The following is a 144,179-nucleotide window of genomic DNA, read 5'->3' on the forward strand; positions in this document are numbered from 1 at the left end:
GCTGAAAACCCCTGCAGAGGAAGACCAGAAGACAACAACTGCCTTGGCTCCAGAAACTCACCGGCCTGTCTCCTGCCTTCCAAAGAACTCTGCTCCAGCGACGCCTTCCAAAGGGACCAGCGACCTCTGAACCCTCTGAGGACTGCCCTGCTTCGACGACGACAAGAAACTCCCGAGGACAGCGGACCTGCTCCAAAAAGACTGCAACTTTATCCAAAGGAGCAACTTTAAAGAACCCTGCAATCTCCCCGCAAGAAGCGTGAGACTTGCAACACTGCACCCGGCGACCCCGACTCGGCTGGTGGAGAACCAACACCTCAGGGAGGACCCCCAGACTACTCTACGACTGTGAGTACCAAAACCTGTCCCCCCTGAGCCCCCACAGCGCCGCCTGCAGAGGGAATCCCGAGGCTTCCCCTGACCGCGACTCTCTGAAACCTAAGTCCCGACGCCTGGAAAAGACCCTGCACCCGCAGCCCCCAGGACCTGAAGGACCGGACTTTCACTGCAGAAGTGACCCCCAGGAGTCCCTCTCCCTTGCCCAAGTGGAGGTTTCCCCGAGGAAGCCCCCCCTTGCCTGCCTGCAGCGCTGAAGAGATCCCTTGATCTCTCATTGACTTCCATTGCGAACCCGACGCTTGTTCTAACACTGCACCCGGCCGCCCCCGCGCCGCTGAGGGTGAAATTTCTGTGTGGGCTTGTGTCCCCCCCGGTGCCCTACAAAACCCCCCTGGTCTGCCCTCCGAAGACGCGGGTACTTACCTGCTGGCAGACTGGAACCGGGGCACCCCCTTCTCTCCATTGAAGCCTATGCGTTTTGGGCACCACTTTGAACTCTGCACCTGACCGGCCCTGAGCTGCTGGTGTGGTAACTTTGGGGTTGCTCTGAACCCCCAACGGTGGGCTACCTTGGACCAAGAACTGAACCCTGTAAGTGTCTTACTTACCTGGTAAAACTAACAAAAACTTACCTCCCCCAGGAACTGTGAAAATTGCACTGTGTCCACTTTTAAAATAGCTATTTGTGAATAACTTGAAAAGTATACATGCAATTGAAATGATTCAAAGTTCCTAAATGTACTTACCTGCAATACCTTTCAAACAAGATATTACATGTTAAATTTGAACCTGTGGTTCTTAAAATAAACTAAGAAAATATATTTTTCTATAACAAAACCTATTGGCTGGATTTGTCTCTGAGTGTGTGTACCTCATTTATTGTCTATGTGTATGTACAACAAATGCTTAACACTACTCCTTGGATAAGCCTACTGCTCGACCACACTACCACAAAATAGAGCATTAGTATTATCTCTTTTTACCACTATTTTACCTCTACGGGGAACCCTTGGACTCTGTGCATGCTATTCCTTACTTTGAAATAGCACATTCAGAGCCAACTTCCTACACAGATTTACTAAAATGTAGTGCAGCGCAGTGCTGCGCCTAAATTTGCAGTGGCGCACTGCGTCACTTTAGAAACTCTGGGATGCGCTGTATTAACTAAAATATGGCGTACCCTTGTTTTCCCCCTGCGCCGGTGCTAAATTTAGATGCCAGTGCCAACACAGGCACCCTGCGTTGAGGGGATTGATTGTTCATGTGCAGGAAGGTGTGCCTTCCTGCACATAAACAATCTACAATGGTGATTAGGCACTTCTTCGTATGCTGCAGAATGCAGCACACATAGAAGTAGCAAATTGTAATTTTTGAATGATTGTTTATGTGCAAGAAGGGACACCTTCCTGCACATAAACATTCAATCATGACCTTTTGCTTTTTATATGTGTGCTACAGAATGCAATACACATGGAAAAAGCAAAAACGAGGAGGAATAAAAGTATTCCTCCTCGTTGTGCCATGCTAACACCACCCCTAGGGTGGTGTTAGTTTTTGGCACTGCCACAGATTTACACCTTCTTGTAAATCTGGGGCAATGAGTGTTGTGGTGAAACGCCCACAGCAACACCTATTGCACGCCCTCTGAAGCAGAAAACTGTGTCGGAGGGGCCAATATTTACAAGGTTGTGTTAAGCCACAAAAAGTGGCATAGCGCCGGGTGCACTGCACAGCTCCATCAGAGCATCACAAAAAGTGACGCTTCGGCGGCGCTAGGGCCTTGTAAATCTGGCCCAAAATGTGTATTTAGTACAAATGAAAAAGTAGTATCTCTGGACAAAATATTATATTGAAAGATGTGAGAGAGATACGCATTTAAAGAAATAAGGGCCATTACGTTAGGGACACAGCTTCTTCCATATAATTTAAAAACATTGTTTTTCATCAAAACAACAAGCTGGTTGAGTTCTCAAACTATATTTAAACTGATGTTTGAACCTAATGCATGTTGTGTTTAAAAGGCTAATCTCTGATCCTTGTTCCTTGGTACCAGAGGGCACTTGCTGCAACAATCCTTAGCATGAGTTGTGTGGTGCCATATGACTTTTAAACTGCTGCTGTGCAAGGCCTCAGCCAACACGCTGGTGTAACCTGCATGAACCTGTGAAATCAATTTAACGTTAGCAATCAGCTACGATAGGGCCAGTTGATCTGAATTGAGAGATTTGTGTAACTTTTAATATTACAACCTTGCCTCTTTCAAGTAAAATTTCTGTCTCAAAATCTGAGAGCAAATCTGCTTGCGAGGGGCAAAATGAAAAAATGAAAAAAGGTGCAATACTGAATGCATGAAAGATGCTTGATACATTTCGACAAATGATAGGCCATATATTATTGCTCATTCAATTCAAATATATGTATTTGATGACTATTTAAAATCATTACAACGCAATCATAATAAAAGCAATGGATTTTACCAGATTACAACTGCGGCAATTAAGCATGCTTCTCACTAGTCCTTCTATACAGTAATTGTGATAATCAATAATTAAGACAGGCTCCTTAATTCTATACATATAAGGTTACTTACAGTTCATTGACAACTTCCTTTTTATGGATGTGTTACGTCTCAGGTCTCCCTTTCGGCTAAGTTCCTACTTGACTTGCAAATGTTTCCTGCCAATGGCTGTCTTAAGCTCCAATGTTCCTGTTTTAGGCAGGGTGTAATGACCTCCGGACATTTTGAACTCCCAGGACTCGCCAAATGTTCTTCAAATGCTTAAGCCATTGAGCCTCAAGTGCCTTACTGACACACAGAATCTTCTCATATTATTGAACCACCCATAACAGCTATCGATTTTGCCTTTTTAGCCAGTTCTTAGGGAAGTTGACCTGAGACTTGCACCATTTTGAACCATTTATCCAGTGCTTTCTTAGACAAGGGAAGCTTCAAAACTCGGGGGTGTGGAGCAGCCTGGCTCAAGACACTATGAAAGTATTTGAATATTTCATCAATGGCCCTTTATAATCTAAGGCTTTTTAGCCAATTTCTGTAAAAATTGTGCTATAAAATGACATGTTTTGCCCCATTGTTTCACACATTTCTCAGCAAGAAACCCGCTGGACCTTCCTAGAAAAAGCTGGACTCTGTGCTTGGGTCCGTCGGAACTAATATTTACCTCCCATCACATTCCCAGATTCCTGTATACTTTGCTTGTTCAGAAATAAATCAGTAAAGGTGTGTAAAAGTGCACCCCGCCTGCAGCACCAATACACCCTGAGAGTGCCACTAGGCGAACCCATCTAACAGCCCCCTGCCCCTTCATCAGTAACCCCCAGACAAACTAAATCGCAACCATTGTATGGCGGTGCTCCATGAAGGATTGCACATTCACAAGGACCTGCTTGTACATGCTCAGCTCTTCGTGCACTTCAAAGGTTGAGTTATGAACAATTAATTATCTCTTGTCACCTTCAGCTCTGAGATCAAGGAGGGCCCTGACAGATGTCTGTTATTGCCCTGCACACTGTCAAGAAAACATTTCAGCAGTAGTTTTACATTCTGTTCAAGCTCAGAACTGTAGTTTAAGTTTTAAAACTATTTTTGTGGTAAAGGGACCCATAGCTTGAAAGTTGCCTTACACTTCACACTCACACTGTATCTTGCATAGTACCCTGCCACTGTATCAAAGGATGTGATCCTGTCACTACATCTCGGAAGGTTATTTTGATGCTGTGTTTTGGGATATTATCGTGGCATTGTACTATGGAGTGCTTTCACGAGGTTCAATCATGAAATGCAGTGCTGGGGTCTCCCCTGGTTTGATATGCTGGCACTGTAGCGGTGGATGTTGTCCTGGCACTGCACTGTAAAGTGGTTTGAGCTCACAGTATCATACAATATTATCCGTGGATGGCGCTGTGACATTTTAGCCTTGCACTTTATTGTGGGGTGCTATGAAGAACCTACGTTGTGGGATCGTATTCCAGTAATGTATAGTTGGTTTGTGAGATATTGCGTTATAAATCTGAAAATAGGTTACACCTGCCAGCTTATTAAACACAATCTGGTGTGGTCACAACATTGTTCTAACATAACCCCTCCTCAACAAATGGTAGCAAAGGGGCTGGCTTTAGTGCTAGTGGTGCAACAATATTTATCACACCCCGCAGTGTGACTTTCTACTCCATGGATTCGCTCACCACCACCCTTAAAGAGTGCCCCTCTTCTCTTACAGGCCCTCTCTCACATGCATTTCATTTGTTTTATAGCGCTACTTAAACCAGTGTAGAGTGTCAGAGCACCTTACATGGCACACACGGTTATACAGACAATTAACCGTACATGTGTAAATCAGTCTACACAAACTGTTCCATAAAACATTGAGGATTTTAAGATGTAGGAATCACAAGTCATCGATATTAATAGTCAATATATTTTAAGAGTATTTGGTCTGGAGAAGCACAAACTCAGGAAGTATAACATACCACAGTATCTGGGGTTGGCTTTACTAATAAGAATGTATTTCTACACAAAGGAACGCGTTTTGCAACATTAGGATAACGGAGGACTGGGAAATAAAATTCTAATTTATACTATCTAGATTGCATGCAGCTCTTTAATGACAATCCATACGTCACTGTGATTGCTATATTAGGATTGTAACATATGAACTGCAAGTAACAGAAGGATCTCTGTGATAAAAATAGCAATCCACTGAGCTATCCACATAAAATACAATTCTTTAATCTGCATGGTGCACATTCTTGACCCTGAGCGCTCCTTTATGATGAGTCAAAACCATCACTAGACAAACCTCGGATCTCTCTCTGTCAGAAACATTAATCACCCGAGTTATCATTTTTATTGTTGCCTGAAAACTGCTTAACACACAATGACACAATGAACTATGCTGCAGGTGCTTTTAAACCCATAAGCTCAGTGCCAGGTGCGGCTGCACCTGTCGCACCAACCTAAAGCTGACACTGGGTAGTAATGCCACAAGTAGCAGCAATTCCACAGAGAAATGTGTGTTTACTTCAAGTAAAGGGCAACATTACATTTTAGAAAGCAACACAACAAAATTCGAAGACTATTTTATAAATGTAAAGAAAAGTTTAGTAATCAAAAAGACCCCCAAATATTAAAAACTGGGAAACCAGACATATGTCTTCACAATGTTGAGTCAAAATGTAAAAAAGAATGGCCATAGGAACAACGGTGATCTAAAGGTCACTTTCAGTCAGTGCATTACCAACAAATGGTCACCAGTGGATGCTTTGGCACCAGAAACTAAAGCAGGAAAAGGATTAAAAGCAAACTACTTTTTCTCATAGAGGCCAGAGGTCAGGGGAAGAGTTATTCATTTTCATCTAATGCTTGTAATCTCCAAGGTGCTTTTTTGGGTATGAGCTTCAGTCACAGTTCCAAGAGACGCAGGCCTCTGTGCCCCGCTTCATGTTTCAAGCAAGAGTTCCGAAGGTTTCTTGATTCTGGGTGAGTACATTCTGGTCTTTCTAACAACCCTCAGGTCCTCTAGACATACTTCCAGGCATCATTTCTCTCCATGGCTTTGCTGGCGTTCCGTTCCAAGTGGTCAGTGGACCAACTTCAAAACAGGGTGCCCTCCTTCCATATATGTTGCTGCAGCAGTAACAGAAGGTCAACTACTTGACCTTTGGAGATCAATTCTGTTCTCTGGGTGCCAGCAGTTCTTCAGCCTTCTTTCCCTTGCAGTTAGGCAGATTTTTCTTAACTTCCAGTTGTTTCTTCCCAGGTGCAGACATTTTCCGAAGAGGTGGTGTTGAGATGCTAGCCTTATCCTGTGCACTAGGAAGTGACTGATGAATTCCCAACACAGTTTTTGTTTACTCGAATAATTCTAATCATTTTCAGCACTTTGTCTCTCGGTTTACTGAAATCCTTCAGGTTAGTCTCAACCAAAATTGTCTCAGGCATCCTCAACCTGCAAGTGCTCTGGCCATTCAGCTAGGCATTTGCAAATGGATATAAGGTCTCCTTCCTTCAGTCAGTGCTAGAACTAGCTTGCTGGAGACGGAGACAGAAAGTCTAGGATGGCTCTGGGAATTGACAGTTGCAGTTCCCGGCAGTTTGTTCTGCCGGGTAACACTGTCCCCCATCCTAGATGGGTAATCCATGCCATATAATGATTTGTTGGTAGCATCCATGTCGTTCTGCTGGCAGAGGCCAGGCCATTTCTTTTCAGAGGGAGGGCCATTAGGAAGTCAGCCAAGAAGTGCATTGCATGTTTGGAGCAGGACATAGAGACAAACCCGTTCTAAACCTGTTACTCTCAAGCAGCACAAAGTATTCTTTTGTAAAGTCCCCTTTCCATTAGAGTTATCCAAAACCTACCTTCACCAGTGAATTAGATTTTTAACTTTAAGTGGAAAGTAAGTTAAAATGACCGCCTGGCCATTTCAGTGATTTTGTTTTCCTTGTGTTCCCTCTACTATGGATTTGAGCCACTTTTGTTCCCTCTTCCCTGGATACATGGTCATTTTGTTTCTGCTCTTCTTGATGTGCTGTCCTTTGATTCATTTCCATCCGCATTTACTGTCATTTTGTTCCCTCATCACTAGATTTGCTACCCTCTGGATACTTTTCATCTAGATTTACTGCCTTTTTGTTCCCTCTTCCCTCGATTTTATTGTCCTTTGCAGTGCTTAATTTGAGCCAGTGGTAGCACCAGCACTTGTGTTCTGAGGCCAGCACTTATTTCCCCGCATTAGATATTTAGAGAGTGCAAGAACACAGACCAGGAAGACGGGGGAAGAGTAAGGCAGCAAAACTATCACAATAAGAGAAAGCAGGAACCTGCAAGAGTGATAAAATGGGTCAGAAAGTGTCTGATAGTGTATTAAAGACTAGCAGTCTTGGCATTCCGTGCACTAATGTTTATTTGTACAGGCTGCTGGCTTCTGAGCAGAGCTTCAGACACTGGCATTCTTTTTTTCACAAATCAAGCACTGGTTCTTTGGTTCCGTCCCATGTATCTTTGCTGTCTGTTTTGTGCTTTTCTCTAAATTTGGTATTCTTTTGTCTATCTCATCTGGATTTGCTGTACTTTGGTTGCTTCTTTTTTTCTGGATTTGCTGTCCTCTCGTTTCCTCTTCCCCGCATTTGCTGTCCTTTGGTTCCCTCTTCCTAAAATGTTATGTCCTTCAGTTCCTAAAATATGCTGTCATTTAGTCCTCTTTCCTCTGGATTTGATGTATCTTGTTTCCTTTTACCTCGACTAGTTTCCCTATATTCATTCTCCTGAGCATTTGCTGTCCTTTTGTTCTTTTCCCCTCCGAACTGGCTGTCGTTTTGTTCCCTCTCTAGTTGAGTTATTAACCTTTGATCCCCTTTTCTCTATGTTTATTGAGCTTTGATTCCATTTCCCCTTGTATTTGCTGTTCTTTTGTTCCCTTTTCCTCTGAATTTGCTCTCCTTTTATTTCCTTTCGTCTAGTGCGGATGTCCATTTGTTCCCTTTTCCCTGCATTTGCCGTTCTTTAGATTCCTCTCCATGTCAAGGAATAGATGATGTGAACGTCTGTTGAGTTCCCTTCTTGAACACCCAAGAAAAGGTCAATTGATTCAATTAGCCACAGTGGTACCCTACACAGAACAATATATCCGACCATTGGAAGGCCACAGCTTGGAGAAAAATCCCCCAAAGGCTGAAATCCTTGCTTGGCAATCTTAGTAAATCTTGATTTAAGATAGCCTTGGTGAATACAGCAGGGTATCAAGCTCCTCTTGAGTATCAAGAATGACAAAAATACCAAGAACAACAAACGGAACGACACAGAATGAGTCACAAAGAAAAGTATCCACCCTGCTGGAGTTAAAAATCAGGGCATTGAGAGAATCAAAAAATAAGGGAACAAATATTTTGCAAGGCATCATGCCCTCTGAGTGCTGCCTTACATTTGCCAGGAATAGGAGCTGGAATAACAGAATGAAAATCGCATTTTATAAGGCTTAGTTCCACCCCTCTTTAAAACATATTTGCATACATTTCACCTCGAAGAAGATGCCCGAGTTTCACATCCAGTGAGCCATGCGGCATTCTGAAACCCTACTGCTGCCGCCCACTCTCTTCACTATCTGCAGCCCATGGGAACCCCATGCAGGTCACCGTGAGCATGGATGCAGTGGCGCAACTTGAGCAATGAGGGAACTCAGCATCTGACTGGACACTGGATTCCTCCAATGTGCTGATGTGAAGCTCGTAAGACAATTTTTACTCTTCTGGATCAGTATGACCTGAGGTGAGTTGTTGGTAGTGTCTTTCCCTCAAATGTGACATACCAGTTAATTTGTTGTCAGTTGGTTCTCTCTACCCGGAATTTGCTGTCCTGTAGTCCTTTCTCTCTTTTATTTGCTGTCCTTTGATTTCTTGTGTCCTGGACTTGCTACCCATTTGTTGCCTCTCATCTAGGTGTGTTGACCATTGATTCTATTCCTGCTTTCCCCTGGATCTCCCGTCCTTTGTTTCCTTCTACCCCAACCAGCTTTGCTGTCATTTGGTTCCCTTTGTTCTGGATTTGTTCTCCTTTGATTACATTTCCTAGATGTACTGTTGTTTAGTTCTCTCGCCTCTGATTTTGCTGTCCTCTTGTTGTCTCTCCATTTAATTTGTTGTTCTTTGGGAACCTCTTCTCTGAATTTGCTGTTCCTTGATTCTGTTTCCTCTCAATTTGCTGTCCCTTGGTTCCCTTTCTTTTGGTCTTCCATTCCATTTTCCCTGGATTTTTTGTGCACTTTACACTTTCCTGAATATGCTCCTCTTTGGCTCTTGCCTAGTTGTCCTTTGATTTCCTTTCCTTTGAATCTACTGCTCGTTAGTTCCAATTTCTCTGGATTTGCTGTCCTATGGTGTCATTTCTTCTGGATTTGCAGTCCTTTGGTACTTTTTCTTCTGGATTTGGTGTCCTTCGGTCCCTCTCCATGGCTTTGCTGTAGTTTGGTTCCCTGTCCTCTGTCTTTGGCATGGTTATCTCCTGGTCTTTCTTGGCCAGTGTTGCTGTGTCTGAGGCTCACTGAGTTTGTAAGAGAACTACTCCAGTACTCACATTTGTAGCCGGTCATGGGAGACTGAGGGGCAGACTATGATGTCAGCCTTACATCAAGACCCACAGGTAAGGCATGGTAGAGTAACAGTTGCCTCCTATCCGGGTCTCTTTCTTGTGTGCCCCCTCATAATGACTGCAGAGTTCCAGAGGCATTTTAAGGCACAAGTAAAGTGGGCAATTGCCCAGGGGGCTCACCTTCCAAGGGCGCCCTAGCAAACTGAACTTTTAGTGTTTTATATTTATGTCTATTTTTCTATCTCATGCTTTAACATATAATTCAAAGTTTGATATCATGGTGCTTGTAGGAGAAAATGGGTAATCAAATTTAAAGCTGTTCCGACGAAGGCCCTCAGAAAAGTTTCTCGCCATGCTTGACTTGCAACATTCTTGAGAGGTGAGGAAAAAGGAGGAGATTCCACAGGAGGAAGTGGAGAGATAAGTAGAGGAAAAGCAGTGCTTAAATGAAAGAAAAAATAAGTGCAAGTGCCCAAAGGTTTTTTAGGACACTTCTAGCAATGCTGCAAATGACGGGGTTGCTGAATAATGAGTTTTGATTCCACCCCATGCCCTTTTCTTCAGCCAGGCTGCACTTTTTGTCACTTTATCTCCCTTTTGCGGGTTTTATTTGATCCCTTCTTTCTATCATCAGTTTCCTATCTTCCGCTTCATCCTTGTTTCTCTTTTTTTCTGCCTTTCTCTCTCTTGCTCAGGGACTTATGATGAAAATTAGGCCCACTGCCCAAAAAATGAATGTTGGAGTTCAACACCTGCAAACACCGGCACATGCAAAACAGGTGTGTGCAACAGTGAAGCAAGCATGAGTATGTGGAGTGAGGACGCAGGTGGAGTGTGAGGTGAGGGTCATATTGGCTTATGTGTTAAGGGTCTGCATTGTGGTGTGTGGTGAGATCATAAGTGGGAATGGAAGGTGATGGCACATGTGATCATGTGTGGGGATGGCGTGCTTGGTTGTGTGTAACGAGGGTGCACGTGAAGAAACATTGAGAAGGGGCCTATGTATAAATGATACACACGACTCAATAAGGAGATCCACGCCAATTTATAAAAACAACACTTATCTTTATATAATTTTAGGCACCAAGATCATCACAATGAGGTAAGTATGTTTTGAGTTATGGTTTTTTACATGTTTGAAAAATCATCACAATGCAATTTCTGAAGCGGTAATGTTATCCTATAGAAGAAAGGCTCATAATGCATACAGGTACTTTACAGCAACTTACAGGGCCAATGGTCTGGACTTAAGGTGAGTATGGGGCAGGGTCCAAGGAAGCGCTAACATGTCACTTCGGGAGATACAGGGCCGCCCGGATGAAGAGGTGCTTTTTAGCGTTGGGTGTCCTATTGTTATCCCATGGGAAAAGGAACATATACTGCATTCGGGCACTTAGCAATGACTTACAGGAATGTTCTTCTGGAGCTAAGGCAAGTATAAGGCAAGGTCCAAGGCAGTACCTACAAGTAACTTCGGGAGGCACTGGGGCGTCTGGGTGCAGAGGTGCTTTTCAGCATTGGATTCCCCAATGTTATCCTATGGGGAACAGTCCAGTTCGGAAGAAGCTGCAAGCTGGGACTGCGGGACCAGTCCAGCTGAACAAACAAGAAAGCTCAGGTCTCACAATGCTCAGGTACATAGGGACACCTTTGGTTCTCTTAACCTTGGGCCAGGGCCGTTGGGTGCAAAGGTGTCCTGAGGCATCAGGTTTTTGTCACCCAGTCACTTGTGGTGGAGGGTGCCTGCAGAACTGCACAAAGAGGCTGCAGGCGGTGTCAGGAAGTCCACATTTGGCAAACCCAAGGTGGGCTTCATCTCTGGAGGGTCAGGGGACCACCATGGCACTGTTGGCCCACTTCAAATTGGGCTATGGTGCACAGGTGCAGTGGTGCTTTCCAGTTTCAGGTTATGGCGGTTCTGAGTCCTTGCAGTTCTTGTGGGGTGCCTGCAGGATGCAGGGGAGCAGCTCCGCTACTCCACAGGAGTTCCTGGTTCTTAGTTGAATGCTGGCAGTCCTCTCAGGCTTATGTAGGCACAGGCAGTTGCAGGACAAGTCGTCTTGGGCATAACTGTCAAGGACAGCAGGCAGGCTGGCGGGGCTGGGGCCAAGTCAGCTGCTGGTCTTTTCTTCTTGCTTTTGTGACTCTTTAGGGTCTGTCTTCTTCTTTCAGGTCGGCAGGATCTGATTTTCTGGTGCCACCGGCTCCCCTAAATACTGAATTTAGAGGAGTTAGAAGAATGTAGTGTAGTAGCCAATGGGCTACTTACCACTGGGGTAACTATGCCCCCTATATGACCATTTCCTGTGGGAAGTGGGCATAACCTTGTCCCAGAGTTCCTAGTTCTGCCATCACTAAGATGGCAGACTTTCACATTTTGTGTCCACATCAGGTAGCTCACCCAAGTGGTGGAACTGGCCTAAAGGTGGACACACCTCTCTGACTACTAATTTTCCCACCTTGGGCACCAAATGGGTCTGGGTCAGGGGGGTCGGCATCCCCTCACCTCTGCTGGAAGCCAGATTCGCATATCAAAGGCAGTGTGCTCTTTGACGCCCCCTGCCTTGGAATGCTAATTCGAAGGTCATCTTGTTGGAAGGGGTGTGTCACACCCCTCCCAAAGCAGGTTTTGTTCCTGACTGCGAAAAGAGCAGAGGCTGTCATCCTTGGGGGTCAGAAACATATGGTGGCAGGCTGGTTAAGATGAGTCAGCCAGCACACTAGTTGTTGGTAGGTTTTTCAGGGAGCACCTCTAAAGAGCCCTCTGGGTGCATGTATTATTAAATCCATTACTGGAATCAGTGAGGGTTTAATAATACAAGATGTTTGATACCAAACACCCCTAGTTTCAGTGAAGCTATCATGTAGCTGGGGAACTCGTATTTACCATTGTCCAGCACATGTACTAATAATGGCTTCCCTGATCACTTACGGTGTCTAAGAATCAATAAAGACATAGCAGGGGCATATCTGCGCTTGCAGGTATGTCCTCACATGTAGTATAATGCGCCCTGCCTTAGGATTGAAAGGCCTGCTCTAGGGGTAACTTACATATATTGCATGCAGTGTTAATGGACATGGCAAGGTGCTAGGTGAGGGTTACCTGAGGGTGGCACAATACATGCTGCAGCCCTTGGGGACTCTCTTTGGTACCCAGGCCCTAGGAACCTGGGGTACCATTTTACCAGAGGCTTACAGAGGTGCCAAAGGTGTTGCCAACTGGGGGAACAATTGTACATTTTTTGGGAAAGAACACTGACACTGGGGACCTAGTTAGCAGGAACCCGGTGCACTGCAGTCAAAGTTGCATCAAATACCAGCCAACATGTGGGTGACTATTGCAACAGAAGCCCAGTTTCCTACACATCAGATCTTCCAGTCTTTCTAAGTCAACTGCTTATTTTCTTGCGTGACACTTTCAATCAGACCAAAATCCCACTGCTGCTGTTTTGCAGTCTTTGCAAGAGCAGAGAGAACACATAGGGAGGTTGAGGGAGGGTTTCAGGCTTCCTTGTGGCCAAGTGGCATGCCTGCAATGATCAGCCAGCATAGTGGGCTCTTAACTAAAAATCACTATGCTTTTTTTCTGCGTAAGAAGTGACTGGTAGTTGAAGGGTGTAGTTTGCACAAGATCTTAAGGAGCAGTATTGGGCTGTTGTACTCATCTATTGTAAGTCTGAATGTTAATCAGAATTTTTCAGCGGTCGCTCAACACAGTATCACACAGGCTGCCAAGATCTCATGATATCAAAGTATAGAAGTTCTGGACTCCATTCTAACGGTGTGTGTTATGCCTGGCCTGACGTTTTTTTATGTGCAATATCTGACATTCAGACTGCCTACTGTCTCTGTTGTACAGTGAGGGATGCCCACCTAGAATCACAAGACAAAAAGGACACGTAACTGTACCGCTGCCCTTCGGTACAAGCACATATAATATAGGCACTCATAGTTCCAAACAACTGTTTTTTTGGTTCCTTTGTCAACTGCGATGATATCACACTAGTGAACAATCAGTTTTTGGGCTGCAGTGACGATGCTTTGCATGCAAAGGGAGAGTGAGCACAAAAGGAGGTCGGAGGAAGGTGTCAGGAGGCCTGGCATGATTCAGGGGCATAGACATTATCTAAAAAGAAACAACTTAACATTTTAATGTAATTTATAGCTCCCCGCACAAAATGCGTCATGATTCCTTGATTTGTTTGTCTTCAAGGTCTGATTACGAGAGGAATTGAGTGAGGAAGGATCATAGATACATTTTACCACTCTACCAATAGGTAAAGGATTCGCTGCATACACTCCAACCACAGGTTTCGAGTTGCTGTGCAATTGGTAGCCTGTGTCTGCACATAATCTAGGATCTCTGCAGTAGTTTTTATGCATGGGTCAGAGGTTCTTGAGTTTAACCCTGAACTGATGTAGTGCTCCTAACATGGATTTCATGTACTCTTAGGGCCATATTTATAATGGAGTTGCGTTGCTCTTAAACCACACAACCTGGTGCAAGCGCGACACAACTCCTAAATGTGATTTATCAAGCCAATGAAGGCAACCGTGCACGGCCCTGAGTGACTTTATAAATCCAGAGTAACACAACACAGTGCAGATTGCTGCATTGCGTTACTCTGCCCCAGGGAGGCATTCCATGGGTGTTGACATGTAACAACCATGGATTTTGAGCATTCCCAGATTTACCAAAAGTGGTAGACCTGGGAATGGGCCAAAACTGCTATGCCTCCCCAGGGCAGGAGTAACAAGGACAAATATCTTTATTTCTCCCTGTTACTTCCTATTTCTATGTGTGCTGCATTTAGCAGCACACATAGAAAGAGGATACTGCCCCAGGAGATTGTTTTTGTGCAGGAATGTCTCCCTTCCTGCAGAAAAACAATCCTCCTTACAATGCAGGCACCCTTGCACCATGGTGCAAGGGTGCCTGCGTTGATGTTAGGCAGCCAAAAGGGCGCCAGTACAGGGAAGAGGCAGGAATGTGCCATATTACTTTCAATAAGCTGCATTCCTGCCCTTTCCCTGTCATGCAGCCCAGCGCAGCAAGGAGACTTGCTGCACTGCATGACTTTCTTATAAATATGCCCCTTACTTTCCATTCTTTGGAGCCCTTCTCACATTCTCGGGTTTTTGTGTGTTTTGTTTTAACATGTGGAGGTCTGACAATTGGTAGGCTGCTGTGGATTGCATTGAGAAAGTGCAGACCCCCCTAGCTAGGCTGGTTTTTGGTGCCTTCATGTCAATATGTACTTCCTGCTTTGTCTGGATCACTGGGTTCTGAATGCAGCAGGGCATGCACTCAAATGAGTGCAGCCTACACATGTGGTGTGGTAATCTTACTCCATGTCACCACTGATATAAGTTATAGTGTTTGGCTTTTATGTGACAAGCAAATGTTTTCTGGGTGTTCTCATGTTTGCTGTAATTTCACTAATTAGAGTAACAGTTGATAGCTATGATTTCTAAGTGAAAGGCCAGGGTCCCTGTTTTGCCTTAGCTGTCATATCCTACTTCTAGTAACATGTATCTTCTGACTAGTTTTCTATATCTGATTCGTTACTGTGAGACAACACAGCCCTGGTTTGTTTTCATTAGCTTCTTCAATTAACCCAAGCACATCTTGATCCTGCCTTGGCTTTCTTCTCTGTAATAAACAATTTGGCTGCACAAGCCTGGTCAGATTTGAGTTCCTATTAAAGTTTTCTCTGATGCGTCACCAGACTGTGAGGATCCATCATAAAAACAGCAGAATTAAAAACAAGCATTTGCAATGCAATGGGTCTCGGGTTTGCTCAAGTTAGATCTATTAGTTTTGTAAATTCCGAACTGGACTTTTCTTGCCACATAAATTGAAAATGAAAAATAAAACAGTTGAAATAAACAAGCCAATTCAAAGTGCCACGGCCGCCATGAGCATGAGCGCAAAGGAGAGACACAAAAGGAAAAGGAAGTTCTCTCGCAGTCAAACATATCGACAAACATGCAATCATCCATGTAACAAGGTCGATAGCCAAGGCGGTAACAAAACTGCCCCAAGGAGGGATAAACGTAAAGCATTTACCAATGATAACAAAAGATTTTTGAAAGTTAAGCTCATGAATGAGTGATAGTGATGTGCGTGTGGTGGGCGTGGTTAAAAGCCCACAGATAGATTACAACATGTCAGAGAGCTTGCACCCTCGACCTAAAAAAAACCACAGGGGTGGGGGGGAGACAGCTGCAATAAGGGAGTCTTGAATCCTGTTGACAGGTAGAATTAGAATTACTGTCATTGGATGACTTCAAGTCATCAGGAGAATTATGTTGCATTTCTAGGCTTTACTTTTCAAATGCTTTTCAAGTGTGTTAGTCCACCTGATTCAGATGAAATAAACCACAACTACTACTCACAACATGCATTAAATTGCTTAAGGGACAGCTCTGGACTACAAAAATGTGTTTGTGATGTCGTAGTCATGGGGTAAGTTTGACTAGATAGTTACCATTTCACATCTTGATGGTCTCATTGTCTGAAGCCATAAAACTGCACTCTGAGTCTAAGATTCCCAAAGTTTTTGCGTCAGTTACTTTTATAACACAAACCCAACGCAAAAACTTTATTGGGATTTACAGACCAACGCAACTTGGTATTTGCCTTGGTATATTAGGAGAAGTAATGCAAACCAGCACGAAGTGCTGCTTTGCATTACTTAGCATCAAGAGATGCTTTTTGATGCAAAACCACACGTACTAACATTAATAGACAGGGTTTTGCGGCAAAGAGTAACACCTTTTGAAACTAGGCGTTAAAAGGGGAAATGTTTACATTTCACCTTTCTTTTCTGACTATGCGTGTGTGTTGCACTGTACAGCACACATACAAAGTAGGAAAAATGTTGAGTCTAAGCATAGTAATTTTTACTGGTTGGGTACCCTTTCAGTACAAAACCTATGCTAGACTCATGCACACACCCGTGCACTATCGCGCAAAGGTCTGTGTGTGGTGCATTGCAGTTAAAATCTGCACAGGCACTAGGGAGAAGGGAGGAAAGAGCCATATCTCTTTAGATATGGTGCTCTCCTGTTCTCTCTTTGTTACGCAACACAGCATTTTTGGCTGCTGTACCGCATTGCCTGACAGTTTTGTGATTTTGGGCCTGAGTCTTTTTGCCCATAAGGTAAGAAGATGACTCCATATCATCGGACACCCTGGGGTCTACAAACATGGCCAAAGTTGTAGAACATAGCAACACCACTTTAGGGTTACTGCAGGTCCTTCCCAGAGAGGATTTGTAGAAGCTGTATAAGAATGGTGAATGAAAAATCATAGCGGCTTGCAACGTATCTTGGTTGTTTCTGGCATTTTGCTTTCATTCTAGTTCACACTACTATTGTAACAAAACTTGAAGGGGGCCCCCTGCAAAGTCTATTGAGGTCCCCCCATGCTCCAGACCCAATCAAGAGCTCTCAGGCCTGCCCATGCACAGTCCCGGAGTGGGACCCCTGGTGCTCGTCCCCTATCACACAGCAGGGGCTGCTGGAGCTATTGTTATGCCAGTGGTTCACACCTTACCTCTCAATCCTGCGCCTTATTTAGGTCAAAAGCTAAAGCTTTCTGGTTTGAAAGACATCTTGGGAACATTCTGAAAGCCTCCCTGAAAATGCATTCCACCCATTGTTTACCATTGGCTCTGTGGTTTGTAACTCACATATGCTTGCTTTCTATTTGCTGTCTTTATTTGTTTAAGCTGTCCAGCCTGTCTTGGTACTTCCTGTGGAGGATAACCTGTTTTCCATTGCTCCTTCTATTCTTCCACAAGTGCTTGCCTTTTGTGAACACATTTTGTTCTCATCTTCTCGCATTTGCTGTGCATTTAAAACAAGAGGTCAAATGTCAGGCTTTGTCTTGCAAGGGAGCTTGGTATTTACTTTTCTTTCTCTGACTTCAAATTGAGAAGATTTGTGTGTCAATCCTGCTGGGTATCCATGTGAGAGGTAAAGCTGTAGGATGTTGTTTTTTCTAGCACATAACAAAATGTCAATGTCTGTAAGTGCACTGTGCGCATATTTCAGAATATATCAGAATTAGGAAAGCACAAATTAAGCACTTTTTTGTAATTCTGAAGTGTGGAGGAATCTAATATTTTAATCTGATCAAAACAAGTAAGTACATTTGGTGATGCCATTTCCATAAATTATTGTTTGTGCACTGCATAGTTTTATTAGTAAAACTGTCTGTTCAAATGTAATGGTCATTTCAATTGAAAATGTGTTGTCTGTAATGGCAGTGCGCTACCACACCATGTATGTTCCACTCTACCCAACTCCATTCTATGCCACTGTACTCCACTCAACACCAGTCCACTCTACAAACTTTACTCCACAGCACACTGTAACATTCTACTCCCATCTATGCTACGCCATTCCTCTCGAAGCCACTACACTCTATGCTACTCCAATCACACCACTCGATGCCACTCTATGCCACTCCACTCTACAAAACTCTGCTTCACTCTACTCAACTCTACTCTATTCTATGCCACTATACTCTATTCAACTCTATACCAGTCTACTCTACTTTACACCACTGCACTCTACATCCCTCCACTCTAAGCCACTCTACTCTATTCTATGCTGCTCTGCTTTTCTCTATGCCACTCCACTCTATGCCACTCCAGTCTATGCCATTCCATTCTATGATACTTCAGTCAACAAACCTCTGCTGTACTCCACACTACAACATTCCACTCCACTCTACACCACTCCACTCTACTCCACTCTATGCCACTCCACTCTACAGCCTTCCACTCCATGACGCTCTACTCCACTCTACACCAGTCTACTCTACGCCACTCCACTCTATGCCACTCCAGTCTATGCCATTCCACTTTATGATACTCCAGTCTTCAAAACTCTACTCTACTCCACTCTACAACACTCCATTCCACTCTACACCACTCAACTCTACTTCACTCTATGCCACTCCACTCTACAACACTCCACTCTATGACACTCCACTCTACAACAGTGTACTCTACACCACTTCACTCTACAACACTCCACAACTCTCTACAACACTCCACTCTACTAAATTCCACTCTACGACACACTATGCCACTCTGTGCCACTCAATGTTCCAATCTACAACACTCTACGACATGACACTCCACTGTATGAAACTTTACTACATTCTACTTGACACCACTCCACCCTACTCCACTCTGCGGCTCACCACTGCACTCTCCACTCTGCTCCACTCTATGACAATTTACTCCACTCTACAACACTTTACTCCACTCTGTGCTATGCCACTCTACGCCCCTCCACTCTGTCACTCAACTTTGATACTCTACACACTCCACTCTACTCAACTCTGTCACCCTACGTCTCTCCACTCTATGACACTCTACTCCACTCTATGACACTCCACTCTAAGCTACTCTATGACATTCTACACCACTCTGTACTTAGCTCTAGGCCACTGTCCTCCACTTCATGACACTTCACTCTGTGCCACTGACACTCCTCTCCATGAAACTCCACCCTGACACTCTTTTCCATTCCACTCTACTCCATTTTACAACACTCTACTCCTATTATTGTCACTCCACTCTACGACACTCTATTCCTCTCCACTCTATGCCACTCCACTCTGACACTCTACCACCATCCACTCTATGACTTTTTACTCCACTCTACAACAGTCTGCTCTTCATCAGTCCACTTTATGACACTCCACGACTCTCTATGCCACTCCACTCTATGAAACTCCACTCTACAACACTCTATGACACTCAACGCCACTCCATTCTACAACACTCTATGCCACTCCACTCCACTGTATGACACTTTACTACATTCTACTTGACACCACTCCACCCTACTCCACTCTGTGGCACACCACTGCATTCTCCACTCTGCTCCACTGTATGACAATTTACTCCACTGTACAACACTTTACTCCGCTCCATGCTATGCCACTCTTTGTACATCCACTCTCCGTCACTCAACTGACACTCTACTCCACTCTACGCTCTCCACTCTATGCCACTCTACTCAACTCTATGTCACTCTATGCCACTCCACTCTACAACAGTCACTCCACTCTGCTCCACTCCACTCTATACCTATCCACTCTATGCCCCTCCATTCTATACCACACCACTCTACAACACAACACTCTGTTCCTCTCTACATCATTGTATGCCACTCCAATCTACAATACTCTACTCTACTCCACTCTACAACACTCTACTCAATATTACGCCACTCCAGAACACGCTATGACCCTCCAGTCTACCACCTTCGACTCTACAACCCACCACTTTATGACCCTGCGTGGCACTCTATGACACCCAACTCCACTCTAAGACACTCTACTCTACAGCACTCCACTCTACGCCACACCATGCCACTTTGTGCCACGCCACTCTAAGTTCCTCTTCTCTAGGACACTGTACTCCACTCTACAACCCTCTACATCACTCTACGACACAACACTCTATGCCCCTTTATTCTACTCCTTGCCCCTCTCCATAACACCCCTACATTCTACATCCCTCCATTATATGCCCCTCCAGTCTACTGTATGCCATTCTATCCCATGCTACATCACACCACTCTACACTATTCCACTCTACACCACACCACTCAACGCTACTCCACAACACTCCACTGTACAACACTCCACTCTATGACAGTCCACTCTATGGCAATCTATGGCACTCTATGCTACCTTACAACACTCTACGCTACTCCACTCCACTCCACTCAATTCTGTTCTGTGCTACTACTCCACTCTATGCCAATGCACTCCACACCACTCTTCTCTATGTCACACCGTTTTAGCCATGCTGAACAGCAGCCACGCTGGTGTACACCATGGCTAACACACATTGGCAGAGCCAGTAGCTCTTGCTTGGAAAGACCTATTGGCTTTCGCAATGGCTGTTGTTTTTCTCCAGTTCCCTCCCTTTTCTCTCTTCAGTTGCAGTTCTTTTGGGTACCCTCCAGGCTACTGCATCTCTCAGCTACACTGCTATTAGCATTTCTCATTCTGTTGTTAGTTTCCTTGGGCTGTAGGGCTGTGGTATCCAGGTAGTCCCTGGTTACTTTTTAATGCTGCTGTTACTGTGGAAGTCAGTAAGCTACAATCTCTGGAAGCCAAATATGATAAATTTGAAATCATGGTTTTGTGTATCATAATCCTTTGCTGTTTGCTTTATAGTCATCCTGAGTGAGTCCATGTATAGAAATCTGTGAGATATTAAATAGTGATGGAACCGTAATCTGCTGCCCATTAAGAGAAAAGTAGATGCAAATTTGTTTTTTTCTGACCACATCCCTGTTTTTCTACTTTATGTCTCTCTTGTTTATGTTCCTACAATGTCAATATAGGAGTCTAGAGAGGCTACGTCACTTTGAGAAAGGCACAAAGTAGTAGAAATGTGTTTTCTCGAAACTTTTCAGTTTCACGCATGTGCTGCACTTTACAACACATATACACAGTAAAGCAGTTGTAAACTGTGTCCAAGGATAGTACTTTTTACTGGAAGGGCACCCTCCTATTACAAAACATATGTTAGACATCATTCACCTTTGAACTGTGGTGCAAAGATAATTATGTGGCACTAGACAGCCTGAAAGTGTGTCAGCATATGGGAAGAAAGCAGCAGTGCCATATCCTAGTAGATAAGGCACTGTCCTGCTCTTTTCCTCTCAAGCAACGCAGCAGAGGACCTTTAGCTGCTGTCCTGCGTTGCATAAAACATTAGTAAATCTGCTCCCCAGTGACAAGATAAGGTAATTCAAATGTGTAATTTGCAGATTGTGTGACCTAAAATCACAGTTTCAAAACTAAACCAAATGTTGTAATGGTGGGTAAACAACTTTATGTGACTATACCACATTTTTCTTAGCTATACCTAAAACAAAAAAACACAATTTATACATAGAGTGCAATCTTGCTTCACATATAAAAGTACTGTTGTTGCCGATTCAAATAATACATGCCCAAATATATCTGTCTTTTTGCCTCACACCTACCAAACGTATTCAGACTTTGTCTCATATTTTTAAACATAAGTTTTGAAACTGTAAAATGTATTACATGTCAACCAATACAGTAATCTCACTCTAATAAATTGAATCACAGTCAAAACAATTAAGTTTATTTTAGTTTTTACCAGTTGTGTTGTATTTGTAGTTAGGTGCATAAAACCTGCCAACACACACAGTGCACAGTGCATTACATGATAATTGGCTCCCTTCTCATGGTTACAGAATGAGGAGCCAATATCACCTAGTGGATCAAAGGGTGGGGTGGATCCCCCTGAATAGAGTGAGTATCAAGCTTGTTATTTGGATTCTCTTCACAGATGATGTCCTGTCCATTCCGGGATGCGAAAACACCCCAGAACATTGGGGGGCAGGCAAAAATGTTTAAGGGTGTGGCATAACGGCCAGAGCTGTCGTCTTTGGTACTGGGGAACAATGTTTGAGTCTCAGCGTTGGTGCAACATCCTGTGATTTTGGACAAATAACTAAAGGGCATGTTTATGGGAATAGTGGCGCAGTGCAGCGCAGCAAGTAACATTGCTGCTCTGATCTGTGTCACTGGAAAAGGGCAGGAATGTGCTGTATTTGAAGTATACAGCGCATTCCTGACTTTTCCCCCTGTGAAGGTGCACAATGGGATGCTCAGTACATATGTAGATACCCCTGCACCATGGTGCAAGGGTGCCTGCATTGAAGACAGTATTGTTTGTGTGCAGGAAGGGAAACCTTGCTGCACAGAAAACAATTCTTAGAGGCATGTTCCTCTATCAATGTGTGCTGCAAAATGCAGCACACATAGAAAGAGGAAGTAAAAAGGAAAATATAGACTTTACTTCTCGCTACCACTCTCCTGGGTCGGGCATATCTTTTTGGCGCATTCCCAAATTTACCAAGTTTGATAAATTTAGAAATGAGTCAAAAACACCCATGTAATGCCAGTGGAATGCCTCCCTTGTGCAGAGTGGGGCAACGCAGTGATTTGCGCAGCATTGCCTTACTCCAGATTTTTGAAACCACTCAAAGCCATGCAAAGTGGCTTTGCATAGCTTCAAAAATCTGACTTAGAAGTTTCCATCAGGCATGAACCTGCGTGTGGTGCTAGCGTGATGCAAATCTCTCATAAATATGCACCTTAGTCTCCCTGTTTCTCAAAAAAATGTATGTCCTTGTGAAACGTAACTTGTGCTCGTGTAAAGCACTACAATAACTTCGGGTTGTGTTTGCACTATATAAAACAGAACAAATTAAAAGAAATGGCTTACTAACAGTGCTTGTTCCAAAGCCCCGTCTTCTCCTCATGCTCCGTGAAAAATGTTTGGACGATCAGATATACATTGTTGGTCTTTGCACGTGATTTGACTGAAAGGCTCGGCTCTGGATTGCGCTTTCTTTGAACTGGTGCCTTGTCAGTTCCTACTGTTGATTATACAAGCCTCAATACAGAAGTTTTTACAGAGTCTTTAACGCTCAACACGGCATTTTTATGCTTTTGAACTCACCAAACACTATGATATAGTAAGACTTCAAGTTCTCCTCTTTGTCTTTGGTTGCTGCCATGAACATCAATTCACTAAAATGCAAGGGGTAGCGGAAGTGACATCACACAACCTTTAACCTTCCATTACTCTCACACACACATGCTTACGCATACCCACACACTCTCTTTCTTGTAAACACACACACCATAAGCATGCACACAACATACATTTAAAAACATTTTTTACTTACCTCAGCTGCCAGGGAAGGTCATATTCAACCAAATTGTACTCCATTTTTTATTACACTAATAGTGAATAAGAGTCATTATTCACTGTTAGTGTAACTAAAACAAGCATTTGCAATGCAATAGATCTCACATTTTCTTGAGTTGGAGCTATTGGCATTGTAAATGCATATGTGGACTTTTTTTGCCACATTAATTGGACAATGCTGCTGCATATTTAGGTCCTTTCTACCACATAATTCCAGTTGCCCTGCACCTGCAAATACCTAAAGGGTTAGTAGGCCTACTGGAATATTTTTTCAAACAAGGCCCTTAAAACACAAACTACTCCTAGGTGCAAAACATATTTACTTGGCAGTTGGTACAGGCGACATTACCGATGGGGCAATTAATAAATAATTGCACTCCAAGAATGCATGCTTACTGGATCACTGTCCCTTTACTACAGTCTGGGAAGTTTAAAAAAGCCCATGATTTTTCACACGCTTGAGGAGAGCCACCTCACATGATATTAATGATCATCAGTCAGTATTGAACTGATGTATTAGTAATAAAATGCTGACCACTGTACAGCATTATCAAGTATAAGCTCTCCTGAAGGTTATTTTTTTAAAGACGCGCACACACAGCTCCAGTTTCACAGACTAAAACGTGTAGTTCATCTAGTCAGGTTTCTGCTTTTTATTTGCAGCTTGTATAACATTATACAAGTAAAACTACAAGTCCCAGAATGAATATGAGTGCTGAAAAGAACGTGTACTAAGCAGATCAGAGTGCTTATGATATAAAAATGTCAAAATAACTCTGGCAAATAATGTTCTTTTTGGAGAGACGTACCTTTGTCTAGTGGAAGTTTGGACTCATTATAAAGTAGCACAGAGTGTTAATGTTCTTTCTGGAGGGAGAACATACTTTTGTCTAGTGGAAGCTTGGACTCATTATAAGGTAGCACGGAGGACTAATGTGCCTGCTGCAAACAACTTGTGCTAGGCAAATTACAAAGTTCATATAATGTAAAAATGTCAAAATAACTCTGGCGATTTATGTTTTTCTGGAGAGTCTAGTGGAAGCGTGGAGTCATCATAAGGTAGTGCACAGGGTTAATGTGCCTGCTACAAAGAACGTGTACTAGGCAAATCACAAAGTGCATGTAATGTAAAAATGTCTAAATAACTATTGATTTATGTTCTTTCTGGAGAGAGTATGTACTTTTGTTTAGTGGAATCTTGAGTCATCATAAGGTAGCACACAGGGTTAATATGCCTGCTGCAAAGGACGTGTGTTAAGCAGATCAGAGGCAGTCGCACCTCACGCTTATTAGAAAGGGTGGGGCTGTGCGCGGGGAGGGGAAAGAGAAGAATTAAATTAAATAAAAAATTATTTTTTTTTAAAAAACACTTACCTATGCTTCCTCGCCGCTCCTTTGCCTCCTCCCATCTCGCTACAGGCAGACACTTTCTCCCAGCCTGCATTGCGCCAATCCTGATACTGCATAGAGCAGTGTCAGGATTGGCTGGGAGTGCCCAGCCAGGGCGCTCCCAGGTAGACTGGGAGCCTGTACATGCTCTCTCCAGCCCGGCAACTCTGTTGCTGGGCTGGAGAGAGCCCTGTGCACATGTGTTTGTCCAGCCCTAGACTGCCGGCCAAACACACAAGCACTCTGAGGGGACCGCTGTGCACTCTCCCTCTTTGCTCGTCACCCCTGTGACCCCGCCCCTTTACCCAAAAAACAATCATAAACACAGTTTATGATAGTTTTTTGGGGAAAAGATTTGCAGCTGCTGCTGCTGGCGGGGTGGCAATGCTCCTCCGCCCCTGATCAGAGGGAATATAATGTAAAAAACATACAGCCAATCGAGTTTGAGCTCTCTGCACTTTGAGAGCCATGGCAGCCAAGAGAAAGTACTTTTGTCTAGTGAAAGCTTGGAGTCATCATACGGTAGCGCACAGGGTTAATGTGCCTGCTGCAAAGAACATGTACTAGGCAAATCACAAAGTGCATGTAAGGTAAAAATGTCAAAATAACTCTAGCAATTTATGTTCTCTCTGTAGAGAGAACATACTTTTGTCTATTGGATGCCTGGAGTCATCATAAGGTAGCACACAGGGTTAATATGCTGACTGCAAAGAACGTGTACTAAGCAGATCAGAGTGCATATAAGGTAAAAACGATACTGCGAATCAAGTTTGCGTTCTGAGCACCATAGCAGCATAGAAAATGCACTTTTGTCTAGTGGAAGCTTGGAGTCATCATAAGGTAGCGCAATGGGATAATGTGCCTGCTGCAAAGAATGTGTACTAGGCAAATCACAAACTGCATGTAATGTAAAAATATCAAAATAACTCTGGCATTTTATGTTCTTTCTGGAGAGGGAACATACTTTTGTCTAGTGGAAGCTTGGAGCCATCATAAGGTATCACACTGGGTTTCTACGCCTGCTGCAAAGAACGTGTACTAAGCAGATCAGAGTATAATGTAAAAATGATACTGCCAATCGAGTTATGCACTGAGCGCTGTGAGCGCCATGGCAGTCAAAAGAACGTACTTTTGTCTAGTGGAAACTTGGAGTCATCATACGGTAATGCACAGGGTTAATGTGCCTGCTGCAGAGAACGTACACTAGGCAAATCACAAAGTGCATGTAATGTAAAAATATCAAAATAACTCTGTCAATTTATAATCTTTCTGGGGAGAGAACCTACTTTTGTCTAGTGGAAGCTTGGAGTTATCATTAGGTAGCACACAGGGTTAATATGCCTGCTGCAAAAAACATGTACTAAGCAGATCAGAGTGCATATATTATAAAAATTATACGCTGATCGAGTTTGCGCTCTGAGTGCTGTAAGCACCATGGCAGCCAAGAAAACATACTGTTTTCTAGTGGAAGCTTGGAGTCATCATAAGTTAGTGCACAGGGTTACTGTGCCTGCTGCAAAGAACGTGTACTAGGCAAATCACATAGTGTATGTAATGTAAAAATGTCAAAATAACCGGCAATTTATGTTCTTTCTGGAGGGAGAAAGTACTTTTGTCTAATGGAATCTTGGAGTCATCATAAGGTAGCGCACAGAGTTAATCTGCCTCTTGCAAAGAACATGTACTAATCAGATCAGAGGGCATAAAATGTAAAAACGATATCGCCAATTGAGTTTGAGCTTTACTGCCAATTGAGTTTGAGCTTTGAGTGTTGCAGGCTGTCAGCTTGGAGTCAACATAAGGTAGCACACAGGGTTAATATGCTTGCTGCAAAGAATGTGTAATAAGCAGATCAGAGTGCATATAATGTAAAAATGATACCGCTGATCGAGTTTGCGTTCTGAGTGCTGTGAGCACCATGGCAGCCAAGAAAACATACTGTTTTCTAGTGGAAGCTTGGAGTCATCATAAGTTAGTGCACAGGGTTGCTGTGCCTGCTGCAAAGAACGTGTACTAGGCAAATCACAAAGTGCATGTGATGTAAAAATGTCAAGGGAGGGAGAAAGTACTTTTGTCTGGTGGAATCTTGGAGTCATCATAAGGTAGCACACAGAGTTAATATGCCTCTTGCAAAGAACATGTACTAATCAGATCAGAGGGCATATAATGTAAAAACGATACTGCCAATTGAGTTTGAGCTTTCAGTGCTTTGAGAGCCATGGCAGCCAAGAGAACGTACTTTTGTCTTGTGAAAGCATGGAGTCATCATACGGTAGCACACGGGGTTAGTGTGCCTACTGCAAAGAACATGTACTAGGCAAATCACAAAGTGCATGCAAGGTAAAAACGTTAAAATAACTCTACCGATGTATGTTCTTTGAGGAGAGAGGAGGTACTTCTGTCTAGTGGAATCTTGGAGTCATCATAAGGTAGCGCACAGGGTTAATATGCCTGCTGCAAAGAACAGGCAAATCACAAAGTGCATGTAAGGTAAAAATGTCAAAATAACTCTAGAGATGTATGCTCTTTCTTGAGAGAGAACATGCTTTTGTCTATTGAAAGCTTGGAGTCAACATAAGGTAGCACACAGGTTAATATGCTTGCTGCAAAGAATGTGTAATAAGCAGATCAGAGTGCATATAATGTAAAAATGAAACCACCGATCGAGTTCGCACTCTGAGTGCCATACCAGCCAAAAGAACATACTTTTGTCTAGTGGAAGCTTTGAGTCATCATAAAGTAGCACACTGTGTTAATGTACCTACTACAAAGAATGTGTACTAGGCAAATCACCAAGTGCATGTAATGTAAAAATGTCAAAATAGCTCTGGCATTTTATGTTCTTTCTGGGGAGAGATTGTACTTTTGTCTAGTGGAAGTTTGGAGTCATCATAAGGTAACACACAGGGTTAATGTGCCTGCTGCCCAGAACGTATACTAGGCAAATCACAAAGTGCATGTAATGTAAAAAATGTCAAAATAACTTTGGTGATTTATGTTCTTTCTGGGGAAAGGACATACGTTTGTCTAGTGGAAGCTTGGAGACATCATAAGGTAGCGCACAGGGTTAATATGCCTGTTGCAAAGAATGTGTACTAAGCAGATCAGAGTACATATAATGCAAAACTTATACTGCTGATCGAGTTTGTGCTCTAAGTGGTGTGAGCACCATGGCAGCCAAGAGAACGTTCTGTTTTCTAGTGGAAGCTTGGAGTCATCATAAGGTAGTGCACAGGGTTAATGTGCCTGCTGCAAAGAATGTGTACTAGGCAAATCACAAAATGCATGTAATGTAAAAATGTCAAAATAACTCTGGCGATTTATGTTCTTTCTGGAGAGAGAACGTACTTTTGTCTAGTGGAAGCTTGGAGTTATCCTAAGGTAGCGCAGATGGTTAATGTGCCTGCTGCAAAGAACATGTACTAAGCAGATCAGAGTGCATATAATGTAAAAACAATACCGCAGATCAAGTTTGCGCTCTGAGCTCTGTGAGCGCCATGGCAGCCAAGAGAACGTACTTTTGACTAGTGGAAGCTTGGAGTCATCATAAGGTAGCGCACAGGGTTAATGTGCCTGATGTAAAGAATGTGTACTACGTAAATCACAAACTGCATGTAATATAAACATTTCAAAATAACTCTGGCAATTTATGTTCTTTCTGGAAAAAGAACGTACTTTTGTCTAGTGGAAGCTTGGAGTCATCATAAGGTAGTGCCTAGGGTTAATATGCCTGCTGCAGAGAATGTATACTAAGCACATAGAGTACATATAATGTAAAAACTATACCACCAATCAAGTTTGCGCTCTGACCACTGTGAACGCCATGGCAGCCACAAAGCGCAGACAAAAGAAAAAATAGTTCACCACGCTGAAGTATATTGTCAATTGTGCAATTATCCCTTTAACAGGATCAGTGTCCAAGACAGTAACCAAATAACCCCAAGGCGGGACAAAGTAAAGCATTTACCAATGACATCAAGTCATTTTTGAAAGGCAAGCTAACGAACAAATGAAAGTGATGGGCGTGCAGTGGGCGTGGTTAATAGCCCACAATACTTACAACAGGTAAAAGCGCTTGCACGCTCGACCTAAAAAACGAGAGAAAACAAAGAGAATGGAGCTGCAACCAACCCAGCTGCCACTGTGTTCCTGGCACCTATTTTGCCACCTCTGAGGTCAGGGGTCGCAAAGTCAGTGCCAGTGGTCGCAGCTGCGACCTCTGGCAGCCCCCAAATGACACCCATGGTTGCTGCGTTGGACGTTTTAGTTTAAGAAGGCAAATCACTATTAAATGTACATCTTGTTGTAATTTGCCATAGTAACCACTTGATGGCACTGTGGCAGCTAGAGAAGGAGGCTGGCTGACGTAAAAGGAAAACGGGGCTAGTTGATTCGAGTAACGGGGCAATCTATTTAAACAAGAGCTTAAAAAACAGTAACCCGTAGGTGGCAGATAACGCTATTGCACTTAAAACAACGACACCAAGAATCTCAAATGTGAAGTATTTAATTTGCTTCCTAAGGGGAGCCCATCACCAAGCATCACACCCACAACTTAGAGCATTTAATGACTTTCTGAGGCATTCACTTCACATTAAGCTGCTGACCTGATTTGATATCTGTCCAAACCTCTGTTTGCCACATTTACTCGATAACTTATAGGATATTTATTCACTGTATTGTCTTTTAACAGATTCCAACATACTCTATGATCACATGCGTTCCACTTTTAACAGAAATAATTTCCTTTTAGGTCCAAGAATGAAATGGTCAGTGCCAATGTTGTTTAGTTATAATATTGTGAGAGGTGCACTTTTGCAGAGATGTTTTTTGGTGCAAGGTAGCTTAAGGGGAGAGCCAGATTTATCAGCTTCAAAAATAAATCACAGTGGGTGACGATGGCAGGGCCTTGGTGGGGGCGGGGCTTCCTGCCCATTCTGTGTGACACAAGGTTATAGAGTGTGAGTTTGCATGTCTGCAACACTGTTGTTTTTAGAGAGGGAACCACTGCCCAGGCTGTGCTTTAAATGAGCTGGTACTCACAAGTCCTTTGTGCTAGCACTTTTTATTTTTAGTCTCCTAAATATTGGCACTTTTTCACTGCTAAAGAGAATACCGGTACTCGTCACTGATAGCTTCAGTGGTACTAGTGCTGCTGAGGCTGTGAGAGTGGAGCCTTTCGGAACGCCACTCTGAAAGCCTAAGTGCCACTGTAGCCCTGTCACGAGCTACTGCTGAATTATTCAGAAGTAGCTAATTTACAGTAAGCTAGTGTGTCCAAGTTCAAGCTCAGTATCACGATGTGAGTGGCAGAACAGGGTCCAGTCCGGCCCCACACTGTTGCCAGGAGGGCGTGGCTGCACTGAAGGTGAAGAGGGTCCTTCTCTTCGGTGTTGAGGCCCTTGACCCCCGCAGGCCTTCACACCCCTCTTTTGGCATATCTAAAGTTAAACCATTCTCCATGTCACGGTCTAAATAAAGGTTGGGCACTGGAAAGCATTATTTCACACTTTATTAACAGTGTGTAGCAACATCCTATTGGAACAGCTTGGTCCACCCCTGCAGGGTGCTTTCAAATTCAGCAACCAGAGATGCATTTTTAATGCCAGGTATGTTGTAAGATCATAACAATCAATGATACAATTAGTGCATCTGGCAAACTGAAACGCTTTTCTGACATGAGTATACATGTGCGTCTACATCTGGTGCAAAAGTAACTTACTTTATCACACTATCTATGCTTGGTATACAATGACGGCCTGAAATATCCACATTCATATATGTTGTCTAGAGAAAGTCACTTGAAATGAAATATGCACAAACAGTAAATATAATAATTCTCCACTTGGAATTAACCGTGCAAGAACAAAGGCTCTCTACAAAAAGACAGGAGTTGTGCACATAATCAAGGTGGCTCTGCTCAGCATTTAATGAGTTGTACGGACAAGTCCTTGTGCATAATGTTGGTGTATTAAAAGCACCAATCTTAATACACCGTGCTGACCCAGTCCATCTAAATACACAGAGTTAGGCCAAGGTCCTACAGCGTTGGGGCAGTGTCACAAGGCACAGGCCTGGTATTCCAAAGCACAGCCCCATTATGAAACACCACTCATTCAATATACCTCAGTGGCTCAACTTCACAAACCATCTCACTAACGCCCAATATCCCAAAGTCCTAGGGTCACATATGCTGGCCTACAACATTATGCAGGCCGAACATCACACATAGTGTTGACCAATGTGCACAGTTTTTAATCTGTCAAATTGATTGCGAGGGTCCTTTGACATGGTCAGTTGTAGTCTGTCCCCATACACACAGCGAACTGCATAAATATGCCCAATGTGAATACGAGATAACGAGGATGAACCCATTCAACAAAGGATTACTTGAAAACTGTGGTGCAGATGGGAGTGATGCCCAGAACTGCTTAGTGTACAGATATTACCTAGTGTACAGGTATTAGTTAACATTTTAAATTTGGTAAAGCAGTCAAGTGTTAGTATGTGTATTGAAGCTGTTCTATTGGAACTGCCCCTGCAATCCCCTTCAATGGTAGTAATGATAGGTGGAAGGATCTCACAATACAGAGCCCTTGTATACATGCCAACATATTGGGAACAGTTTTGGAGGCGACATAGACTTCAATAATTTTATTCTCCAGTCAGCTTTCATCAGAATGAAGGGAAAATTATGAGAACGTTAAATATAACCATAAGCTAAAAATCTTCACCTGCCATTATGAGTTTTGCCATTAGGAACCGAGTGCTACTCAGTGTACTCTGTGAGCTCTTCCCTTATCTTTTCACAGGCTGTGCCTCTAACGGGAACAAAGCACTGAGCAAAGATCTGAAATGACTAAGCCAAGACCAGATAGGGCTGAGCCAACAACCCACAGGACTGGAATAAGATATCATCCAGTATTGGCCTACATAAGAGCAATGGTTCAAGATCATGCCAGGATGGCTTAAGATCACACAGTGTAGAGCCAAGAACACACATTACTCATCAAGGATCACACACTAGTGAGTCAAGACCACACAGAACTGAACCAATACCAGACACTGCTCGGCCAAAAGCAACTAGTTGATGGCCCAAGATCAGGTAATGGTGGATCAACATCACACAGAGCTTAGCCAAGATCACATACTAAGTATAAAAAAAATATCAAAATTATGCATGACTGAGTCAAGGTCTCAAAGCACTGAATCAATCCAACATAGTGCTGGTTCAGTTTTACCTGTTGCTGACCCAATCGTACTCAACACTAGAGCAAGATTATATATCTCTGGCTCAACAAGGCAAAATGCTGGCACAGAATCAAACACTGCTGGTCCATGATCAAACAGCAAAGGCCCAACATCAAACAGTACTTGGCCAAGGTCACAGCAGTCCTAATATCACACTAAGCAGATCATTATGAACTGTTCTAAACCTCGTAAATTTATATTGGAAATGCTCTGTCAAAGAAAGCTTAGTCCAAACATAACATGACCCTTTAAATGCAATGAGTGGCTTAAAATGTGAGAGGGTCATAGTAGTAGACAGGTTATTGTTTATATATGTCTTGCCCACATGTGCAGAGGGAATTTGCACATACAGGAAATTTGAGACTATTAACAAGGATAATGTAAGGGTAAAATGAATACTTGACAGATGGCAGTAGTGTCATTATATAATTATGTCCTGCCTAAGACTCAATTTGGTAAGTACCATCACTTATTTTTCCCATTTAGAGCACTGTGCACAGCCACTCATATCAATGGGTCACATGACCACTGCTAGTCCTGAGTGTGTGTTCTATACCCCTATTTCAAATTTTGAAACCCGGCATCCTGTCCCAAACCCACTCACTCACTCTCTTGAGTCCTCATAAGGTTGTTGCTACTTATCACAGTAACCATTGTTTACCACACCTATTTCCGAATGTGTCAGATGTTTCCCGCACATTGGGGCAGAATTTAGAAAAGTGGCGCTGCACTAAGTGTAGCGCCACTTTCCTTGCGCCCCTTAGCGCCCCCTACCACCACCATGCGTGCGCCGTATTTAAAATACGGCGCACCATGGCGCAGGGTAGGGGGCAACAGCATCAACATTTTTTATGGTATTGATGTTCTGTTCGCGGTTAGCACCAAACTTTTGGCACTAACCCTGAACAGTACATAGGGACCCATTGTAACCAATGGTGTGCCCCCTTTTAGTGCCTGCTCTTTGCAGGCGTTAAAAATGCTGAAAAAAATGGCACAAAAAAATCTTTTAGATAACCTAACGGGGGAACGTCCCCCTTGCATACATTATGCTTGGCGCTGGCTTTATGTGGCACAAGGGGTTACAAAGTGGCGCAATGCATGCATTGAGCCACTTTGTAAAGCTGGCACAGCGATTTTGGCCTCATTGGGCCACATTATTGTAAAAACATAACGCAAATGTGGCACAAGGGGGCGCTAGGCCCTCTTAAATCTGGACTATAATCTCTCAATAAATGGTGCAAGGTTTGACAAGACGAAAGCTGTAATGAATTGGAATTTAACCCCCAAATCAAAAAAAGGCAACGTTTTGTTGCAAAACCCTCACTCAATAGCACTCATCTTATTGTCCTGGGAATGATGGAAGGCTATGTCAGCCAGTTTTGACTGAAGCCTGAGACATACTAGTTATATGCACACACCTAGGCACATACTAATGCACATACATGGGCACGTCAAAATAGGACCCTCAACCCAATGGCCGAGCTTACCATAGCAACATATCTGCTTCCAGGTGCTATTTAGAGACACATGTATATCCTAGTCAACCTTTGTTTTAGGGTACGTGGAGGATTGTTCTACGATTTAAAAAAAGTGAGTCATCATCAGCATAAACAGTTAAAGTGATATACAGCAGGAGCAGATATCTGAGGGTGTTAGCTCTCAAAAGCATTACGCAAGAGAGTAATTTTAGTATACCCCCAATGATAAACTTGTGTGCCTCCTACACATCCCTCTCTGTTCCACCACACTCCTCACAAGATAGTTTTGGTCTTTTGTTTCTGAAATAACTAGAAAAACCATGACAGATTGCTGATAGCAAAGCATAGTACATTTTTAATAAGTCTGCGTTGTTTCCAAAGAGTGGAGGAGTCGAATCATGGACTTCATGTGGTTTCTGGCACTGTTTAATACTTTCAGGTTAAGCCAACTGTATGTGCCTCTGTTGCTCCTCCTGCTTCAAGAAGAAACAAGATGGCGCCATTCTTGAGAAGTGCACTGGTCTACTCCCACTGCACACTGTGTTAATACCGCCCAGTTCCATCTTTCTCAGGATGAGTGTTTCCATCAGCAGGGCTGCCCTATGGTGGTCCAGCCCCCTTTCGAGTAGTGGGGTTGGATCCTGGCTTAGGTCGAACTGGTTGCACATGCTGTTGGTCTCACAGAGCTTTGCAGTGGGGCAACTGTGGTATGTGAAGAGTGGGCAGTTGCCTCGTTGATGCACTTCCAGGTTGGCATGGTGGAGATAGGTCGGAGGACTGCTGGGGCAACAAAGCAGCTGTTGGCGCTCATGCAGTCTTCGATGCAGCTTAAGGTGAATGTACTGGGTGAAACGGGTGTGACAGAGCCAGCACTGGTACGGGCGCTCCCCTGAATGCAGGCGCAGATGTGTCTTGAGGTTGCTGGTGCTGCTGAAGCACTTGTTGCAGACCTGGAAGAGAGGAGACAGACTTAAAGGCAACACAGAACCAGTTCCCTGTCTTACTTTCATTGTAGTCAGTTGTTAGCCAACATACAATTCATGTTTCATCTGGTCTTCGTGAAATCGTTGTTGCAATACTTACTTCTGTTAATACTCCACCCTAAAAGTAAAGTCACAACTTCAGATCTCTCATTCTCACTAGTTTACTACTTATCAGTCCATTCTTGATTTTCAATTGGCAACAGAATTTGGAATCTACCAACAGGACTTGGTCTATTCGGTAAATTTTCAACAATTCTTTGCATAGGGCTCGCTCACAAACTGGATAATTATATATACATTTGCTTAATCTTTTAGGAATAATTCCTTGATTTCTACCTTGATTATGGTCACAATATTCATGTGATCACCTACAAATACTTATACCTGGTTCCAGTCTGAAGTATATATGCACCCACTCACCTGCATAGCACATTCTTCATAATGATTATATCCTGGATAACATGGGTGATGCTTTTGCGCTTTAACCGTTTTGCACCCTTTGCACAGTCACGCTATATTATCATGGTTGGTATGAGATCTATATTAGTTCCATGTCCTTCATGCATGCAGGTTTGTGTCCTTCTTCGTCAGTCTTTATAATTTCAAACAGCACGACTGACCAGCATGTCAACATGTAGTTCTCATGTAACTCTGACTTTTCCCGGACATCCCGCACAACCTCAGTGATCTCTCTTTGCTTATAACATATTTGGTCTATATCATTTATTGTTTTGGGTGGAATGCATTAATTGTCCGCTGTGTTTATATTAGGTGGCTAACTTTGAGTTTGTGAATTATTTTATTTCTAGGCTTTGGTTCCCTTGTGGTGCTAGTCTTGCAGAGTCCTTCAATGGAAATAGCCCGAAACACGTCGACCTTTGATTGGGAGGATATTGCCATATAAACAGTACAGTCATAAGGAGCTAAGTAAGGAAGCAAGTGCCCCAGGACTCTTAACTTGGTTGCTACTTCCAAGTGGATAAAAGCTGGACCTGTAACCACCATTCTCCGAGTAAAAAAGGAAGCAAGGAGGAAAGAAAGAATAATCAATTTCCTTGCGTTTTGTAGACTTGGGTAACTTATGACATGTTCAAGTTAAGGAATGTGTTGTATATATTATGAAGTATAAAATTGTATTTGTTTTTGCTACTTCATCCTTTGTATCTGAGACTAACAAACCCATAACACAGGGTGTAGTTTAATGTACAGACAGGTTTATGTAACTGAAGATGAAATTAGCAGGGTGTGATTTAACTCTAAACCCAGTGAAAATAATTTTTTTCATTTTGGAATAAATGTGTTGCCCATGAATTTGTCCCTGCAGTATCCAACATTCTTATGTTTGAGTATTACTGCCCAGGTTACGTGTGGTGAAATGGGCAAATACCCCTTGTTTTCTTGTTTGTGGGCTTTAGACACAAAAGCACCGTTACCCATTCCTCGCTCTCTCTGTTCTTTCCTGTGATGTGGATGGGCACCCAAGTGTTCCCTCATTTTTCTGACAGTGAACTATCAACTTTGACATAGTTGTAGCATCTAAAGTGGTGGCGACAGGGTACCATGTTTTGTAAATCCATGGAACAATGCTGCAATGTGCATAGTGGGACTACCATTAACTGAAATAATTTGGAATCCAAAGGAGAATAATGTTCGAAACAATTGTTGATGACAGAGACCTGAAATCACTCCATACCCTTGAAGATTACTTTAGACTAAATGACACCTATGCATGGCAATTTAGGCAACTTGCCTGCTGCTTGACACACAACCTAGAAAAAAAGACAAATGTCAATGCTCATGTCACATATGAAAAATACTTTAACACATGGAGGTCTTACGATGGGGTGATATCTGGTCTTTACTGCCTAATAATCCTACAAATGTACTCCTCTCCCACACAGTAAAGATCAAAAGCATATAGGTAAATGATATTGGGTAGAAAATACTCCACAGATTGACCCGCACTACAGAATGAACACAATAAACAAATAAGGGAAGCTAGTCTCAAATTTTTATACTTTAAAATCTCAAATGACACCGGTCACCCATAAAATTGTGTAGGGCAAGATTTTTGCCACATATTAACTGCTGGAATTGTAAACAAGTTGGATGGGATAACCTAGACATTCTGTGGCACTGCCCCAGTATACAGGTTTTTGGAAAGGTATATGGCCCCCAATTAGGGGTACAATTAGCTCATGCATTCAGCAGCACCCTGGCCACCCTACGAGATATAAATGTGTTGAACAATCACAGTAGAAGGTGTCTAACTACGCCATTAGCAATGGCTAAGATATGCATCCTTTGGCACTGGTTGTATCCATCTATACTAACTTCAGATGAGTGGGTGGCAGAAATGTGTTAGATACCATCATGTGATAAGGTCATATACATTGTTAATAATCAAATAGACACACTTGGAAATGTTTGGCACATTTTCTTCAAATAGTGAGGGAGGACCACATCGTAACCTCTTAAATATGGCTAGCCACTGAAAAGTGTTGAAATGTGAACATGGTACAGTAGATTCCTGTGTATACATTTCCTACAATCGTATTTTAATTCTAATGATGTGAACCAAGCATTTTAATCTATAATGGTAATAGTACGAACAACGAGATTAAACAATGTAGTGATACTTTGCATTTACATAAAAAGCATGACTACTGCTTAGAAGTTCATTTGAAACATTAAGGACTCACTCTTCTTCAATCAGATCTGATTTTAGGAGAGTTAGGGGTTTAGGGGGAAAATGAGTGTAAAACAGTTTGATAAACATTTGTAGCAATATGTAGTGCCTTGTGGGAGTAGGTCACATCTACTTAGAGTTATGCATAACATGACACTGGTTACCATATTTATTGATAAAAAGATGCTACTATTCTCTTATTATAATTTATTTTTACTTTCTTTTTATGTTGTTATTATTGGATGATCGTGGACCATGTTGTTGTGGAGTAGACTGATAACAACTAAAGACCTGATTTGGAGTTTGCAGGACAGGTTATTCTGTCACTACAAATGCCACTGCCTATAATGTAATTGTAATTTGGCTGATGGGATATCAGTTACGTTTGTTATTGATTAACCTGATCACCAAATACCAAATGATCCCCTAAAATGTTAATAAAGAATCATTATAGCAGGTGAATTATCCTTAAGGTTAACCAGTCTTTTGCCTTTGCCAGGATCACTGTTGTTTGAAGCTGTTGATAGCCAGGTGTAAAAAACTTGCACTTCTCTGTGCCTTTGTTGTGGGTACTCAAAGCTGAGGCTACCCTGTTGTATGGGGTTCACTCTACACAAAGGCTGTGTCTGGAGAGCAGCCTGGAAAGGACACTTGAAAGGAGAATCACCCCTAACCAGTTTTGAAAGTGCAAGCATAGAATCCTTATTCCCTGTCAGCTTTCACTGTATAAATGTGGGAGCTACTGACCCGCTTGTTATTCCAGTTCCAATTTATCTTTGACCAAAGATGCAGGTACTCCACAAAGTACTCTAAAGACTGCAGTGCAACAAGAGCTTGTGTATGCCTGACAACCAGCTTCCTAGTGGTAACATGACATCACCTGGAGTCCTGCCTTGGGAGGAGGAAGCTATTCCCCTGACCTGAAGCTCCTGGAAGCCATTGTGGGTGTTGAATGAAGGTAACGAGTCTGCCTAGTTTGCAGGAGGTGGGACTTTTGAGAAAGAGACAGAAGTAACTTAACCAAAAGTAGACTGAGTAGAGTATTATGTGTGCCAAAAGAATTGTGGGCATAGTCTTTTTACATGAACAGTTTGCATGAAACTGGGTTATTAGTTGAGGGAGGTGACTAAACAATTCAAGTAATAATCACCGTCCTTGTCAGGGTGAACCACTTAAGTCACTAAATAAACCTGAGCTCAACACACTGATAGTTATGGCACACAGCAGACAGGATTAACTTTGAGGCAATGTGTACAGTATGTATGCAGTATAAAAACAGTATTAAGGCTGAAATGCAAAACAATAAAAATCCCAAACCAAATTAGAAAAATGGAGCAAGGCCTAATAAACAACTGTAAAATGGCTCATTTTTGTACTCACTTCAAAGTTTTGAACTGATATTCCTGGTTTTTCGACTCTGAAAGTGTATTGAGACCTGCTAATCAGACCTCAGTGCCAGTGTTCTGACGCTACAAAGTATGTGTTTGCTTGGCTTACAACTAATTGGTATAACTTTACCCACTTACAAGTCTCTAGAATATGGTACTAGTGTTACCTAGGGCCTGTAGGTTAAGGTGTCCCCCAAGGGTGCAGCACTTATTGTGCCATCCTGGATATGACAACATGAAAACATGTTTCCAGCCTACCACTGCAGACTGGCCAAGCAGTTTTAAACTGCTAACTTGACTCTGCCATTTAAAGTAATAGCAAAGCCCAAACCTCCGTAATATATATGTCACCTCTACAGCAGGCCCATTGAGTGGCAGGATGCTGTATATTAAATAGTCAGATATGTATTTTTATATGTCCTAACAGCCAAAACCTAAAATTATAATTTTTACTGCAGAATCTGTGGTAGGCCCATTGGCGAGTACAGGTTTACACAAAGAACTACTATAAATGCTACTTCAAGGTATCAAAATCATTGTTACAAACAACCCAACTTGTTTCAATCAATCAGTGTATTTGTAGAGCGCGCTACTTACCCGTGAGGGTCTCAAGGCGCTTTGAGGATGGGGGTTGCTACTGCTCGAACAGCCAGTTCTTGAGGAGTCTCCTGAAGGTCAGTAGGTCCTAGGTGGATGGGGAGGCTGTTCCAGGTCTTGGCCGCGAGGTAGGAGAAGGATTTGCCACTGGTTGTTGTCCTGTAGATGTGTGGGGTGAGGGCGAGGTTGGTGGAGAGGAGCTGACGATTCGGGGTGTAGCTGAGACGATCGTTGAGGTATGCTGGTCCGGCGTTGTGGAGTGCTTTGTGGGTGTGGGTTAGGAGTTTGAATGTGATCCTTTTGTTGACGGGAAGCGAGTGTAGGTTTCTCAGGTGGGCTGTGATGTGGCTGGGGTGGGGGATGTTGAGGATGAGGCGTGCAGAGACGTTCTGTATCCGTTGCAGTCTTTTCTGGAGAGCTGCCGTGATTCCCGCTTAGAGAGCGTTGCCGTAGTCCAGTCTGCTGCTGACGTGGGCCTGGGTAACTGTCTTTCTGGTTTCGGTAGGGATCCACCTGTAGATTTTGCGGAGCATGCGGAGGGTGTTGAAGCAGGAGGACGAGACGGCCTTGACTTGTTGGGTCATGGAGAGTGATGAGTCAAGGATGAAACCCAGGTTGCGGGCGTGGTTTGGTGCGGCTCCCAGCAACGGCCACCACCAGGAGGCATCCCAAGCAGAGGGGGTGGGGCCGAGGATGATGACCTCTGTCTTATCTGAGTTTAGTTTTAGTCGACTGTTCTTCATCCAGTTGGCGACGGCCTTCATACCCTTGTGGAGGTTGGTTTTGGCTGTGGCGGGGTCCTTGGTGAGGGATAGGATCAGCTGGGTGTTGTCGGCGTAAGAGATCATTTTGAGGTTGTGAGATCGGACTATTTTGGCGAGCGGTGCCATGTAGACGTTGAAGAGTGTCGGGCTGAGGGAATGAGCCCTGTGGTTCGCCGCAGATGGTCTTGGTGGCTTCAGATAGGAATGGAGACGGACTCTCTGTGTTCTGTCGGTGAGGAAGGAGGTGATCCAGTCCAGGGCCTTGTCGCGGATCCCTGCGTTGTGGAGGAGTGTGCGCAGGGTGTGGTGGCAGACGGTGTCAAAGAGGTCCAGGAGGATGAGGGCTGCTGTTTCGCCTTTGTCCAGGAGGGTCCGGATGTCGTCGGTTGCCGCGATGATGGCGGTCTCGGTGCTGTGATTACTGCGAAAGCCGGATTGGGACGGGTCCAGAGTTTTGTTTTCCTCCAGGTGGTGGGACAGTTGCCTATTGACGATCTTCTCAAGTACCTTTGCCAGGAACGGAAGCAGGGGGATTGGCCGGTAGTTTTTGAGGTCCTTAGGGTCCGCCTGGGGTTTCTTGAGTAAGGCATTGATCTCAGCCTGCTTCCAGCTTTCCGGGAAGGTGGTGGTCTCGAAGGAGCTATTGATGATCATACGGAGTTGGGGGGGCAATGATGGAGCTCGCTCTGTTGTAGATGTAGTGCAGGCAGGTGTCAGATGGAGAGCCGGAATGAATGGTGTTCATTACTTTGATGGTGTCGGCATTGTTGACGTGTGTCCATGAGAGCAGGAGGTTGGTGTGGTTGGGGGGGTGAGGAGTCGGAGGTGTTGGTAGCTGCTGCTTGGGTCTTGTTATTGAAGCTGTCGTCGATGTCTGTGATCTTGCAGTGAACGAAGGTGGCGAGGGAGTCACTGAGGTCTTGCGAAGGTGGGATGTCGTAGGTGCTGGAGCTGGGGTTTGAGAGTTCCTTTACGATGCTGAAGAGCTCTTTGCTGTTGTGCACATTGTTGTCGATACGTTCCTTGAAAGAGGATCTCTTGGTGGCCCGGATGAGCTGGTGGTGCTTGCGGATGGCGTTCTTGAGGGCCATGTGGGTGGCAGGTGTCTGTTCCTGGTGCCACTTCCTCTCGGGTTTGCGGCAGGCTTGTTTGTAGATCTGGAGGTCGGTGGTGAACCAGGTGGCCTTTTTGATGGCATGGTTGTGAGAGGGTTTTTTAATCGGGGCAAGAGTGTTGGCGCAGTCGTCGATCCATTGCCTGAGGTTGCGGGCGGCTCAGTCGGCATCGGTGGAGTCAGCTGGTGGGGCTCGGGCGAGGACGGAGATCAGCTGGCCGTTGGTGATCTTGTTCCAGCTGCGGCAGGGGATCGGTTGTGGGTGGTAGTGGGTGGTGGGTTTATTGAAGGTGAATTGGACGCAGCGGTGGTCGGTCCAGTAGAGCTCGGTGGTGTGGCTGAAGGTGATTTGTCTGCTGGCGGAGAAGATAGGGTCGAGCGTGTGTCCGGCGGAATGGGTGGGAGATGTGACGAGTTGATTGAGTCCGAGGTTGGCGAGGTTGTAGAGCAGGGCGATCGAGTTGCTGTCATTGGTGTTTTCGAGGTGGAAGTTCAGGTCCCCGAGGAGGACGTAATCTGTAGAGGCATGGCTTGAGTGCCGCTGATGTCAGCGATGGAGTCACTGAACTGAGGTTGAGGTCGGGGGGGGTCTGTAGATGAGGGTACCCCGAAGCAGTCTTGGGGTCGATGTGGACTTGGAAGTGCATGCGTTCCGGGGTGCTGAGGGTGTCTTCGGTGTTGGTTGAGATTCTGATGGTGATCCTGTGGACGATGGCAATCCCTCCTCCCGGTCTGTTGGTGTGGTCTCTCTTGTAACCGTCTGGGATGGCTATGGAAATGTCGGGAGCTGAGGATGGGTTTATCCAGGTCTCTGTCAGGAATGCGATGTCCGGCGAGGAGGAGACAAGAGGGTCCCAGAGCTCGATGGTGTGCTTGTGGACGGAGCGGGTATTAAGAATGATACACCTGAGGTGGCTGCGTCCAGTTCTGGCGGGTGAGGTGGTGGTATGGAGGGTAGAGAAGTTGCAGCTCCGGCAAGAGAAGGGTCTGTGGGCGAGCTTTGGTGAGGCCTGGAAGCAGGTGGTAGAGCGGCCGGTGTTGAAGGCGTGGATGGCGTTCGCGTCGTAGTGGCATCTGGTGCCAGGGGGATCTCGGCAGCCAGGGGGACTGGTGCGGGCACGGTCCAGGAGCGGACGGGCGCAGTCGGGCTTGCCTCCGGCGTGCCAGCGGCGCGGCCGCGCAGCAGCCACCATTATGAGGGGGAGGTGGGAGGCAGGAGCAACTGGGAGGCGGGAGGGAAGCGCGAATGGGTGTGCTAGGGGGGCGGGGCCACGGGGGATGCAGCAGCAGGGGAAACTACGGGGGAAGCCCAAGGAATAGAAGCAGGGCAAGAAAACAGAGGAACAGAGAAAAAGGCACAAAAAACTGCAAGAAAAACAGAGAAGCAGTGAAAAAGAAAGTGAAAAAAAGACAAAAGGCAAACAGACAGACAATACTTACGGCACCACTAGACCACCAGGGATGAGGCGCAGGCGGGGGCCTGCAGGTGGAGGAGGGCCTCAAACTCACAGTAGCAGCTGCGAGGGCGGGGAGAGGGACACGCGCACAACGGTGGACCTGTGCGGCACGGGGGCCTTCTCCCGACCTAAAAAGCAGGTCAGGGGTTGCTCCCTTTCAAAAATATAAAACTAAGCCCAAGATTTATGAGGACTGTGGGGGTAGATTCACTAATTCACTATGCAAAGCAGCAACTTATTTTGTCCCAGTCCATTGCGCAAAGGAAAAGAACAGACCAGAGACACTCGCCTGCCTGCTGCTGCTGTCATCCCCTGTACTGGAACAGCTTCAATAAGGTTGCTCTGCATGACGTACAGTGCAGAGGCAAGTGTGTGGCTGTCTTACACAGGATTTACATTGGAAGTATGCCCTTCCAGCACAAATTTCTACTGCTAGACAAACAAAGAAGGATGAACTATGCAGCTCGGATTCAATGTTTTAAGAGGTTTGAAAATTACTCTAAGCGTAGGTTTTTGTAATTAAAGGGTAGTTTTCCTGCACAAAATGCTTTCCTTAGACCATTTTTAAAACTTTAAATCATTGTGCATATTCTGTACAGTACATCACACATTACATCTTTTAAAGTATTTGATCATTCAAAAATGTCTAGATTTGTACGCATGCCTCAAGGATACGATGTTAAAAAAAAGCCTCATGTTGTTAGTAGATTGGTCTTTGTGTTAAATACCATGGGTTGCAATAAGGGAACACACGTGTAATCCCCCCAACGGACTCTAGCTTGATGCATTGTAATGCAAAGTAGCAAAAGGCGCTATCTGCAATAAATTTGAGATTGCTTTTCAGTACAAAACACGTTTACGTTTAAAAGTTAATCTCAAATAAACACTTTTCCCCGGTTTATGTCACTTTATATCTTGGCATTATTATTAAACAGAATACCATTGAGTTTAATGTTTGCCATGCCACACACGATCCCTTACATCATGACCATATTCCCACACACATGGATATTTGATATTTATTCTCCTTTCCTCTTTGGGCTTACTATTTGATACAGCATCCACTTGTTCCTTTTTTCATTGCACATTTACATCCAGTTTTCCTTTTGCATCTCAAACAATACTTTTCCAAGATTTCATATACTTTTCATGCTCACTTTGGATAAACAGGTTATACGCGTTTTACTCAAGTTCATTGACCTTAGACAAACCTTAAAACACAATTTGTGACACCCCAAGTGGAAAAACGTATTTCTGCACTGGCCATAAGGAGCTTGGCATGTCATTGTTTTTTTTTTAAACTTTCAGGAATGTTGTACAGCAGCTGTGCTGCTGTGCAACATGACTAATAAAACATTATGCCCAACCCGAATGGAGGTTTGGGTGGGAGGGCGAAGAAGGATGAGGCGGTACCGCCAGAGATGCCGACTTTGGAACTGGAGAACTAGCTCTGAGCCTCAGCATTGCTTCAACATCATATGTTTCTGGGCAAATCGCTTAAACGTATGGGCCTAAAAAAATGAATGTGAACTTATGTAATGTACCTGGTGCTCATGTAAAAAGCTCCAATACCTTCAGGTCAAGTTGAGCTATTTAAAAATGCAAAAAATAAAGAAATAGTGCCTCAATCACAGCGGGAGCATCAGACAAATGCTAAAAAAAATAAAGTAATCTGTACTTGGTCCATTATCCACACAAAGACAAGAAAGAGATACAGGAAGTGATGCCTCAAACGCGCTGCTAAATTACAAGGCAGCAAAAAAGAGTGGTAATGATGCCAATGAACAGTGAATAATGGACAGGCTAAAATAACTTTTTTTGAGTTTTTTTAGCTACAATAGATTGTTGCCAAGCCATAGCGCATGCACACTGCTAGCAGGCATGTCCTAAAAAAAATATTCTTTCCAGACCGCTCAGAATTAGTTATTTCATTTTCTTCAGAAACCAGTAAATATTGCACAACGTGGATATATCAAGAATATCTAAAACACTGGACTAATATTCACACCTAACCCTGACTCTGATTGTCTACAATCTATGAAATCAAAAATACAGAGTTCTTCACCCGGTGTGTTTATACTTCAATTAAAAAATGTTCATTAAGAAGCAATATATTTACTCAACTTTAAACATCTTTTCATTTTGACATTCAATATTCACTTAATGGTTTTCTAAAGAAAAAGTTTTAATTCTCTTGAACCTCTCTCTCCTTTGTTTTTCATATTTTTAAACTATTTAAGAAGTGGTAGACCAAAATTTATTAAAATGATATTCAATATCTGTTCTTAACATAATGTATCTATAGATGAAAAATGTGGAATATTTTAGTTTCTGTTTTAACCTACCTAGCTTAAACACACAGCATTGCTCTCCTAATATTAGTTGTCTTGAAATTCACACCTTGTGCTTTTGAATTTTAAACTTCTAAAAAAAAGTGGTTGCCGGTAATGAATAGTTATATCCAATATCTTTTTTCCACATTGGTTATCTTAAGAAGAAAAAATGTGGAATATTTTGTCTTTTGATGGTATGGTTTAAAGAAGTGTAGTTCTTAAACTTTAGGGAGTCCCTCACTAAAACATCTAGACTCCATGAATCATTTCAAACATCCATCCCCCACTATGGGTATCTGTAGGTGAAAATATAGAATAATTCAATACCAACTAAGGTAAAACGGTTAGATATTGTAAGAACACTATTCAGTACTCGGGCTGTCTATAGAGAATCAGTCATGAGGAATTTGTACAGAATGATAACAGGTCCCCATGGTAACATGCTGTTCCTGATTTTTGAGGCACCATATTGGATCTCACTATTGATATCTTTCAGAAAAGACCCCTAATTTGAATGCACGTGAAACAGTCCAGAAGTGGAAGCCATGTTAGTCTTGCAGTGGTAAACCTTTGTAGTTTCACTTCTATCACCTTAAAATTTTAGATCACGTCAACCATCTAGATAAAAAATGAATACATTTCTTTGGAAAATCTTTGTTGCACAGGTGTTTATTGGGAAGCCTTTCCATGGGTGCAGCAAGGGTGCCCCCATGCACTCACTCATAGATTTTGGGGCATTCCCAGATTTACTAAAGCTAGAAAATGCTGCACCTTCCCCAGTGAGGCTTAACAAGAAGAAATATCTTTATTTCCCTTTGTTACTTCCTATTTCTATGTTGAAAAGAAAGAGGAATATGGTTCTAAGGGTTATTTTTGAGCAGGAATGTATTCCCTCCTATACAATTATATCCCTAACACAGGCACTGCGATAAAAAGGTGCCTGCACTGGCGTTAGGCAGCCACAAGTGAGCCAACACAGACAGAGCTGAAGAGTGTCATTTCTAACTAGGTATGGAGCTCTTCAGCTCTCCACCATTCACGCAATGTAGAACAGCAATTTGCCTTGCTGCAAACTAATGCCTGAATTCTAATGAAATCTGCCCCTTTGTGTTTAACCAAGATACGCTAAAACAGAGAGTAAAATATTACATATTGTTCATCTTTACATAGCCTACATGGAGAAAAGATATTAGATATAATTATTCAGTTTGGGCAAACCATTTTTTAAGAAGTTTAAAGATATGAATGACTGAGGTGAGAATTTCAAGAAAACAAATGTATCACTTTCTGCATAAAAATAATTCTGCCCGTAATGTTGACCCTGAAGTGCATGGGTGCCTGCGTTTTTGCTAGGGCTGCCTCAAGTACACCAGTCCATAGAGAGCTGAAAAGAACCACATCTTGGTATATATGGCACTTTCCAGCTCTCTCCCATTTACGCAACACAGCACAGCAACTTGCCTTGCTCCACTGTGTTGTGTGAATTTTAAGTAATTCTGCCCTGGTATGTTTAACCAAGATACATTAGAAAAGAGAGGAAATATTCCATATTTTTCATCTTTAGGTACCCTGCGTGGAGAAAAGATATTGGACATAATTATTCATTTTGGACAATCACTTTTCAAGAGGTTTAAAAATATGAAAGAGGTAATTATTTTAGGAAAACACATGTTTTTTCTTTACAAAACCATTAAGTGAATTCTGACCTTCGAAATTAAATAATTTTCAAAGTTACGTAATTAATATTGCTTCTTAATGTAAACACTTTAGATTGAAGTGAAACCATATTTGGAGAACAACAAAGTGTGTTTATTGACATAGATTGTAGACATTCAGAAATATGGTTAGTGGTGAATATTAGTTAGTGATGAATATTAGTCCAATATTTCGATTGATCCTGATAAATTCATGCTGTGCAATATTTACTGTTTTCTGAAGAAAATGACTTAGGGTTGATTACGAGTTTGGAGGACGGAAAACTCCATCTGCCAAACTCCCGACAGGGTGGTCGCTGCCTACGTAGCAACATCCCCGCCGGAGCTATTATGGGTTTCCTGTCTCCAGGTCATAATTGAGCCGGCGGCAATGCTGTTGCCTGCAGAGTGCACTAGCACCCTTGCAGTGTTCAAAATGTGCAAAGCAGACAGTGAACATTATGATGATGCTGGGCACCCCTGTGGACCCCTGCACCTGTTCTCCGCCAGCTTTTTCATGGCGTTGCTACTGCCATGAAACCGGTGGAGGAGAATGAGGCAGTAATCCCCAGGGCAACGCTGCAATGCTGCCCTGACGGTTTAGGACCTCCACCACTACCAGGCCACCAGAATCCAGGATCCTGGCGGAGCTGGCGGTTCCCTGGTGGTCCAATGTGGCAAATAACTGTAAATATACTGATTTTATTTTGTGCATCTTTAGATTGACTGGTATTTTTGTGCTATTTGAAAATAATGATTGAATATGATATACAGGATAACCTACATTAATTGATCACTATGTTTGCGCCAAGGCAGATTTGTTATTATGTATATAGCTGTACAGCTTTTTCTTTCTTCCTTCTCTTTTTACGTCTGTTCTTCTCAACCCATTATGCTTCTTTTTCTTTTTGGGTTTGGTCTTCTGATCTTCTGCATTATAGATTTTCATTTTCTTTATTGTTTGCATGCTTTTTCATCTTTTCTAATTCTTTCCTTGATACGGAATAACTTTTTGTGCTGATGTTGTTTTTTCTCTTTCACCATTTATTTTACCTAGTAAGAAATATTGCCCAAATCCTGCATTTAAAATTAAAAGACATTTTACCAAATCAAGATAAAAACCATGAGTGATAGTTTTAAAATACTGAAAAGATTTGTATTTAAACTACTAGCTTTGATGGGTTTTATGTTTTGAAATAGTTTTTACGTGTACACAAGAAAACATATTTGTATAAAGGATAGGTATTCTGTGTGTTTTTCATTCACAGCCATGACAAAGAGGGTTTCTTTGAAAAACGTGTTGGCTGTTTGTTGTGTAAATCAACTCTAAAGAATCATCAATAAAGGTTTTCAAATAAATTGGAGTGCAATACATCAATAATTTTGCCTGGACAATAATGAACTGATACTGAGATGATAATTATTAATAATGGACCTTCTATAGAACATATGTGTACTTTCTAACAGGCGTGAACTTAGAATAGCTACATAATTACTTGTTAGTTTTAATACACATAACAGGACAGCACTATTCACAAGAAGAGGTACTATTGACTTTCAATTAATGTACCCTAAAGACACAGAGCCTGATTACGACTTTGGCAGTCCCACCGTTGGACCGGCAAAGCCACAGGGATGAGTCCGCCATCAAGCCGGCAACCTCACCACTCCCCTTGTATTACGACGTTTCCACCGGGCTGACCGGCAGAAACGCCATATTACAACAATTCCATCGGTCAGCCCGGTGGAAACAGTGCAGCGGCTTCCTTTGAGACCAATGCCGGTGCACACCAGCACCCTCGGAATGCGCACTGTCTGCAGAGCAGATAGTGCGCATGCCGAGGGTGCTGGCAAGGGGGCCCCTGCACTGCCCCCAACATGGTCGAGGGCAGTGCCGGGGCCCCCTGTGGCCCCCAGCACTGGCTTTCCGCCAGCATTTCCATGGCGGTGCAACTGCCATGCAAAGACTGACAGAAAGTGGAGTTGTGATCAGCATGGTGGTGCCGCCATGGGCACCGCCGTGGCTGACCATGTCTCCGACTGCGGCCAACCCATTGGGATCCCTGATCCCGTCGAAGGCGGCGGTCTTCTTGCAGTCTGTCCACCAGGATCATAATCTAGCAGTCGGACCACCAGGAGAGCAGCTGTCCGACCGCCACCGCAAGTTTGGTGGTCCTCAGACTGCCAAACTCGTAATCGGGCCCGTAGTGCCTAATTTAGTGTTTGACAGATGGGTTACTCCCTCCCAACGGTGATAGATACCCTGTCTGCCAAAATGTAAATCCCATAGGAAATACAGGGATTTATATTTCGGCGGATGGGGTATCCATCACCATTGTGACAGAGTAACCCATCCACTAAAATCTAAATCAGGCCAATAGTTTTCATACACAAGAATGACTAAAATTATATTAAAAGTAAAAAAGCATTGGCAAAATTAAATATTACCCTACCAGCTCTCGCATGAGTGTGCACTTTTTAGGTAGGTGTGCACTTATGATCAGGAAAAATGCTGTCAATCACAGTGCAAGAGAGCCAATGGCTGAAGTGGGCTTACTGATTGCTATGGAGACCACAGTAAAATCTGAATGACAGATAAACAGACTGACTACTTAGTTATCAAGTTTCCCTCAGCCACATTCTCAGGGTGCTTTTTTCTATTTAAACAATAGACTGAATATTGCCTTCTTCTTTACCTCATTCGTATACTCTGACCACAAAATATGAGAAACATCAGCAAGTGTTTGCCTAGCCTCAAATTTAATTCCGCCAAAACCCCGAGCAATTCTGTAGTCCTCAGTCAGCTTGACCAATGCAGTAGACCTTTACTAGATGTTCCCACAACTCCTTCCACCTACTTGAAATAGTACAGTTTTATCACCTGTAAGCAGTTCAAATGTCCCGGACATTCCTCCATCTCCCACTAGGCTGATTGCCTCCAAGTTTTCAACAGGTCCCTACATAAAACTCTCATAGTGATCAAAGCATACAAAGATTCTCCTTTTATCTGAAATATGCACTCATCCTCGACCACTCCCTTGCTGCCCCAGAGATAACAAATAATATAATATTCCACCTCTCACAGCTGCCTTTTCCATCTTGATCATATGGCTCCTCAATAATCTAGTCTTCTTGTCCTCTCAAGCAAAGATCTGCCTCCCCCCTGTGCACCAGTGAAATAATTTGAAGTGGTACCTGGTCTAAAGTAAAAGGATCACTGCATCCACCACGTGTATGCTCAGCCTCCCACATGCACTGAGGACACCACAAACACCTTCATGATACCAACTAACGTAACTGCTGATGTAATTGATGTCATCATCTGGTAATGCCCACACTACTGCTACACGAGCGATCAACTCCTCTTGCACTGAAGACCCCACCACCACATACCACACTAAAACCAGTGTACTTTAAGTGTTGACAATATCTGTTAATGTTTTACTGTTCTCTACCAAATTCTGACTAATACTGCCTGTTACTCGCCACCCTTTATTTCGCTTTCCTTGATGCATTGCCTCCACAGCACTGCAGTTTGACATGATCAAGGAGTAAACGTACATAAACAATTTTCCTTTGATGTGTTTTTGCTCTCTGTTAAGTGACAAATAACTGGGACACCCTGCAAGATAGCAACAGAGTTCTATTTGGTAATTAAATCATCCCAGTCTTTGCAGTTTTACTTATTTTTGAAAATGACATTCTCACTCATCTTACCTACCTGACGTATGGTAAAGTATGCTTGCTAGTAAATAGACTTTATTGGGGTTTTTTATCGTAGATTATGTTTTTACTGCTTTAGACTGATAGTTACGGAGCCCCATGCTTTTATGCAGAGGAAATCTCTGTACACCATTAAGGAGATGATTTCAACTAAAGTCCATCCCTGTACCGCTTGCTCTTTCAAGGTATTGGGTGACATAGGAAGAGTTGAAGTATCTCGCATGGATATACCACCGCTATGAGGTTTGCAATACACAAAAATATCACATCCACTACATCACAAATTAATTCTAGGTGAGTAAATGTGGAGGTAAAAATAGTAATTATATACTGCCATGATAGGCAGGTGATGTACTGGAAGTGATAGTGTTCTATGATAACCTTATCAGTCTCAATGTAGTGTCACAGGGCCCTCATGTGAGTTTTAAACAAGTGTATGTGATTGTCGCAGCAGCTGTGGCAGGAGGGTTGCATAGGACATGGTCTCCAGGTGCTCTGGTGCTGCCTGGCCACATGCCCTTCCATTATCATTGGTGCCTCTTCAACGCACCATAAAGTCACTTACCAGGCACTGATGGGGCTTCTCGCCGGTGTGCACCAGGTGGTGCTTCTGTAGGTGTGCTAGCTGTGTGAAGCACTTCTTACAGATGTGGCATTGGAAAGGCCTCTCCCCACTGTGGACCCGTAGATGAACCTGCAGATGAGACGAGACAGCACACAGGCATTACTCAGGATACTCCATGCCTGGATGAGAGGATGGACTTAGTCAGATTGAGCTAATGTATATGCTGAGGAGCTAGGGTTGTAAAACCAATTATCCTTCATGGACTACAGTGTATCCACTCTGCCACCTGATCTTATAGACCAGAGCCTGGAAGGACATCAGATTCATTGTTGAATATAATTGCACCATCTGCAGTGATCACATCAGCAGCAATCTATGAGCTATGCAAAACCAGCAGAAAACTGGGCAATATTTGCTGTAAGGTGAGGAATACTGGCAGATAGAGCTGATAGAACATAGGGGGAGCAAGAAGGGGCAAGAATAACTGAAGACCCTGGAAACATTAAGCACTGTAGGATAACACTGACTATAAATGTGGGGAGGCAAGGTGATCTGTAGGGCAGTGGAGGCATTGGGAACAATGAGACTTGTAGGGTAGTATTTATTGGAGACAATGGGAGCAATGAGACCTGTAAGGAAGTCTTGACTGAAGACAATGAGAGCAATGACACCTGTAGTGTAGTACTGACTGTAGACAACAGGAGCAAAAAGACCTCTAGGGCAATATTGACTGAAGACAATGAGAGGAAAGAGACTTCTAGGGCAGTATTGACCGAAGACACAACTTACTGTTTCATGGTATTGACTATAGAGAGATAAGCAATTATAGCAGTACTGCACAACTGGCATAGGGTATTTGGGGAATAAGGACAGATAAGACTGAAGAGACAAGAAGCAGTGAGAGCTGTAGGTCTGGGTTGTAAGACTATGGACATGAGGAGTGCAGACAGGAGTGGAAGTGATATAGGACAAACAATAGTAGGAATGACTGGAGACATGAGGAGCAAAGAGATCTTTAGGGGAGACATTACTGAAAATAAAATGAGTCATGCAATATGTACGGCAGTACTGACAGGACATTCTGAAAGCAATAACTACTAAGGTAGAGTAGTGACTGGAGACGCAGAAAGCAACTAGGGTGCTAAGCAATATTCATTAAAGGCACTGCGACTAATGAGAAGTACAGAATGGTATTACATTGAGATAGATGGACACATGGCAGGACGGGCTGCAAACCTGAGGAGCACTGAGGGCTAAAAGGTGGTGTTAAATGAATACATTGTAACAGCGAGGGCATTAGGATAGCAGGGTATGAAATTGGCGTAATTTCCCTTTGCGTGATTATGTGAAATTTCAAGAAAACTATGTGATACTATGTGGAAACAGTCAAATCACAGAGCCAGCATTTAGCGCTATTATATTTTAGAGCAAAATGGGCATGAGGACGTTTTTTACACTAAAAAAAATTGCGCTAAATCTCACACCACAAACAGCAGCTGCTCGAGCTCTGTTAACTTGTACTGTTCCCGTGCTCCCGTGAAGTTTCCCCCTAACAGATGAACAATTGTGTGATGTAATGGTGTAATTTTAGGCATTTCACGTAATCAGCTTAACACTAAATGCAAATTACACTAGATTTTGCAGGTGTAACAAAATGTAAACAATGTCTAATTTAGGCCAGCACCAACTGAGTAGATGTGGAAGAATAAGGGCCATGGGGCAGTAATGCCTGGTCAGATGGGGTGCAGTGTCAGTTGTAGGGCCTTGTTGACTGGGCAGATGGTAAGCAATGACCTGAAATGTGCATTGTTTGTTGGACACACAGATTGAATGGACATGAGCCTGCTATCCATGACAGGGGACAGACGTACCTTGAGGTTGGAGAGCTGTCCGAAGCTTTTAGCGCAGATGCTGCACTCGTACTTGATCTTGCCATTTTCCTTCTTCAATGGATGGGGCAGGATACCAGCACCAGAGGATTGATCCAGCTGCTTGCCCGGACGGACCTCATGTAGAAGACTCTTGCTCTGAGGGGCAGGCCAGAATGCAGCTCTTGGTTGTGCTTGTGGCATGGCCCTGTTAGGCAAGGAGCCACCTCCAGTGGGCAGGCTGAGGTGGGACATCGTGAACTCTGGTCTAGATGATGACATGGCACAGGTAGCTGAGGGGATCAGGGGATCATTGGTTGTCTGTCCCTCACTAGACCCTTGCTTTGGCAGAGATGTAGGGGAAGGTGACACTGCTCCATAAGTGTATGGAGGGTGCCCTTCTCCAAGGTGTTTGGGGTAGGCAGGGGTTGTGAGCACAGAGATCTCTAAAGGCTTGAGGTCACTTAAACTGTTCAATGAAGTGGGCAATGGGAATGCTGAGGAATAAGATGGGAAAAGAAGCCTGGGACAATGCACTGGAAGAGAGGTGTAGGAATGTTGGTATTGCTGAGAAAGATGGCTCAATGGTGAATAAAGGAGAAAGGATGAGGGGAATCTGCTTAAGGCTAGTGGCAGATCTTTATGCAGAGAGGTAGCTGTGTTGTGTGGGCAGATTGGCGCGCCAGCCTGGCAATTTGGGTTAATGTCACTTTGGCCTGGGTCATTTTGGTCTAAAGGACCGGTTTGTCCAGATACTGGTTCCTCATTCCAGGTCTTCACCTGCAGCTGAGCTTCACTGAACAACGTGTTCCTTGAGTCTGCAGTTTGGCTTGAGTCTCTCTTTCGGGGCTTGTCTTGCAGGCTTGGCTTCTTTTCTTCCTCTTTGTTCTTGGTTTGCATAGCTGTGATTTTTTGGTCATATGTAGAGTGGTTCATTGGGGTCTGCTGCTGCAGTCCGGAGAAGGTACAGCATGCGGAAAGTACGTTAACCTTTTGTTCTAAAAGATTTAAAGGATGAGTATTGATTTAGAAGTGTCACCACCTATAACAAAAGAATGTTCAACAGCCGCCTACAGCGACAGCTGGACCACAGCAAATACATAAAGGGATGATTTAGAGCTTGGCACAAGGGTTCTCAGTGACAAACGTGAAAGATATCCCATTCACTAAATTTAAACTGCATTAGTATATAGTGTACTTGTAATAAGGCTGACGAGATATCCATTATATTTGTGAGGCAGTACTCAAGAGCCAAACTGTAAATCAGGCCCTAATTCTATAGCATAACCTGTAACCACAGAGCACAACCCACATCATAATCAGAGTGAAGCCTGCAACCACTGCAAGAGCACAACATGCAAATGCAGCCAGAACACAGATGGCAAACACTACTTGTGTACAGCCTGCATCCACTGCCAGAGCACGGCTTTCAAAAAAGGCCATTACACAGATGTCTGCAACCACATCCAGGATAGAGCCTGTAAGCAGAGAAGCAGTAAAGCCTTAAGCTGCAAGAACCATGGCCCAGTCCACATCTACAGTCAGTGGACAGGCTGAGCACAATCTATGAGTACAGGTGGAACACAGCCTATGACACAATCAAAGCACAGCCTTCAATGACAATGCAAACAAAGACTATGCGCACAATCAGAGCACATAGTACAAACAACACGGTCAGAACACAGCCTGCAACCACGGCCCTCGCACAGCCCACATTTATTAAAAGATCACAGCCACCATCCACAACCAGAGCAGAACCCGCAACCACACCTAGGGTACAGCCCGTGAGCACCACTAGATTATAGCCCATGACTACAGTTAGAGCATGGTTTGCAACCACAACCTGAGACCAGACTGTAACCACATCTAGAGCACATCCTGCAACAACAGCTAGAGCACAGACTCCAACCACAGTCATTGACATATCTTAATGCAGTCTGTAATCAAAATTAAATCAGCGTATAGTTTATATTAGAACGTCGGTCTGTTATGAGAGAAGTTCAGTGTTAAAATAGCAGTGGTGTTATGTCTGTATTATCAGGAGAGTCAGTATATTTTAAAATGTATTTAGTTCATTATAGCATGCTTTGTATACGCAACAACAGGAGTTCTGCCTGTTACAATAGAGCTAAAGTGGAATATGAATACAGAATGACAGTGGAGTTTGGCCTGTATCGACGGTGGAGCTGTGAAACCTGAGAAATTTACAAAAATGTGCTATCTAATAACTGGAAGGCAGGAAACATTGGAATGTAATAGTACTCCTAAACAAACTCTCAAATTAAATGAAACAAAAAATGCAATGAAGTACAATGTTTGCATCACGAAGAACCACTTCTAATGTAGATATATAGCCCAATTTAATCAGAGTAGACACGCTCCTGGTAACACAGTATCCACGAGGTCATGTTTATGGCAGCAATGACCAAATGCTTCTCCAAACAAAGTATATGGCAAAGACAATAAGCCGGCCTCTTTTAGAAACCCACCTATCCACAGGTAAGTCCACCAGTAAAATATTCCTTGTCCTATCCTGAAACGAGAACAATGAGTGAGAGGTGAAGTATGAGGGGTTGGAGCTGTGGATTTGGTATACAGAGTCTCCAAAAATGGTATTCTTACACCCTCAGACTTGGCGGACATCTACACAGACTTGCAGAGCGGTGACTAGAGTCCTTGCCTCTAGCCTCTATAGTACCACCTAAGTCTTATCTTTTTCCCACCCGCCCGTCCGTCAGTCATATTATGTTCTAAAGAGAGGGGGGCCCAATCTTAAAATGTGTGCCACACACAACACTTTTCGCAAGGAGAACAAGCAGAGTTCTCTTGTGAGTATAGACCCTAAAATATTGAGAAAAACTAGAGTGGCGGTCCTACCTCCTTCAAGAGTGCAAATGGGTGTGCACAGCCTTGCGTGCCTGACAGGTTGTGAAATTGGTAGCCTGAGTTTTGTTTGGCCCTGAAATTACAGTAATATAGCATGTACGCAGAGGCCTACACATGTCTTTGGTAACAAAGAACATCATCTGTGACGTGGAGGAACACACAAAGCACGACCTTATGAACAACAGGGCACTACTGTGCACATCTTGAAGTAGTCATGAAAAGCAATGCTGGCAGCATGCACAGTTTTCCTAGTATAACAAGACCTTTATTCTGCGTCAAAGGAGAGTGTGGTTTACTAACCCTTCTTGTGTAAAGTATAATTTTTATGTGAGCCCCCAGCTCATAGCAATGACACTCTACGTGTTTTTTGGAAAATTTTGTGAAGACTATAACTACCTAGTGGCGAACGCCAGTAGGTAATATATATATACATACATATATACATATATATCAGACCTATGCATTTTGGCTGTAGCCTTCAACAGGGTATTTGTATATATTATTTTTTTTCACTTAAAAAAACAAAGGTTACAGGGGCGTTATAGTTAGGCTCACATTTTAAATGTGCAAGACCATAGAAATTCAGCTGTTATAGTTAGAGTTATCTCAAGTAACTATAACTCATGCCCTAAGGTTATTATAACCCACGCCCCGCCATGCATAGTTTTTCATCAAAATCTTTACTGCAAATATTACATTGATATTATCAATGACGTTATCAAAGATGTCATGAGTGCCGTCATTTGTGGAATAATTAGCAGTGCATGGCGAGGGCGCGAGTTGTAATTACTTTAGGGTACACGTTATAGTTACCTAAGATAACTCTAACTATAACAAGTGAATTTCTGTGATTTTGTACATTTAAAATGTGAGCCTATCTATATCGTTCTCATAACCTTTGTTTTTTAAGTGAACTTCCATGGTTTGTCTAGTTCTATTTCCTAACTATTACGTCCCTATAACTTTGGTTTTTTTTTTAGTGAATTTTTATGGTTTCTTTAACGTAAAGTAATTTTCATTACTGTATGTTATTCCAACCCCTGCCACACGCGGCCTCCGGCCGTGTCCCTTCCTGCACATAAACAATCATCCCTGCAACACAGGCACCCTTACACCATGCTGCAAGGGTGCCTGCATTAGCACTAGGCAGTAGTTTGTGCACCACCACTAAGGAAAGTACAGGGATGCATCATATTTCTGTAAATACGATGCATCTCTGCACTTTCAAAATGACGCAGCACAGTGCAGCAAGCTGGCTTGCAGTGCCACACTGCGTCATTTCTTCGTAAATGAGGCCCTTAGTGTGTCTGCTGTGCATGGAATGATGGGGTTCCAAGCCCTTAAACCTCAAGTAGCGAGGGTCAGCATCTTAGAACTGCAAATTCACAAGACGAGTGTATTGATAATCCTTTGACATCTGGTATAAATGACAAGACTACGAACAACATTAAATCTATAAACTGGGAAAAACTAATTCCATAAAAAGACACTTACATGAGAACATTACCTGTGTCAGAGGCATGATCATGTCTGAGTTTCTCAAGCTGAGGGAAGGAAGTACATGGAGAAGCATGGGGAAGCAGGTACAAGCCTCAGGGATGGTGTCCAAGCACAGGCACAGGCGTCGCTAGCAAAGTACCTGGGCTTTCAAACCACTTTTGGTTTTATGCTGAACACAAAGTTGGATTGGGAAGGCTGGCAGTCGGGTATTGGCTGGTGGGCCAGTGTCTACGGGTCACCTCTGTGCTGGTTTTGTAAGGCCTCAGTCAACCAGTCCACAGAGCCTTACCATCTTCCACACCCCTCTCCAGGCCACTGCAATGTGTGCTGCCCAGACACAGTACCTTTGCCCTGACCCCACCCCTGCCTGGCCATCACATTCAGGCCATTGTGGGCAGATAGGGTAGGAGTATTACAGGGGCCTCACTAAGGGGGGGGGGGGGGGGGCAGGTGGCTTTATGGCTGTGAGGCCATCTCAGCCCCCCACCCCCATTGCTAGAGCTCCTCTTGACCCGTCCCCTGCCTGGCCATCGCACTGAGGCCGTAATGGGCTGAGGAGTGGGTGAATAAGAAAAGAGGCCTAGCTGAGAGCCAGGTATTGTCACTTTGGCACCAGCGTCTTTCAGTCCTTAGTGGAGGGGGCATATGTTTTCATATACAAGCAAAACAAGCATTAGCAAAGCCAATACGTCTCGCCTACAACAGCTATTGGTTTGGCAATGTGTTTTGCTGTGTTGTACACCAGTGTGGCTGCTGTTCAGCATGGTTAAAAGTTAGTGGCGTGGAGTGTCAAAGTGGAGTGGGGGGGTAGAGTGTTGTAGAGTGGATTTGTTGGAATGTTGTAAAGTAGAGTAGGAAGAGTAGAGTGTCGTAGAGTTGAGTAGAGGGGGTAGAATTCAGTGGTTCAGTGGCAGAGAGTGTGTTGTAGTGGAGTGGGGGTGGAATAGGGTTGAATGGGTTGGAGTGGATTGAGGTAGTGGGGTGGATTGGATTGGAGTACAGTGGGGTGGAATGGAATAGGGTTGAGTGGGATGGATTAAGTGGAGGTGGGTGGATTGGTGTTGGGTGGATTGGATTGGGGTGGATTGGATAAGGGTGTGTTGAATGGTTTAGGGTGGAGGGATTGGGGTGGGGTGGATTGGATTGGGTTGGGGTGGAGTGGAGTGGGGTGGGGTAAGGTAGATTGAAGTGGGGTGGATTGGATTGGATTGGATTCGATTCGATTCGATTGGAGTGGGGTGGAATGGATTGGTTTGGGGTGGATTGATTTGAAAGGGGTGGACGTGATTGAAGTGGGGTAGATTAAGGTGGTTTGGAGTGGGGTGGATTGGACTGGAAAGGGTTCATTGATGTGGATTGTATTGGAGTAGGATGGGCTAGGGTGGTGTGGGTGGCCTGGATTGGAGTGAGGTGGGCTGGGTAGCTGAGTGGGGTGGTTTAGATTGGGTTCGAGTGGGGTGGGTTGGATTGGAGTAGGTTGAGTTTAATTGGAATGGGTTGTGGAGGACTGTAGTGGTGTGGGTTGGAATGGAGTGGGGTGGACTGGACTGGAGTGGGGTAGATTGGATTGGAGTGGATTGGGGGGTGGGTAGATTGGACTGGGGTGAGGTGTATTGGATTGAGTGCAGTAGATTGGACTAGGCTGATTGGATTGGTGTGGGGTAGCCTGGATCGTGGTGGGGTCGATTGTGATGTATTGGAGTGGGGTAAATTGGGATTGAGTGTGGTGGATTGGATTGAAGTGGGGTAGATTGTTTTCAACTGGAGTGGGTTGTTCAGGATTTGAGTGGATTAGGGTGGAGTGGGGCAGGTTGTATTGAATTAAAGTAGGGCAGACTGGAGTGGGGCAGATTGAAATGGATTGGAGTGGGCAGGTTGTTTTGGATTGAAGGGGGCAGATTGTTTTGGACTGGAGTGGGGCAAAATGGAGTGGGACAGATTGTTTTGGATTGGAGCGGGGCAGATTTGAGTGGGGAAGATAGGAGTGGGACAGATTGCTTTGGATTTGAGAGGGGTAGATTGTTTTGGATAGGAGTAGGGCAGATTGGAGTGGGGCCGATTGTATTAGGGTGGATTGGAGTGGGGTGGATTGGGTTGGTGTGGGGTGGATTTGATGGGGGTGGGGTGTATTGGAGTGGGATGAATTAGGATGGAGTGGGGTGGATTGGATTGATTGAGGTGGATTGGATTGGATTCAGGAGTATTGTTTTGGATTGGAGTGGGACGGATTGGGGTTGGGCAGATTGTTTTGGATTGGAGTGGGGCATATTAAAGTGGGGCAGATTCGAGTGTGACAGATTGTCTTGGAGTGGAGCGGGGCAGACTGGAGTGAGGCAGGTTGTTTTGGATTAGAGTGGGGCAGATTGTTTTGGATTAAAGTAGGGCAGAATGGAGTGAGATGGACTGGAGTGGGGCAGACTGTTTTATGTTGGAGTAGGGCAGATTGTTTTGGATTGCAGTGGGGCAGAATGTTTTGGATTGCAGTGCATCAGATTTCAGGGTGGCAGATTGTTTTGAATTAGGGCGGATTGGAATGGGGCAGATTTTTGGTTTGGAGTGGGGCACACTGTTTTGGATTGGAGGAGGGCAGGTTGGAGTGGGGTAGATGGGAATGGGGCATAATGTTTTGGATTGGAGAGGGGCACATTGTTTTGAATTAGAGTGGGGCAGATTGTTTTGGAGTGAAGCACATTGTTTTGGATTATAGTGGGGTGAATTGGAATGCAGCAAATAAGAATGGAATGGCTTGGGAGGACTGGAGTGGAATGGGATGGCTTGGATTGGGGTGAGTGGTTGGGACTGGAGTAAAATGGAGTGGATTGGGGTGGATTGTAGTTGGGTGGATTGTAGTGGGGTGGATTGGGGTGTCCTGCATGATTATGTGTAAAAGCATCATTTCATAAATTACACATGATAGAGAAATTATGTTCCATTGGAATATTTCGAACAAGATAATCTTCATCTTTTGAGAAGAGCGCCAACCAGCAAAAACAAAAGAAAACATGAGTGGAAAATTAGAAAAGATGACTTGGCAAAATAGAAGAAAGTTAGCTACAAAAAATAAAATTTTGCAACTTTGTTTGGACTACTGGGAATGTTTTTGGCAGTCACAAGCCTTCTGTTTACAGGACACTGCAAGTAAAAAACACAAAGTAGTACCTCGATCACATCTGGAGCAGCAGTAGAACACTGATTAAGTTTAATCAATCAGTGCTGGGTCCCTGTGCCACAGAGAGAAACGGAAATGAGTCCAGGCCCTAAATGACAAATTGTGAGGCTGAAAGAAGAGTGTCACGCAAGCCAACAAAGGGCAGGCTCCAAGCCCTTTACTGTACACAACATAGTCTTGCAAGAGAGGCATAGGCTAGCTCATGCACTAGGATGTGGCCTTGGGGTCAGAGGTGATGACTTTGAAACTTGGGAACTGGGTTGGAGTCCCAGCGTCCTCTTAACATCCTGTGATTCTGGGCAATCAATCTTCCTGCGCCTAAAATAAAAATGAATTTGATCTCAAATAACCATCTAATTGTTCAAGTCTTCTGCAAAGACCTGAGAATGATAATCAAAGAAGACTCTTTATATAAACGGCAACATCCTTTTTGCCATGATTTTTCTGCCTTTGTTTAGTTTAACTAAAAGTCACGGACAACGAAGACACCCTTAGAACACATTTTACAATGTACCATTTACAGTTTAAAGTACATACTCATCAAAGGAAAAACTACAGTCTTTGGATGATTTTCTTCATTTTCAGAGTAGCCAGTACATGAAAATACCACTTGTGCTGGTAAAAAATAACAGACAGGCAGCAGCTCTAGCCAGAACAGATGTCGTGGCAATTTTATTTAACCTCACCCGCACAGGCAAAATGCAGTTATTATACGTTTCGCCCATGTTACTTGCTACAAGCTTAATTTATCAAGCATTTCTCAAAAAATTACTCAAATGAGACAAAGCAAAAGGCATTTCATGAATGGGCACGATTCTGGAAAGTGGGACACTTTTTTGTGATCCCAATCAGCCCCTGGCGGGACAGCATTGCTCTTCTGCAAATATGGATATCCTATCAGCCTCAAGAAAACGAGGCTGGATGTGAAACATCAGTCTGTAATAATAAATGTAGAGTTTGACTCTAATATAATTACCCAGGACATCAATCAGCAAGTGCACTGTTTGAAATAAAAGTGTAAGCAAGGCTGGGCATAGTTTGAAATAACAGTGGAATCTGTTCCAACAGGTTGTAATAAGAGTTAAGTTCAATTTGTAATAGGCTTATAGTTTGTAATTACGATGGATGCTGGTCTGTATTAACAAGTATACAGTTTAAAAAGGCAGTGGGGTTCAGGAGGTAGTGAAAGGTGTACAGTATGTTAACTTTCAAATTCAGTCTGCAATAAAATATGTATAATTTTTAATGACAGAGCCTCGTCTGTAACTTTAAGTGTACAGTTTGTAATGTTCGCATGTACACGACGCACAACCTCACCCACTTAGCATCACTGCACATTGCTGCTCGGGGACTACCTATCCCCGAAACCTCCAGGGCAAGGCATGGGCAGAAGGAGGCTTCCCCGGCATCCTGCTGCCCTACAAAGTGGATTACACCTACCTGCTGCTTGGGACCCATTGCCACACGTGAACTACTGTGCAGGACATGATCGGGCAAAGCCCTGGCCAAGTGCAGTCCCATTTTATAACAGTGGTCGGAGGAGGCCAGACTGGACCACCTCTCATGGCTCTGCACCCCCTGTAGTATTCCACTATAATAAAGTAGAGAAGTGGTCTCTAGTGAGACCCTTGCTATTATGATGTATAATGGTTCACGCATACACACACGAGAGAGTATCAATAAATAGCGTGGAGGACATGGCAAGAGTCAGTCATGCTTGGCCACGAACACGGTACTACGGCTCTGGTGTCGTTCTTGGTAGCAAGCGGCCTGTATGCAAGCTGCGCAGCGACCCGCCACATCGCCCCAGCACATTGGCGATGAGGTAAGAGCCCCTCCTACCCTGGTTCGACATTGCATCAGGCTACAATGGAAGACGCAGCACATGGGCCGCAGAGCAGAGCTTTTTCCCCAGCAACTCAGAGTGCCTGGGACACGTGGCACTCAGCCCACACAACACACCATGTGAGTGGGAGCCCCAGAGGAGGACAGTAGTCAGACCCCATGGGGGAGTGATATAATTTTTTTTAAACATACGCACAAGAGAATAAACACCATGGTACACGAATGCCAGGCAAAGGCATTCACAAGCCAACCCCACTCGACGCAGCACAGGCCAACGAAGCCCAATCAACATAACACAGGAAAAAAAGAGCGACTCCAAAATGACTTCAGACTGGTGGCTGTCCTAATCCACGTGGACAGTGCTCATGCCACGAGGGCATAGCACCTAGACACATCCACCAAAGAAACACACCTCCAACACCGCGAACCGCAGCCAAATGATTATCATTTCTGCCATTGAACCCTTTGTCGCGGAGAGGGTGCCTTTGGCACACGCACCCAAATGGAAAGACTGGGTTTTACTTTGAGGGTAGAGCTCTCCTGTTTGAGGGTAGAGCTCTCCTGTTACATCTCATAGGTAAAGATATCCATAAAATATGCAAAACGCTAATGGAAGACACCCTGAAAAACATATGACACCATGCTAAGAGCCCGAAAAAGCCACTTTGAACCAATGGGGAACAGAGACTACAAACGCTTTGTGTTTCACCAAGCCCAGCAAGAGCCCAGTGAATCCCTAGATGCGTTCCACAGCAGACTCACAGTGCATGCCTGCACCTGCAGATTTACTGATGAACAGGAGATAAAAGGAAAAATCATACAGGGGAGCTCGTCAACAAAGCTACGTGAATCCATCCTACAAGAACCAGGAAAGTCACTACCAAGCATCCTGACCTTAGGGAGGTCTAAAGTGCTGTCAAAAGTCAGGGCTTCCCATATGAAAGCTGCATTACACAGGCCAATCAAGACTGAACAAGTCAACACGATCTGAACTCGACCTCAGGCTGCAACATAGAAAGGACCCCCCCACAGGTCGTAAGAATATTGACACAATGCAAAGGCCCCAAAAGCACCTCCAAACTGGAGTGTGGATACTTTGTAGGACCACCACACTGACCTAACTACTGCCCTGTAAAAGGGTGACTCTGTGCCGCATGCACAAAGAACAACCACTTCATAAGAATGTGTCCTCCAAGCCAAAGACCTCCAAGGAAGTCATCCAAGCAGTTTACGGAGATCCCAAAGAAAAGGAATATATGGATGATGATGCAGGGGACTACATTGTCTACACAGTCTTTACGCTAGGTGCTGAACAACAAATGCGGACACCACTTCTGAAGGGCACAGTAATGATAGGAAACCAACCGCTGACAGCGACCATTGACACCGGGGCGTCTACTGAATTGCTGTCCCAAAGAAAGTACTCGTCCCTGAGAGATTGCCCCAAGTTGAGCAAAGCGCAAGTCCGAGTGTTTGCCTACGGCCAGACTGAACCCCTACCTCTAATGGGATGCTTTCAGACATCCCATATCTCACGGGGACGCAAAGACCACTACCATGATCTATGTAGCCAAAGGCATAATAGGCCTTCTTATCAGACTGCTGAGACACTGAAACTGATATTGTTTGCCTTAGGGGTCAATGAAGAGGAGATAGCGGACATCCTATGTGAGCATGAGGACATCTTCTGCGGCATTGGCTGTCTCAAAGCAGGAGAGGTCAAACTCCACATTGACAAGTCGATCCAATCAATTGCCTTATGCCACCGGGGCGTTGCTATTCATCAGGCCAAAAGTGGAGGAAGAACTACTGAAGATGGGGAAGGCTGGCATAATTGAGAAGGTGTCAGGACCCACTCCGTGTGTCTCCCCAATCGTTGTCACCTGAAAGCCCAAGCAACCAGGGGAAGTCTGCACCTTCGTCGAGTTGAGGCCCCCAAATGCGTCAATCAGGAGTGAACGTCATCTGACACCCACAGTTGACGACATCCTCAACAAGCTCACAAGAGCTCAGTTGTTCTCAAAAGTGGACTTAAGTTGGGGATATCACTAGCTGCCCCTACATGAGGACTCACAATACATCACAATGTTCTCAACGCACGTGGGGCTGCAACGCTATTGCTGCCTCAATATCGGCATATCCAGGGTGGTGGAAATATTCCAAAACACCAACAAGGAAGTACTCGCTGGACTCCCAGGATACCTCAGCGTCAGTGACGATATCTTGATCTATGCCAAGTTCCTCACAGAACACCATGAGAGGCTGCGACGAGTACTCAGAAGGCTCTGTGAGGCAGGCCTCCCAAAAAATGTGCGTTCCTTAAACAAGAGATCAGTCTCTTTGGATACCGGTTCTCAGCAGAATGCATTACCCCAGATTCAGAAAAGATACAAGTTGTACAAGCTGCTCCAAGACCCACCAACACCTCAGAGATGAGAACCTTCCTGGGCATGGTCAATTTCTGTGGGTGGTTCATTCCCGACCTTGCAAATCTTATTCAACCATTGAGAGAGCTCTCCAAAGCGAACACATCCTGGGTGTGAAACTAAGTAAAGGAGGAAGAGTTTTGGTGCACCAAGGCAGCATTGTCAGCAAAAGAACACTCTAGCTTACTTTGACCCCACCAAACCCGCAAACATTGCAGTAGACGCCAGCACAAATGGACTTGGAGAGGTGCTCACATAACAACAGTCTCAAGGAGAGTGGGCCCCAGTGGCGTATGCAAACCACTCCCTCACCGGCACGAACAACGGTACTCACAGATCCAAAAGGAGGCCAACGCCATACACTGGGCCTGCCAACAATTTCACCTCTACGTATACAGGCACCCTTTCAATGTCATAACTGATCACAAACCGCTGATACCACTGTTTCAAGTGTCCGCATCCAAACCAACCCCTTGAATCTAGAAATGGATGCTGCAGGAGTATGATTGTCCAGTGGAGTATCGGCCAGGCGCCACTAATCCAGGGGGCTATCTATCTCGCCACCCCCCTGCATGAGGAGGAAAAAGCTGACTCCACAGAGACCTATGTGAACTTCATCACCGAGTGATCTCGACCACTGCTGTTATCCCTGGCCACCCGAAAACAGGCTACCAGAGAGGACGAATGCCTGCAACTAGTCCTGGCCACAATCAAAGAGAACAGCAGGTTCCGTCGCCAAACAAACAAAGGACTCCTGAGGCAAAGAGAACTTTGGAATCTCTGCTGCATGTCCACCAGGAACTATCGACAGATGAAGGAGGATGTCTTTTAAGAGGACCTCGCCTAGCGATACCTGCTAGTCTTACGCAGCGGGTAGTCCAGCTAGCTCATTATGGACACCAAGGGATCATGAAAACGAAGAACCGGCTCCAAGCAAAAGCCTGGTTTACTGGCATGGAGACTATGGTTGAACGTGTGGTGCAATTGTGCCACTGGTGCCAGGTGGCCAGTTCACTGGAACCACACTTACCTGTGATCACAGAAGAAGGGCCTCACCCACCGTGGGAAACCATTATAGTTGATTGTGGACATCTTCCTGATGGGCAACATGCCCTGGTCATTGTCAAGGACATACCAAATACCCAGAACTCAAGATTGTGGGCTAGCAGTCAGCCACTGAAGTTATTACCTGGAAAAGGGGATTGCCAGGCATGGCATCATGCACAGCATCCGAACAGACAATGGCCCATCTTTTCACGACCAAGATTTCAAGGAATATTTGCATGAGTGGGGCATACAACACAGAAGGGTAACTGTCAGATGACTGCAAGCAAACGGCGAGGTAGAGGGGTTCAGGTGGACCCTCAATAAAGTGATTTGCATCACCCAGTCTGAGAGTCGACCAGTGGAGAGAGCCATTTATAGCTTTCTAAGGGAATACCGCCAGACACCTCACTCAACAACAGTTCATGCCCCAGGTCATGCCACCATGGGACCGATTGTGACAGATACCATTCCTCATCACCCCAGATGGTCACCAGCCCCCATTGATGATTGTGAAGTATTCTCGAAAAGGGTGCAGACTAATTACCTGGCCAGTGTCGTTCACAGAGCTTGTCCCAGTCCCATTCAAATTGAAGACTGGGGCTTCTTGAAAGACCAATACCCAGGCAGAAAATTCTGGCTACCATTCGAGCAGCAGCCATGGAAAGTCATCGAAAGACAAGGAATTCTGGAACTGCTTCCCAAAGCAATGAGATGGTCACCAGGAAGGTATTGTCCTTTAGAAAAGTGAGAAAGGAAGTCGGAGACAACTGGTGCCCCAAGATGGACCAAGACTGCTTATTGGAAATGGGAAGAGAGGCACTATCATTCAAGATGTCACGTGTGGACGATACACTCCGAGAGTCATCAGCCTCACCTTCCCCATTAGGATCATGTGATTCAGACTCTAATATTGCCAGCACTGTGATGGAACAAGCGGGGACACCCATGCCTATGGAAGAGCGCAGTGTGCATCCCCAATACCAATTACGGCAGAATCCAGCCCCTTCATTGCGCCTAGCAGACTACTTGACATGAACCACCCAGAGGCGATGGTGCAGCCCAACTTCTGCGAGTTCTGCATCCCAAGAAAATGTTGTTTGTTTGTTGTTTGTTTGTTTGTTTATTAAAGTTGGGGAGGAATCTGGTATCCCACTATGATAAAGTAGCGGGGTGGTCTCTAATGAGACCCAGCGCTTGTGATGTATAATAGTTCGCTCCCACACATGTGAGAGCGTCAATAAATAGCATGGAGGGCGTGGCTAGAGTCAGTCATGCTCCGCCACGAACACCGTACTACAGCTCCGTGTGGTTCTTGGTGGCACACGGCCTGTATGCGATCTGTGCAGCGCCCCGCCACACGACCCCAGCACACCCTCTAGCTTTATGTTAAGTTGTTCCTCCATTGTGCGGGGTGCAAGGTGCGATGTCTACCCCAACTGAACATATACTTTAAGGTCTTTCCATCGCCTTGTGTTACTGTGGTTAGCATGCCAACAGCTTGTATGGCTCAGTACCCACCTGGTCTCCAATTTGCCAAAAGCGAAAAAGGGAATAAAGTCATAACATGGGCAAATGCAAGTTGGGAGCATCCAATTCAACTAAAGACAAAAATTCCACTTTGGATGGATTTATCGAGTGGGTAGTGGGAGCCACTGATAAAGAAATCTTGCTTGCGGAGCAGCAGCTGTCATTTGTTATCGTTAGCTTTGACCCGCCCCTAGATAATATCCACAGGGATTTATCATTTCCTACAGAAGGGACCCAGAGCAGCAGTCCTGAAGGCACTTTAATTAATAGTCAAACTACTTCTGCCCGTCTCCCGCCAACAACACTACTCCCCCCTCCCCTGTGGTCAAATCATCTCCTGCTAAGCGAAAGGAGCGAGGGAAGCAGTTAAGATTAAGGGACACTACGACTGACCCTCTGATACTATAATCCTGTGTCCCTCCCAGCTCCCTCCACCTTCCCACAGTGGATTATGATGCTAATGATCTCCTTACTCAAATGACTGACACTTTTGGATCTATTTTATCAACTAGCTTCCTTCCTGTGCTTGTTTGCTTGACTGCTATTGAAAGCAAGCTGTCTGAGGTCATGAGACTCGGAGCTGAAGCACGCAGTGAAGAAAAATCCAATCCCACCTTTAACTATGGCCACACAGATTACAGTTCCTCCGGATAAGCAAAAGGCCTTCTTGCATCCTTGTATGTTTTCTCGCCAAACACATCCCTGGAACTCTACCCGAGGTGTCATTAACCCAATCCCTAACCCCTTTACCAATCGTTTCGTGGGCCGCCCACCAAAATATGCCAGCCCTGTGTTGTACCAGGGACAACTCCTCTGTTTATCATCTACCACTTGCTGCTTATCCCTATGTGGTTGTCTTAGCCAGTGTATGGCTAGTGACATTTGAAAGTGGTGTGTTGTAAAAGTCTGGGTATGATTTTTATGTAGCGAGTGAAGAGAGCAAGCTCAATGGGCAAACGTAGGGTCCAGGGTGGAACTTCTTCCCAAGAAACAATTGAAAAAAAGATTGACAAATGGTGCATTTGAAAGAAAATAAATTTAGTGAGAAAGCAAGGTTTATAAAGTAGTGGGAATGTATAGTCTTGAAATATTAAACACATTAAAAACTGCCCCATATCCTACTGCATTAGTATGTTCTCCTTTTACTTTAATGCAAATTGTACACTGCAACAACTTCAGGCCCTTTAAAGTGTGTGCTTTCCCAGTGTCTTGCACTGCATGTGGCATCAACCTTGGAAGAAAATTCTCTAACTAGGCATCAGGAAGCACCCACAGCTGCTGACTGCAATCAGTCATACAGAAATATGTACAGACAGGTCTTTAAGTGGGATGGGAAAAACAGGGGCTCTCTAAATGGGAACATGCAAAATAAATTTCTGTGATTCCCATAGTGGGCCACCTGGCCTGTATTTTGGTTTCTCTCAGAGATGTAATTGCATACAGAAATATAACACAACAACTGACATACACCTAAAACCTGTCAGCATTTTTGGCTCTGTCAGTGGTTGTTAGCTCTTTAAGATAAACGAGTAACAACAATGATTAGTTATAAATATTTAACATAGGAAATGTTTCAATTCGGAAATTGTAAGACTGAATTAAATAATATTGAGGCCTGTTGAAGGAGTAGGGCCTTCAGTTATGTGTGCTTCATGTTAGGTATGTTTGCCCTTTTTCTCTTCACATCTCATCCATCTGCACATTTTCAACCTCCTCTCTTCAGCACCCTGTTTTCACTCTCGCCTGAACGCACTTCCTCGCATCTCCTTCATTTTACCACCACAGACATATATGCTGCACTCATTCACATTTAAGGACTATTTCCCTTTGCTTTTGCCTTCTAAACATTTTGACCTCTGTGCACCCCCTTCACACACATTTACACAGAAATTAAATTGTAACTGGAATACGTGACCATTGTTCTGTGTGCTCTGCAGAGACATCAACACACTAACAGGCACTTTGCTTTGGCTTCAGCCTCAGCGCCTGTGCTCTGAATCAAAGCCCCTCATAAACACCTGGCACAAGTCAAAGTGTGCACTATGCAAGAGTAATACAATGCACAGAAACACAGCATGATGAAACAGCTAACTCTCATGGCGAATGCAACATTAAGTAAAACATGTAACATAAGACAGGAATTAAATCACTTTTAAACATTAATTATTTGCATATCAATCCATGTTTTTAGCATTAATACTAAGGGCACGATGATTGGGCCAGTTTTAACACCATACAGCAGATAATTTCCTTTATTGTAAGCACGTATTTCTCCCCTTGCATTTGACTCTGATATTTGGATCAATTTTGCAAGGGAACAAGAACCCCGATTTTCTTTTGGAACAGTTTTGTGAGGGAACAAATACAGCAGCTCCACTTCTAAAGGAGGCAGCGATCTGCATCTAGGGCCTGGGGTGTCACAATGGGGGAGGTTAGTGTGACAAGGGGATCTCAGTACAATACAAATAACTCAAGATTTTGCATTATAACACTTACCATTACCGAAGCCAAGGCACCAAGGGCCAGATGTATGAAAATATTTTGCACTCACAAACGGTAAAATCGGCCGTTTGCTAGTGCAAAATAGTGGTCTGCATTGCATGAAAGGCATTCGCAGACCACAAAGTAGAAATCGCAAAAATTGCGATTTTTAGCGTTGCGACCTGGATTTTGCGAATCGCAATTTGCGATTCGCAAAATCCAGGTCGCAAAGCAATGCTGCAAAAAATCGCAAATTGCGATTTTTCACAGAATGGTATTTTGCACATGCAAAATACCATGATCTGCAACCAGGTGGTAACCTGGTGCAAAACTTAAAAATGCAGTAAAACTGCATTTTTAAATTGAACATGTAAAGCACACATGCCCTTTTGGCATGTGTGTACCTTACATGTTAAAAAATAATAATTTGGGGTGCAGGAGAGGGGGCCTTAGGCCCCCAGCACCCTGGCCTTTTGCATTTCCAAAATTGCGATTTCTGGTTCAGAAATCGCAATTTTGGAAAAGCAAAAAATTCGCAGCTATGGGCCAACAGGAACAAAGCTGCGAATGGGGCCGGTATCGCAATTTGCGATTCGGTAATAGCATTTGCGATTTTTAAGAAATCGCTATTAACGAATCGCAAATGTGATACATGGCCCTTTGCGAGTCGGTAATAGCGATTTCTTAAAAATCGCAATTACCGAATCGCAATGGGCCGTGATGATACATCTGGCCCTAAATCACAACATGCTTCCATCCACTCCTACTGTGTGGCGAGTGGGGAAAGGGTGGGATCTATGCCTGTAAATGACAGATGGCTGCCGTCACACAGGGATGAAGACTCTGATGCCCAAAACCATGATGCAAAAAGAGTCACTGACCTACAGTGGCTCCTGCCATAGGCTGCAATGGAAAAGAAGGGCTTTACAGCAGTCAGCCCTGCGTCGTGTGTCACAGTGTAGAAAGCTGATTTACTGCCTGGCTTCCATCTCCTGCTTCAAGGCGGACCATGCATCCCGGGACAGACAGCCCAGACTTAAATGCATAAATTTGTTTAGAGTTACGATCATTATGATCGCATCTCTGAACAAATCGATCTATTTATTATTTTTTGCTATAATTGTGTCTGAAGTTCAGAGGGGCACAGCACCTCATCCCAAAAAGAGAAACAGACCCTGGTTCCTAGACTCCATCCCCAGATGACTGAGAATACCGAACACTTAATAAACAAGGCCATCCACTGGTTACTTTTCTATTTTTGTAGTAAAGCATGCCTGTTTTGAGACATATTGTTTCCCCATCAAGTGGAATGGCTGGGCCCCGTGGATAAGGAATACGAGGGGAATTGTATGATGGTCAGTTTTACCAACCCCTTTGTTTCTGGAGAATTGATACTATCATCCCACCTAGGCCTCACCCAGCAAAGTGTTTTGAATGTACTGCCACCGGGTGATTTTTATAGAGATTTGGGAAAGAGGTGTGGGGTCTCGAGGGAGCCGGCTCCTTCCAGGCCGTCACAGTGTGTGTCCTATTCCATGCCCACTAACAACAGTTTTTCTGTCTGTCTGGGGAGTATAGTATTGATTGACATATAAGCCTTCTCCCACTGCCTAAAGCCGTAATTGACATTGAAGCTAATGTAACAGATAGGGCGTCCAGCAAACTTTCTGTCACTAACATGATCATGGAGGCAGACCACTGCCCCACTACCAAGGCCCCACTGGTATTATCCTGCCCTGAAAAAAAGATAAAGCTGCTGCGTTGGAACATAGCTGGGCCTGAAGTTAAAGTTCAGATGAAGGATTGGGTAGATTTTATCTCATCATATGACATTGTCATAGAACAGGAGGCCCGGGCCCTGTAGTGTCACGCACCAGTGACAAAACTGGTGCCAGGACAATTACAGGCCCCTAGGGACATATTCTGAATTGGGTTCATTTGTTTTTTTCATTTCTGCCTCATCTTCTGGGAAGGGAAGGGTTCGTGCTGGGTAGGCTGTTTGGTTTAAAACTACCCTTGATTGTATTATATTGCCCATTCCCACAAATAACAGGCTAATTCAGGTGTTCCAAGTTAAATGGTCTAAAACATTAGCTTTGGCCTCATTAATAATTTCTATAATGACAATTTTTCCACCAAAGATAATCCCATTTTGCATCCCTTTCCAATATTATTGTTGAACTTGAACACAGTCTTAGGAATCCAGAAAAAAGTTTCAACATCTTTCTTACAGGGGACTTTAATGCAATACTTGGATTAGAGGTTGAAGGTTTAGTAGGTCCAGAAGAACATATTTTTAAACTCTACTCATCAGCTGTCCCTGGTGGTATCAAGGACTGTAGATGACCGATGCTCTACCCATATTTGCTTAAGTATGATTTCTGTAAAGTGTTTAAATGAGCTGCTTCCCTTTGTTTTTTTGATGTCCCCTTTCCAAGAAGGGGGATCCACGTCTATAATTGATTACATCTTTTCTAGCAGGAACTTCCTCAAACATATTGTGGATGGGACAATTCTCCCCAGTGGCTACAGTGATTACAGTCCTCTTTGCCTCATTCTAGAATGCCCGGAGCATCACTCTTATGTCACTGCAGTAGGGGGTATGAATGTCCATCCGAGAGGAGACAGACTTAAGCTAGTATGGAGGACTACTAACTTGAGTGATGTCCAGTGTAGGTTCTGTATAAATCATTTGGGTATGCTTTATGACTGTCTTAGTCAGATCCTGGATTCAACCTGTAGTGTGGACACCATTATGGACCTAGGACACATTGTTAAGGGCCTGATTTAGATGTTGGCGACCGGGTTATTCCATCACAACAGTGACGGATATCCCGTCCGCCGAAATATAAATCCCATTATTTCCCATGGGATTTGTATCTTGACGAATGGAATATCCGTCACCATTATGACAGAGTAACCCATCTGCTGAAATCTAAATCAGGCCCTAAATCTTACTTCATGAAGTCAAAAATAAGCACTAAGACGGTCGACCATTCCTGGTTTGAGAAGGCAGGTACGGAGGCTAGTAGACGCTTGCATCCTGCCTTAAGGGCTACCCGTAGGGACTCAGTGGCTGTTGCCACCTGCAGATCATACAAACTGGCTATTAGTGGAAGGAAGTATGGACCACCCTGGTCATCATCTCCAGGACTAGAAATACTGCCCTGTGGCACACTATCAATGCTAATAAACTTTTTTAAAGCTGACCACAATTTCATAAGTGCCAATATCACTGCAGACACCTGGGTGGATCACATTAGAGAAGTGTACCATGCATCTGACGTAGTCAGTGAGGAATCTGAAACCAAAGTGCCAACCTTTCCCCTGGGTATTGAATTCTCTGAGGAAGAATTAGCTGAAGCCATTTGTTAAAGTCCCATGCATAGAACCCCAGGGCCCAATGGGGTACCTACGGATTTATACAAGCTGGAGGTGGAATTGTGGGCACCTATTATTACAAAGCCAGTAAGACTGGCCAGCCTGAGATGTGGCCCTTAGCCATAATTGGCCCAATTTTCAGAACGGGAACAGGGCATTCCCTTGTTGTTATAGATCAATTTCACTATTGGATTCCTCTTTGAAAGTCATCGGCAGGGTTATCCTTGATAGAATTATATTGTGGGATACCGATAAACAAATTATCTCTCATGTCCAGTACAGTTTGAGATCTGGTCTGGGCACACAAGAACAGTGTCTCAGTTTGTATCTACTAACAAACAGATATACAACAGCTAAAGGCGGCCCTGTCTACTTAGCTTTTATGGGTCTGCCCTGAGCTCTTGGGAGAGTGGTCAGATCCATTTTATGGGATATGTTAGAATCCATGGTAGTAGATAAAGGCCTGGTGTGTTTTTACGTGCCATCGACTTAGACTTTAATGCCTCCATTAGATATGGGACAAATTGTGAATCTACAGAGAGTTTTGAACTGGGTCGAGGTGTCTGGCAGGGATGCATTCTGGCACCTATTTTTTTTATATCAATTAATTGGATTCCACCCTAATTGGCAAGTGTAGGGACATGTCAACCGTGAATGGTTATAGTGTCGCTCCCCTGTTATACACAGACAATGCTGTTTTAATGTCAAGAACATATAATGGTCTGCAGTTACCTTTAGATACCTTTGTTAGTTTTATAGATGGTCTAGGCCTGGTTACAAACTTAGCCAAACATTCATCCTGGCTTGTGGCTCTAAAAACCTGCAGTTGGGACATTTCGTGGTCCAGGGTACCCCAGTAGCAAGAATCCATCCTTGGTGTATCACTATGGTCACCGACGTATGGTGTCCATCCACAAGGAACTTAACTATTCTATGTGGCTGACTACATCACCTTGGCCCACTTAATGTTATGGTGCTCTATTTTGTGTAATCCTGAGGCTTCTCTGAACAGTAATATCATCATCAATTTGTCACATGTGACAAGGGTCACTACCTCCTGGTGAAAATACATTAAGGATACCTCTACTAAGTGAAGCAGACCTGATAGCTTTTCTATGCCTGCCAATTTATCTATGAGGGATAAAAGTTGGGTGAAATCCAGCTTTAGGGAACACAGGAGAGGGGAAAAAGAGTTGCCTGAATTTAGGAAGCCTGCCATTAGAGAATACTTGATGGTTCAAACTATACGAGGTAATAGAACCAAATCTGGAGTTTGCATCTAATGCCTGGGATAGGATGTTATTGACCGGATTTAGGTTTGGTCAGATTATGAGTCAGCTCTCATTTCCCTTGTGCTGGTTTGACCCTAATACAATTCTGAATTGCCCCTGAGATGAGCACTCACTTCAAACACTGGTGCACTTTGCATCTTTCTGCAGGTTTTACTGTAGCTATACTAGGAGGTTTTTGATTACGCTTCTTAGAGGTGCCTTGGTGACCAGACATATCTTTGCACTTTTATTTCTGTAGATTTTTCTCACACACAAGGTATGTGTAGGTGTAGTCACTTTTCTTAAATCTGCCCTCCGGCGCAAGCAAACATTATTGTTTTTGCATGTAATGTATTTATTTCAGTGTGATGTTGTGTATTCAGATTATCTTCTGGGTGGCCCTGTTAATTTAGAGGAGCGATTTGAGATATTCATTGGCAAGCTATTTGTTGAGTGAGTCCACTGTCTGCATGTTGTACTTATTATCTTGCATATTGCATTGTACTATGTTGCACCGGTCTGACAGTATTTGAGGATGAAATAGTAGTATATGATCAGTTCATTCTGTAATAACAGGGTTATGGTTTGTAACTACAATGGACTGTGATCTGTAAAACCAGATATAAAGTTCGTACTAGCAGTGGAGTTTAATATGTAGTGAGAGGTGTACAGTGTGATGTAACAATGAAGTTCAGTTTGTAATAAAAGTGTACAGTTTGTAATAAGTGTGACATTCAATCTGTAATAACAGACATATGGTATGTGTTAGACCTGGCCTCCTTAGGGTGGTCTTACCGCAGACTTTTTTCCTTTACCTCCTGTTGTGTTGCTGTAATTTTTTGTTGGCCTTAGGACTCTGAGTACTTTACTACAGCTACAAACTGCTAAAGTGCATGTGCTTCTCCCCTAAACATGATAACTCTGGTGTCTCCATAACTGGCATATTTCATTTTTTAGTAAGTCTCTTGTGATGTGGTATACCATATACCCAGGGCCTATAAATGAAATGCTACTAGTGGGCCTGAAGCACTGATTGTGACACCCACTTAGGGAGCCATGTAAACATGTCTCAGGCCTGCCACTGCAGAGCCCGTGTCTGCAGTCTCACTGTAACCTCGCCTTGGCATTCAGAACCTCTTGCCAAGCCTTACACTCCCCTTTTCTTGCATATGTCCCCTCTAAGGTAGGCCCTATGTAGCCTATTGGGCAGGGTGCCATGTAAGTAAGAAGCAGGACATGTACTTTTTAGTTTTACATGTCCTGGTAATGAAAAACTCAGAAAGTAACTTTTTCATTACTGTGAGGTCTGCTCCTCTCATAGGCCAGCATTGGGAATTCCTTAAAATACTTTAAAGCTGAGAGGAGTAGCTGCATCATGTTTAGTATCATTGGAATGGTAATGATAAATTATTATTACTATTTTAGAAATGCCACTTTTAGAGAATGGGGATTTCTTTACCTTCACTGTTCTGTGTGCCTACACGCGGTCTCCAATACACATCTGCCCTGGGCTAGGTGACAACTACACTTGTGCATTTCCTTCAGACACCCACAACACAGGAAACTCTACTGCATCTACATTCATCTGTATATTGATGGTTCTTTCTGGGGAGGAGGCTGGGAAGGCCTCCCACGTACATTTCAAAGTGTAGTGGGCAGAGACCACACAAAGGGGCTGATTACACCCCACTTATAGTCTGGGGCTAAGCTGAAAGGAGGACTTTGCACTGTACAGAAACCTTTTGCAGCCGTCCCCCACATCAAAGACACTTTTTGTTATAAGCACTGGGTCTCGGACCCACTAAAATCAGTACACCTCTGGACTCAAGAAAACTCTGCTGGAGTAAAGACTGCTGTGTGCCAGCATCACCACTCTGCCAGGATTTGACTTTTCCCAGGAACTGCTGCTCTGCATTGATGTGCTGCCCTGCTGCCTGATGACCTCTGCCCTGTAAACCAAGGACTACCCCAGGGTGACTCCAAGGGCTTGCTGGCTTCCCCCTGTCTTTCCCCAAGGTCTCAGGGACAACAAAGTCCTTGTGAGCAGCTAACTTGACTCTCCTGCACCGATCATGATAAGCTCCGTGGGTGGCTTATTTGGGAATTGCCACACCGTTCGTCTAAGACTCGCTCTCTACTTGGGAGTACCTTTCTGTGTGATCAGCCATAGCCAGAGTGTGGTGCACACTGCCCTGTTTGTCCCTCCTTAGGAGCAGGTGGACCTTCCTTGTTGCCAGGCTCCGCTGGAGAGTGTGTCGCATTGTTGCATCCTACTCTCAACATCGGCCTGGCCCCAAGGACCTCACTGACCTGCGGAGTGCACCTTCCCAGCCCTCTTTGAGAGCTACAGTCAGAGGAGCTCCGCTCAGTTGCCCAGCAATGGTAAAGCGCTGTGTGTGCCTGCTCCTCGGCGGATCTACGAGCAGCACTCCAGCCAGACTCCACTCTCCGCTGCGACCTCTTCACTCAGCAGGTATTTACTTCTGTGTCAGGCTGTGGTGGTGCAACCCCAGATTCAACTTGGACCCGAGCAGTGCAAACATTTCCTCGCTGCAGTCTCCACTTTGAACTGAACAAGTACCATAAAGGCTCTAAAACAATCGCAGTGTAAAGCACAGTTTTTAATATACTCTAAAAGTGAATATCTCTCGATATACTGTCTGGATTTATGTAGTTTTGGCCTTAATCTATTCAGCTAAACCTACTCTATTTTTCTAAGCCAGTGTAGAATCTTTTTGTGGCGTTTTCACTGTGATTGATGCATGAGTGTTGCACAAATACTTTACACATTGCCTTCTAAGTTGTCTTTCTGCTCTGCGCCAAGCTACCAGAGGGTGAGCACAGGTTAATTTTAAGTTGTGTTTTGACTTACCCTGACTAGGATTGTGGTCCCTATTTGGTCAGGGTGCATACCACTGCAAACTAGAGACCCAATTTCTAACACTATGTGTGTGAAAGTACCCTCTTTCTTGGCATGGTTACCCCCATTTTCTTCCTGTTGTCAATGTATCTGACTGTGTTCACTGGGATCCTGCCAACCAGCATCCCAGCGATTATGCTCTCTCCCTTGACTTGGTTACTTTAACCACTTACACCCCACATTTGGCATACTGGTGCCCCAATGTAAGTCCCAGGTACCCATGGCATTGGGGTACCGGAGATCCCCTTGGGCTGCAACATGTATTATGCCACCCACGGAGACCCCATGCAAAGTGTATCTGCAGGCTTGCCATTGCAGCCTGCGTGAAAGGGTGCATGAACCCTTTTCACTACAGGTCACTGAACCATGTCACTGTAAGTCACCCCTATGGCAGCCCCTCCTAGCCCAGAGGGCAGGGTGCAAGTACCTGTGTGTGAGGGCACATCTGCACTAGCAGAGGTGACCCCACGAACTCCAGTTCCATTTTCATGGACTTCGTGCTTGGTATCAAACATGTCAGGATCATTTCCCAATACTGTTGCCAGTGTTAGAAGTATGATTCCTTGGACTCCGCAGGTGGTGATCTGGAGTAGTCATCTTGGTCCTATCTGCCAGCTGTACAACTTTGGTGGAGGTGAACCCTTGCCTTCCCACGCAGGACAGTACCCCTGTGCACCTTGTCTCTTGTAGCTACCAAGTCTTGTTGGCATCTCCTCCAAGGAATCTTCAGGCTCCATGTAGCCCTGGCCCCCAGCACTCCTCCCTTCAAAGCACAGCCCTCTGTGTGCTTCTCCTGCGGCGTGGGACCCTTCTCCAGTTGTGCTGCATGGGCTCCTCTGTGACTCCTGGTTCCTCGTCCAGTGGGTCTCCTGTGGGGGCTGCCTCTTCTTCTGTGGACTCCCCGCCCTGCTGAGGGTCCCCCTAGGACTCCCTCCATGGGTTGAGTCTTCCTGGATCTTGCTGGTCCCCGGCTGTTCCACTTTTGCTTCATTGCAACTTCTGCCTTTGCCAGGGCTTGTTGTTGACTTTTACACACCACAAACCAACTTCAATCATCCATCCGGTGTGGGGCATCTACTGCATCCTCCAGGAACTCTTCACCGGCTCTGGGACTGCATTCCTGACCATCTTTGTCCTGCCGTCGACCAACACCTGCAACAACAGATGGGTGGACTCTTCTGTGACTTCTGGACTTGGTCCCCTTCTTCAACAGGTCTTCCTCTTCAAGAATCCACTGCTGGTTTCTTGCACTCTTGTCTGGGTGTTGTGTTTTCTTCTTTTCCTTCCTTTTGGGTGGGCTTGGGAAAATCCAGTAACTTATTCCTTTTTTCTGGTTGCTAGGGGGCACTGTGGTACTTACCTTTGGGGTTTCCTAGTTCCCCAGCTCCCCTCTACACATTCCACTTACCTAGGTGGGGGTCCTGCAATCACATTCCACTTTTTTAGTGTATGGTTTGGGCTCCCCCTAGGGTCACTATTGCCTATTTGCTATTGCACTGTTTTCTATTGCTATTTATGTCTATTTCTGATTACTAGTGTACATGTCTAGTGTGTTACTTAGCTCCAATTTGAAAGTTGCCTCTCTAGTACTTTTTGATAATTGTGTCACTAAACTAAAGTACCTTTATTTTTGTAACACTGAGTGTTTTCATTCATGTTTGTAAGTGCTGTGTGACTACAGTGGTAGTACATGAGCTTTGCATGTCTCCTATATAAGCCTCGGCTGCTCATCCACAGCTACCTCTAGAGAGCCTGGCTTCTAGACACTGCCTACACTACACTAATAGGGGATACCTGGACCTAGTATAAGGTGTAAGTACCTTAGGCACCCACAACACCCCAGGCCAGCATCCTACAGTATGTAATTCCAATGTACTCTGTTCTGTAATAACAATAATACAGTTTGAAAATCAGCATATAGTAGCAGATGTACAGTTTCTAGTAACAGTGAAGTTTTGTCTATAGTAACAGGCGTACAGTTTGTAGGAAGAGTGGAGTTCAATCTTTAGTAACAGTGTGTGGAGTTTGTAATAACAGAGAAGTTAAATTTGCATTGAATGGTGTTAAGTGTGAAGTTTACTCTTTAATTACAGGAAAATAGTTTGTAACAGCAAATGAGTTCATTATGTATAGGAGTTCGTTCTGTAATAACGTGTCCACTGTGTAATAGCTGTGAACTTCAATGTGTATTAACTGCTGTAAAGATTATAATAACAACAATGTCCAGTCTGTAAAAAGGTGTGTGCAGTTTGTAATAAAAGTTAAGGTGGGTCTATAGCAATAGATCTTCAGTATCTAATAACATGTCTTCAATATTTATTAACAGAATAGATCAAATTATAATAGTATCAGAGTTTAGTCCGTAATACGAAAATTAGTTACTTACCTGTAACTGTAGTTCTCCAGTATTGGAATCTTTCATAGATTCACATGCTTGAATCCTTCCTCGTCGTCGAGATGGAAGAACCCGGTACAATAGAACAGCACTATAGTGGTGAAGTCTGGCACAATGGTTAGAGCATCAGACCCTCATGTGGAGATCGGGCCTGGGACCAGGGTTCAATTCCTGCCTCGGTGGGTCTTGGGCTCAATTCCCTTGGACCAGATAATTCTTGCCTCAGTGCCTAATCTAATTAACGGGTCCCACTCTGTAACTCTGGGCAATAGCTTTCTTAATCTCCACAACAGCGCTTAGATGCCTAGCTTCACCCTGGGGGTTGCCCAGGAGTGGGTGCATCACAGGGAAAAGCCAGGAGGGGCTCCACGGCGGTATGTGTACAGTGCCTGCTGTCGACGATGCTGTCGTCGATGACATCAACGGTGTCGTTGTCGCAGATTTTCATGAAAGCTTCTTAAAGACATGTTTTACCACAGGAGGTGGCATTAGAGGCTCAGAAAAAGCTGTTTTGCTGTGTTCTGAGGAGACAGAACCTTCCTTAGAGTGTCTTTTAGATGAAACAGAGCTCCTGTGTGGCGAACTGGAAGGACTGCCAGCTTTATAAGACACCTGTTTGGTCTTTATATGAGCTTTTCTAGGTGGATCCTCAGAATGGGGAGCTTGAGGAGATTTGTCTCTTTTTTGTAATTTTCTTGATGAGGAGGAGGACTCCTCACTGTCAGAACCAGACACTGGGTATGATCTGGATTTCAACTTCTGGAGACAAATCAGTAGCCTACCCTCTCTGTCCTTGAGGGTTTTGTTAGAAAAGATTCTGCATACCTTGCAGTCTTTGGCTACATGGTCAGGATAGAGGCAATAAATATAGGGCCTGATTCTTACCTTGGCGGGCGGCGGAGGCCGCCCGCCAAAGTACCCCCGCCAGAACACCGCACCGCACCGCGGTCGTCAGACCGCTGCGGTGATTCTGGGATTTCCACTGGGCTGGCGGGCGACCGCCAAAAGGCCGCCCGCCAGCCCAGTGGAAATCAACCCTCCCACGAGGACGCCGGCTCTGAATGGAGCTGGCGGAGTGGGAAGGTGCGACGGGTGCTGTTGCACCCGTCGCGTATTTCAATGTCTGCAAAGCAGACACTGAAATACAAAGTGGGGCCCTCTTACGGGGGCCCCTGCAGTGCCCATGCCATTGGCATGGGCACTGCAGGGGCCCCCAGGGGCCCCACGACACCCCATACCGCCATCCTGTTCCTGGCGACAGAGCCGCCAGGAACAGGATGGCGGTATGGGGTGTCAGAATCCCCATGGCGGCGCAGCGAGCTGCGCCGCCATGGAGGATTCTTATGGGCAGCGGAAAACCGGCGGGAGACCGCCGGTTTTCCTCTTCTGACCGCGGCCAAAGCGCCGCGGTCAGAATGCCCTGCGGGGCACCGCCAGCCTGTTGGCGGTGCTCCCGCCAACCCTGGCCCCGGCGGTCATGACCCCCATAGTCTTTGTGTGGGTCTTTGAAGTGAAGTCTTTTCTTCCCACAGGTTTTGCAGGCTCTAAAAGGACTTTTCTTTTCCTTATCTGACATGTCAAATTTTGACAAAATACAGTTCCTTTAGGCAAAGTAAGAAGATGACACCTTGCTGAAGAAATCCACTTTCTTTGAAGAAAAAGCAGTAGAGATAGACTTCTCTGGAGATTTGACTAAGCAGAGCTCGAAGGAGACTCCCTAGCAAGATTGCGGTGGAAAATCTGAGGGAATGGAGCTTCTCTCAGGAGGGTTCTAGAGGGAGGGGAAGCCTGATTGGCTGGGACTTGCTTTGGTCCTTTTTACTCATAGAGATAAAGATAGGCTGCTAAAGTGAAAGCCTTTGGTCCTTTTTTCATTGCAGTAGCTTCTATATTGCTATTTTAATGTACTGGGGCTCATATCTCGACTACGGGGAAGGATTCAAGCATGTGAATCTATGAAAGTTCCAATACTGGAGTAACCAAAGTTCAGTTCGTAATAATGTGTTCAGTCTATAATAAGAAATGCCTAGTTTGTATTACCATGTCTTAGTCTGTTGCTGTAACAAAGTTGCCCTTAAAAGACATGTTCAGTACGTAACAGGTGTTGAGTTTGTAATAAAATGTTTAGTACGTTGTAACCAGCTAGCAATAATGTATTCAGCTTTTTGTAATAGTTGTGCTATTTACAACAACATCTTCAGTCATTTGCGACTGTGAGATTCGGTCTATAATAACACATGACCCAATCTGCAATCACAGTTAGTCATTTGCTAACAAAAGGTATTTAATCCATATTAATAGTGGAAGCTGGTTCAATAGTAATGGTATCTAACCTGATGGAGCACACTGATCCTTGGACTGCGCTCTGTCGGCTCGGCTGTCCCAGACCAGGAGTTCGCTGTCAGCCAGGATGGGTCTTTGGGTGTGGAAGTAGATGGCCCCATCGGTCTGACCAGCACTCAGGTTGTGCAACTGACAGGAATGGGCCCGCCGCACGTAGCACATCCAGTTACTATGATGGGGATCTGATGTGTCCAGGAGCTTCTTAGTGCATCCCTGTGAAAAAACCTTCACATACATACACATATGCATCAGTTCTTAATAATGTTTTCCTTTTACCTATTGTTTTCCTTCTGTTATTTTTTCCTTCTGTTTATTGAGCTAAATAACACAAAAAGGATCCAAAATGCGGGCTAATATGAGTGCCACCTGTTCTACTATAGAACCTGTGCAGAACTGTAAATAAGAAGCGTAATTAACCCACTCATTTTATCAGTCTTAGAAGGCTGGCAGGCTGTATCGCCACCTAGTGAGCAGAACCTAGGATCTCAAGGTTTCAAACAGATTTCAGCAGCAGGCACTGAACTCACTAAACTATCTTACGACTTTATGGAAATCGACCGAGTCTTAGTACCACAATGTTTCATACATCACACATGCTGCTAGCACCTACAACGAATAATCTGCAGCTTCCAATGTTTCTTGTGTGCCGACTCAGCAACTCACCTGGCCACAAGGAAAACGGGTCTGATATCTGCCGTGTGATGTGACATCATTCTTCCAGATCTATGTTGTGTTGTGCACCACTTGTCCTTTTTTCCTCACTCCTATCTCCCTCAAGAGCATTAATGATCACTAAAAGACGACTACAACATCATTTTAATGTTAAAATGTTGATGTGCTGCTTGGAATGTTTGTCGGCCTTTTTGTTTTTACCCCGCTGCGTTTGTTTTGCTTTACACCACTAATAGCTCTAACTCGAACAAATGCGAGACCCGTTGCATTGAAATTGCTTGTTTAACAGGCCTGCCCTGTAACTTAGTTGCACTTCTTCTGGCTCTCCCGTACCAATCTGTTCGGCACCTTAATGAGGGGTTGCATCTTGGCTGGTCATTTAGGGCCATATTTATACTTTTTGACGCAAAACTGCGCTAACGCAGTTTTGCGGCAAAAAAATTCGCGCCGGCTAACGCCATTCTGAAGCACCATGCGGGCGCCGTATTTATTCAATGACGTTAGCCGGCGTTAGCCGCCGGCGCTGTCTGGTGTGCGTTGAAAAAAACGACGTACACCAGGCAGCGCCGGCGTAGGGGGAAAATGGCGTATGGGCGTCCACAAATGGTGCAAGTCAGGCTGAGGCAAAACAATCGCCACAACCCGATTTGCGCCATTTTTTTACGACGCCCATCCCCCATTGAAATGACTCCTGTCTTAGCAAAGACAGGAGTCATGCCCCCTTGCCCAATGGCCATGCCCAGGGGACTTCTGTCCCCTGGGCATGGTCATTGGGCATAGTGGCATGTAGGGGGGCACAAACCAGGCCACAAAAAAAACTTTTTAAAAAAACTTACCTGGACTTACCTTAATGTCCCTGGGGTGGGTCCCTCCATCCTTGGGTGTCCTCCTGGGGTGGGCAAGGGTGGCAGGGGGTGTCCCTGGGGGCAGGGGAGGGCACCTCTGGGCTCATTCTGAGACCACAGGTCCCTTAACGCCTGCCCTGACCCAGGCGCTAAAATCCGGCGCTAATGCTGGTTTTTTAGACCCGCCCACTCCCGGGCATCATTTTTGCCCGGGAGTATAAATACGACGCATATGCATCGGAGTAATTTTTTAAGACGGGAACGCCTACCTTGCATATCATTAACGCAAGGAAGGTGTTCACGCAAAAAAATGACGCTAACTCCATGAACTTTGGCGCTAGACGCGTCTAACGCCAAAGTATAAATATGGAGTTAGTTTTGCGTCGAAAAAAACGACGCAAATTCGGCGCAAACGGAGTATAAATATGCCCCTTAACTTTTTTAACTTACACTTCTTGAACAGATAGAGCAAGTCCAGCCCGCTATTAAGAACAATTTGCACAGAAGCCAGGATTGCACTTGCCACAGTCCCATAAAATCTATGGGGCAGATTTAAGAGCCCCTAATGCCTCCTTGCACCACATTAGCGTAATTTTTTCTGCTAATGTGGCCCAAAGAGGCCAAAATCACTGCGCCAAATTTAGAAAGCAGAGCAATGCATGCATTGCGCCACTTAGTAACCCTTTGTGCTGCAGGCATAATGTATGCAAAGGGGGCGTTCCCCCGTTAGGGAGACTGAAAAAATGGCACAAAGAAATCTCAGAGATTTCTTAGCGTCATTTTTTCCGCACTTTTAACACCTGCCCAGAGCATGTGTTAAAAGGAGGCACACCATTGTTTACAATGGCCCTCAATGGGCTTTGCAGGAGTGGCGTAAATTGTTTTGACGCTAATCCTGCAAAGCTCCGAACTGGTGTACCAAATTTTGACACTAGTTCCCTAACTACCGCCATGTGTGCGCCATATCCTAGATACGTCGCACACATGGTGGTGTTATGAGGGCACTAAAGGGTGCAAACAAAGTGGTACTGCACTGAGTTCAGCGCCACTTATCTTAAATCAGGCCCTATATATTTCTATCAGGGATTGCAGACTATTTGTCACATTTCTTAATTTAACTTGATGAGTACCGTCTGTTTTATTGTCTAGTGGGTTTATGGCAAATAAATTTACTTTTAGTACAACCACTGGCAGCTGCCATTTTTATTCTTATATTATGTCACAGTTTTTAAATGATTGGTTTTATCATGCATTTTATTGCAATGGTTTTAAGTAACTATGCAATTAATTAAATTAAAAAAACTATCTCGGTTACAAAACTATCTCTGTTCGCTTTGGGTGGTATAGTAATATTGAAAATTGAAAAGTGTGTACTTGCTCATTTACTCTTCCTCAGAACGCTTCTTGCAGTTATTCCCCATGAAGCCACAACAAGGATGAACTTAGTTTACATTCCGTCTGCAGGATCCCAAGTAGGCGCACGTTTCCCCCAGCACAGCTGCTCAAACACAGTTCTCCTTCAGCACGTCAGAACTCCTTCTGAGAGCGAATTAGACCATTTAACTAGCGTACCCTCTGGCAAGCTACTACATGGAGTGTGGTGCCCAATGTGATTCAATTGACGGTTTTGACGAAGGGCAACTTTTTTGTTCAAAAGAAATTTTTTGGACATTTCATTATTAGCATTACAAAGCTAGGTTAAAGCGGTTTTATTTTCAACATGTCTTAGCAAAATATGGTTCATGAAGATTTTAAGGCAGATAATGACTAAAGGAGAGGTTTTGAAGGTAAATTTTCACAATGTTATCGATACTTCTGTTTGAGTTTTTGTGAAAAAGCAACAGCTGTATCCATGTGTGAAATAGTGAAGTGTATTAGAAAATGTGAAAGAGATTTTTATGTCACAGACCCAGCCTGCAGGTAGTATTAAAAAATCTAATACTTCTGAGATAAATATGAGGTGGTTTTCTCTTCTAAACCAATTTAAGGCCCATTCTGGAAGAAAACACTTGAAACAAAACTGATTTCGGCAACTATCTCCTCCACAAAATAAAGTAACACCACAAGTAATAAAGTGCCTGTCTTGTTAGGTCCAGTCAAAGGTTTCAATAACTCGAACCTGTGCTCAACCCCTGGTGACTATGACAAAAAGCAGACAGGCTTAACTTAGCAGTACCAAACCAGTCCAAATGTCAAAAACACAATACCATAATAATTCCACTCCAATTTATAACAAAAGAGAAAAAATAGTACGCGAAATAAGACCAAAACAACGAAAATCCAACAGGGGAATCAGACAAATGTGTTTTTAAAGATTTAAATGAATCTAGAGCCAAAAAGAGCAAAGTATCAATGGTATTCAATGGTCGTGATATGCTGGGACATAGAAATGATTTGAGGCAGACCACAGTGGAGCACAGACTAGATACACCAAGTAGATTGACTCTGCTAGGGTCTGGATGTAGGGGCGTTCAAAAACGTTCCTAAATCGCAATCTGAAAAGAGGCATTGTTTTCTGAGGAAAAACCTGCAATTAAAATTTACTCTGTGGCACTGCCAGTCAGATGCTTTTTTGGGGGCTGGTCCCCTGGAAGCACTTGAGCTAAAGTTTTGTAAAAGCTCCTAAACTTCTTTTGGTGTCAAAACAACCACAGGAGTGCACTTCCAAGGGCCGCAGGGGGAGCACACAATATATCATGGTGTCAGCCAGAGAAAAACAACAAAGTCCAATCTAGGTATAGTTGCCACTGGTCAGCCGGATTCTTCACAGGAAAATCCTCTTCAGTAACTGGAACCACCCAGGGACTCATCCTTATGATCATTGGAGTTCTTCTGTTATTGGATTTCATGTAGAAGAAATTCCAACCTCATTATGACCTTTGCAGAGGTCACAGATGCCAAGTGCAGTAGGTTCAGTCCACCTGGTACAATTTCACAAATTGAGCAGTGTTCTAAGGAAGGCTGAGTGAGGGTCCAGGTTTGTAGGATTCACCAGCCTTTGGGTAGGAGTCACCCTGAGATACTCCTAGGTCCTCTCTGATCAATTGAGTAAGGGTTCCTAGGTCCTGACGTACCCACATTTGCAGTAGATCCAGTTTGCTTTGCAGAACCAGGCCCAAAATTTAATGTGTCGTGACAAATACAAAGTGGCAAAAGGAAGGCATCCACACTACACTTGGGCTCTGAGGCTGGGTGTGTACTATAGTAATCCTAGTATCCCTCCACGTAAGACTAATATCCAGGTTGAAGCAGGCATTGTACCCAACACCCCCAGAGACAGAACTCTGGTAGGGCAAAAGTAGGGTCTTTCTGCAAATAGACAGTGAATACACAAGAATTGTCCTGACATCCTGTTCTCTCCCTTTGAAGTGTACCAAAGGTTTCCATGTGGACCATTAGACCTGTCAGACACGATGTGACACTGTGGTGTCAACAGAATGCCCACTGCCCCCACCCTGAATATTCTAATGAGCTTAAACAGTCATCTCTACCTGTCCAAAGTCAGTGTAGTGTGTGCTCCTCTGGTGATTTTCACACCTCTGTCACACCTCCTCCCCGGCTAACCACAGGCTGAGGGTTGGCAGAGACTGACACTAATTAGCCTTCTGACATCTCAGGCAGGTAAAAGATAACTTTCTAAAAGCTATTTTTCCTTATATTTGCATTACAAATCCATATTCTCCTTTGATTTTTTTTAATAACTATTAAAAATAGTTGTTGAAATAGTTGTCAAGCTTGTCCCATTTGCAAGATGCAGTATTAGTGTTTAATCTGTACTCTAGTTTTCTAGGTAGGACAGGTGGCCCAACAACAGTGAAAATAGCTCCTATGGCCTTGTCACTGTAGGGATGTTAACATTCATTTTCTACACATCTCACTTTTAAATACCATGCACACCTCCTTGTGTGCTACAAGACTTCCATACATTTTACTTAATAGTATTTTAAAGGGGAGGGATAACCTGTTAAAAAGGGTTACTTTAACAGGTTTCACTACAAGTTTTATACTGCAGCAGTCACACTGCAATCATAGGCCTGAAGCCATGTTTTCCTTTGTCACACTAAGGGGCGGCACAATTAGTGCTGTAATTCAAATGTGATATGTTAAATTTAATGCTGTAGTTGTATTCAGTGCACCATATAATATGGCCTTATAAGAAAGTTAAATAGGTCAATCAGGGATTATCCAATTTCCTCATGTTTTATGGGTCAATACACATACACTAGGCACTTGCTGCAGTGTGCAAGGTCTAAACAACAGCAATAAAATTCACAAAAAATGGGAGTGACCACACAAAAGGAGGCTTTTTCACACACCTGCCCCCCTACCTAAAAAGCCCAGGAGCAATAGCCATTCCTTTTCATTGTTTTGAGCACAAAGCATACAGGAAGGCAACTGCATTGGCTGGTTCAGTCCCACCCTCATATCCTACTGCCAAGCCCAATTCCTGGGGAAGTTGGACCATCCAAACAGTTTTAGGCCTACCCTCAAGTTCCGCCTTCAACAGCACTGCCACTATATCAAGCTCAGGTCCAGCCTCTAACCTGGTCCAGGGGAACCCATGCTCATCTTCAGACCCCACCCCAGATACAGCTTACCCTAGCCTGCCAATAAAAGGTTCCCTGCATGTGTATAGGACCATCATGGCCAACAAGATGATGTGGCTCATTCTGCCTCCTAGATCTGCCTTCTTTCCCCAAGTGAGGGCCTGCTCTGTCACTAGCCTGATGCCTGGTTTGTTTTTTTTAAGCTACATCTCAAACTCAATGGCCTAGTTTTCACAGACTTAGGGCCTGATTTAGATATTGGCAGAGGGGTTACTCCTTCACAACTTGACAAATATCTTGTCCACTGAAATATAAATCCTATTATATCCAATAGGATCCAGATTTAGGAGTACGGGCTGTCCGTCACCGTTGTGATGGAGTAACCCTCCGCCAATATCTTAATCAGGCCCTTAGTCTGCCAAAGGCAAGGTGGCCCCTTCCAGTATCCACAATGTTGCTGTGGAGGAAAGCGCGTAGCAAATACTGCCTTCTAGAAAGAGCACCAAGGAAGAAAAAAGCCCAGTGGGCAGAAACCTCCAACAGCAGTCAACAAAGGCTCCAGAAAGTTGAGATAACTTGACAACAGAATATCCTTAGTGGTGAGCTAGAGAAAAGCAGGACAGATCAAAGCAGATGTTACAGTCTTGAACAACAATACAAAAAAAGCAAGGCAGGGAGTAGAATACTTTTGGAGTACAGAGGAAATAGGGAAAGGAAAACATGCAAAGGATCAGGAAGAAATCCAAAAGCAAGGAGTCTGACAAACAACTACTCAAAGAGTAGAAAGTCATCCCCTTTCTAGGTCAGAAAACAGGAAGGTGTGTTGTCTCTATATTGATTTGGTAAAGACTCTCCACAACTTGCAGAGAAATGGCCATCTTAGAGTGGGACAATTATTTCCTTCTCCGAAGACCTCAGCAAGTAACCCTGAGAAGTTCACAAAAACCTAGCTAATGGAAAGGTTCATAGCCTATACAAACTGCAACTATAATTTTATTTAAATTATTTTTGGTGTTAGAGGCATCCCTTTGCAAATGCCACTCCATCTCTTTTTGCTCTGTGCCCACCTCTATTCGCCCCTCTCCCATCCGCTGCAAGGCCCTAACTCATCATCTTATTGTATTGACTTGCATTTGCATTTAGAAGCCAAAATCAAACCAGACTCATTGCACTCTACAACCATGAGGGAATGCTTTCTTTGTAAATATGTATAGCAGTGTGGTCTACAGGGGAAGTGTTTTGGGGTAAAGCATGAGAGACCACAGAGATGCTCTTTTCCTGTCTTGGGTAACCGGGCTTCACAATGAAGTGGTAAGAAGATGGACACGGGATAGAGGTCATCCAATTTACATTATAAGTTAGTGGGGGTTATTCTGCAGGTCACTTAAGAACTTTTTAGGCAGCAGCTAAAACCACTGACCCACATCCTGGACTGAATGCACCAGTAAAGACCGTTGCCCTGTAGTAAATTGGACTTGCCACATTAATCTTCTATTTTTTCACTCTCCATCATCCACTTTCAACTCATTGGCAACTGATAACCATACAACCATTGTCAAAGGCCTAAAGAAAACAAAAAGATCAAAAGGCATGATGATGCAGCTGCTGACCAAGTCAAGACAAATGCGCACACATAACGCAAGAGGGGAAATGCACGCATGCACATGCCTACGAAATGACATGGCCACTATTTTTGTATCTACCAATCTAAGATATATTGATATATATAAAAAACCATGTAATTTCACTAATGCCAAAACAATTTTTATAAGGTGGGGAGTCCCCAGCAATGTACTATCTGGCCCTCAAAATATTTGTTTTTTAAAAAGGACCGAAGGGATGGGTGAAGGAGTAGGTGAGCGAAACAAATGGGGACTGGGTGGGCAGATAAAATAAAAATGTGGGGTAGCAACACATGAGGGAGGGCACAACACATTGGAGTGAAGCGCAAAAAGGAGAGCAACATGGATGCCAGGGTAGGGTGAGTTTGGCTAGGGGAGAAGCCCAAAAGAGAGACATAGAGAGCAAGCAGCACAGAGTATGGGTGCGTATTTGGTGGGTGAAAAGCACACAAGGCAGAGAGCTGGAAAACAGATGCACTCTCATGGAGTGATTAATCAAAAAGAAAAAGTTTGGGCCAGATTCAAGAGGGCCTAGCACCATTCCAACGCCACATTAGGGTAATTGTATTTACGCCAAACTGGTGTTGGAAGGCCAAAAACACCATGCCATATTTACAAAGTAGCGCAATGCATGAATTGCGTCACCCTGTAACCCCCTTGTGTCACATTATGCTTGAGCCAGACATTCCGGCACTAGGGGAGTCAAAAGAATGGTGCAAAGAAATTCAAGAGATTTCTTTTTGTCATTGTTATTGGCATTTTTAACACCTACTAAGAGCAGGTGATAAAGGGAGGCTCCCATTGTTTTCAATGGGCCTCTGGGTGCTTTGCAGGATTAGTGTCAATATTTTTTACGCTAATACTGCAAAGCGCCAAACTGGCATCAAAAATTATGATGCTAGTATCCCTAACTGCTGCCATGATGCACCATATTTTAACTACGGCGCGCACATGGTAGCGTTATTGGGGTGCTAAGGGGTGCAAGAAAAGTAGGGCTGCACTATGTGCAGCGCCACTTTTCATAAATCTTCCCCGTAGTTCTCTAAAAGTAAGCAGTGGAATCATATATGTCAGCCAATCAAAAGAATGGTAAAGGATAGGAAAGATGCTATGCTCCAGAAGAGGGACAAACGCAAGAAGCAAATGAGGCTGACAATAAAGCCAACCAATGGTAAGCAATACGAGGGCTGTGAGCCCACTATAAGTTTTTGGAAAGCCCACAAAAACTCTTTCACTATCAGACGGCTTACACTGTCTGTTAGGCAAGATCTAAGCATTTGCTTCTTTTGCTGCATGAAGGAAATAGAATCACCGTGAAAACAGAATACTAGGATTAAACTACCAAATTACAATCATTTTGGGTCTCTCCTTATATTTAGCAGTATTTTTGCAGATTACATACATTTTCACTGAAGTTAGGTCCAGATGTACAAAGCTTTTTTCTGTGTGCAAACGGCCCAGTTCCCAGAATCAGTCCGTTTAAGCACAGAAAAAATCATTTTGGTATGCACAAAGAACAAGTTACTTACCTTCGGTAACGCTTTTTCTGGTGGATACAATAGCTACCTGTGGATTCCTCACCTTATGAATTTACCCTTGCGCCCGCATCCAACAGAAAATCTTCTTCCCAGCTCTCCACGTCGACAAGGACATCACAATTGCACGGCTCCACGCGACTCCGTCTGACATCACCGTGCCAATAAGAGGTGCTCGCCGGCATGCTGACGTCAGTTTCATCCATTTTTTACGTGCCTTTGAGGCGAACAGGTGAGAACCGACTCCACAATAACTCCAATAAATACATATATACATAAAACTTTCATGATGCAACATAATCAAAACCATCATTTATATATACAGGAAAAATATCAATATATACATACATCTCTACAACCACATATCCTAGTGCAATCCGACAGGCAACGGGGAGGCGGGTGGGACTATTAGGAATTCACAGGTAGCTATTGTATCCACCAGAAAAAGCGTTCCCGAAGGTAAGTAACGTGTTCTTCTGATAGATACAACTACCTGTGGATTCCTCACCTTATGAATAGAGTCCCAAAGCAGTTCCGCACTCGGAGGTGGGTGCCTGCCTGATTACACCAAGAAATCCTGCAACACAGATTGTGCAAAATGGCCGGCCTTCCGAACCTCAGAGTCCAAGCAGTAATGCTTTGCGATGGTATGGAGGGACGCCCAAGTTGCTGCCTTGCAAATATCCACCACCGGAACCCCCCTTGCCAGGGCCGAAGTAGCAGACTTAGCCCTGGTGGAGTGGGGTCTGATACCCTCAGGGGGAACCTTTTTCACCAATGAGTAGCAGATCTTGATACAAAGGATAACCCTCCTGGAGATTGTTCTTTTATGGACTGCTCTGCCCTTCCTCTGTTCAATATACCCCATGAACAGCTGATCTTCCAGGCGAAAGTCCTTCGTCCTTTCAATGCAAAAACTAAGCGCCCCTTTAGGGTCCAAGCGGTGAAGCCTTTTTTCCTCCTTCGAGGGGTGAGGAGGAGGGTAAAAAGATGGAAGGGTAATAGTCTGCCCTATATGAAAAGGAGTGACAACTTTTGGCAGGAAACCGCCCTGTTTGCAACACCACTTTATCTGGGAAAAACAAGGTAAAGGGGGGTTTAACAGAAAGAGCTTGAAGCTCATTAACCCGCGTAGCCGAGGTTATGGCAACAAGAAAAACTGTTTTAAGCACTAAAAACCTTAACGGGCAAGAGTGCATGGGCTCAAAAGGTGACCCCATTAAAAAGGTTAAAACAAGACTTCGGTCCCACTGAGGCACATGAAAAGGAGTGGGAGGAAACATATTAAGTAAACCCTTAAGAAACCTAACCACAATAGGTGATTTAAACAATGAGGGCTGATCTGGGAGACAAAGAAAGGCTGACAGAGCAGCTAAATAACCCTTAACCGTAGCCACTGCACAACCCTTCTTTGTTAAGTCCAAAGCAAATAATAAAATATCAGAAAGGTGGGCCTTCAAAGGATCAATTTGCTTTTCTCCACACCAAGCCACAAATTTTGCCCACCTGCCGGCATAAACGGCCTTAGTGGAGTGTCACCTGGCCGATAAAATAACATCCACTACATCTGGTGGGACAGAAAAGGGACTCAGGTTGCCCCGTTCAATTTCCAGGCATGAAGGTGCAGGCTCTTGAGGTGGGGGTGAAGAACCTGCCCCTGCAACTGCGAGAGGAGGTCTGCCCTGAGAGGGAGATGGAGCGGAGGGCACAGCAAGAGTGGGAGAAGGTCCGTGTACCACACTCTTCTTGGTCACTCTGGCGCTATTTAAATGACCTGAGCCCGTTCTTGGCGAATCTTCCTGTGTACCCGAGGAATCAAGGGTATGGGGGGAAATGCGGAAAGCAACTGGTTGCAACAAGAGATCTGAAACGCATCCCCCAAAGCTCCTTGCACTGGATACTGGAGGCTGTAGAATGACGGGCCGTGCGTGTTCTCCCGAGTGGCAAACAGATCTATCACTGGAGAACCCCACATCCGAAAGATGTGCAGGACCAGATCCAAAGGGAGACGCCACTCGTGATCGGCCAAAAGATGCCGACCGAGAGATTCTGCACGCACGTTGAGCACCACGGCCAGATGATTTGCTATCAAGCAAATCCGATGGTCCTGAAGCCAGGACCAGAGAGGCAGAGCTTCTCTGCAGAGAAGATACAACCCTACTCCTCCCTGCTTGTTTATATACCACATCGCGGTAGTGTTGTCAGTCAGAACCTGAACTGACTGACTGCGAAGGGATGGGAGGAAGGCCTTGAGAGCCAAACGTATCACCTGCAATTCTAACAGATTTATGTGAAAAGTCTGTTCCACTGGAGACCAACGATCCTTGGTGTCCAGGTCCCCTAGATGAGCTCCCCACCCTAGAGTGGAAGCATCTGTCATGACTGTGGCCACCGGAGGCGGCAGTGAAAACGGCCTTCCCTGAGAAAGGTTGCCACCCACAGTCCACCATCGTATCTCCGCTGCAACGTCTCTGGAGATCGTTATCGACTCCTCGAGATCCCCTTTGTGCTGAAACCTCTGCCTGCCGAGGCACCACTGAAGAGCCCTCATGTGCCAACGTGCATGAGTGACCAACAGAATGCAAGAAGCGAACAGACCGAGCAGGCGTAAGACCTTGAGGACTGGAACAACCGCTCCATTTTGAAACATTGGAATATACGGCTGAATGTCCTGAATCCGCTGAGGTAGAGGGCAGGCCGATTCAATGTTGTATCCAGTACTGCCCCTATGAACAGGAGGCGTTGAGAGGGCTCCAGGTGAGATTTGGGTACATTTATCGAAAAACCCAGACTGAACAACAACTGAGTTGTAATTTGCAAGTGACGCAACACAAGCTCTGGAGACTTGGCTTTGATCAACCAATCGTCCAGGTAAGGGAATACAGATATCCCCTTCCTTCTGAGACTTGATGCTACCACTGCCATCACCTTTGTGAAGACCTGAGGTGCTGAAGTAAGACCAAACAGAAGGACAGCAAACTGGTAGTGTTGCAACCCCACCACAAACCGGAGATACTTCCTGTGCAACTTGAGTATAGGGATATGAAAGTACGCATCCTGCAAGTCGACAGACACCATCTGTAGGAGGCTGGACTGGCTTGTAGTGAGTACCAAGGGGTACTTACACCTTGCACCAGGCCTAGGTATCCCTTATTAGTGTATAGGGTGTCTAGCAGCTTAGGCTGATAGATAATGGTAGCTTAGCAGAGCAGCTTAGGCTGAACTAGGAGACGAGTGAAGCTCCTACAGTACCACTAGTGTCATATGCACAATATCATATGAAAACACAATACACAGATATACTAAAAATAAAGGTACTTTATTTTTATGACAATATGCCAAAAGTATCTCAGTGAGTACCCTCAGTATGAGGATAGCAAATATACACAAGATATATGTACACAATACCAAAAATATGCAGTATAGTATTAGAAAACAGTGCAAACAATGTATAGTTACAATAGGATGCAATGGGGACACATAGGGATAGGGGCAACACAACCCATATACTCCAAAAGTGGAATGCGAACCACGAATGGACCCCAAACCTATGGGACCTTGTAGAGGGTCACTGGGACTGTAAGAAAACAGTTAGGGATAGAAAAATAGCCCACCCCAAGACCCTGAAAAGTGAGTGCAAAGTGCACTAGAGTTCCCCAAAGGACACCGAAGTCGTGATAGGGGAATTCTGCAGGAAAGACACAAACCAGCAATGCAACAACGATGGATTTCCAAACGAGGGTACCTGTGGAACAAGGGGACCAAGTCCAAAAGTCACAAGCAAGTCGGAGATGGGCAGATGCCCAGGAAATGCCAGCTGTGGGTGCAAAGAAGCTGCTACTGGACAGTAGAAGCTGAGGATTCTGCAGGAACGACAAGGGCTAGAAACTTCCCCTTTGGAGGATGGATCCCCCACGCCGTGGAGAGTCGTGCAGAAGTGTTTTCCTGAAGAAAGACCGCAAACAAGCCTTGCTAGCTGCAAGTAGTGCGGTTAGTGTTTTTGGATGCTGCTGTGGCCCAGGAGGGACCAGGATGTCGCCAATTGCGTCAGGGGACAGAGGGGGCGCCCAGTAAGACAAGGAGCCCTCTAAGAAGCAGGTAGCACCCGCAGAAGTGCCGGAACAGGCACTACGAAGAGGAGTGAAACGGTGCTCACCCGAAGTTGCACAAAGGAGTCCCACGCCGCCGGAGGACAACTCAGGAGGTCGTGCAATGCAGGTTAGAGTGCCGTGGACCCAAGCTTGGCTGTGCACAAAGGATTTCCGCCAGAAGTGCATAGAGGCCGGAGTAGCTGCAAAAGTCGCGGTTCCCAGCAATGCAGTCTGGCGTGGGGAGGCAAGGACTTACCTCCACCAAACTTGGACTGAAGAGTCACTGGACTGTGGGAGTCACTTGGACAGAGTTGCTAGATTCAAGGGACCTCGCTCGTTGTGCTGAGAGGAGACCCAGGGTACCGGTAATGCAGTTCTTTGGTGCCTGCGGTAGCAGGGGGGAGATTCCGTCGACCCATGGGAGATTTCTTCGGAGCTTCTAGTGCAGAGAGGAGGCAGACTACCCCCACAGCATGCACCACCAGGAAAACAGTTGAGAAGGCGGCAGGATCAGCGTTACAGAGTTGCAGTAGTCGTCTTCGCTACTTTGTTGCAGTTTTGCAGGCTTCCAGCGCGGTCAGCAGTCGATTCCTTGGCAGAAGGTGAAGAGAGAGATGCAGAGGAACTCTGATGAGGTCTTGCATTCGTTATCTAAGGAAATCCCCAAAGCAGAGACCCTAAATAGCCAGAAAAGAGGGTTTGGCTACTTAGGAGAGAAGATAGGCTAGCAACACCTGAAGGAGCCTATCAGAAGGAGTCTCTGACGTCACCTGCTGGCCCTGGCCACTCAGAGCAGTCCAGTGTGCCAGCAGCACCTCTGTTTCCAAGATGGCAGAGGTCTGGAGCACACTGGAGGAGCTCTGGGCACCTCCCAGGGGAGGTGCAGGTCAGGGGAGTGGTCACTCCCCTTTCCTTTGTCCAGTTTCGCGCCAGAGCAGGGCTGAGGGGTCCCTGAACGGGTGTAGACTGGCTTATGCAGAAATGGGCACCATCTGTGCCCATGAAAGCATTTCCAGAGGCTGGGGGAGGCTACTCCTCCCCAGCCCTGACACCTTTTTCCAAAGGGAGAGGGTGTAACACCCTCTCTCTGAGGAAGTCCTTTGTTCTGCCATCCTGGGCCAAGCCTGGCTGGACCCCAGGAGGGCAGAAACCTGTCTGAGGGGTTGGCAGCAGCAGCAGCTGCAGTGAAACCCCGGGAAAGGTAGTTTGGCAGTACCCAGGTCTGAGCTCCAGACCCGTGGGATCATGGGATTGTGCCAGCAATGCCAGGATGGCATAGAGGGGGCAATTCCATGATCATAGACATGTTACATGGCCATATTCGGAGTTACCATTGTGAAGCTACACATAGGTATTGACCTATGTGTAGTGCACGCGTGTAATGGTGTCCCCGCACTCACAAAGTCCGGGGAATTTGCCCTGAACAATGTGGGGGCACCTTGGCTAGTGCCAGGGTGCCCACACACTAAGTAACTTTGCACCTAACCTTTACCAGGTAAAGGTTAGATATATAGGTGACTTATAAGTTACTTAAGTGCAGTGGTAAATGGCTGTGAAATAAGGTGGACGTTATTTCACTCAGGCTGCAGTGGCAGGCCTGTGTAAGAATTGTCAGAGCTCCCTATGGGTGGCAAAAGAAATGCTGCAGCCCATAGGGATCTCCTGGAACCCCAATACCCTGGGTACCTCAGTACCATATACTAGAGAATTATAAGGGTGTTCCAGTATGCCAATGTAAATTGGTGAAATTGGTCACTAGCCTGTTTGTGACAATTTGAAAGAAATGAGAGAGCATAACCACTGAGGTTCTGGATAGCAGAGCCTCAGTGAGACAGTTAGTCATAACACTGGTAACACATTCAGGGCATACTTATGAGCCCTGGGGCCCTGGCTGGCAGGGTCCCAGTGACACATACAACTAAAACAACATATATACAGTGAAAAATGGGGGTAACATGCCAGGCAAGATGGTACTTTCTTACACCATCCAATCCTCCTTGTTCAAGACCAGAAGTACCTGTGCCAGAGTCAGCATCTTGACTTTTTCTTGGGGATCAGGAAGTATATTGAATAACAACCCTGGCCCCTTTCCTGCTCTGGAACCAACTCCACCGCACCTTTTGACAATAGGGTCTGAACCTCCTGCTGTAACAACAGGAGATGGTCTTCTGAACTAAATGAGGGACGAGTAGGGATGGGAGGAGAAAACTCCTGAAAAGGGAGAGCATATACTTTTCTCACAATGTTCAGAACCCATGAGTCTGATGTAACTAACTCCCACTCTAAGAGAAAAATATGTAATCTTCCCCCTACAGGAGAAGTATGGTCGATAAAGGGGAGAAAACTAGGGCTGCTTCCCCTGCTGTTGTCCTCCAGAGGAAGAGGATGATGAAGGGTGCTGCTGGGTGGCCCCTCTTGTCCAAACCCTCCCCCGCCCTCTAAAGGATTGATATGGGAAGGCTGGTAGGCTGCTGGACCGAGGACTGCGGTCTCCCTCGATAAACAGCTCCACGCCCAAACCCCCTGAACCTCCGAAAGGACCTAAAGGGGTAGTAGAGGAGGCTTGCAATCCCAAGGACTTCGCCGTGACCCGGCTCACATTGAACACAGAGAACATAGCATTCAAAAATGCCGCCGGATCCGCTCCAGGAGCCGGGAAGGCAGGATACCGCTGGTCTCCCTGTTGCACCTGTGCTTGCTGAACATCGGACTCCTGAGCAGCAGGTGAAAATCGAGGACTGGCCAGAGGGGCCACAACCTCAAAGACAGACGGCGCCGGAGAAGCCTCAGGGCTCTGGGGTTGAGAAGTCACCATTGGACTCACCTCCCATGTCGCACGGTGCTGACGAGATGGAGACCTCGATCTTGATCGGCTCCGAGCCGAACGACGTCGAGAGTCATGACGGCACCATTTCTTATGCATCTTCGAAGAAGCCTGGGAAGAGGATCTACGATGGCTCCTATGACCCTTCTTCACCTTGGCCAAAAAGAGTTTGGCCTCCCTTTCCTTTAACGCCTTTGGGTTCATGCTTTGGCAAGACACATACTCCTCAACGTCATGCTCAGAGCTAAGGCACCAAAGACAATCATCATGAGGGTCAGTGACCGACATGCGACCCCCGCACTCTTTGCATGGCTTGAAACCGGACTTCCTAGGAGGAGACATTGTAACTAAAAAGTCAGATAGCAACAAGATGAAACCCTTCAAGAGAAGCGAGAGCTAGGAGAAAACCATTAGAGTCGAAGGCATGGAAAAAAGGGAACTGACGTCAGCACGCTGGTGAGGACCTCTTATTGGCACGGTGAAGTCAGACGGAGTCGCGTGAAGCCGTGCAATTGTGACATCCTCGTCGACATGGGGAGCTTGGAAGAAGATTTTCCATCGGATGCGGGCACAAGGGTGAATTCATAAGGTGAGGAATCCACAGGTAGTTGTATCCATCAGAATGCTATTTTGCTATTTGGTAATCCATTTATCAAATCACAAAATAGGTTTGCGAGTCGCAATCAGGAAGGAGCATGCCAAGGGCGTCCCTTTCTAATTGCGACTCGCAGTGATATGTATGATTGTTTTGTGACCATGAATGCAGTCGCAAAACAACCGCAGTTCACACCAATTTCAAATTGTTGTTAACCCATTCGCGAACGGAAAGAGGTCCCCAAGAGACCCCTTCCCCTTTATGAATGGTAGCAAAAACCTTTTCTAAGAGCAGGCAGTGGTCCCACGGACCACAGCCTACTCTTAAAAAATGAAACTGAAACGTTTCATTTTTTGCTTTTTGAACGTGTCCCGTTTTCATTTAAGGAAAAGGGCTGCGTTTAAAAAAAAAGATTGCTTTATTGAAAACCAATCACAGCCATGGTGGTCTGCTGACTCCAGCATGCCACCATCCCTGTGATTTCTGAGATTCCCAGTGGGTCGCAAATTGCGTCATACCTCATTAAAATTATGAGGTAGGTCTATTTGTAACACACCAGGAATCGCAAAAGAAACTCAATGGAGTTTCGTACATTTGGAATTGTGATTTCCTAATTGCGATTTGCATGGAATCGTAATTAGGAAATCGCAATTCCAAATGGTCATACATGTGGCCCAAAGTCATTTAAAAGTAAGCATGCTGTTTACAAATATTTAAATATTTTACTGTGCTGTCAAATTGTGTAAAGTTTTTTTGTTATGTAGATGAGGAGTTCTTTCGTAACGTTCCAATTTTTAATACATTTATAGAAATTGGATACGACTTCACAACAAAAGCTTTGCACATCTTAGAGGCACCAGGAATGTTACCTTATTTCTATGAAGGCCAACACTTCTGTGGGTGCTTGCCATAGCATCGCTGCCCTGCAACCGTGAACTCTGTTGTGTTTTGACCCAGTGACTCACCATCCACAGACAGCCCGGCTTCACTGTCTTTGGAACAGTTTCTTTGGTGTAGATCTTCCCAACTAAGGGTCCAAAGCGTGTCCCTGGGGGGATGTACTCTCTGCTGATGACCCCAATCACCTGCAATGAAACAAAATAAACTGTTATGGTCTTATTGAATAAGTCCTAGCCTAACACAAGCCAAGGGAGAAGCACACAGTGGTCTGCTACACACTGCAAAGCTAGGCCACGAGCCAGGGCAATGGTTTCACATTCCTTTTTCCCCACAGAGGCCATAGATGCACACATTTTACACACTTCAATCATCACATCCACTAACAACTGCTGCACAATCCTAACCACATTTCAAGTACATACACCACCAGCTGCTCCACACCACATCCGGTGTTCGCCATATTAATCTCTAGCTGTGCCACGTGCAGCTCAACATCTAGCAGCAACTGCTTCGTACTCATACACCACGTTCACTTATCGCACCCTTAGCTGCTCCACACCGCTCCCCTTCAATAATCACAACTATCACTTAAACATACCCACCCCTGTGACTACCTTCTAACCACACCCACAAACAACTGCTCAAAACTCACACCAACTACTCAACACACAAACATTTACCACTGACTGCTAAAGATACCTCTCACAACACACTGATCATCAACTACCAAACGCACCTCTTTCCATACTCTGACCACAATCTTCACTAACTGTTCAATAAAAAACCCACACTGACCTGCAACTGTTAACCATACCTGCCATGACACGCTCACTGTCAACTGCTCAAAACATATATCACAAAACTTGACCACAATGAAACCAACTTCCCAGCACAGCTTTCCCTTTATTCTTACCACACCCTACATACTCATGACAACTGATCCACACATATGGCATCATGTTTAACATAGTGGCACTCTTCCAACTGATGCATGCACCTCACCTCACATCACCATGGACATCGATGACCCACATTCTTCAAACATATCACTCACTGCTTCATAGGAAAACCCTTGGGCCCAAATTTAAGGATAGCCTTGCACCATCTAACACCACATTAGCGTCATTTTTCTGACACTAATGTGGCGTTAGATTGCCAAAAACGCTGCACCATATCTACAAAGTGGCACAAAGCATGCACTGCGCCACTTTGTGACTCTTTACGCCACATTATGCATGTGCCATTCATGATGTAAGCAAAGGGGGCGTTCCGGCGCAAGGAGGCCCGCAAAAATGACACAATGAAATCTACAAGATTTTATTGCGCCATTTTTGGCGTCATTTTTAACACCTGCTGAAAGCAGGCGTTAAAAGGACGCACCCATTAGAATCAATGTGCCTCCTTGCACTTTGCTCCACTAGCATCAGAATTTTTCCAAAATACGGCACACACATGGTGATGTTAGGGGGAGCAGGGGGCCGCAAGAAAAGTGTCTTTTCATTATGTGAAGCGCCACTTTTCTTAAATCTTGGCATTGGAGTTATAATTCATCTCCCCTCCCTCTTACACGTACCTCATTGCTGCTATTGTACTGGAAGGCCAGATTTTGGGGGAGGGTAGCTCTTGCGCGAGGGAGGCCAAAAGAAGTATGGAGATCCCACAGCTGATCATTAACAATATATGTAACTTCCTCAACCGGCTGTGTCCCCATATCGCTCCTATCTCTTGTCATCTCTGATCTTTGCCACTCTTTGGTCACAGGGCGGACATTCCTAGAAGAAAAAGACTCATGCTGAATAAGGGCCATACTGGGACTGCCAATCTCACGTGTTGCAGCGACATCACAGGATCACTCATTGAGGTGTAAAGTCAGGAAATGGCATCTGTGTCAAGTGGCCTTTGGGTATTAATGAGAGAATGCTCAGCAAACACATAATGCTTCTGTGCACTGTGTGGACATTCTTTGCTTGCACGATGTATATGGAGAACTTAACTTTATTACTGTACCCCGAATGTTTGTGCTTTGTTTGAATAAAACAATAAAAATAAGTTTGGGGTTTTTATAAAAGGTGGCTCTTCTTTGTAGAATCTTGCCCACCAAATAACTACAAAGGAAACTAAGGTTCCAATGTACGACCATTCCAGATTGTGACTCGCAATTTGTATTTTTTTGCAAGTCGAAATCTGGAATGTACAGCAGTGTCAACCACACTGTTTGCATTTCCCAATGGGATCGCAAATGACCTAACTCATCAATATTCATGAGGTAGGTCGCAATTTACGACCCCATTGGGAATAGCCGCACTCACAGGGATGGTGGCCGTCTGAGGACAGCAGACCACCATGTCTGTTACTGCTTCTTAAATAAAGCAGTTTTTTTTTCCTTAAAGGAAAAAGGGATGCATTTCAAACAAAAGAATGAAAAGCTTTCTTTTCATTTTTTCGGAGTAGGTAGTGCTCTGTGGGACCACTACCTGCTCTGAACAAATATTTCCGCTGACCCAGTGACATATATTTTCGTGATATGGTAGAGTGGAGTGTACTGTGGTGCGTTGTGGAAAGGTGAGAATTTTGTGTGGTGAGATGTGGCTTGGTGTGGTATGGTGTGCTGCAAACTGTTGAGGAATGGTTTATAGCAGTGGTTCCCAAACTGTGCGCCGCGGCACCCTGGTGCGCCGTTAAAAGTTGCCAGGGGCGCCACGCACATTTTGGAAACATGATATGAACATTTTAAAAAAGATTTATGAGTGCAGTTTATAAATGACCTGTTTATGACAAGTTAAAAGTATTTTGCGGCCCAGTAACTCTTTAGCATTTTATGTGGGGGAGTTACATAAGCCCCACCTGTCAAGGTCTTGCCCTCTGCAGCATGGTTTCACCAAACGTGATTAGTTGTTCTTAAATAAAAGCCTTCGAGCTCTGGAATGTTATTGCTCCCGTGGGATCCTCTTGAAGTGCGCACATCGGACGTGTTCCTTGTTGAATTTACAATAATCAGGTAACTATAATTATTATTATTAGGATTTCTAATCTAGGGTGAGAGAGAGGGCACGGCAGGACCGGAGATCACAGGAATGTGCAGGAAATTCTCCTAAGCAGCGCCGATATAGTAATTATAGTATTATTATTAATAACTAATGTTCTGTTTTTAAAACAGATGGATATTTCCGAGGGGCGAGCAGGAGGCCCCTGTGTAGTTTCCGGACAGGAGAAAACTGCTAACAGCTTGATTCAGCACACACACAGAAGTTGAGTTTGTTTATTTAGGTTAGAAGACATTATTAGAATTATTAGTTCCTTGTTGATGACAAGTCCAGGGGAAAATTGCAGCATTTCTGCTTTGTGAAAGATTAACCTTCCACCCTTTTCTTATTATTAAGCACACCTTTCCTTTTTTCCCCATTTGTGTTTACTAAATGCTAGTAAATTGTTAAAAATAAATTATAGGACCACAGTCCTCCCTCACTTGCATGCCCAAATCAGATTACTTACTGAGTCTTACTGCCAGGCGAAGGCAATTTTCATTGGGATGCCAGAAAAACAGCCATGGGAGGTACAGACCAAGTGGAACTTGGAAAGCACAGTTATCAAAAGCTGAAGCCTTTGAAATAATTTAAGGCAGCGGTGCCTCCTAAATTCTCAAGAAACTGCAGAGTGGGAGTGTGAACAGCAGTGTTAATTTGTAAATAAAAATGTGCCGGTGCCCAAAGTCCTCCTTTTAAACATGTGGCTGCTGCAATTAAATGTGCGAAAATGGAATACTGAGGCAGTGTAATACAGAAGCCATCTCAGGCCTCTTCAATGATTTTAAAGCCACTCTCTGCCCCTTCAGCTCACTCTTGCAGCTTTCTGTTTTCTCCCATTGTGACACTATTTCGTTTTTCTCTTCCTTGCTTATCACCGGAAACAACAAGCACAAATTAAGCACTGGTGAATGATCAAGTACTGTTAAGTAGTTTTAGAGGAGAAAGTGACCAGATTGAAGGCAGAATGTGTGCACCAAAGGTGAGGTCTGAGATATGTGTGTGGTCAAGGCAATGTAATGACATTGTAAACAGAGAAGAAAATACGTGCATGGAGGACAGCAAGTGTGACACAGGGGAGAGATGTGGCTACATTTTTTAGACGTTTAAGAATGAGAGGTTGAATTGGAGGAGATGTGGTCTAGCAGGGAGGAGGAAACATACAAAACATCCATGTTATGCTCGTTGATATAATTAAAGTACTCCAGAGGCTGGGCTTACATCGCCCACCCGAAGAAAAAAAAAAGTAACATAATGGGGAGCCGCGGGCAATGGCAAATATATGTGAAGGGAGCCGCGGGTCGAAAAGGTTTGGGAACCACTGGTTTATAGGAATGCTGTATTCCCTAACCACTGTGATATGTTTCAAATCCTGAGTTTGGACTTCTTTAGACCACACGTTCTTAACATATACTGCCTACCAAGATGTCTAACGTGTCTCCTACGCCTTATAGTCCTCATTGTATTTGTATATGCGACATAAAGTGCTGTGACACCCTGCACTGGAATGAGTAGCACTACAAAACAAGAAAATATATGAGAGAGGGGCTATGGGGAGATGAGGTGCATTGTTGGAGGGTGGAAGTGAAGGAATTCATGGAGAAGGAGATCATTGGCGGGTGCCAAAAAAGATAGTCACTCCGGGCTCCAATAGTGGTGAAGTTGACCCTTAGTACTGAGATATGTGGAGTTCATTAGTGTGCTACGGTGGAATGTTACTGTTTGTTGTCATGTGTATTACATTTTGTTCGAAATTACATTTACATAGGCTTCATGCACTTGACGAGGTAACTATATAGAGCATCATAGTGTAAGGTGATGGTAAATTAGGATGCTGCCAATAATTATAATAAAAATGTTGATATTAGTAATTTAGAATAATGAAGTAATCAAAATAACACTGACATCAATAACAATGCAAATAATACTACTACTAATAATAATAATATAGTTGTTAGTATTCATAGTAATATTTGAAAAGAGTTTGTATTAACGCCCTGCCCCCTCGCTTACCGGCTCTCGTCCCTCGGGTTGGTTTAGCAGTCCCTCCAGGGCGTACTCTTTTGTGGACGGACCTAGGGTCCACCAAGATGTCTCGTGGGGATCTCTGTCCTCCGCAGCTTCCAGCAGCGATGTCTGGACAGGTATATGAACTGTATTAATCCCTCCCCCCCACACTTTATTCTGCTGTCCCATAGCTTTCGGCACTGATGCGTTGAGGATTAGGGAGATTACCCAATCGCACGCAGCGTTATGGCCTCCACGCCACCCCCGATGAAGAGATCCGTATGGGGGTTGGGGGTCTCGGTTGTCACCAGGGTAGAAGAAAGCGACTTTAAGGGGCGGCAGCCCGCGGGAGCTGAAGTGACTTCTCGTGGGGCCACACCCAGCGGTTAATGAATCATGTTGTTTCAATTCGAGACCACGTACGAGCCGGGGACTGTTCGCACGCCCGCTTCAGGAGGCTCCCATTCAACCCAAGACCAATGATGTGGGAGAAATGGGCAACACTCCGGGGGCCGTCTTCACTTTCTCCACCGGACCCGTCATTTTAAGTAACGCCTTGGAGCAAAATAACAGTTGGCTGGTGGAATGTGCCTGTTTCTCTTTTCGTTTTTTTTCTCCAATTATTATTAATGCGCAAACAGGTTAACCAGATAGTTGCATGTACATCAAGCCCTTTCGCTTTACAAACCAGGATCACCAGACGCTTTAGTTAAAATGTGGAATTGGGGCAAACAATCGGGCAGCACGACTATGAAGCAAATAAAATGACAGTGCTATAGAAAACGACATACAGCTCTGAAACACATTACAGCTTAACCCAGCGTTAGCCACTGTTTCCTAGAAAGGGAGGGGCGTAGAGACCCGAGAAAAAGGAGAAATGTCCATCAAAAGCAGACAATGCCCACACGTGTTTACAGGGTCGGCTTTAGCGCTGGTGGCGCCCTGTGCGACGGTCTTTTTTCGCACCCCCCACCCCCACACACACACCACCACCTCCTTGGATTCCCTCACTACTACCTGGCAAATGTGCCCCTCATCTCTCCATCGCCCCTTCCACATATATTAATTTGTTTTAAATAGCTTGTAAAGGCTAGCTTTACTCAGTGCTTAATTTGTAAATAACAAGGTGCCGGTGCTCAGAGCTCTCCTCTTAAACACGCGGCTGTTGTAATTAAATGTGGGAACATGGAATATTGAGGTCGCGTAATCCTGAAGCCATCTCAGGCCACTTCATTCCATTTAAAGCCGCTCCCTGCCACTTCAGCTCACTTTTGCAGCTTCCTGCTTTTTGCGATTGTGACACATTTTCGTTTTTTTCTTCCTCCGTCTTTGCCATATGTGTCTTTTGCTCGCAGCAAATGCTTGGGGGCGAAGAATAAGTGCCGGCCCTCAACAATAAGTGCCGGTGCTCAGCACCGCAAACAAGAAGCACTGGCTTTACTAATCCACTCACCTATCACCAGAAAATATAGTTCTGTTCTTTGCAGCAGGCATGTTAACCTTCTAAGCTACTTTATGGCGAGTCAAAGCTGCCCCTAGACGAAACTCCCACCTCTCTCCCTAACAGGAACATTAATCACAAGCTGTAACTTGACATTTTAATTGTTTACTGAAGGTTTGACGCACAAATTACTTTTCAGTAGGTGCTTTTACTTTTAAATCGCAAGTTTCGTAAAACATTGCTAAACACAGAGCCCCCCTGAGGTCAGCGCCCCCAATCCTGTCAGCATCCGGTGCGGGCGCACCGCTCGTCTCGCCCTAAAGAGGGCTCTGCGTGGTTATATCTTCTTGAGGGTAGTCAGAGATTACCGGGTTCAAAGAACAGCGGAGTCCACTCCACCTGTCATCCTTCCGAGGTCGATAACATGGCTTTCCTTGGCTTTTGTAATAGTACAAGATTTTATTTTATTTTGAGCACTCACACACTATTCAATGTGCGGGAGAGCCCTGTAGAGGTTCGAGATTCGCGAGGAGGATGCTGTCAGCGCCCTCGTCTTTGGGTGTGAGGGGTATGGGGGGGGGGGGTGTTCAGAATGCGCCAGAAGTCGGTGAGGAGGGGTGTGCTTTTTCCAGGAGGGAGGAAAGTCCAGACGTTCTGGGGTTTAGTGACAATGGTCCTCCCAATGCCAAAGGTTGGAGAAGAGGGTTCTACCTGGGCCACGGGTTCTTGGGGGAGATTCTATCCGTGCCAGGTGGTGAGCGTCCCCATGCTTCTGAGACTAGCAAATGGTCTGTAAGCGAGGGACACACATGTGCCAGAGGTTGACAGAAAGAGGTCTGCTGATGGCTGATACTAACAAAGACATATATTTGTGCCAGTGATTGCTGAAGAGAACCATCATGGCCGTGCCTCGTGGCTGGGACGAGTCTCATCTGTGCGTGGCTGGTAAATGGAGTGAGGACTGTTCTGCTTCAGCTAGGGATTGGCAAGGGAGACCTACCTGGGCTAGGGGTTGGTGTGAGAGTCCTACACGACTATGGTTTGTGATGGGGATCCTACCAGGCCCAGCAGATGGGGAGAGGTCCCGCAGGACCCGTTTCTAAAGGGTGGGCCACTCAAGGATTACTTTGGCCCACACCGAGGCCATTCAGAACTGAAAAACAAAGTTATTTTTTTACCTTAATGTTTCAAATGGGCATGCATCTCTATTGCCTCTACCTTATGGTTTATTTTAATGATTGACACCATTGACAGGACACTTTCAGGCCTGGGGAGAGGTGTGATCTCAGACGAGTTAAGTCACTGTTACGGATATCCTGAAAAATTGATTAAGATTCAAGGTTTATTACATCACGTTTTTAAACTTCAATGCTTTGCAAAGAAAAAAGCTGGCTAAGTTTTTACAAAAATGAATAACTGTAAACTGGTCCTGTATATCGGCAGAAACATTTTTGCTGCTGCACATAGCAAGGAGAAGCATGCTGCAGTCAAAGTTCTGCATCAAGATTTGGCAAGCAGATTCTCTCCCTTTCCCCAAAGTCAAAGCACATCAGAGAAAGCGAATTATGAAGCTCATTGGGTGCTGATTATTGTGTTAGAAATGTCAAAAGCGGGCAGATGCAAATACCTAAAATATCACATCATTAAATACTTAGTAGTTCTTTGGTCAGTACCCATTCATCTTCATAGCCCACCCATGCTTCTTTACGGCCCTCCCAAACAAAAAGTCCTGAGTCCCACCTTTATTAGGAGTCATTGGAGAGGTCGTTCTTGTGCCAGTGGCCAGTGGGAAGGTCCTACCTGTGACTGGATGGTAAGCACTGGTGAGCTCTCCCTCCCCCGCCCGGGAAGCAGGGGCTGGTTATAAACCTCCTCCCTGCTGTGCTTGGTCACTGGCGGGAGACCGCAGAGAGACACAGTCTGAAGAGAAGGGACGCTCTGCTCAGTTTTGCGCCTTGCTTTAAAGTGTGTTCATAGACAGGAAGGATGTAAGAGACGAGTCCGGGGGCAGTTAAATGTGGAGGGGTGAGGTAAGCGAGTGAGAAAAGTGCTCTAGAGATAAAAACTAAAATCAGGCAAAGCCCGCATTCGTAAATATCAAACTTGTTTTATATACCAGTCAAAAAGCATAGTGGTAGTTTTTCACCATAGTTTCTCCTACAACCTAGAGGCAATCACGGACGCCCCTCTCTCTCTTATTATTTAGTTTTTGCATTGGACATGATGTCAGAAATCACTAACCTATGACCCTGGATCCCACTGAAGCAATGCACTCTTCCACACCACACCACATGCACTACATACATGAATGGTCAGCCTGGGGCAGAAAAGAGGACTTTGCACCAAAATAAAAGCAACCCCCATTAGCAAATCAGATAGCTAAAAAAAAGTTCCTATTTTTTTGCAAATTTGGGCCGTTTTCAACTGGTAAGGGCACCCTGTGTAGGTGTTTTGCTAGATATAGGAGACTGCTTTTATTTGTACTTGCTGCAAGCAATGTTTGTTTAAATATCAAAGAAATCACCAGTAAAAAATGGCCTAGCAGACCATAAAACAGGCCTACAAACTGTCAAAAAAGTCGAACACACTGACCTGAAATACCATCTCTTCATGCACTGCCTCATTGCCTATAGGCAGGGTTACTGAAATTATGCGGTAAAGGAGGCCCAAATTATGCGGCAGGGTTCAGAAAATTGCACGGCATGAAAATGCAAATTATGCTGCATAATGTAGCACATTTTATGATAGTTTTATTTAATTATTTTGTAATTTTTACACTTGGCAACACTCTCTGGGCATTGGTTGCACCTTATTAGAATGAGTTTAACACTCACATAAAGCAATGAGCAACAGAAAGGTGGGCAGTCAAGCTTAGCAAAGAGCCTTTCACTGCGCCGCAACACGTTACTGTGTTTTTAGTGACTTTTGAACCGTCTGACCTTCAACCATTTTTGCTGCTAAAATCTGCAGATTATGCAACAGATGATGGATTATGTGGCAAATCGAGAATTATGAGAAAACGCAGCAGCCACATAATCGCATAATTCCAGTATCCCTGCCTATAGGCAAGTCCAGCCTGGCATTTATGTTGAAAAATAGTAGAAGCAGGAAAGGGAAATGGAATAAGAGAGAAAGAGAGACACTGGGTACTACTACCCTACTTCGTCACTTTGCTGGGCGTTGACATCTGCAGGTCAGAATGGATAGCTAGAAGCAAATAGGAGATCTTTTGTACTCTGCATCTCATTTTAAAAGTGCAAGACTATACCTTAAAGATGGTTCTGTGTCACCAACTCTCTGTGTTCTTAGTATGAAGATGAGATTCCTGAAACTGAAATGTGATATATAAGTGACTACTTCAGTGCTTACCAACCTCCATCCCTATTTTCAAGATAACAACCTTAAGATCCAAAGAATATGCTTTGTGATATTGATTGATTAAGGTTCTGACGTCTCTTGTGCAACTGGAAGTTATTAAACATACATTTACATTTTGTGATTCCTAACCTTAATCAAATATGTATCACTTGTACTATCCAAACTGGATTATGCCAATAGCCTCTGCCATGGATCATCTCTATCTGTTATGAAAATACTACAACGTATCCAGAATTCCGCAGTGAGGCTACTATTACATATAAAGCCGTAAGCCCACATCTCCCCTGCCTTGAGAGCACTACACTGGTTACCCGTTGCCAGGAGATGCACTTTCAAGCTGCTTTGTATCACCCACAAAGCTATACATGGAACAGGACCGCTTTTTATCAGAAAGAAAATTACCAAATACATCCAACAAAGAACCCTCCGCTCAAGATTGGCACCCGCCTTGGAACACCACCATACAAGAAAAAGACTATAGGTGGTACATCCTTCTCCGTCCAAGCAGCCAAACTATGGAATTCATTACCCCCAACAATAAGAGCCACAGATAACTTTCTTGTCTTCAGAAAACTACTCAAGAGTTGGCTCTTTCCTTCATAACCATCTTATTCAAACAACTATGAACTGTATATGCCTATGTTGATAAATATTTTTTTCAGATTATATGTATATTTCTATTTATTTATAGTTTCTTTAGAAAATATGTATTGCTACTATGTCATAACAATAAAATACACACACACTCTTTAAACCTGTTTGACTAAGTATTTTTACCCATGATTCTAATTATGTATTGTATGTGCATATGTGTGTGTATTCATGTGTGTGTGTATATATATATGTATGTATGTGTATGTTGGTTCTGTGCTTGGCATGTTCGTGGATCATTGCATGGCTCATGGGTGGGTTGTTATACTAGATATCTATGAATTCCTGCTCTCATCTTATCACACTTATCTACTCATCACTCTTATGTCATGTCTCTATCAAACTATCCTCCATTCTCACTCTGAATCCTCCCAAATCCCTTTTACTACTTTCATCTCCTAAATATCTCTGCCTAAGCTCTTCCCTCCGCTTCCACATCTAACTCATTAAACCTCACTCTACTACTGTGGCCTCCCACACAACCCTACTAAATTCTCCTGCATTTATCTCACCCTGCTACTATGCTCTCCCTAACCCTTCCACATACTCTTCCCCCTCTGCCCCCCTTTACGCATCCCAAGCCTTTGGGTTGAGTAAATGAAGGATATACTCCCAATTAACACTTCTGGATTTCTTTCCTCCTCCACCCCTCCTTTACTCCAGTCAATCTAACTAACAAATTCTCATATCTGCGGCTGAAATTAACTCATAATAATACTAAAACTGTACTCATTATTTAATGATACTAATCCATCACTAATTCTTGTTGGGTTCCAGAGTAGCGTGCTACTCATCGGAAAGTGCTTCAACGCCTCGTCAGGGGTAGTAAGCGCTGTATAAATACGATTACAATACAATACAATACTTACTAAATGCCCCATTCCTTAATACACATTATATATTCATGTCATGAGCAATGATACTTGACGTAGGAATTTTGTGTCAAGATCAGAGGTAAGCATTATGCATTAATCTTTTATTGCTTACTCCATGAAGCTTATCAAAGTAACTTTAACAAGAGCTTAAGTTCCATAATTGGAGCTTTGCAGTCCTTATAAACTCAGCATAGCAGCCACTTTTGCTGCTCCGTGTCAGTTAAATGCCTTGCTTTTATTCTAATGATATTTGAATTTGTTAATTATTACATGTGATACTTTCTTCATGGACAAGTTATTGTTGGGGTTATTGTGAATCCCAATTTTGGGCACAGTTTGGCTTGTTTATGTGTTTAAAAGAGGGAAGTTAAATTTACTAACAGTGTCTTGAATTACATTTATTGTATGAGTATTTGTAGTGTAATTTTAGTTTTTCTGATTCCATTTACGAGTGCCGATTTGGTTGCTTACAGTTTTGTCGGTTGAGCACGCACACAGTCCTTCAATTCCTCAGGGTGCCACTGGACCATAAAAGAACCATTTTTGATGTAGGCTTTAGCCAGTAACAACAAAGCAGACCTTGAACCTCCAGGAAGAATTGATGGGTGGATGGGACAACCTGTTGATGTGATGAAGCATGGCACCAAGGCTGCTGGGTGAGAGTTTGCCTTAAGTTTTTTTTATGAGGATCTACATGACACACCAACTACAAAAACAATGTTCCTTCCTTTAGGTAATCCCTTGTCTGTGTTCATTGATAGTTCATAGTTTGTTTCTCAACTCTTCTTGACTTCTGAAATACTTCTCTGTAATTGAAATGTCCTTCAGTAAGCTCTCAAATGTACAAGCAAAAGGCCTGGATGCAGCAACATTGTGGCATGATTACCTAGCAAAGACAGAGTGCAACAGTAGCAAAGTTATACCTGGTAAACAAGGATAGGTGCAGCCACCTCCAAACATTGTGAAAGTTCGAAGATTCTTGGGATTTGTATTTTCGTGATCAGGCTTCATCCATACACATGACGTCTTTCTCCAAACCTTACCAATACTCTGTAAACACTGCAACTCTCTGCCCTTTCAATAGATTCAGTATGGGTGGGATTGGAGTATGACACCTCTACTCCCACCAATACAGAATTGCTAAGCATTGTCTCCACCTCTACCTCCTGACATATAATAGACATATTAAAGTGTCTGATTTCAATAGAGATACTTTCAAATTCTCAACTTGCTCTGATATTTTGATTTATGTGTCAATTTCTGATGTTTCAATTCAATATTTTTTATCTGAAATTTCTTACTGTACTGTATACAGCTCTAAGCTTAACTCTGATAGACATGAAATGTCCCCTTTTAGTTCCTTTTCTCGGCCTATTTGTTTAGAAATATAAATACTAACTGACTTTCATTAGAGCCTTGAGAAAATATTAAGGCATTTGGTATTCTGATTTTTTTTCATTACTATTCCAATTAATATATCAAATTCAAATTTAATTCTTTAATTAGCTATTGGTCTCCTGTGCATCCAACAATGTGAGGGAACATGATTCAATTAAAACAACACTTGTGCCCAATATGTTGTATTTATTGTTGGTTTTTCTTTTAATCTTCCAATCTCTGTATTCAGAATGTACGATTCCATTCGCTCAAAATTTTTGTGGAACAAGAAATGTCGTAGAGTTGCTTTAACTAAGTCTGTAATGGAGAGTAGAGACTGATTCCCAGATTCCAACCCTTTATCATTCACCTTTTTGTATTAGGTAATCTTCCGGTTTATTAAAATCTTATGATAAAATGGCTAGTCAAAGATGGTTTTGTCTAGAAAATTTAATTTTCGATTATGTCCTCTCCAATCAACATTAACACGAATAACTGGAATACTTCCACTGCATAAGCCTAATTTTAATATTTTATGTACAATTTTATTTCCTGAAATCTCAAATGTAGAACACTTTTTTCCTTCATGATTCCTTCATGATTCGGAACAATACATTTAGAAAATGCGAAAAACATTCATCTTTTGGAAGAAATGCAGCTTTCAAAAAGATCCTGCATTTTCATCCCTTCTCCATTTTCCTTCCTTTCTCACTTTTGCTCTCTCTTTTCAGTCTGCTCTACAAATATATAACAGTCCAGAGCTGTATCATTTAGCTGTTGCAACCTGTGATTTTATGTGCCCCATTTCATGCTTTTTTTCCAATCATTTTTGACCTGGATGAACTCGGAAACCCAGGTGGGCAGGCCCGGACTGACCATTCTAACATACTGGCATTTTCCCTGTGGGCTGCAGGCTGGGGTGCAGATTTCACAGTTGGATGGGTGCAATGACTCAACCATGAAAGCCTGCAGGGCCCCATTCTAGTCACAGCCACCTATCACGTAGGTCTGGTTTGAAATTTTTTGCCAGTGCTGATTTTGATTTCCAATCTTGCCATGCAGGTGGATGTACGAAGTGCTTCATTTGTGATAACCATAAGTACAGGGGGCCAAGTTCTTTTTAGGAGCCCACCAACTGTGCTACTGAATACCAAATCAGTTTGGTCTTGATTCCACCTCTTACCCCTTTCAATAGAATTTATTGGATCTCACTGTTTTTGAATTATATGTACCTCCTCTAATAAAACTACTCACTGCCTTAATTGTTCCTAATTTCAGGTCAAAGTTAAGGAACAATGACAAGCGGTTGAGCTTTCAACATACTGGTCCAGTGACCCTACTGATTCATTTTGTGATAAGATAAATTAATTATTAATTAAATTTAAAGAGTGCAATACCCTAATGCGTCGAGGCACTTAAAGGTTTAGGTTTAAAGGTTTCAGTTTTAAGGCTTAGGGCCTTAGGTTTAAAGGTTTAACGTTTTTGCAGCCAATACTCCAGTGTACAGAGGAAATCCATGGGCATTCTAGTGTGCAGAACATGGGACCTGAATTTGGCTTGATGATGGTGTGCATTCTAGCTTCCATGTCAGACATCTTGTAAATAACTCCCTGTTTGGAGATCTTTCAAATCTGTCTGGAAATAGCTTAAACATTTACCTCCCCACCCATTCAGCTCAGGGGGTCTTATTTGTATAACCTCTGGTCCACATCACTTTGAATATCTGGGACAAAAAACAGCAGCAACCTCACTTGGCATGTCTGGCCAGTCTTTCATGTAATTTATTAATTTTACTATTTCGTTTTTGCCCTTTACCACCTTTATGAATGAAGAGGAAGAAAGCCACAAATAGGACAAAAATCAAGGTTGAGTTGACAAAAGCCTCTGGTGGCCATGCTGAAGAAGTGAGTCACCTAGGACACACAAATATTGCAGGCCGCAGGCCTGGCGGCCAGAACCATCTGTATTCTTCTGCTTTGCAAGATGATTATGGGACTGCAAGAATCGTTCCAGTACTTTAAGTTTGATGAGCTTTCATTGGAGCTGGCACCTAGGGCTTAATTTGTGTCTGCAGGCAGCTTACAAGTACCAACACTCATTTTTGGGGACAGGGACTTATCATCAAACTTTAACCCATGGTAAAGGAAAGACAGAAAAAGGAGAAAGAGGGAAAAAGTAAAGGATAGGAATAAAAAGATAGGAAAACAGTGCCAAAGGGTGAAAGCAGGTGAGAAAAAGAACCTGCAAGACTAAGGTAAAGAAAAAGGGAGTGTGTGCAAAATTACGTGACATTACGCTGACATACGGGCAGAGCCTAATTTAGCATTTAGCCCTATTTTCATAGCACAAAATGCACCTTATGTCCAAAATAGAAGCAGCCAGCAGCTGCTCACGATCGCTAAGTAAGTTGTGCCTGTGCTTCTGCTGTAGGTTTTTTGTCCCAAATTATTCATAATTACACAAACAGGCATAACTGCATAATTTTATGTCATTTTGCATCAAACGTGTAATGCAAAATTACCATATTTACTCTCAGTACTTGGCCGTAATTAACATTTTGCCCAGGCCCACTCACAATTAGTTGTCTTGACTCCACACAAGAGAAGTGATTATTTTTAATGCTTACATTATATAATGGATTGGACAAACAGTTCCTTCAAGCCAGCGCATGCATATACTCGAATTATTTCCATAGTGTTTTGAAAAATGCTAACAAATACTGTATCATATCTTGCCATGCTTAATTTCTAATGGTCCAGACCATAAGCATATTTTCTGTGTTCATGTGGAAAGAAAAAGAGTACTGATCTTTTTTTGGCTGTATTCTACCGGAACAATATAGATTTTCTATATTTTCAAAAATTGCAAATGCAACAATAAAAATGGGATAGGGCTGAAGTCAGTGTTACTCTTACAAACAGGGTTATCTTTGATTTAGATGTTTTTTATGGGTCTAGGCTATGGATTACAGTATGAACATTGATGACTTCTGTATGTCATGCAGATTTGCAAAGCACACTGTCACCCAGGATAGTAACCCGGCTCTGAGCCACATTCTATCTGTGTTCAATATGTTTACGAGAATTTGCAAAAAAAACTTTGAAATAATGACATACAGTAAACGTGGAAATGTAAAAGCCAAGAAATTAATGCATAGTACTTTATAAAAAAATGCCAGTATTTGAAATGAATGGGAAATTCTAGTTACTAAATGATTAAAAAATTACAAAAGCACTCACAGAGCACTTTTATCAAATACATAAATCGATGACCACCAAAATAAATACATTAAATTCGAATCAAATATTGGGAATAAAGAAATAAAGATACATTAATCCTCTTTTTGTAAAAGTGACCCATTTCTGCTAAGCTTTCTAAAATAAATTCACAGAGGACTTTCAGTTACAAGTAACATATTTAATTTCAAGAGACATTGCCATAATGTTTTTTGCATTCAACTATGTTTAAATAACATCTTCGAAATTTAGAAATAAGGTGAAAATACACAAAATGTAATTTTATAGAAGAAAAATGTGCAAATCAAATACCAAATTTTGTTCCTAAAAGGACAACGTAGCCTCTTCATTATTATAATTCCAACCTTTAAATGTTTTACAAGGTATCCATAACACACCATGTAGCAAAAATAGAATGAAAAATCGAAAAAGTCCTCTAGATTTAGCTTTCTAATTACCGCTTCAATCTTCATCAAAATAGGGATATCGGTCAACAATGTTCAAGGGCCTGACCCTTGGATAATTATATGAAACCAGATATTCAATGAACTATAGTTAATGAATTCTAATAGGGCTGATTGACTACAATGACATCTGCTCAAGTATGTCTGATCTGGCTAATGGTTTTCAATGATTTCTGGTCAATGACTTTAGATTTTTGTAGTGGGGTCAGATTGTGGAGTATTAAACAAAGGAGACACAGGCCCCCTTTGAAGCTCCGGAGTTTCTCCCTACCCTTGCCTGTTCCTGTTTGTTTGCTGTTCTCTAGAAGGGCTACTGCCAAAGGTTAACAGGTACGTAAGTGGACAGCCTCCCTTGCTTTTGTGTCCTTTGTATGAGTTCCTCCAACCTAGAGATTTCAAGCTCCACCTTACTTCCCACAATTCATGACAAAGATCTTGGCTGTACCAATCTAAGTGGTGTGAGCGAAGTTGATGTGTCAACATTCCTCTGCCTCAATTCAAGATCCCACATTATTAATGCCTGGTAAATTCTTCTGTGCTCCAGGGTTGGGTTAACCACGCCCAACTCCTCTTGCCAAGTTCAGGACTAGAAACACAGGATCATTCTACAATCCTACTGGTAAGTGCTAACACTCACTTGATGAGGTGGGCGCAGACACTGGTGCTGCACACTACAATATGTTGGCCAGTCTGGTTCAATGAGCTGACAACCAGTGGTGGCTAGTGACTGAAAGCAGTGGTGGGGCACAAATACAAGACGGAATTGCACCTTGTGAGAGAGCCTCACTACCCACGTATTTCCATTCACCTACTCACCCACTGCCTTTGGTCACCTACCCATTTACTCATCCACATTGTCATCCACTGCCATTCACACAACTCATATACACAGACACCCACATTCTCTCAGCCACTCTGTCAAGCCCTGCAAACACATTCAAACAAGCACACATTGCCTCACCCATCCAGTATCCAGCAGTTTCAGTGATAAAGGGTACACGTTTATTTGAGCTGCAAATTACATGTTTAATATGACATATCACGTCATTAGTCTGCAGAAGAAATAAAACAATAACTAGCCATGATAAATTATTCAAACCATTACTGCCTTTGACAGACGAAATCACCTACAGAGGCAGTGAAAGGAGAGGAGAGCTGAGAGAACAGATTCTTTTCTTATTGTCTGTAAAAAAGATAGAGCTCCAACTTAGTTGTGTGCAGGGTTGTCTTTGGCATATTTATGACTTGGGGTCTTCAGGTCACACTCCTGTCTCCCAGAGAGCCGTGGATGGAGTTATTTATTGTATTTATTCCATGTCTCTGCTACAGACTGGGGATTTTCTTTGTGCAATGCCACATTCTTTTAAGAAAATGTGACCTCTGGTACGTATACCCTTCTGATCACACCCCACTATTTGAGTAAAAAGGAAAGGGTGGAGAATAATATCTCGGACGCTCCTGTCTGTTTGCAATCGGGCTTCTGGTGGAGGAGGAGGAGATAAGCTAGGGACGTCACTGCGTTCTGAAAAAATGTAAGGGCTTTGAGCCCTGTCAGCCCTACTGTGAAGCTTTCAGCCACATACTGATGCAGGCGCAGTGGGGCTTTTCAAAAGTGCACAACTTTCACTCCGAAAATGTTGTGCAGAAAATGTTTTACTTTCATCATGTAATTAAATTTATGCTTCCCTAGAGAGGCCAGAAAAGGCTAGGGGCGCAGCCCCTTAGCCCTTGAACACCAGCCGCCACTGCTGACAATCCACTTAGTGCGTCATGCGCAGAGCAAGCCACCTCGAGTAGTAAGCCTGCCAACTACCAAGGGAAGTGTAGGCCAGGCGTAAGCTGCACCAGAGACATTCACAAAGGTGCTTTACAACTCAGAATGTACAGCTCAATGGTTCACCTTTCATTTTTCAACTCACCAGCCTTCAACTTGACTGACATTCTGAAGCAAGATGGAGGTTGACCTTATCCCACAAGAAAGAGGAAGGAGTGCCATTTAATGACCAGATTGTTCCTTAGGAGAAACCCATAAGAGAGGGCCTGAACATGACAGTGTACAATACCCACAACAACTCTGTCTAAGAGTGAGAAACAGAGTCTGTGTTCAAAGTTGCGCTAGTAAAAAAAATCAGTGCACCTGTCTGAATCTATCGTACATTTTTGTAATTGGGTGTTTTCATGTAAAGTAGCTATCTTTTTAAAGTAAATGCACCAGCTGAACATTGTTTTATGTTGGTTTATTGAGTTCTGAGCCTTCAACCCTACACCAACTCCCCGAGTAAGCGTTGGACTGCTGGACTTCGCTACCCTGAATGTCAAGTTCTAAAGAGGTTTGACTGGTGCTCAGTTCTGGGTTCAGCAGTAAGGTTGATTTTGCAAGTCATCAGTGGTTAAAGGTTCTGATAGATGCAATATGAGCCCAGTAACTCCTGTCTGTTGTGGGACTCCCCAAAAAAGAGGTTCCCACACGCAAAGAAAGTAAAAAATGTTGAAAAGATTTTAAAGACGTCAAGAATCATAGTGATCTTGAACATCTACTTTGCAGTTCTTAAAATATATTTGCTAACTGTGTAAAACTATGTTCTATAGAAAATGTATTAACCCGTTAAGTGGCCGACGCCCGCAGTACCTCCCTGGTGTGGGTCACTACCAGTGGCCGACACCAGGGAGGGGGGTTAAAAAATCCTGCAGTGCAATGCACCGGAGGATTTTTATTTTTTGTGTGTGTAGGAGATGCGGAACAACTTCCGCATCTCCCCCGCCCCCTTCCCGCACTGATGTCGCATTTTTCCCCACCGGAGCAGCAGAGGAGCAGGTAAGCGTCCTCTTCCTACTCCGGTGGGGAAAAAAAGGCCAAAACGGCATCCCCAGATGCCAGGGAGGCATCGATGGAAAGGGGAGACTCTCCCCTTTCCATCGATGCCTCCCTGGCACCGTTTCCTGGCCATGGATCGCAGCACGGCTGCGATCCATGGCCAGGGAACGCCCCTAGACACCAGGGATCTTCTTTGGGGGGGCTCGGCCCCCTTGTAAATGGGCCGCCCCCGTGGGGGCACTGTTTCAAAAACATTTATGTTTGGGTTGCTTTTGGGGGCGATCGCACCCCCCAGATTAAAAAAAAGAGTAAAAAAATAAAATAAAATGGCGGGGTCGGCCCTCCGAACACAGGCCGACCCCTGGGGCATCAAAAAAGAATCTAGTTTTCCCTGGGAGGGCGATCGGGCCCCCCCAGGGAATATTTAAAAAAAAATAGAAAATGTTTGGGGTCAGCCCTTAGGCTGACCCTCTATGGGGCCATTCTTTTTTTATACATGTGTGCTTTGCCAAGGGAAATATACATATATATATATATATATATATTTTTTATGTGTTGTTTTCCGGGAGCCACAATTGGCCCCCCAGGGAAAATAAATAAATATATATATATATATATATATATATATATATATATATATATATATATATATATATATGTATGTATATATATATGTATGTATGTATTTTGTCTAGTGGCAGTTGCCATTAAGTAGCGCAGATGGTTTATTGTCCTGCTGCAAAGGATATACATTTATATGTATTTAGCTGAGTGGATTAGTAAAGGCAAGCGTTACCTCAGTTTTAAAACAAATGTTATGCGAGGGGGGCTATGGAGATATGAGCGGCACTTTTGCTAAGTGGTACTGAGGGAATTAGAAGAGGAGGTAATGGGAGGCAGAGCACCAAAAATTACTGTCTCACTGGGTGCCACCAGCGCTAAAGGCTGTGATGATGAGTATGTGGTAAGGTGAAGTAATACATTCTTTTTAGTTTTTTTCAGTGTTTTCAGAGAATCTGCCAAATTGGAGAAGAAGCAAAGGTAAGGTGACGACATTTCCTATTGGACACATCAAACATACCTACGAGCAATTTTGTGACTATCTGCCTTCTGCGTAGGGTAGTAATTTAGAGGGGCAGTTTAGCCAGTAGCAGAGATGGCGTCTCGTTGAATGACTGCTGATCAAGCCCTAACTCGGGTTATGGAGGACAGTTCCAATGTAGGCTCAGCGACTGAGACAGCAGGTACTGAGACAGCATCTGAGGGAGAGGACAAGGGGGCAGAGTCTGGGAGTAATTTTTCAGTCGGTGGAGTCCCATCCGACGACACCTCTTCCAGTGAGTCTGAAGGAGACAATGATGACAGCCGTGCTGTCCCTTCGCAAGCACTTTATGTGGACAATTTCTATACAGGAGTAGAGCTGTTCAGTGAGCTCTACAAAGCTGGCACTGTGGCCTGCGGTATAGTTCGTTGTAACTGCAAAGGATTCCCGCAGGAGCTTGTCTGCAAGAAGCTCCAGAAATCAGAGAGTACTGCATTGCGTTCTAACGAACTGCTTGCAGTCAAGTTCTTGGATAGGCGTGATGTATACGTGCTCACTACAATTCATGATGAGAGCACTTCCGCCATCACAGTTTGGGGTCAGATGGCCGAAGTCCACAAGCCCATCTGTAAACTTGATTACAATAAGTACATGGGCGGAGTGGACAAGAACGACCAGGTTCTTCAACCATATAATGCATGTTGTAAAACTCGCACTTGGTACAAGAAACTGTTTACCCACCTGATTCAGATGGCAACATATAATGCGTATGTTGTTTACCGTCAGACAACCACAGGAAGACTCATGACTTTCATTGACTTCCAGTTGTCTGTAATTGAAAGCCTCACTGCTGTTACAAAAGCAGCAGCAGCCTCCACTGCATATGTTCTGGAGGATGTGGCAAGGCTGCAGGAGCGACACTTTGCTGATCGCATTCCTAAAACACCCAAAAAGGATTGTGCATGTCGTCGCTGTAAAGTGTGCTTGAAGCATGGAAAGCATCAGGAGAGTCGGTATTACTGTCCCCATTGTCCATCACAACCAGGCCTCTGTATTCCTACTTGCTTAACATTGTATCATACTAAAGCAAAGTTCTGGGAAATCAACTGAGGTTGAGCTGCCGTTGGGTAATCGTTTCAGTGGCAGTGCATGGATACCGAACGTCCATGGGCCACTGCTTTGTTAGGCAAGGAGCCTCAGAATTTTACTTCATTTACTTAATCATGGACTTCCTTTTGGACTGCTTGAGAGCAGATGTACAACAGCTATACCTATGGATTCAAACCCATGGGTGCCATCCCAGTACTGAAGGAGAATGACTTGTATAGGTCAGTGATTGACCTGCTTTTCATGTTCATCCTCCATCAGAAATTAGTAGATGTTCAGTTTGCTGTATAAGTGCATTACAGTCACATCACTGCACATAATGTTGGCTGGGACATATGCTACGTTCTCATGGACTCCCCTGTGTGCCAAACACTACCCTTTTTCATAGCCTATGACCTTCTCTTTAGGGACAATCATGAGAAAACCCCAGCATGTCTCCCTTAGTTTCAAAGGTAGATATGCTCACTCAGTTCGAGGAATCGCTTTGTACGGCATACTCGGACACCCCCAACTTGCATCCACAAACTGCAAGGAGTTGAATTTAGCACAGTGAGTGCGTTAAAGGTGCATGAAAAACATGTCTTCCTGAGCCTCAGGTGGCTGTCACAGGAGTCATTAGTAAAGGTTTGTTACGCATGCATTTGGTAATGTTCAGGAAGAAGGAGGCAGTGGTGAAATGTAGTCAAACTTATTCCGTTCTGTGGCATGTGAATGTGATGGGCCCTTGTCTGGCAGCGGCAAGTTATTGTGAGTGCAGTGATTGGTTGGATTGGGCCCGTGGCCGGAGGTATGAAAGGGTTGGTTGTTGTGCATGAATCGTGTGTGAATGGACCATAAACAGGTTGGTGCCTGGACGCGGCTTTATGACCCACCTTCAGAAGGCTTGGTTTCAATATTCAGATACTTTGATAAGTATTCATGCTTTGAAACCATAATTTCTGGAGGTGCTAAAACCAACCAGTGTGAGTGGTGGGTTAACTTTAACAAACTAGTACCAGCGGAGTCCAACGTGCAGGACTTGCGTGGCTCTCAACAGTTTTCCTTCACCCAGAATCCCCTTGAAATCACAAAATGTGCTTAAAAAACACATTTGCCTTGCATTCCAATGAGCAGAAGTCCAGGGATCTGCAGGGAGTATAAATTTTCTACCACTAGGGGTTCCACTAAGTCTCCAGCGAAAAACTGCCTCACTTTAGTGAGTGGACAAGTGACTACAACAGGGAAGTACCCAAAACGGATTGTGGATACATTAAAAATACCTACCACAAAACAACCTTGTTTTTTAAGACACCTAAGTATTTGGTCCTGGGCTCAGCAGCCATTTAGGGAAACCTACCAATGCAGACATTTCTGAAAACTAGACACTCAAGGCAGCCCACGTAAGTGTGGCGTATTTGGATTTCACAAAGTTTTCTTACCCAGAATACCCTGCAAAAGTGAAACGTTGATTAAAACCACTATTTTTCCTTCCTTTTTTATCACAGAAACTACAGGAATGTGCAGGGATCCTCAAAATTCCTACCACCCAGTGTTTCTCCACTTGTCCTGATAAAAACACAACCCGGGTTGTGTGCCTGCGCCTAGTGCCTGCATCAGGAATGGATCACTCCAGGGTTAACAGTAGCCCTCATGCAAGGACTACCATTGACCCTTGTGTGATCCAATTTCAGTCGTGGGCACTACGCCTACCCACACAAGTGAGGTACCATTTTTATCGGGAGACTTGGGGAAATGCTGGGTAGGAGGAAATTTGTAGCTCCTCTCAGATTCCAGAAGTTTCTGTCACCGAAATGTGAGAAAAAAGTGTTTTTTTGCCAACTTTTGAGGCTTGCAAAGGATTCTGGGTAACAGAACCTGGTGAGAGCCCCACAAGTCACCCCATCCTGGATTCCCCTAGGTGTCAAGTTTTCAAAAGTGCACAGGTTTGGTAGGTTTCTCTAGGTGGCGGCTGAGCTAAAGGCCAAGATCCACAGCTAGGCACTTTGAAAAAACAGCTCTGATTTATTTTGGAAAATGTGACGTGTCCACGTTGCGTTTTGGGGCATTTCCTGTCGCGGGCACTAGGCCAACCCGCACAAGTGAGGTACCATTTTTATCGGGAGACTTGGCGGAACGATGGGTAGGAGGAAATTTGTGGCTCCTCTCAGATTCCAGATGTTTCTGTCACCAAAATGTGAGAAAAAAGTGTTTTATTTCTCCAACTTTTGATGTTTGCAAAGGATTCTGGGTAACAGAACCTGGTGGGAGCCCCACAAGTCACCCCATCCTGGATTCCCCTAGGTGTCTAGTTTTCAAAAATGCACAGGTTTGTTAGGTTTCCATAGGTGGCGGCTGAGCTACAGGCCAAAATCCACAGCTAGGCACTTTGTAAAAAAACAGCTTTGATTTCTTTTGGTAAATGTGATGTGTCCAAGTTGTGTTTTGGGACATTTCCTGTTGCGGGCACTAGGCCTACCCACACAAGTGAGGTACCATTTTTATCGGGAGACTTGGCGGAAAGCTGGGTAGGAGGAAATTTGTGGCTCCTCTCAGATTCCAGATGTTTCTATCACCGAAATGTGAGAAAAAAGTGTTTTTTTGCCAACTTTTGAGGTTTGCAAAGGATTCTGGGTAACAGAACCTGGTGAAAGCCCCACAAGTCACCCCATCCTGGATTCCCCTAGGTGTCTAGTTTTCAAAAATGCACAGGTTTGGTAGGTTTCCCTAGGTGGCGGCTGAGCTACAGGCCAAAATCCACAGCTAGGCACTTTGTAAAAAACAGCTCTGTTTCTTTTGGAAAATGTGATGTGTCCATGTTGTGTTTTGGGGCATTTCCTGTCATGGGCACTAGGCCTACCCACACAAGTGAAATACCATTTTTATCGGGATACTTGGAGGAACGCTGGTTAGGAGGAAATTTGTGGTAAATTCCGAAAGTTTCTGTCACCGAAATGTGAGAAAAAAGTGGGGGGTTTTCCAACTTTTGAGGTTTGCAAAGGATTCTGGGTATCATAACCTGGTGAGAGCCCCACAAGTCACCCCATCTTAGATTCCCCTAGGTGTCTACTTTTAAAAAATGCACAGGTTTGGTAGGTTTCCATAGGTGGCGGCTAAGCTACAGGCCAAAATCCACAGCTAGGCACTTTGTAAAAAAACAGTTCTGATTTCTACTGGAAAATGTGATGTGTCCACACTGTGTTTTGGGGCATTTCCTGTCGCGGGCACTAGGCCTACCCACACAAGTAAGGTACCATTTTTATTCGGAGACTTGGGGGAACACAGAATAGCAAAACACGTGTTATTGCCCCTTCTCTTTCTCTACCTTTTTTACTTCCAAATGTAAAACAGTGTGTAAAAAAAGACGTCTATTTGAAAAATGCACTGTAATTCATATGTTAGTATGGGCACCCCAGAATTCAGAGATGTGCAAATAACCACTGCTTCTCAACACCTTATCTTGTGCCCATTTTGGAAACACAAAGATTTTCTTGATACTTATTTTTCACTCTTTATATTCCAGCAAATTAATTGCTGTATAGCCGGTATAGAATGAAAAGCTATTGCAAGGTGCAGCTAATTTATTGGCTCTGGGTACCTAGGGTTCTTGATGAACCTACAAGCCCTATATATCACCGCAACCAGAAGAGTCCAGCAGATGTAACAGTATATTGCTTTAAAAAATCTGACATCGCAGGAAAAAGATGCAGAGTCAAACATAAAAAAAATGGCTGTTGTTTTCAGCTCAATTTCATTTTTGTTTTTATTTCAGCTGTTATTTTCTGTAGGAAAACCTTGTAGGATCTACACAAGTGACCCCTTGCTGAATTCCAAATTTTGTCTACTTTTCAGAAATGCTTAGCATTCCAGGATCCAGTATTGGATTCACACCCATTTCTGTCACTAACTGGAAGGAGGCTTAAAGTACCAAAAATAGTAAAAATGAAGTATGTTCCAGTAAAATGCCAAAATTGTGTTGAAAAATGTGTTTTTCTGATTCAACTCTGCCTGTTCCTGAAAGCTGGGAAGATGGTGATTTTAGCACTGCAAATTCTTTTTTCGGTGCCGTTTTCAGGTGAAGATACCACAAGCCTTCTTTGGCAACCCTTTTTACCCATTTTTTTTTTTTAAAACTGAAATTTTAGGTGTATTTTGGCTAATTTCTTGGTCTCCTCCAGGGGAACCCAGAAACTCTGGGTACCGTTAGAATCCCTGGGATGTTGTAAAAAAATGGACACAAATGTGGTGTGGACAGCTTATGTGGACACAAATGTTATGAAGGCCCAAGTACGAACTACCCCAAATTGCCAAAAAAGGGCTCACCACTGGTGGTGAGGGGGAGCTGGTAAGGCCCAGCAGCTAAGAGGTCAATATATTTGTAATTTTTAATAACAACAGTTACATTGTGCACAAGCTGTGTAACTGTTTTTAGCTTCTGACTTTACTGAATGCATTTTACTGTACCCATTCAACCAAAGTAAAATGAAATGAGCCCTATTTTGCATGTTTAGGGAAGCCTGCATGCCAGCTACACATAATGTAGTGTGTAGCTGGGTGCACAAAAACACATCAGTTAAGGCTGCAATGCTGTTATTTATGTTGTAGAAGTGGTTCCATGTGTGAATGTGTCTGTTTGCATGTGTGTACCTGTGGGTGTATGAATGTGGGTGTGTTATGAAGCTTGCACACTACCTGTACAATATGTAGAATGTTAGTGCATTTGTGTTTCAGAAGATTGGACGCCTGCTGCATGTACTGTACTGTATGTATGTGTTTGTGTGCATGCACATGGAAGGAAAAGTAAATTGCAGCTCTCTTTGCTGTAACAGATATTTCAGTAAGAGAGATTTGCCCTGCTGCTGTTTGTACTATAACAAGGGCCACTGAGATTAAGGCCCGTATTTATACTTTTTTAGCGCCGCATTTGCGTCGTTTTTTGACGCAAAAACGGCACAAACTTGCAAAATACCATTGTATTTTGTAGGTTTGCGCCGTTTTGCGTCAAAAAGCGGCGCAAATGCGGCACTAAAAAAAGTATAAATACGGGCCTAAGTGGCCATGTAAGGTCCAAGGGCCAGATGTAGCAAAGTCCGATCTTGCAAATCGGAAATTGCAAGTCGGTACGACTCGCAATTTCCGATTTGCAAAATCAGATGCAGAACGGTGTCTCAGACACCGTCTGCGTATATAAATGGGGTCGCAAAGACCCACCTCATTAACATTAATGAGGTGGGTCGCATTTTGCGACCCCATTGGGATTCCCTGCACTCACAGGGATGGTGGCCTGCTGGAGACAGCAGACCTCCATGTCTGTGACTGCTTTTTAAATAAAGCAGGTTTTATTTCGTATTGCAGCCCGTTTTCCTCAAAGGAAAACGAGTTGCAATACAAAAAAATAACGAAACCATTTGGTTTCGGTTTTTCAGAGTAGGCAATGGTCAACTGGACCACTGCCTGCTCTGAATAAACATTAACGGAAACATTCACAAAGGGGAAGGGGTCCCATGGGGACCCCTTCCCTTTTGCGAATGGGTTACCACCAGTGTGACACTGGTGGTAACTGTGAATTGCTTTGCGACCGCGTTCTCAAAGCAATTCTGCATCGCGGTGCAAGTCGCAAATAGGAAGGGAACACCCCTTCCTATTTGCGAGTCGCATTCCCATTTTGGGAGTCGATACTGACTCGCAAAATGGGAATGTGCATCGCAATGCATGTATTGCATGGCGCAAACTGCGATTTTTTGCAGTTTGCGCCATGTTAAACACTTACAACATCTGGCCCCAAATTACGAGGCAAGCTTGACTAAATTATGTGGCAGGAAAAGGTAACTTATCTAGCATAATGCAGCACAGTTTGTGATAGTAGTATTTCATTATTGTGTAATTTTTACTCATGGTACCACTGTCTGGGTAAAGATTCCACCGAATTATTACCAGTTTAATAACCAAATACATCAATAAGCAACTGAAAAAAGACCAGTCAACTTTTTAAAGGGCCTTCTGATGCGCGGGAACACATTTTGCAATATTTTAGCAACTTTTCACCCATCTGAGCTAGAAACAATATTTATGTTAAAATCTGCAGATTATGCATCAGATGTTGTATCATGTATCATGTGACAAATACGACAAATCTGTAATTATACGGAAAATGCTGCAGCTACAGAATGGCATAATTCCAGTCGCCCTGACTATACTTAGTGTGTGTGTGTGTCAGGAAGGCTTGTACTTGCTGTAGTGTGTGTGTGTGTGTGTGTATGAGAGAGAGAGAGAGAGAGAGAGAAAGAGAAGGGAAACCTACATTGATCCTAACTAGATATTGCAAGTAATTTGTATGAGAAAAATTACACTGTTGCTATATTCGTGGCGTTATGCAGACATTTTGGGGGTCTCAGGATTATTTTTCAAAACTACAGTTTAAACCAGAGATAGAAAGAGAAAGGCAAGAAAGAAAGAAAGCAAGAAAGAAGGAAAGAAAGAAAGAAGAAAGAGAAGATAGGAAACAATGAGAGAGAAAATGCATAGATGAAAAATACCATGTAAGATGGGTAAAGAGACATGAAGTGTAAGATGGTGAATTTTAGACTGCAGATGTTGAATGAAAACTCCATTACTCAGCAACCCCAGCAGTCAGCAACCCAAAAGAGAGGTTCCTATGAAAATATTTGGTTGTGCCCAGAGGTGGACAGGTCAATAAAAACTCGAGCTAGGCTCGAGCCAGATGCCTGGACCTGACTCTGCTTGAGTTCCCCCTGGACCCTCGAGCCAACAGCTAACCAATCTGTCATGTATCTTATGTCTGCCACCACATTCTAACCTTATGCATCAACAATTAACGAAAAAGCAGTGGGCGTTGATGTGAAATGGGTGAGAGAAGAATAAGTTACTTACCTTCGGTAACGCTTTTTCTGGTGGATACAGTAACTACCTGTGGATTCCTCACCTAAAGAATTCTCCCCTCGCGCCAGCCTCAACGGAAATTTCTTCTAGCTCTGCACGTCGACGATGACATCACAATAACCCGACTCCACGCGACGCCGTATGACATCATCTAGGCAATAAGAAGCCCTTGTCGATGTGCAGATATCAGTTATCACCATTTTTTATGTGCCACAGAGGCGAACAGGTTGACCCTAAAGAGAACATAGTCATCTCAAATGAATGAAAACAGAACATTTATTATAATAAAAATAAAATTAGATAACAGTAATAACTGCTATATACAAAAGTAAAATATGTCATTCAAGTCCAAACATGTTTTCCTTGAGCTGTCCAAATTAGAGAAAGAAATGTATATACAGATGCCACAACTATATACATAATAATTCAGGTATATACATATATACAAGACAAAGGATGCTCACCCATGGATTTCATGGCATGACCAGTCAGGCAGCGGTGAGGCGGGTGGGACCGTGAGGAATCCACAGGTAGTTACTGTATCCACCAGAAAAAGCGTTACTGAAGGTAAGTAACTTATTCTTCTGATGGATACACCTACCTGTGGATTCCTCACCTAAGAATAGAGTCCCAAAGCAGTACTACCTCCAGAGGTGGGTGCCCGAATGGCCAAACCAAGAAATCCTGCAGCACCGAGAGAGCAAAATGGCCATCCCTCCTAACCTCAGAATCCAAACAGTAATGTTTAACAAAAGTATGGAGGGACGCCCAAGTCGCTGCCCTGCAGATGTCAGCCACAGGAACACCCCTATCCAAAGCCGAAGAAGCAGCCTTAGCTCTGGTGGAGTGGGCACGAAGCCCCACAGGTGGTTCTTTCCTCACCAAAGAATAACAAATCTTAATACATAGAATGACCCACCTGGATAGCGTTCTCTTGTGGACAGCTCTACCTTTCCTCTTCCCCGCGTATCCAATGAAGAGCTGATCATCTTGCCTGAACTCTTTTGTCCTGTCGACATAGAAGCTCAGCGCTCTTCGTGGATCCAGCCGGTGGAGCCTCTCTTCCTCCTTGGATGGGTGAAGTGGAGGATAAAAGGAAGAGAGAGTAATAGACTGCCCCAGGTGAAAGGGTGTAACAACCTTCAGGAGGAAAGCCGCCTTGGTCCTTAACACCACTTTGTCCCTATAGAAAGAAAGGTATGGGGGCTCTACGCTAAGAGCCTGAAGCCCACTAACCCTTCTGGCCGATGTTATGGCTACCAGGAACACAGTCTTGAGAACTAGCAACCGCAAAGAGCAAGAATGCATCGGTTCAAATGGGGACCCCATTAAAAATGTTAATACCAAATTAAGGTCCCACTGAGGCATAACGAATGGTGATGGTGGAAATTTGTTAGTAAGTCCCTTTAGAAATCTTAAAACAATAGGAGATTTAAAGAGGGAAGGCTGATCAGGAAGGCACAGAAAAGCCGACAGGGCAGATAAATAACCCTTGACTGTGGCAACCGCACAACCCTTCTGTGCCAGACAAAGAGCAAATGACAATATGTCAGACAAACGAGCCTTTAAAGGATCAATTCTATTCTCTCCACACCAGCATATAAATTTAGCCCAACGACTTGCATAGATCGATTTGGTGGAGTGTCGCCTGGCCGATAAAATAACATCCACCACTTCTGGTGGGAGAGAAAAAGCACTCAGATTGCCCCGTTCAATCTCCAGGCATGAAGGTGCAGGCTCTGGAGGTGGGGGTGTAAAATCTGCCCCTGCGACTGCGAGAGGAGGTCCACCCTGTAAGGGAGACGGAGCGGAGGGCACTGAGAGAGTTGGAGAAGGTTTGAATACCACACCCTTCTTGGCCAATCCGGAGCTATTAAGATGACCTGGTCTTGGTCTTGGCGGATCTTCCTCAGAACTCCAGGAATCAAGGGTATGGGGGGAAACGCGTAAAGCAACTGACCCTTCCAGGATATCTGAAACGCGTCCCCCAAAGCTCCTTGCACCGGATACTGGAGGCTGCAAAATAGCGGGCATTGCGCATTCTCTTGAGATCTATATGTGGATATCCCCACATCTGGAATATGTACAGAACCAGATCTGGATGAAGATGCCACTCGTGGTCGACCGAGTTGCGTCGACTGAGAACATCCGCACGCACATTCAGAGCCAAATGATGTGCTACCAAGCAGATCTTGTGATCCTGAAGCCAGGACCAGAGTCGAAGAGCTTCTCTGCAGAGAAGGTACGATCCCACTCCTCCCTGCTTGTTTATGCACCACATCGCTGTAGTATTGTCCGTTAGGATCTGGACCGACTGACCGCGGATGGAAGGGAGGAAGGCCTTGAGAGCCAGACGTACTGCCCACAATTCCAACAGATTGATGTGAAATCTCTGTTCCACCGGAGACCAAAGGCCTTTGACCTCCAGGTCCCCCAGATGAGCTCCCCACCCTAGAGTGGAAGCATCCGTTACCACTGTGGCCACTGGTGGCGGCAGCGAGAACGGCCTTCCTTGTGACAGGTTGTCGACCGCTGCTCACCACTGAAGATCCACTGCAGTGTCTCTGGAGATCCTTATCGATTCCTCGAGATCTCCTTTGTGCTGAAACCACTGTCTGCGGACGCACCACTGAAGAGCCCTCATGTGCCAGCGTGCATGAGTGACCAGCAGTATGCAAGAAGCGAACAGACCGAGCAGACAAAGTACCTTGAGCACTGGAACTACCGCTCCATTTCGAAACATTGGAATCAACGCCTGGATGTCCTGAACCCGCTGGGGCGGAGGAAAAGCCTGATTCGATGTTGTGTCCAATACTGCCCCTATGAACAGGAGGCGTTGAGAGGGCTCCAGGTGAGATTTGGGCACATTGATTGAAAAACCAGGTCGTACAACAACTGAGTTGTTGACTGGAGATGACGCTGCACGAGCTCCGGAGTCCTGGCTTTGATCAACCAATCGTCCAGATAGGGAAATACCGCTATCCCCCTTCTTCTGAGCTCTGCCGCTACCACCACCATCACCTTTGTGAAGACTCGAGGTGCTGAAGTAAGACCAAACGGGAGGACCGCAAACTGATAATGCTGCGATTCCACCACAAACCGGAGATACTTCCTGTGCGATTTGAGGATCAGAATATGAAAATATGCGTCCTGCAAATCGACAGACACCATCCAATCTCCTTCGTTCAACGCTAAAAGAACCTGTGAAAGGGTCAGCATTTTTAACTTTTCCTGCCTGAGGAACCAATTCAAAGCCCACAAGTCCAGAATCGGTCTCAACCGACCATCCTTTTTGGGGATCAGGAAGTATCTTGAATAACAGCCCTGACCCCTCTCCTGCTCGGGAACCAACTCTATAGCGCCTTTTGCCAATAGGGACAACACTTCCTGTTGTAATAGGAGAAGATGGTCTTCCGAACAGAAGGATGGGCGGGGAGGGAAGGGAGGAGGGAATTCCCGAAAGGGAAGAGCGCACCCCTTCTTCACAATGTCGATGACCCAGGAGTCCGTTGTTATAACCTCCCACATCAGAAGAAAATGGGCAAGTCTCCCCCCTACCGGAGACAAGTGGACAGGGAGTGGAGGAGGACTACGACTGCTTTCCTTGCTGCACCCCTCCCGAGGAAGAGGAAGAGGTAGAGCGCTGCTGGGTGGCTCCTCTTGTTCGGACTCTGCCCCTGAAAGATCTGAATGGCAGGGTGCTTGCAGTTTGTTGTGGTCCTTGAAATCTGCCACGAAAGGAGGAGCCACGTCCAAAACCCCTAATCCTCCTATAAGCTCTAAAGGAGGATGAGGCAGTTGACTGAAGCCCTAGCGACCTCGCTGTGGCTCTGCTCTCCTTAAATCATTCTAGAGCAGAATCCGCCTTTGTTCCAAAGAGCTTCTCGCCATCAAAAGGCAGATCCAGGAGAGTCGCCTGTACATCTGATGAAAAGCCAGACGAACGCAGCCAAGATTGTCGCCTAGAAACTATGGTCATGCCCATAGCCCTTGCCACTGAGTCTGAAGTGTCTAACCCAGACTGGATCACCTGGGTCGCTGCCGCCTGAGCGTCCGTCATTAACTGCAACATTTCCTGGGACAAGTTCGGATGGCCTTTCATTTCCTCCATAAGGGCATGGATATAACGTCCCAAAATGCAGGTCGCGTTGGTTGACTTTAAGGCCATACTACATGAAGAAAAGGCCTTTTTGACAATATGGTCCATTTTCTTCGATTCCCTGTCCGCAGGTGTTCCAGGAAACGAGCCAAGAGAGGACCTGGATGAACAGGAGGCCTGAACCCCTAAGCTCTCCGGTGTCGGGTGCTTGGAGAGGAAAACAGGATCACCTGGTGCCGCCCGATAGAGTCGTGCCACTGCCCTGTTGACAGCAGCTGTAGACACAGGTTTTCTCCAGATGTCTTTGATAGGATCTAGAAGTGCCTCATTAAAAGGCAAGAGAGGCTCTACCGTCACAGAAGTTGGATGCAATACCTCCGTCAACGGATTCCTCTTAACCTCCGCAGCAGGAAGAGGGAGATCTAAGAAGTCCGCAGCCTTCCGAATTACTGCGTGGAAAGATGCAGCTTCCTTAGTGTACTCCCCAGGGGAAGCTAGATCCCACTCCGGGGAGGTATCTATGCCACTCGCCGTATCAAGACCTTGAAAGTCACCGGAAGGCTCCAAAATCTCACCCTCTTCCAGGTGCTGTCTGCTGTATTCTTCCTCCTCCAGAAGGCGCAAAGCCAGACGTCTAGATCGAAGCCTTGATTCGAGACCTGGTGTCGATAAGGCATCGGCCGACGCCGAAGATCTCCGTCGGTGCCGAACCTCGGATCCGTCCGACGCCGGACCCTCCGGCTCCACAGGAACCTTGACTGTGGATTGGATCCGAGGCGAATCCAGCGGCGCCGTGGCAGGTGTAGTAGGTCTCCTAGGTGACGTCAACGGCATCGGCGCCGCTTCAGGTGCAGCAGACAAAAATGGCGTGAAAGGCATCAATTTGTAAGATGCCGGGATGCCCAAATTAAAGGCCAAAGGGCCAGACGGACCTGTTTGACCTCCACCCGGCACCATTGTTGAAAAAATGTTAAACATGGCGTTCAAAAACGCCGCAGGATCTGTTCCCGGAGTCGGGAAAGCCGGGTATTGCTGTTGCACCGGCGCCGGCATAGACGCCGTAGAAGGGCCAAGTAACTCCAGGCTAGGAGAACCCTCTGGCCTCTGAAGAGGCTCGACCTCGAAAACCGACCCGGGTGAAGTCGGGGTCGTAGGAGGTGGAGGGGTGACATTCGGGCTAATCTCCCACGTCGGACGGCGCCGAGCTGACGGAAATGCCGATCTGGACCTGGACCGTCCCTTACTCGATCGGCGCCGGGAGTCGTGACGGCGCCGAGAGTCACCATGGCGATGATGGGTCCTCGAGGATCTTGAAGAGGACTCCCTCCGATGACGCCTCTCCTTCTTTTTCTTGGAACGGGGCAAGAACAATTTTGCCTCCCTTTCCTTGAGTGCCTTCGGGTTCATGCGCTGGCAGGAGCCGCATGACTCGACCTCATGGTCGGAGCTAAGGCACCAGAGGCAATTCTCATGGGGACATCCGACCCCCGCACTGGTTACATGGCTTAAAGCCGAATTTCCTTGGCTGCGACATTGTAACCGTCGACTCTAAACTGTAGCTCCCTGTGAGCCTCGAAGAAAAATCGTTACTCGGAGGCACGGAAAAAAGGGAACTGACGTCTGCACGTCGACGAGGGCTTCTTATTGCCTAGATGACGTCATACAGCGTCGCGTGGAGTCGGGCGATTGTGACATCATCGTCGACGTGCAGAGCTAGAAGAAATTTCCGTTGAGACTGGCGCAATTTGAGAATTCTTTAGGTGAGGAATCCACAGGTAGGTGTATCCATCAGAAAGGGATGCTCATCGAATAATTGTATTGCACAATGCGAATCAAAACATCTAAGAACAATCCTGGCTTCCCTGCTTAAGCAAATTGTGTGATCTTAGACAAGTATTTTATTTCAACAAGTCTCCTTTTTCTTCAGTCTTATATATGAGAGTACCTCCAAATGCATGAGTTGAGTAAGTGTGCTGTACCAAAACCACTTTTGTTTGATTAAACAGGCTATAATGTTGCACTGTCTATAATAAGAAGCTACGTCACATGACAGCAAGGATACACGGCTGCTAACTTGCCTCTGAGCTCGTTAGGTTTAAGCGCATGCTTAAAACAATCAGTTTTAATAAATACCTCTCAGTGCACTGATATAGTCTGATATAATGAGGCGAAATGCTTCAGCGTGTTAAAGAAATACGCTTTTTTCAATTTTGAAGCTGCTTTATCATATTTTTCAATTAATCTTGTTGCACAATCTACATGCCAAACATGGATACATGGACTCGGCTCTGGCTACGCTCTCCAAGGTAATTTGTTAGCTCCCCGGCTTCATTTATGCCAGTGCATTTAAGGTTTTATAAATTACGCACTGGTTCTGTGTTAAGGAAGCTTGACCTGCTACCAATACTGTTTTCCGTATATAATAGTAAAGCTCCAGAGCCGTCTTTTCTATACAGAAGTATTGCTTTTGTCGATATCTGCAATCTTTGTATACCAGTATTTAAACTACCGGAAAGGGGTGATAGAGCACTTAGATAGCCACAACTCACTTTTCTGAAAAGAGAGCCGATTCCCAGCACACATATGTCAGACTGTTTTGATTGGTTCGTGTCAGAGTGCGCCTCTCATGTGTGGTCCTATCGGGTAATGCAGATTTCTCAGCGGCTTTACCTTAGCCTGGTTGCCCCGGATTCGTCTCTGCGTGGCAGACAGGCCAGGCCGCTGTCCAGTGCCCTCCAGTCTTGAAGAGGAGGATTGCCGCTAATACCCAGTTAAAGTTGTTTCTAGGGGGGCGCCAGCATCATAACTAGTACCTACGAAGTCCCATCTGCACTCTCCCTGGCAAGAAACCTGCCTGACAGATGGGTACTCTTAATCCCACTGCCGCCCAATCAGAGATGGTCGGACTAACCCTGCAGCTAGGTAGAGTCAGAATCAAAAATGCGCGAACCGAAGAGAGCCGTGGGGGCCAGTCAGATGTCAGTCTTGTTCCAGGCCGACTTGGACTCTTGAGTTGGAAGTCAGTCAGCTGAAACACGGTGTCACTGAAAGGCAAGCTGAGCTGTCTCAGTTAGTCGTATGTCCGGCCGGTGAAGGTAGAACTGTAGCAGTCAAACTGAAAGTCTGGTAGAGGCGAGGAAGAGAAGGTTTATACGTCAGAGTAATGGAATTCAGGGGCATTTACATGTTACGAGCTTGACAGGCTACTACTTCTGTAAAGATAGAGAAAGGATGGTGAAGAGTCAGTCGCATGTCAAAAGTGCGACTAGCTTGGGCTTTCATGAGGCTGGTTGTGCTAGGACAGCATTAGATACATGACAGTCAGGCACATAACTGAAAGGTCGGTAGGGCTGAAAGAGAATCGGCCACATGCCTTCTAGGCTCAAAGAATGTGGCTTTAGATGTGGGCAAGGGTAACTGGGAAAGAGTCGTATTGGAAAGGTCAGTAGGGATAGGGCAGGTTTCTCTGCCTTTTATTTTCCTGGCCTTTTTTGGAGCATCACAAGCTTTTTTGGAAAACTGGTAGGGTGGGGCAGGGACAGGCACATGCCAGAGCCGAAATAGGCCGGTGCCTTTCAAGAAGGCTAGGAATGGGTCAATTTCACGTGTAGGTTGATCCTCTGAAAGCCCTATTGCACAGCGGAAGAGTGGAGTTAGTCTTATTTCAGTCTCTGCATCTTGTTAATTCCAGCCAGTCTGCTGGACAGTAGGTTGATTTCAATAAAGGCCCCAGTAGTTTCTTAATTAAATAAATGGACTATTCAACCCCTCCTTCCTGCTCCACCGCTGCCTTCTCCCCGTACCCGCCAAAACAGGCACCAAAGACTACGAAAACATAAAAAATGTCAGTGGCTAGAGTAGCATGGAAACTACTGGCGAAACCACAAGAAAAGGAAATGCCAGCCACCTAACTGCCCCAGGATCAATGGTGATAAGCTGATGTGTTAGGAGAGGGTGACCAGATTTTCACAGCCAAAAACCGGGATGGGCACAAACATAGAAAGAGGACTATGGCCCTCATTACAACCCTGGCGGTCGGTGATAAAGCAGCGGTAATACCGCTAACAGGCCGGCGGTCAAAAAAATGGAATTACGACCATGGTGGAAACGGGCAACACAGACAGGCACTTTAACACTCCGACCACCACGGCGGTAGCAACAAACACTGTGGCGGTAACCATCAAAAGACAGGCGGAAGACAATATACCGCCCACACTATTACAAGGCACCAATCCACCAGCATTTCTGGGGTGGTACCAACGCCATCAAAAGCACGGCAGAAATAGTCTTTGGAAGGGAAACCACTCACTGCTCGACACTCAACGAGGAACCAGGACGCCATGGAGCCCAAACTACATGTGTTACCAATGTTGGTGTATCTTCTCATCTACCAGGAGTACGAACGGCGGCGGCGGCAACGACCACTGTGAGTACTGCACCTAGCACACAGAGGAGGGGAGGAGGGAAAAGAGAGTAACACACACACGCAAAATGCAACACCCCGACCCCCCCACCCTCAACAACACACACACACACATATCCAATAACATCACAGATACACCCGTCACCCCCTGGAAGAACGCAACAACCAAACGAAATGAGCTGAACTAGTGTTATATTCGAACAATCAGATAGCCCAAGAGAACAGTAAATAATCAGTATACACAAATATTTACAGCAAGTACACAAGTCCGTACACTGTCCCATTAAATGTCCGTGGACCAGTGGTCCCAAAAAGCATGGGCGAAGCCCACACATGACACCTGCCTCAAAACGGAGAGAACACTGCAGGGGCATCAGGTCGAGAAAAAAACAGGCACCTCAGGGGGAAGGGAAAGGGGGGCTCCTCAGCCGGATGATGGTACGACGCCACTGCTCCTCGAGGGGGCTCCATGCCCACTGCCTGGTCCTGGGTAGTGCAAAGCCACAGTCTCTCAAGTCTCTCAAGTGGGTAGTTTGCCCACTGTTTGGTCCTGGGGAGTGCAAAGCCACAGTCTCTCAAGTGGGTGGTTTGCCCAATGTTTGGTCCTGGGGAGTGCACAGCCACAGTCTATCAAGTGGGTGTGTAGTATAGCCATTTTTAATATAGCTTTATGCACGTTAGGTTAACATTTTAGGACTCTGTGCACTTTGCCCTAGATACATTTTATTCCGCCTCGCACTGTTATTTTACAATAACCAGTTTTACAGTCTTGTTTTATTCTTTCTATCACATTGTTTAGCTTAGTTCAGCACTGTGTTCTCAAACACTGCATTCTTGCTCACCCTGTGCTTCAGTCAAGGCTACAGTCTGGTACATTGCCGATACACGTGGTAGAAGTTTAGTCTCTAGTGTTCGTAGAAGATACAAATCCTTACATAGGGACATTTCCTTAGAACATCTGCATGTTAGTTATAAAATCACTTTCTTGTCCTAGTACAGGTCAGAGGGAGATTCCGACCAGGAACCTACAACTAGACGCTGACTGCCCATTGCAGATGCTGATGCAGCTTACAGGCCTTTGCTCAGGTAGGAGGGTTGATATCCTCCCGGGGGAACCTAAAAGGCAGGCTTAGAGCTTCACATGCTGTGCTCATAATATAACTTAGAGAGAACTTAATATAGTTGCACTATGATAGCCTTATTCTTGTGCTTCACTCTCATCGTTACTATTTTAATCCTACTGTGTTGTTTCGTTCTGGTTATTGCAGCTCACACCTTACTATATAAAATGCAGTTGTTTTATTAAACCAATCTTTAAAACTTGAACTGCCTTTGTAATTTTTATATGAGACCGTACTGTGTATGAGATCGCCGGTTGTGACCTGAGTGACCACGACTTCCCTGGGAAGTACTAAGATGTCATGTGCTCGGCTGCCCAATTGTCTCTTCCCTTCGGGAGAGATAAGGCACTGCTAGTTAGCTGGAGCATAACCCAGATTTGGGGTGACAAGGGTCCTTCACCGTGGGCCAGACTTAGTCCCCCACACTGTGAACGATCTTGCCACCCTAAAATCCAGTAGTCTCATTAGGATAATGAGAGCTTATGCGACATGGCACCGACAACGATTGGTCAGGCTCTAATTTTCGGGTCCACCAGTATATCTCGGTCTCATATAATATAATAATCCCGCTAGTTCCGTATACGGAGACGTCTGTGGTACTGAGGACTTCCACCACCGTTGCATAGGTAACCCTATTTTCAGCGGTTGGTTGTTCAAGCTTGAACCTTAAAAGGAAAGAATCCCCTTTTGGTGTGCCTTCTCTAAATTCATGGTGCTTTACTGATGGTGAATCCCCAGGTTATACAAATTGCTCTTAACATGAGACAACCGCTCACTGCACATTTGCTAGCACACCGCCTTACAGCCCAGGGTGGTCCAGTCACGTTTGCGGTGGACGCCCATGCAGCCTATAGAACAGAACTTTTTTACTCTTGGGTCGCCTTTCCAGCAGTTGATGGGAACACACATACATTCCATACATATACAGTAGAGAACGCGCCTTGACAATACAGGGCGTACGCATATTTGGAGATTCCTCTATCTTATCAAGACCATAATAATTGGCTTGATGGCGCCCTACCCCATACAATATTACCAGTAAGGTTAGGTCCACTAAGTAATGACGGTCCAACCTGGCCTTTACTGGCCACCTATACACAACATCCTGCGGCTGCGAATATGGCAGTGGTTGAGGTTCGACACTTATATACTGGCTTAACAGCAATATATAGACGCTAAGTACAATTTGTAATGCAGACACTGAATACTAACCCAGCGCGTGCTGCTCCAGCACAACCACATGCAGTAACACCAGGTATAAATCCAGTGACTGTACACTCTATTATGGGTAAAGTCCCAGCAAAACGAGAGGAGACTCCGTTTTGGCTGGCACAAAAAATTAATACGCTGGAGGCGGTATTTCCCCATACGGGACCTCAGGACAAACATAGGATATTAACCATGTGTTTACCCTTTGGGATGGTTCCCACAGTGGAACATTGTAATACATGGGGCACAGTGTTTGCCGCGCTCTATACCACGGCACACAGTACACCAACACTAGCCAACCTACCGGAAGTGCTTAAACAAATTCAGGATAAATACGGGGCTGCCCCGGCCTTAGATTTAGGAATGCAACTGATAGGCAATTTTGCCACGGTTTCTTCAATAATCCTAAGCAATCTTAAAGGGGAAGCAGTTGCGCTTGCAGTGCGCATGCGTCTTCGTGACGTTCCGCAACAAGATCAGGAGCGGGAACTGCCTAAAATAATAGCAGAAACATATTCCAGTATTGGTAGGGATAGCCTGGGGGCTAGACCACAAAAACCTCAGATTCAGGGGAAAGTTACTAAAGATAATACGAAACAGCAACCTGAGGGTAATAAGAAGCGCTGGGAGAAAAAAAAACAAACGCCTAAAAAGGAAAGGGTAGAATCTCCACGTACGGAGACCCCGCAGAATAGGTATAATCTCAGAAATAGGGATAATATTAAAACGCCCGATAGATATCAATATACTGATACACACCAATCTCGTTCCTTTCAGGACTCATCGGAAAAGAGAAATGAGAGAGGTGGGCAGTCAGAGCGGAGACCAGAGTACGTGAAACTGAAACAGAAATCACAACGCTCTTCTGAGGTTTCTGTCAAGAAGGAAGAGAAGCCAGTACAACAAAAACAACAGTTTAAAAAGAAAAAGGTGGCAGCAGTCTCAGTTAGACATACCACTCAGGAAGTGTGTTCTCTTGAAGAACAAGACATGGGCTCTAGCACTGCTAGACAGCGCAGCAGAGGTCACAATAGTTCGCCGGAATGTTCTAGAGCATCTGGAGGTGAAATCAACTGATGACTTCATACAAGTAGAAACAGCAGATATGCGTGTCTCTGAACCCGATAGGGTGTGTACAGTGACTTTACAATTGGAAGGAGACATTGAACGCACTATACAGGCAATCTTTTGGGATCGTGTAGTTGAGATATATGACATTTTGCTGGCTGAACAGGATTGGCCACCAGATTATGTCCGCACCTGCCCAGCTGGGGAGGGGGTTATTAAACCTTCCTTCTCGCCCCTTGTTCCGGAGGAACTCGCTGAGTCCTATTCTATGAAATGGGGTCTCGCACAGGCACCTACGTTATACAGAAATCATGTTGGGTGGGATAGGAATTCTCCATATCATGTAATTCCTATTAAAGGTGAGCCTCAGCCACAACCGCAGTATCCCATAAAACATGAAGCAAGGACACCGGTGAGAGAAATACTTACACAATTAGAATACCAGGGGGTAATTGAACCCTGTGTCTCACCGATGAATAATCCCTTATTCCCTGTAGCTAAACCGGACCATTCATATAGAATAGTCTTAGACTACACACATCTGAATGGACATACACGCACATATGCTATACAAAATTCACATAGCACTGCACTAATGAGCAACATTGTGCAGAAGAAATATAAAACAACTTTGGATATCTCGAATGGATTCTTCTGCCAGAATATAGCTCCTGAAAGCAGGGATTTAACCAGCTTTAGCGCACTAGGCTCCCAGAAAAAAGTCTGTTGTTTGCCTCAGGGGTATAAGAACAGCCCAGGACTGTTTACAGCTCGTGTTACTGATATTTTGCATGAGCTCGACCCTGAAGCATTGTCATATGTGGATGATATATATCTCACGGATGACAAGTTGCTACAACATTTAAGACGGGTGGCCCGCATTGTTGTAGGGTTTGCCGAAATCAGCTACAAATTTAACTTCAAAAAATCGAAAATTGCCTTCCTCAGCATCATGTTCCTGGGATATGAGCTATCGAGTGAAGGTAAGAGCCTAGCGCCACAATTTTTAGAAAAATGTGCACAATTGCAACCACCAAATACGATTAAGAAACTCCAATCATTGTTGGGCTTTCTAAATTTTGGCAGAAAATACATTCCTGATTATGCTACACGCATAAAACCTTTATATGAATTAATACGTCCTGATTTTTCGAGCAAATTCTGGACAATTGAACATACACATACTCTTCGGGAGTTACAAGCAGATATGCTAGCAGCAAAACATCTACACACACGGGACAATAAGACACATTTGGTCATCAGGGTGATAGCTGGGGCCATTGGGTTTACTTATGTCACATTTAATGAAGGTGAGACAGTCCCCATGGCATACAAGTCACACTTGCATTCCGCTGCCGAGCAACGATTTGCACCCACAGAGAAAATTCTCACTGCTGTACAGATGGCTGTTCTTAAAGGAAGACATTTGGCCCAGGGAAAAAGCATTATTGTTGTTTCTCCTATTCCGGCCCTTGAGGCTGTTACAAAAGCTAGCGTCCCGAACGCAAAAGCACTCTACCCAAGATGGATACAATGGGCCACGTCCTTGACAGCCACTGATGTAGACTACATTTTTGACCCAAAGTTACAAACTCAGGAATTTCTACAATATGAAGTTGAATATCCAGTTTGCGCTGACACATTGCCTATTGCCCAATATCAGGTAGTCATGTACACCGATGGCTCTGCGCAACCAGCGATAGGAACAAAACATCAATATTCTGCTGCATGTGCGGTTGTGAGCGGCTATATGGGGGGGAGAAATTCTGCCCCCAACATACTTATACCCAGACCTTAGGGGATTGTACTGCACAATTGGCTGAGCTAAAAGCTTAACTAATGGCACTGGAACATACGGATCCGACGCAGTACACACTGATTGTTTGTGATTCATAATATTGCGTCCAGTCTTTTAATGAATACTTACATTACTGGCGCTTGAATGGGTTCAGAGATTCAAAAGGCAACACCATTAAACACAGACTTCTGTGGGGGAAGGTAGCAGCCCTGAAAGAGACGCTACACAAAGTCCATGTTGTGCATACACTTGGACACCAGCGCGTTGGCATACACGTTGCTGGTAATACTTTGGCTGATGAAACCGCAAAGTCAGCAGTGGCAGTTGCCACTGTAGCTGCAGTGACTAATTCGAGTACCAAACCAGACACAGAGATTTTGGCTGCCATAGGAGCTACGGTTGATGGCAAGCCTTATCCAAAAGGATTTCCGAATAAATATCAATATTTAATGGGAAGTATGCTGAACGCTGAAGTCAAAATTCCTAGCGTAGGCGTACGCGACATCCCCAATAAAAATGTAAGACCACAATTGATTAAAGCAGCGCATGAGGGGGTGGCATCTGCACATGCAGGCGTGGCAGCTACTATTTCACAATTACAGGCCCGCTACTGGTGGCCTAGTCTCTATAAAGAGGCCAAGCAGTATGTCCATTGTTGTGACATCTATCAACAAATTAAAGTTTCAACAGCTAAGCACCAGCAGCAGACACCCCGCTTAATCTCAAACAGACCATTACAATGTGTGTACCTGGATCATTGTGATCCATTAACACCGGATAGTGCATACAAATATATCCTAATCGCTGTTGATTCCTGCTCCAGACTTGTGTGGGTGTGGCCACAACGCTCGGCTGACGCTCGGACTGTTAATTAAGATTTGTGAGTCTTTGTCGGTATATATGCAGTTGCGGCATTCCATTCGGACCAGGGCCCTCCTTTCGCCTCAAGGGCATTCAGGGACACCATGGCTTTGTTGGAGGTCCAGCTCCAGTACTCGTCTCCATTTCATCCTGAGAGAAATTCTATTGTGGAGCGATTAAACCACGATTTAAAGCAATCCTTAACAGCCAGAGTCTTAGGTACGGGTCGTAGTTGGCTAACCCACCTGTATGGAGTTGAGAGAGCTCTAAATAACCTGCCTAGAAGGTCCCTGGGGGGTCATACTTCATATGAGTGCCTGTTCGGAACACAAATGTTTGTTCCGGATCTTGATGGCCCTGGTGTGGAGGCGGCGGAGACACCTTTTGACATAAATGATCGTGTCACTGTTTTACAGGAATTACAGCAGTTCCGTGACGATAACTCTTCTAAAAGTGCTGCCTCGACGGGAATTAAGGATTTGCCAGTTACACCTACAGGCTGGATTCCCAGGGTTGGAAAGGTCGCAGTGAAAAAATAATTTGGCCCTTCTTATCGTGTACCGGTCCCTGTGTTGGGGATACACGGAACGAGAACTGTTATTCTGCCACCGTTGCCAGGTGCCAAAGAAAATAGCTTTGTTTCTATTGACAATGTCAAGTTACAACATGTGGCCGATTCTACACAGCCGACCAAGAGGAACTTCCAGTAGTTCCCAAATCCCTCTCACTACTGGAGAAGAAGTTCCGCTTCAAGTTGTCTATACCAACACTGTTGCCTCTCCGAGCTTGGGGAGGGTGGATGATGATCTCGCATTAGTTCCATTAACAATGACCAATTTAGAAACATTTGATCGAGTTACCATGAATACGGACTTGACGGATGGTGCTGTCTACACTATACCGCCGCGAGAAACACCAACTCCTCCATTGACTACAGCAACGCCTTTTGCACGAACTGCCGCTGGTTATTTTGCCGACAACATCGATGGTCTATCGGACTCGTTTGCCTCTTTGACTACTGACCTGTCCGGTCCACGTAAGCTGATGCGTTGGCTTAAAGATACGTATTTTGCTTTTCCATGGAACTATCTTTGGCTTTTATTGACTGTGCTAGCATTTTTTCTTTGGATTGGGTTTGTCATTACCTTTTTTCTGTTGATACATGGTCATTTTCTTACTGAGAGATCGGCGGTTGAACAGGTGGAGGAGGTGTTGAAACCACATTTTTCATCACATAGGGGGTCGAAGAGACTTGTCCTTTGTGAACATTTCTGCAGTGCCAATTCCTGATGGGATTGTGTGGGGTAAAGTAATGTTTGATATATACGGTCCCACTGAGATAATGCAAATACCCTATGTACTAAAGTTATCTATGAATGATATAGCAATACCAGGCATTGTATCTGATGATTGGGATGTGAAAACAGTAGATTCAATGATGACAGAATTGCAATATTACACTGTCTATGAAAATGAAGATGTTTACCAGTTTAGAGACAATTATGGTGACATGTTTTCCTATAATTATTATGGGCACCATTTCATACATAAAGCAAGTATTCCCAAAACGATAAATGACTATACGCAATGGGAACATTGCCCGACTCCCCCGCAAGGGAGTTCTAAAACTTATTTTGATAAATTTACGTATTTTTCTGACACCATCAAAAGAATGCTGAGTCATATTACTTTAAGTTAACTCCGACTAAGGATAAGCAAATGTTATTGACCGACACAAAATTTATATATTCGGACTCCTTTGTTTCCCGGTTGTCAATTGAAGGTTATGAATATTGGTCAGAAAATGTTGATTTGAAAAGTGTTTGGGGAACAAAGAATTGGCAAACTAAGGGTAGAGAAACACTGTTTAGAGCATGTCTCATTCCCGTTCAAATGATTTTTTTGAATGAAACTGTACAGCAGACCAGCTGCTTAGGTTTAGCTACAATCAGAGAAT

The 144,179-nt window shown here is 44.4% G+C and overlaps 1 protein-coding gene across 1 annotated transcript; it reads right to left on the bottom strand.

The window, feature by feature from the left end:
- Window positions 1-33,200: 33,200 nt before the first annotated feature.
- On the bottom strand, window positions 33,201-104,883 carry ZNF683 (zinc finger protein 683). The gene is made up of 7 exons (XM_069224032.1): window positions 104,388-104,883; window positions 100,925-101,123; window positions 99,417-99,536; window positions 81,711-81,945; window positions 52,533-53,527; window positions 50,662-50,790; window positions 33,201-34,304 (listed from the first exon to the last, which is right to left on the bottom strand). The coding sequence occupies exons 2-7, from the start codon at window positions 101,081-101,083 to the stop codon at window positions 33,795-33,797; spliced, it is 2,148 nt and encodes a 715-aa protein (XP_069080133.1). The 5' UTR covers window positions 101,084-101,123; window positions 104,388-104,883; the 3' UTR covers window positions 33,201-33,794.
- Between the last annotated feature and the right edge of the window lie 39,296 nt (window positions 104,884-144,179).

Source organism: Pleurodeles waltl, chromosome 3_1 (genome assembly GCF_031143425.1).
Source record: "Pleurodeles waltl isolate 20211129_DDA chromosome 3_1, aPleWal1.hap1.20221129, whole genome shotgun sequence".
Lineage (NCBI taxonomy): Eukaryota > Metazoa > Chordata > Amphibia > Caudata > Salamandridae > Pleurodeles > Pleurodeles waltl.

Excerpts from the sequence above, each read along its gene's own strand:
- ZNF683 (XM_069224032.1), bottom strand. The coding sequence starts at position 101,083 with ATGACAAGAGATAGGAGCGATATGGGGACACAGCCGGTTGAGGAAGTT. Across the intron at positions 53,528-81,710 it reads GGATCAGTGTGCTCCATCAG|AACAAAAGGTTAACGTACTT; the intron begins GTTAGATACCAT and ends TAAATCTTTTAG. Across the intron at positions 34,305-50,661 it reads AGAAGCCCCATCAGTGCCTG|GTCTGCAACAAGTGCTTCAG; the intron begins GTAAGTGACTTT and ends CCTCTCTTCCAG.